General features: G+C 47.6%; 6 protein-coding genes across 10 annotated transcripts; 4 read left to right on the plus strand and 2 right to left on the minus strand.

The window, feature by feature from the left end:
* Positions 1–4,203: 4,203 nt before the first annotated feature.
* On the minus strand, positions 4,204–40,751 carry FKBP8 (FKBP prolyl isomerase 8). Of its 2 annotated transcripts, none has more exons than XM_043976330.1 (9): positions 40,623–40,751; positions 38,900–39,182; positions 10,533–10,705; positions 10,099–10,187; positions 8,846–9,063; positions 8,462–8,634; positions 7,930–8,007; positions 6,109–6,246; positions 4,204–4,536 (listed from the first exon to the last, which is right to left on the minus strand). In XM_043976330.1, exons 2-9 carry the CDS (start codon positions 39,165–39,167, stop codon positions 4,450–4,452), a joined length of 1,224 nt encoding a protein of 407 aa, XP_043832265.1. In that variant the 5' UTR covers positions 39,168–39,182; positions 40,623–40,751; the 3' UTR covers positions 4,204–4,449. The 2 variants fall into 2 exon arrangements, with proteins under 2 accessions (XP_043832265.1, XP_043832264.1); XM_043976329.1 differs by lacking the exon at positions 40,623–40,751 and adding an exon at positions 39,916–40,057.
* Positions 40,752–56,728: 15,977 nt separating this feature from the next.
* KXD1 (KxDL motif containing 1) lies at positions 56,729–64,701 on the plus strand. 3 transcript variants are annotated; one of them, XM_043976384.1, is made up of 5 exons: positions 56,729–56,994; positions 57,996–58,126; positions 62,105–62,257; positions 62,465–62,511; positions 63,427–64,701. In XM_043976384.1, the coding sequence occupies exons 2-5, from the start codon at positions 58,026–58,028 to the stop codon at positions 63,690–63,692; spliced, it is 567 nt and encodes a 188-aa protein (XP_043832319.1). In that variant the 5' UTR covers positions 56,729–56,994; positions 57,996–58,025; the 3' UTR covers positions 63,693–64,701. The 3 variants fall into 3 exon arrangements, with proteins under 3 accessions (XP_043832319.1, XP_043832404.1, XP_043832237.1); XM_043976469.1 differs by having other exon boundaries at positions 56,730–56,948; XM_043976302.1 differs by having other exon boundaries at positions 56,735–56,989.
* A 5,622-nt stretch (positions 64,702–70,323) lies between these two features.
* On the plus strand, positions 70,324–73,722 carry UBA52 (ubiquitin A-52 residue ribosomal protein fusion product 1). 2 transcript variants are annotated; one of them, XM_043977388.1, is made up of 5 exons: positions 70,324–70,427; positions 71,901–72,022; positions 72,243–72,329; positions 73,278–73,380; positions 73,491–73,722. In XM_043977388.1, exons 2-5 carry the CDS (start codon positions 71,920–71,922, stop codon positions 73,582–73,584), a joined length of 387 nt encoding a protein of 128 aa, XP_043833323.1. In that variant the 5' UTR covers positions 70,324–70,427; positions 71,901–71,919; the 3' UTR covers positions 73,585–73,722. The 2 variants fall into 2 exon arrangements, with proteins under 2 accessions (XP_043833323.1, XP_043833324.1); XM_043977389.1 differs by having other exon boundaries at positions 70,396–70,483.
* Positions 73,723–77,227: 3,505 nt separating this feature from the next.
* On the plus strand, positions 77,228–80,559 carry REX1BD (required for excision 1-B domain containing). The gene is made up of 5 exons (XM_043975435.1): positions 77,228–77,443; positions 78,556–78,638; positions 78,820–79,024; positions 79,233–79,321; positions 80,248–80,559. Exons 1-5 carry the CDS (start codon positions 77,342–77,344, stop codon positions 80,318–80,320), a joined length of 552 nt encoding a protein of 183 aa, XP_043831370.1. The 5' UTR covers positions 77,228–77,341; the 3' UTR covers positions 80,321–80,559.
* A 619-nt stretch (positions 80,560–81,178) lies between these two features.
* On the minus strand, positions 81,179–104,260 carry CRLF1 (cytokine receptor like factor 1). Its single transcript, XM_043977779.1, has 9 exons — positions 104,165–104,260; positions 92,726–93,010; positions 91,298–91,427; positions 90,743–90,912; positions 89,097–89,254; positions 84,804–84,972; positions 82,382–82,566; positions 81,852–81,894; positions 81,179–81,579 (listed from the first exon to the last, which is right to left on the minus strand). Exons 1-9 carry the CDS (start codon positions 104,244–104,246, stop codon positions 81,563–81,565), a joined length of 1,239 nt encoding a protein of 412 aa, XP_043833714.1. The 5' UTR covers positions 104,247–104,260; the 3' UTR covers positions 81,179–81,562.
* On the plus strand, positions 103,332–110,370 carry TMEM59L (transmembrane protein 59 like). The gene is made up of 9 exons (XM_043977780.1): positions 103,332–103,430; positions 105,431–105,715; positions 105,971–106,076; positions 106,414–106,553; positions 107,421–107,567; positions 107,881–107,962; positions 108,219–108,315; positions 108,979–109,096; positions 109,474–110,370. Exons 1-9 carry the CDS (start codon positions 103,347–103,349, stop codon positions 109,621–109,623), a joined length of 1,209 nt encoding a protein of 402 aa, XP_043833715.1. The 5' UTR covers positions 103,332–103,346; the 3' UTR covers positions 109,624–110,370.
* Positions 110,371–140,432: the final 30,062 nt, after the last annotated feature.

Consider the following 140,432-nt stretch of genomic DNA (forward strand, 5'->3'; position numbering starts at 1 on the left):
TCTCACAACAACCCTGTGAGGTAGGTGCTTTATTACCCCCACTTGACGGCTGAGAGATGGTCCCACAGTCAGCTTGCTAAGTAAGCATCTGAGGTAGGATAAAAATAAATCTGAGCCCCAAAAGTCTCTGGAATGGGGTGGGGGGATTAGAGTGTCTATCAGATTCGCCCCTCCTTCACTGTTTCCCCTTCCCTCCTTTTCTTTGGTTTCCTTGCTTTGGCTGCCCCTCAGACCACTGGGGGTCACTAGCTCAGCACCCCCTAACCTAGACTCCCTGGAGGAGAGTAAAGGCCCCCTCTTGTCATCCTCCAAGTAGGTCTGAGCTACTTATGCCATCCTTCTCTCCAGTAGTCCCATCATGCACCCCCTGGACATGAACATTCCAATGATGTTAACCAGGCACCTGCCCTGAGTGCTTAGTGCTCTCAGGGTGCATCCGTAGTGACACACTGCCATGCTCACGGGGACAGTCACAAACACAGGCAGCCCCTTGGACTTTCAAAGCCAGCATTTGACCAGCAGCGGCCAAGGACCATGAATGAAGGAACGGTCAGAGACTTTCCTCTTGGCCCAAGCCCCCAGGAATCCAGGTTCCCATCCAGCAATGGGTGGTCCAAGGAATACATAAGACCCAAACTGGCTTCCTGGGCCCCCCCCCCCGGCACATGGGCAAAGCAGATTAAGGCTTCCAGATGCCACCCCTTCCCTGGGCATGAGCAAGACGAGAACAAGGGGATATGGTAGAGGTTGAAGAGGTAATCAAGGATGGAGATCCATTTGGACTTGACAAGAGACAGACAGACCCTGGTGGAAGGCTGGGGGTGGAGGCATAGTGGTGGTGGTGCAGAGGCTTAAAGGCCCCTACCATTCCTGAGTGCCCGAATCTATGTTCTTGGCTGTCCACATGTGGCCTGGGGCCCCCGAGACCTTTCCTCTTTCAGGGTAGGAGCTGGCATGCCACCATCTTCTGGCTCACCATTCCTCTGGGCAACCATGAAACCACACCCTAGTTTCTTAACCCCATCGGAAGCTCAAGTGGTGCCCACAAGCCCCTCTAGGGATTCCCCTGGCAGATCAGCTGAATTGAGCGCTAGAATGGGTAGGGAGCCAAGGCCCTGGGGTCTCAAGAGCTGGAGCTCAAACTCCATCCCTGAGGCTGCACGAACATGCATTTTGCTCATCCCTAAACTAGTGATTGTAAGGAAAACTGCCTTCTAGACCTTAGAATGATATAGAAATGTAAGCTGTTTAGGATGGTGCCCCAGGGATCTTGAGCTTTCACGGGCCAGGCTCTGCCATCTCCCTGGGCTCCCACAGCCAGAGGGCCCTGGGCCCCCAGAGTCCCTTCCAGGAAACTCCTAGTGGCCAACCCAGCTGGGGTGGAGCAGAGATTAGTCACCAGGCCAAGTCAGCCCAGGGAGCTGTTTCAGGGAAGGAGGGAAGTGGTGGTGACAGGAAGCAAGGGGAGGGGGGGAAGAGGTGGAGGAGGTGACTGGGGGAGCCAGTCAGGGGACCCTATGTGGATAGGGGCAGCCCAGCTATAAACACCGGTCAAATTTCCTCTAAATCCTGGAATAGGGATGAGGGCACAAGCAAGCAGAGGGTAGCCCTTGCTTTGGAAATGGAAAGGGGGAAAGGGACAATCCCATAAGGGACTGAAAAGTCAGTCCCCAAACCAAACCAGAAATGGGGGGAGAAGACGGAAACCGATCTCATCTCATACTCAGATCCTGTTCCATTAAGTCGCCCCAGGCCAGATTACAGATGGGCTTGAGGTCCAAGCCAGAAAAGGGGTGTGGGACAGCCCCTGGAGCAACTATGAAGAGGAGGGAGAGTCCAGGGGATGGCCCAGAGAGGCCGAGGCCCTTGGGTAAGAATGGGGGCATTAGTCCCAGGGAAGTGACTCATCCTCCCAGATTTTGAGTGTTGCCAACTTTGAAGGCACCCACAAGCCCTTCCTTTCCTTCCCCTCCACCCCCCCAGTCCCAGTCTCTCATACCTGCCTGTCATGGAGCAAAAAAACACCCACTCTTCAAGAAATGAGGGAGTTAAGGCCCCTTCCTGCACAAAATCCCATGCTATAGGCCTTGGGGGGGGGGGGGTTCCAGAGGGCCTTCAGTAGAAGGCAGAGCCCAGTGGGAAGAACTGTGGGTGGGCTTGGCCTTCAGGAGATATGGGATCTGGGCTCTGTTCTGGGGAACCTTGGGCCAGATGAGCTCTGAGCCCTCTGCCAGCCTCAGCTGTCAGAGGGGAACAAGCACAACGCCCACAAAGGCATTCTAGATATCAAAAACATAGTACTTTACGGCTTACAAAGCACTTTACAAGTGATCTTGTTTGCTTCTTAAAACCACCCTGGAAGGCAGGTGCTTATTGTGTCCCTTAAAGAGAACTTAAGTAACTTGCTCACGGTCACAGTCAGAGCTGGGAAGGCCCTTAGAACAGTCAGGTTTAGGAGGGCTCTTAGAACAGAGGATGGCAGGGTGGGGAGGGCCCTTAGAACACAGAATGTCAGAGGCAGCTAGGTGGCACAGTGGATAAAGCTCCAGCCCTGGATTCAGGAGGACCTGAGTTCAAATCCGACCTCAGATACTTGACACTTACTAGCTGTGTGACCCTGGGCAAGTCACTTAATCCTCATTGCCCCACCAAAAAAAAAACCAACAAAAAACCCCACACAGAATGTCATGGTGGGGAGGGCCCTTAGAACAGAGGATGTTAGGACCAGAAGCTGGGAGGGCCCTTAGAACAGGGAATGTCAGAATTGGGAGGGCTCTTAGAACCCAGCTCAGAGCTGGGAGAGCCTTTTGAACATAGAATATCAGAGCTGGGAGGAACCTTAGAATACAGAAGGTCAGAGAGAAAGGGTCCTTAGAACACACTGTTGGAGCAGAGAAGGCCTTTAGAACACAGAAGGTCAGATCCTTCGAGATAGCCTGGTCCAATAATCCATTCAGCCAAGGGGGGGGGGGGGCAATTAAAGTCCAGAGAAATAAGTGAATGGCTCCCAGGCCATTGGTTAGTAGGAGAGCCCAGCCTCCCGTTTTGCCAGTTCAGGCTCTTTCTCCCCCACCCAGAGACCTCCCTTGGGGATAGATCTCTCCTATGGGTGATGGCTGAGCAGACAGCCAGAATCGGGTTAAGTCAGTGTGATCAAGTGGGCTTCTCTAGGAGAAAGGGAGGAGGGCAACAGTCTGCAGTGTGGAGCAGGAGGAGGGAGGCTAGAGCTGAGGAGGCCTTAGGTCACGCTGGCTGATTGGAATGCTGGAAGGAAGGCAGCCAGAATGGGCCCAATCTGAGGAATCCTGGAGCCAGGGGGTCCTGGGGGCTGAGAGCCTAACAACAGGTGAAGTCAGCTTAGCCTCCTTGGCCCCCTTCCACTACACACACAGGCAAAGAGACACACAAACATGCACACGCCAGCAGACACATGCAAACATGCACGTGTGCCAACATGTTCACACACATGTAAAGACACGTGTGTGCATGTATGTAGGCAAGCACACAGATTAGACACCTGCGCAGAGACTGACACACAGACACGCACACACGCATACCAACACACGTACATACACAAAGGCACGCTCACACCGTTCCCAGAGCCGGCAGAAGAAGCTGAAGGCCCCAGGCAAATCGACCAGGATGGGCACTTTATTTCCTAGGGTTTCCCATCAGACAAAAGGAGGCTCCATACCTAGGTCCAGTAAACTCAAATGTGGGGGGTGAGAAAGAGGACTGCACCCGCTGCAGGCAGAGGGCAGCACGCACTGGGCAAAGGGAGTGGGCACATGAGGATGCTTCTGCCAAGGCAAGGGGCACACTCTCCTCCCACTTAACAGAAGCCAATTCCCCATTCACGGATGTGCCCCAGCCCCATGCCAGGCAACCTGGAGGTTAGGTCTAGGGAAGGAGGATGGGGCAGAAAGTACTTTGGGGCTGCCCTGGGCCTCTGGACTCAGGCCAGCTCAAGGGCTCCAGGCCTGGCCAACGTGCCAGGGCCTGAGCACACTAACAGTTCCCCTTCCCTGTGGGCAGTGTGAAAATGCCCACTTCCAAGGCCCAGCCCACCATCTCCATCATGACATCCTCGGCAGAGTTGGGCTGGTGCCGGAGTGCCCGTGACGTATTTCCATCGGTCTACCATCCCCTCGCCTGTTGGGGCTGTGTGAGATCTTCCAGCCGGCCCTGGCCAGACAGATCAGGCCCCCAGCTCTGGTGGGGAGGACTGAAGAGGGAGGGAGACGTGCCCCCCCCCCCCCCCGCCTGGGTGCTCTGTGTTCTTCATTTGTTCATAGGGACTGACCCAATCCTAGGTCACCGCAAGGTGGTAGATGAGCTGGGGCAGGTCAGGCTTTGGGACAAGAAAGGGACAGGGAAGATGCGGGCCAGGGGCTGGAAGGTACAGGGGAGCCCAGGAGGGCAGGAGGCAGCATCCGTCTGTCCGGGCTTTCAATTTCTGGCAGCAATGACCACAGACAGAGCCACACCCCCAAGGGCTACAGCGGTTGCCCCAAAGAGCCATTTCCACGGAATGGACTGTAGGAAAAAGCACAAAAGGAAAGGAACATGTTACAATACCGCTCTCTGCCCTGAGCAACCCACCATCCCCCCAAGTCTGTTCCCAGCCCTGCTGCTGGGCCTGCCCTGGGACCGGGACGACAGATGGCCCGGGGTCTGGCCATGCCCCTCTGAGCTAGAGAGAAAAGGCCCAAATCCTTAGCCTGGCATTCAAGGCCTTGCATGAGCAGGCCCCAGAATGCCCTTATGTCATCTTCCTTGAAGTTGTTCACTCCATCTCTCCTTGGGATGCTTCTCTTTCACCCTTTTTTCTGTCTTTCCAAATCCTTCTCCTAGTCTTGGATGGCCAGCTCAAAGCTCACCTCTTCCAGGAAGCCTTTCATGACTACCCCAGACTACAGGGAGCATTGAGCTCCTCTCGGATCCGAGGGCACTTGGCAACTGCCATCTGGGGCCTTGGGACATCTCCTGAAGGGTCACTGGAATTTGCCTGGATGTGTCCCTGCCTCCTGGCCTAGAACGGAACCCTCTGAGGGTGCTGGGAGGACTAACTCTTGTTCTTGCCTTTCTCCAGAGTCGGCCTAGCAGAGGAATGGCAACAAAGGAAGCCCTCCTTGGGGCTGATGGGCAGGAACCCAGAGGGCCAGGGCTGAACCTCATTCTGCCCCGGGACTTCCCTAACGGCCACCAGGGAAGGTTCTCCCCTTCAGGCCTTGTATGTCTACCCCAGGGCAAGAACCAAGGCAAGGAAGGGAGCTCAGGGATCCTCCACCTAGGCTGATAATTCCAACTCTGCCACTGACCTGACAGATGAGCTTTGAGAAGCCCCTCCCCCTTCTCCATCCCTAGCTCTCACTTGAGATGATAATACTATCTGGTTTCAAAGTTCCCTCTCCATTAAAAAGTTCTACCTAGCTCTGACATCCTGGGTTCTAAGGGCCCTCCCAGCTCTCATATCCTGTGTTCTAAGGGCCCTCCCAACTCTGACATCCTGTGTTCTAAGGGCCCTCCCGGCTCTGACATCCTGTGTTCTAAGGGCCCTCCCAGCTCTGACATCCTGTGTTCTAAGGGCCCTCCCAACTCTGACATCCTGTGTTCTAAGGGCCCTCCCAGCTCTGACATTCTCTGTTCTAAGGGCCCTCCCAACCCTGACATCCTGTGTTCTAAGGGCCCTCCCAGATCTGACATTCTCTGTTCTAAGGGCCCTCCCAGCTCTGACATTCTCTGTTCTAAGGGCCCTCCCAGCTCTGACATCCTGTGTTCTAAGGGCTCTCCCAGCTCTGACATCCTGTGTTCTAAGGGCCCTCCCAGCTCTGGCATCCTGTGTTCTCCTACTGCTGACATACTAAAGTCCTTCAAAGTCCTAAAATTCTACAACTGTGACACTAACCAGTGACTTGGCTCAGAGCTGGCAGAGCTACTCAGGCTGTGTGGCCCCACTCCCTGGCACTGCCAGAGATGGCAATGCATGCCAACAGTACAAAGGGGCCCCTCACCTTCATATCAAGTCCTAGCCAGACCAGAAACTGAATACTTGGAGAAGCTTCTGGATTCCTTGCCCCCCTCACCCTCCTACCCCAGGTCCCTTACCCGGGGGCCCTTGGCAGGGCTCTTGGTGGGCAGTCCACTGGCACCAACAGTGCCAAGCATCTTCTTGTACATGGCAGTCTCTGTGTGCCTCTGGGCAGCATGCTTTTTCACCAGCTTTGAGAGCTCTGAATGAATAGTCTGCAAAGAGAAAAGATGAGAGCCAAAGAGGGCCACCCCAAAAAGTGTTGGGAAAGGATGCAGGTGGAGGGAAATAGAGATTCCAAAGCCCTGGAGAAGCTGCCAGGGAGTGCCCATTCAGGGTCTCAGTCTACCAGTAATGGGAAATGGGGATGCAAGAGCTAGCTACTGGAACAGACAAGACAAATGTCCTGACGGTTCAATCACACCCCAGATGCTTCCTGTTGCCTCATGGACCCCCCTCCCCGACCTTGGCATAATAAACAATGGGGGCACCAGTAAAATATGTAAGGATGGGAATAAAGGGAAAGTGCTTCTGGATTCCCAGGAGGAGATAAAGTAAATGGAGGTACAGAAGAGAGGACACTTCCCCTCTCCCCAGGGAAGCTAAGGCTGGGGAGTCAGGGGCTCAACTAGGATGGGACTAGGACACTCAGGATGAGACGAAGAAGAGTGAGTTGGTGGAGGGGCTGGGGCAGACAGGGAAGCAGATAACCTGAGGGAAGCTACTTCGCCTCCCCATGAACCCCCCAAATATCTCCCTAGTCCTGAGAGCCACTAAGAGGAGACTACCTGGACCAGTCTTGTTTCCTGTGAGGGATGAGACCTAGTGTGTTCAAAGATCTCTGGCAGCTGCAACATCCTGGATCTAAGGGCCCTCCCAGCTCTGACCTTCTGGGTTCTAAGGGCCCTCTCCCCCTGACATCCTGTATTCTAAGGCAGAGGGTCAAACTCAGCCCATTGGACTCTCAAGTTTGCTCTGAATCAGACCAAACTGTAATTGGTAAATGTTGAAGAAAATATATATGACACAACATGGGTTATTTGAGTCTGATAGCACTGTTCAAAGATCCCTAACAAACTCAGAGCCCAGATGGGCCTTAGAGGTCATCTAGTCCAACACCCTTCTTATCAGGCCCAAGAAATACTCGCTCAGAGTCTTCTGGAAGTAGGTGGCAGAGGCCAGACTCAGAGCCAGGCTCTGGCTCGAAATCCGTCTCACTGCACTGCCCTGTGCTAAGGCCTCAGGAGCTTATCTCCTGACAAGAACACAACTGGTACCTGCTGGGCCTTTGAGGGACTGACTTCAGACTCTTAAGTCCTGGGCCAAGGCTTGGCAGAGGCCTGGCCAAAGAGAAGGGGTCATATGGATACGGGGACCCAAGCTGGACCAAAGGGCACAGCCCCATGTTGGCCAGCACTAGGCAGAGAGGCAAGCCCGGGGCACAGCAGGAAGACCTCCTTTGGGCACGGTCTAATGGTGCCTGCCTCGTGAAGAAGGACCAGGGCTCCCCCTGACCTCCAGCCTGCCAGGCAGACTCATGGAGAGATGAGCTGAGAGGGACCAGGGAGGGGAAATGACCTGCCAGTCACACAGGAGGTAAGGAGCGAAGCCAGGATCCAAACTCAGGTCCTCTGACCCCAAAGACTGAGCTCTTTCTGCAACTCCCAAGGGCCTCCCAAAGGCAGGAAGACGGGGAGGGAACCTGGCCTGCTCCCCAAAGAGTGGCCATCCCTGGGAGGAGCAGTCCACCCTCAAGATTACAGACTGTCAGAGCAGAGGGAGCTCGGCTGGAGAGACATCCTGGTCCCTGGGCGGGGGAAGGGGAAGCTAGGCTTCCAGGGAAGACCCCCTCCCCACCTCTCTCCAAGAGGCCAGCACCAAAGTGCTTGAGAACTTACCTTGTTGGAAGGTTCCAGTTTGAGGGCCGCTCTCAGGATGGGGATGGCCTCGGCGTACTCACCTTGCTGTGCCAGCACCTACAGAAGGGCAGGCTAGGATGGATCAGTCCTCAAGGACATGCTGAAGTTCCCCATCTACTCAGCCCCAAGCCTTGCTCAGGCAAGAGAAAGGAAGGACTTTAACCCTCCCCCTTCCCAAAGAAATTTAGTCTCACTGGGGAGAAAAGATTCTGGGCCTCACTTTCCTCTGAAACTCTCTGAAACCCTCCCAGCTCTAATGTTCTATGATCCTAAGGCCCTCCCACCTCTGACATGCCATGTTCTAAGGGCCCTCTCTCCCCGAGCTGTGACATCTACTGTTCTAAGGGCCCTCCCAGCCCTGACCTCTGCTAGTCTGTCTGTGACCCTCAGTCCCATAATAACTGCATGGCCTTGGCCAGAACACTCCCAAGGATGCAGCATCTGTGTGCCTGGGGCTGCCCTGAGGAGGCTGGAGGTGGACTTGGGGCAGGGCTGGTCACCTCGGGCTCACCTTGCCCTTCCGGAACAGGGCCTTGATGTTATCTGGCTGGTGGCTGAGTGCCAGGCTGCAGGAGTTCAGGGCTGCGCTATAATGGTCCAGCTTGAGCTGTGAGGCAGCCAGGTTGTTTAGACATTTCACCTTGAGTTCCAACAGTTCTGACTCCTCCTCTGGGCTCACATCAACTGGCACAGGGGTGCAAAGGAGCGTTAACACACAACCTGACCGAACCCCTAGAGAGGTGCAGGGCCCAGCCTCGGCCAAGGCAAGACAGCTGTGCATTGGTGGCAGAGGAGAGGGCCCTACAGCAAGGGCTCCAGGACCAAGGCCAGGGACACCACCCCCCCCCGCCCCGTCCCCGCAGATGGACACTCCCTGAGCCCCATGGGGAAGCACCTTTGGAGCTGGCACCTATGGCCTTGAGAGCCAGGTCGTAGGAGTTGGCAGCCAGGACGAAGTCGGCCCGCTGGTAGTGGGCATTCCCACACTCCCGCTTGTGGTCAGCCAGGTTGATGCGCTCTCGCCCACTAAGCAGCTCCAGGTCAGGCCCATCTACTGCTGTCTGCAGAGCCACCTCCAGCCGAAGGGTTGAGTTGGGAGGGATGGCAGGACTCCTGTGGGGCCCCAGGGACCAAGAAATCAGGGAATCTTAGAGGCTCCTCTGCAGAGTCCCTGAATGGGAGCGGGGCAGGGACAGTCTTCCAGCTCCTGTCTAATTCCCAGCTCTGACTCTAGATGATTCACTTTCTCTCCCTAGGTCTTAGTTTCCTTATCTGAAAAATGAGAGGGTGCTAACAGGTCACTCTAAGGTCTCTTCCAGCTCAGACACTGAGTAATTCCCTACCAAGGCAGTATTTGTTCATTGGGAAGCTCTCCCTCTTAGGAAGTCCTGCCATAGCCTCTCATTCTCTGAGGAGGAGCAGGTAGCACTGGCTTTTGTCTATCACCCAGTTACTAAGGGGAGCAGGAAAAGCAGAGCCCCTGGCCTCGGGGACACTTTTGTCAGGAACCAGATGAACACTGACCCTGACTATTCAGCTGGGAGAATCTGCCCCCGGACCCCTTGCTGGGGAGCTGTCCAGAGAACTCCAGGAAACCTTTTATTTCCAAGGGGGAAGGAAAAAGAGCCCAAGATATTTAGTCTCACTGGGGAGAAAAGATTCTGGACATTTGAGAGGACCTCTGTCATGAATTCACCATATGAACTAGACACTGTTCTTCTCTGGATTTTAGTTATCCAACCTGTTAAGTGAAGGGGTTGGACCAGATATTTGTTAAGGGTTCTCCCAGCTCTAATATTCCATTTTTAAAGGGCCCTGCCATCTCTGACATCCAGTGTTCTAAGGGCCCTCCCAACTCTAACATTCTGTGTTCTAAGGTCCTTCCCAGCTCTGACATTGTGGGTTCCAAAGGCCCTCCCAGCTCTAATGTTCTGTGTTCTAAGGTCCTTCCCAGCTCTGACATCCTGTGTTCTAAGGGCCCTCCCAGTCCTGACATCCTGTGTCCTAAGGGCTCTCCCAGCCCTGACATCTTGTGTTCTAAGGGCCCTCCCAGCTCTGACATCCTGTGTTCTAAGGGCCCTCCCAGTTCTGATATCCAGTGTTCTAAGGGCCCTGCCAGCCCTGACCCTATCCTCTAGTCTCTCTCACCTGCCATGAGCTCCAAAGCAGTATTTGGCATCTGCGATGATCAGGGCTGTCTCACCCACATTCATGAGCTGCACACTCAGATCCAAAGCCTTCGGAAACAAAAAAGACATGCCCCAGATCCCAGAGGATGAGTAACAAGTAGGGGTAGGGAGGAAGAATAAGCATTTATATGGTGCCTACTTTGAGGCCACCACTGTGATAAGTACTTCTCAAATATTCACAACCACCAGGGGAAAGCTAAAGAAACTGAGGCACAGAGGTGTGGTGCCTTTCCCAGGGCCACACAGCTAGTGCCTGGGCCCTGCCTCCAGGCCCAGCGCTCTCTTGGCTGTGCCACCAGCTGCCTCTCAGGCCCCTATGCCCCAAAGCCCAGGCTTTGCTCTCTGTAAACAGGGCCCTAGGCACTCCACCCCCATTCCCTTGTTTTACAGCACCTGGAGAAAGTCACAGTCTCCCAGGGTGAAGGTGAGGCGAGGCTGTTCCTCCACCTGTGTTCCATCGTCCTCAAGAGAGACCTTCAACTGCACTGTCACATCCTGGCCCTTGCTGGGCCGCTCAGCCCCAGGCGGGGCAGCCACAAGAATCTTCTTTCTAAGCAGTCCGTTACCTATGAGGGAGAGAAAGGACAAGGAGACATCCCCTCCATTTCCAGCTCAAGCCTATATGCTCCTTTGGTCTCCTCCAGATGTCAAGAGCCCAAGGGAGGCCCCCAGCCTTGGGTGGATCCCTAGGGATGAATCCACAGGAAGGCACGGATCAGAATCCCATCGCCGGAAGGAAGGCATGTTCACGTTACTGAGAGCCCAAATCAATCATGTATTAAACATCTACTAGGAGTCAGGCACAGTGCTGAGCATCAGGGGGCTGCACTAAGGTCTGCAAGCACGTGAGATACCAGGAAGATACAGAGGTGAGGTGAGAGGGGAAGAGGAGGATCTAGAACCACACTGGGAGGAAGGAGACTTGGTCTCAAATCTAATCCCAGTTAGCTGGTGACTCTGGACAAATCACTTTCTTTCTCTGGGTCTCATTAGACATTAGATCAGACGGTCCACAAAGTACCTTCCAACAACAAGAAAAAGCCCATCTAGGAAATATTCACATGAGTACTAAGGGTAACAGCAGAAAACGGAAACAAACTCCCTGTTTTCTAACAGGAATGGCTGACCAAAGGGCAGCATGTGGATGCAATGTTGTATTATCACATTATAAGGAATGCCAAAGAAGATGGGCCTCCCCAATGCCCATCTGGTCAGACCCCTTGTCCAGAGAGTGACCAACTGGCCTGGGCTGGAGGGCCTCCAGGGAAGAGGGCCCCACCACCCTTTGGGGGCAGCTTTGGTGCCCTTCGTGCGAACCTTCCCCTTCTGCTTCCGGGCCTGCCCACAAGCTGACGCTTTCTCCAGGTTAGACATCCCAACTTCTTTTAGTCAAGCCTGGATGCCCTTCGCCAAATGCAGTGCCCAGTTTACCCAGGCTGGGTCCATAGGGACCCTGATCCCCTCGTCCTGGACACTAGGCTTCTCTTTCTGGACTCAGCCTGCATGACCTCTGGGGGCTCCTGGTAGAGCTGCTGACTCATGAAACGGAAGCCTGTAAGCAATGAAAAGCCCAAGTTCTTTCTGAGCTGAACTATCCAGCCAGGTTTCCCTCTCCACTTGAGGTGACTTTCTTTTTTAAACTCAATAATAACACTTGGCATGTATTCCTCTTACATCTCCCCTTCCTGGCTTCAGCCCAATGTGCTAGACTGGCCAGGCCTTTCTGGCACCTGATTTTGCCACTTGGGGTGTGAGCTACACTCCTGGGCTCTGCAGCACATCTATCAAATTCTCTAATGCCATCAATGCCTTTGTCTGAGCCACTGATCAAACTGTTCAAGCAGTCTGGGAGCAAGCACAAATCCCTGCAGCCAGGGCTGGGCTGGAACTAGACCGACAATGGCTTGAGAGTCGGTTGTGAAATGTTCAGAATAAACATTGACTTACACCTCAGAAGTCAGCAAGCTCTACAAATTAGGGCTTGATTTTTTTTTTTTAAATAAATTGTGTCTCATTAGATTCTGACAGCAACAACCCTTGAGGGCAGAGATGGTTTCTTTTTCTTATTTGTAGCCCCAGTGCCTAGCCCAGTGCCTGAGACAGAGTAGGCACTTAATAAATGTTGACTGATTTATCTGAATTCCTCATGTTTGTCACTTTTCAGCAAAAGCGTACTCTACCACACTGATTTCCACAATCTGTCCAGCCCTGTGTGGTCAATGGTCGCATACTTGGGTTCCACTGCTTCCACAGCAAGCACTTGAATACCTTGTTATATACAGTAACTTTCTTTTTGACAGTGACCTTCTTGTAGGATGTGCCCGTTAGTGGCAAGGATGGGCCAAAGGACATAAATAGTCAATGACTTGTCTTACATAATTCTAAGTTGTTTTATAGAATTAGAACAACAGCAGCTCCAAGAGCATATTCATCTGCTTATTCCCCCAAAGTCTCTACAACATTAATTGTTGCCATATTTTTTTTATTAGAAAAAATTCACCTTCTCTACTTCCCACCTCAACCCCCTCAACCTTGTCACAAACACGTCAAGTCAAGCAAAACAAAGTGGCCATGTCAGTTCCCAGGTTCCTTCTCTTCTGGATTTATGTCCCTGTCACCACGATAACTTTCTATGGTGGGATTCTTTTTTTGTTTGCTCATTCTTCCAGACTGCTTCCTGACTTCATACTTGATGGAGGGCCAGACTCTGCATGCTTCTGGAGGGAATGTCAGGGCTAGTTCTTGGAGTAGTGAGTGTTGTGAGAGTGCAGGACATCAGCTTAGGCTCTCAAAGCAATGTGCTCCAGGGTAGTCTGATCACTGTCCCCCTCGTCCAAGCTCCACAATCTCCTGACTTGGGTTTGGGTCTGAGCAACAGGCCTGTGGGTTGGCCTCTGGTTGGAGTCCAGCTGACTGCTGCTGGACTCAGTCACTGTCAGCCCAGTGGACTTTGGCCTGGGATTCCTGCCCTGGTTATTCTGTTGCTGTTTCAGACTGGGCTGGAGTCTGGAACGGAAACACTGAAGCCCTCCTGGGGTCAAAGTCACAGAGCCACTGCTGCTACTACTGTTGCTTACTCCTCACTGGTGTACAGTCTGGGACACATGACCAGTCCTCACCCTGAAGTGCCACCCTTAGGCAGAGGTCTCTTTCTCAGTCTGCTTTAGACCTTTGGCCCAGAGCTGAGCAGTGAGTCACAGACATGACAATATACATCTATTTCTGCATGCTTCACAAGCTTAGACCCCTCTGTGCTGGAATGCTCCACATGGGCCATTCCTAGCTACACTGCACCCCTCAGTGGCCTATGTCAACTTGGGCTAGAAAAATGACTCACTGTGACTTTTTCCCTTGGATTTCCTACTCAGGATTGCATCAAGGTCTGGTGCATTTTCTAGATCTGCTTAGGGAAAATGGGGATAGCAAAAGAGGTAGGTTTGACTGTACTTCTTCCTGCTATTCTGCCATCTTGACTCTATCTCCCTATTGCAATCTTTGTTCATCTTTGCAAATTTGATGAGAGACAAATGAAACCTCAGAGTTGTTTTATTTTGTTTGCATTTTAAAAATGACTGTTGATTTGTAGTAGTCTTTCAAATGGTCAGTGATAGTTTGAGTTTCTTCTTTTGAGAACTATTTATTCACATCCTTTGACCACTTATCTTTTGAGAAACTCAATAATAGTGAAAAATACCACTTGTGGCCCAAGAGCTTCAGTTTCTTCTCTATGACATACTTTTTAGCAATACTTCCTAAATTCCTTCTAGTATATCACCATTTGTGGCAACTGGAAAAACCAGAAGGGGATAATAATTATCTAGTTAAAATTCCCCCAAGTAGAACATGCACTCAAGCCTCCAAATGAGCATTGGCAGGAAGTGATGTGGAGTCAACAGAGCAGAACCAACAGAATAACACATGTAGTTATCATGGAAGTTCCAACCATTCAAGTGAATACAACTTAAATTGGCAAAAAATCCCATTCTCAGATTATCCCACAGACACCGCACTATTCAGAGCAAAAGTTTTTGCTGTGGTAAAGAACTAAAAATACTTGCTTCTCAACTGTTGAATGACTAGAGAGATGATGCTCATGGAGACAGCAGAACATTACTGAGTGGTAATGACATGACAAATTTGAAAACTTCAGAGAAACACGAGAAGACCTATACAAATTGATACAGGATAAAGTGAGCAGAAGGAGAACATGATGACAACAATGTAAACAGAAGCAACAATGAAATGAGATGGAATTTTCTGTAATTACAGTGGTCAAGATTGACCCTGGAGAAGAGGTAGGGAAATGCAATCCACTCCATTCCCTTACAAAGGTGGGGAACTATGGGTATGGAACAATCTAAATGTGGCCTACTCAGTCCAAGCACTGGTTTGGCTGAACTACTTTTCTTTTTCTTTAAAAATGTTTACGGGGTATTCCTAGCACTCTTTTGCTTTTCGATACTCAGAGTTATAGCTCTTCTGCCCTGATTAAAGACCTTATTTCTCCTTAAAAAAAAAAAAAGTTTATGATAAGGGAAGGCTCACTAGGCAGGGAAATAGGAAGGAGGGATGTATTTGGAGATTACTGTGATGTAAAAAACAAAAGGTTTCAATAAAAACAAAACACTGATCACAAACAATGGACATTGTTGTTGGTAATACATAAAGCACAGGCTCCTTCTTTCTTTTAACAAAAAGAACAGGCGCCACAAGTGTCCATCACTCTTCTCTTTCTTCTGCGATGATGAGTCATCCCTCACCTGGGATGCTGCAGCTCAGCAGGATGTAAGTGATCTGTTTTAGCATGTCATTTCTTCTTCAACCCCTCCATGGATCCTGTGGAGATGCTGATGTTTAACAAGGCAACTGTTAACAGTTCTCCGCTGGGTCTCTCATATGTCTGGAAGCTGGTGTGTGGCGGGGAAGGGGGGCATTCTTCTTTACAGTAATTTACTGTTGTTGCTAAGTTAAGGTATCTCAGGTTTAGATTAGTTGCTCCCTGGGGACCAGCTGCCCTCATGTATGGCAGCATGGAGCCAACAACATGCCCTACATAATGCATTATGTTCTCAAGACCACACTCTCTTTGGCCACTGCTAGAATTGCCCTTCTAGCCATGCACTGACCAAGACAGCCAGCTACGAGGGAGATTTCAGAAAAACCTGGAAAGACTTAAATGGACTGATGCTGAGTGAAGTGAACAGAACAAAGAGAACATTGTACATAGTAACAGCAACATTTTGTGATGATCAGCTGTGATAGACTTGGCTCTTCTTAGCAGTGCAATGATCCAAGACAATTCCAAAGAATTCATGATAGAAAGTGTTCTCCACATCCAGAAAAAAAGAATTATGGATTCTGAATGCAGATTGAACCATACTGTTTCTACTTTTTGGTTGTTTTTTTTTTCTTTTTTGAGGTTTCCCCCTTGTGTTCTGATTCTTTTTTCACAACATGACTAATGCAGAAATATGTTTAATGTGATTGTACATATATAACATATCAGACTGCTTGCTGTCTTGGGGAGGGGTGAGGGATGGGAGGAAGAAGAATTTGGAATTCAAAATCTTATAAAAACAAATGTTGGGGGCAGCTAGGTGGTACAGTAGATAAAGGACTGGCCTTGGATTCAGGAGGACCTGAGTTCAAATCCAGCCTCAGACACTTGACACTTACTAGCTGTGTGACCTTGGGCAAGTCACTTAACCCTCACTGCCCTACCAAAAAAAACAAAAACAAAAAAACCCCAAACAAACAAAAACAAATGTTGAAAACTATCTCTACATGTAACTAGAAAATAACAAAATACTTTTATGATTAAAAAAGCAAAAATAAAAACAAAATAAATAAATAAATGGTCACTGCCTGTACTCCACTGAGTGACAACGGCTTTCTGTTTTCTGTTGACTGATGGAAGAAATAGTTAGAAGCATATGATAGTCATGGACCCAGCAGTCTTATCTGGGACACATAAATTGAACTGTTTTCTGATACCAGCAGCTTCTAAGGAGTCATAATGCCCATCAATAACCAGGCACAGGGGCAGCTAGGTGGCTCAGTGGATAGAGCACCCGGCCCTGGAGTCAGGAGTAACTGAGTTCAAATCTGGCCTCAGACACTTAACACTTACTAGCTGTGTGATCCCCGGCAAGTCACTTAACTCCGATTGCCTCACTTAAAAAAACAAACAAACAAACAAAAACAAAATAACCAGGCACAGGAACACAAGGCCAACAGATACCAAGTAAAACTGGGAATGATGCTCTGAGTCAATTAACAAATGGGGGGGTGGAGGGGTGGAGCCAAGATGGTGGAGTACACATAGGGCCTCACCTGAGCTCTCCCAAATTCCTTTCCAAACAACTTTAAAATAACACCTCAAAATGAATTCTGGAGCAGCAGAACCAACAAAAGGTCAGAGTGAAAGGACCAGCCCAAGACAACTTAGAAGGTCAGCATGGGGGCATCTGAATTGATGGTGGTGACTTCCAGAATTCTCAGCCCAAAAACAATAAGGGGGTCAGACAACTGGTCAAAAGGAGATTAAAGGGGACCCTTGGCTGGCACTGAGGGCAGGATTCTGTTGTAATGCTAGTTCTGGGTCACAACCCTGGGGGAGGAGGAGCACTAACACCCCAGGGTTTGCAACCATAAAGGAATGGGTACCCTGGTCACAGTTCCAGGGTGAAAAAGAGTACTTGTGGTCATTCACAGACCAGACCACAGGCCAGGAGAATAATGACCACATCTCTCTTTAGATCATACCACCTTGGAAGAAACAGAAACTTACATACCCCCAAACTAGCTCTGAAAACAGATACACAAAAAACCTGAAGCTTGGGACAGTGCCCCCTCAACCCAGGAGCAAAGCTCAACTTTAACATAATGTTAAAAGTCAAGAAATAGGCTGCAAAAAATAGCAAACAACAACAAAAAATAACCTGACAACCGAAAGTTACTATTGTGACAGGGAAGATCAAAACGCACTCAGAAGAAGAAGGCAACAAAGTCAAAACCGCTACATCTAAAGCCTCAAAGGAAAATGTGAATTGGTCTCAGCTATTCCCCCTCCCCCCCACCCAAAAGAATCCTGGAAGAGCTCAAAAAGGACTTGAAAAGTCAAATAAGAAAGGCAGAGAAAAAACTGGGAAAAGAAATGAGATGTGTAATTTAAAATTCTAAATGTGAGTTCTAATCTGTCCCCACCCCCCAGTTTTGGGGGGAAACTGGCTAAAATCACTGATAAATGAGTTTAGGTTTTTTAAGGGTTTATTAAAAGATATAAGATAGTAAAGAAAGAGAAAGGTGGAGGACAGTTTTCTCATAGCATGGAAATCCTAGCAGTCCTAAACCTCCCGCTTCTGAAGTCTTCTGCCACCACACTGATGTCTCGCACCAAAGAGAGCGAACTCTTCTGCCAGCATCCACTTCCTCCTTAATGTTCCCTTCCCAGAAATGGGAGGTTCTTCAAGCTGATTGGCTAGCGTCATTCAAATTCATTGGTTCACTGTACCCGAAGGTGGTCTCAATGGAAAGTTCAAAGTTTTTAGCTTCTGAGAATAATACCCTCTTAAGTACCAGCCAGATATGCTTACAAGCCAGTCAGCAGTCACTCTCACCCAATTCAATCAGTTTAGATCAATCTCCGGGTGGGCCCCTGAGTATCTGCTAAATCCCCTCATCTATCACATTCCATTATCTTGACACAGAAAATATATAACAAAATCATAAAAAGAAACAGCAGCTTGGTAAATAAGGTAGAAAATAAGACCTTAATAACAAAAAAGACCAAATAGTAAAAAGACAATTCACAACAATTCACTGAAGAGAACTCCTTAAAAAGTAGAACTGACCAAATGGAAAAAGAGGTACAAAAGCTCATTGAAGGGGGCAGCTAGGTGGCACAGTGGATAAAGCACTGGCCCTGGATTCAGGAGGACTTGAGTTCAAATCTGGCCTCAGATACTTGACACTTACTAGCTGTGTAACCTTGGGCAAGTCACTTAACCCCAATTGCCTCACTTTAAAAAAAAAAAAAAAGCTCATTGAAGAAGATAATTCCTTACAAATTAGAATTGAGCAAATGGAAACTAATAACTCCATGAGACATCAAGAAACAATAAAACAAAATAAAAAGAATGAAAATGTAAAATACTTCATTGGAAAAACAAATCCTGGAGAAATAATTCAAGAATTATTGGACTACCTGAAAACCATGATCAAAAAAAGCCTAGACATCATCTTTCAAGAAATTATCGGGGCAGCTAGATGGCGCAGTGGTTAAAGCACCGGCCCTGGATTCAGGAGTACCTGAGTTCAAATCCGGCCTCAGACACTTGACACTTACTAGCTGTGTGACTCTGGGCAAGTCACTTAACCTCCATTGCCTAAATAAAAAAAAAAAATTATCAAAGAAAACTGCCCCAATATCCCAGAACCAGAGGGTAAAATAGAAATTTAAAGAATTTATCAATCACCTCTTGAAAAAGATCCCAACATTATTTAATATTATACTAGAAATGTTAGCTTTAGCAGTAAGAGAAGAAGGAATTAAAGGAATTAGAATAGGCAAGGAGGAAACAAAACTATCACTTTTTGCAGATGATATGATGGTATACTTAGAGAATCCTAGAGAATCAACTAAAAAACTACTTGAAACAATTAACAACTTTAGCAAAGTTGCAGGATATAAAATAAATCCACATAAATCATCAGCATTTCTATACATGACCAACAAAGTCCAGCAGCAAGAGATAGAAAGAAAAATTCCATTTAAAGTAATGGGGGGGGGGCAGCTAGGTGGTGCAGTGGATAAAGCACTGGTCCTGGATTCAGGAGGACCTGAGTTCAAATCCGGTCTCAGACACCTGACACTTACTAGCTGTGTGACTCTGGGCAAGTCACTTAACCCTCATTGTCTCGCCCCCCCCCCCCCAAATAAATAAATAAAAGTAAAGTAATGGGGGCAGCTAGGTGGCGCAGTGAACAGAGCACTGGCCCTGGATTCAGGAGGACCTGAGTTCAAATCCAGCCTCAGACATTTGACACTTACTAGCTGTGTGACCCTGGGCAAGTCACTTAACCCCAATTGCCTCACCCCCCCAAAAAAATAAATAAATAAAATAAAGTAATGGTAGACAATATAAAATACTTGAGAGTTTACCAAGATAAACCCAGGAACTATATGCACACAATTACAAAATACTTTTTACACAAATAAAATCAGATCTAAATAATTGGAAAAATATCAATTGCTCATAGATAGGCAGAGCTAATATAATAAAAATGACAATTCTACCTAAATTAATTTACTTATTCAGTGTCATACCAATCAGACTACCTAAAAATTATTTTATAGAGTTAGAAAAAATAACAAAATTCATCTAGAAGAACAAAAGGTCAAGAATATCAAGGAAACTAATAAAAAAAAATGCACGGGAAGGTGGGCTAGCTATCCCAAATCTGAAGCTTTACTATAAAGCAGCAGTCTTCAAAACTATTTGGTACTGGCTAAGAAATAGAGTGGTGGATAAATGGAGTAGGTTAGACACAGGAGACACAGTAGTAAATGACTTTAGTAATTGATAAACACAAAGATTCTAGCTTCTGGGATAGGAACTCAGTATCTGACAAAAACTGCTGGGAAAACTGGAAGACAGTATGGCAGAAACTAGGCATAGACCAACATCTTATACCTTATACTAAAATAAGGTCAAAATGGGTACATGATTTAGACATAAAAGGTGATACCATAGGTAAATTAGAAGAGGAAGGACTAGTTTACCTCTCAGATTTGTGGAAAGGAGAATAGTTTATGACCAAACAAGAGACAGAATATTATGAAATGCAAAATGGATGATTTTGATTACATTAAATTCAAAAGTTTTTGTACAAACAGAAGCAATGCATCCAAAATTAGAAGGGAGGCAGAAAGCTGGGAAATAATTTTTATAGCCAGTATTTCTGATAAAGGCCTCATTTCTAAAATATATTGGGAACTAAATCAAATTTCTAAGAATCTAAGTCATTCCCCAATTGAGAAATGGTCAAAGGATATGAACAGGCAGTTTTCTGATGAAGAAATCAAAGCTATCTATTGCCATATGAAAAAATGCCATAAATCACTATTGATTAGAGAAATGCAAATTAAAACAACTCTGAGGTACTCCCTCACACCTATCAGATTGGTTAATATGATGAAAAAGGAAAATAATAAATGTTGGAGAAGCTGTGGAAAAATTGGAACACTAATGCATTGTTGGTGGATCTGTGAACTGATCCAACCATTCTGGTGAACAATTTGGAACTATACCCAAAGGACTATGGGACTGTTCATACCCTTTGACCCAGTGGTACCGCTGCTAGGTCTGTATCCCAAGACACCACAGAAAAGGGGAAAGGACCCACATGCATAAAAATATTTATAGCTGCTCTTTTTATGGTGGCAAGGAATTGGAAATTGAAGGGCTGCCCATCAATTGGGAAATGGCTGAACAAGTTGTGGTATATGAATATAATGGAATACTATTGTGCTGTAAGAAACGATGAGAAGGCAGATTTCAGAGAAACCTAGAAGGACTTACATGAACTGATGCTGAGTGAGATGAGCAGAACGAAGAAAACGTTGTACACAGTATCAGCAACATTGTGTGTTACTCGGCTGTGATAGACTTGACTCTTCTCAGCAATACAAAGGTCCAAGATAGTTCCAAAGGACTCATGATGGAAAATGCTCTCCAAATCCAGAAAAAAAGAACTGTGGAATCTAGATGCAGATTGAACCATACTATTTCTACTTTTTATGTTTTTATTTTTTGAGGTTTTTCCCTTTTGCTCTGATTCTTCTTTCACAGAATGATTAATGTAGAAATATGTTTAACGTGATTGTACATATATAACCTATATCAGATTGCTTGCTGTCTTGGGGAGGGGGGAGGGAGGGAGAAAAATTTGAAACTAGAAATCTTATAAAAACAAATGTTGGGGCAGCTAGATGGCGCAGTGGATAGAGCACCGGCCCTGGATTCAGGAGTACCTGAGTTCAAATCTGGCCTCAGACACTTAACACTTACTAGCTGTGTGACCCTGGGCAAGTCACTTAACCCCAATTGCCTTACTAAGAAAAAAAAAAACAAAACCAAATGTTAAAAACTATCTCTACATGTAACTAGAAACTAATAAAATACTTTTATGATTAAAAAAAATCCCAAAACGAAAACTCCCATGAATACCATAGCCAAATTGCAGAGCTTCCAGATCAAGGAAAAAATACTTCATGCATCCGGAAGGAAACAATTCAAATATCATGGAGCAGGAGCAAGGATCACTAAGATTTAGCAGCTTCTATATTAAAAGATCAGAGAGCTTAGAAAATGATATTCTGGAGGGCAAAGAACCTAGGAGTACAAACAAAAATCACCTACCCAGCAAAACTGAATATAATCCTTCAGAAGAAAAAAAATGAATGAAATAAAGGACTTCCAAGCATTCCTAATGAAAAGACCTGAGCTAAATAGAAAATCTGGCTTTCACATACAAGAGAAGCATCAAAAAGGTAAATAGGAAAGACAAAATATAAGGGATTCAATAAGGTTAAACTACTAACATTCCTACATAAGATGATACTTGTAACTCCTAAGAACTTTAATTATTATTAGGGTAGTTATATACATAGACAGAGAGTTTGGGTGTGACTAGACTATAAGATATCTAAAAAAATAAGGAGTGAGAAAGAGGGATGCACTGAGAGAACAGGAAAGGGAGAGGTAGAATGGAGTAAATTATCTCACATAAAAGAGGTACAAAAGAACTTTTACAATGAAGGAAAAGATGAGGGGGTGGCAGACAACTCTTGAACCTTACTCTAAATGGAACTGGCTAATAAAAGGAATAACATCGACAATCAGTTGGGTATAGATACTTATCTTACCCTACAGTTAACTAGGAGCAGTGAAGAAGGTAGGGGACTGAAAGAAGGAAGCAAGGACTGAGGGAGGCAATATCCAGATGCAAAACACTTTTGAGGAGAGACAGGGTGATAGGAGAGAAAGAAAAGGATAAACAGATGAAAAATAGGATGAAGGGGAATACACAATAATCATAACAGAAAAAATTTTTACAAGTTTCTCTGATAAAGGCTTTATTTCTCAAATATATAGAAAACTAAGTCAAATTCTAAGAATAAAAATCATTTCCCAATTGATAAATGGTCAAAGGATATGAACAGGCAGTTTTCAGAAGAAGAAATCAAAGCTATATATAGCCACATAAAAAATACTGTAAATCACTATTGATTAGAAGAATGCAATTTAAAACAACTCTGAGGTACCACCACATTGGCAAATATGATAGAAAAGGAAAATGACAAATGTTGGAGTGCATATGGAAAAATTGGGATGCTAATCCATTGTTGGTGGATCCAAACATTTTGGAGAGTAATTTGGAATTATGTCCAAAGAGCTATAAAACTGCATATCCTTTAACCCAGCAATACCACTACTACATCTGTATCCCAAAGAAAATAGGACCTATATATACAGAAATATTTATAGCATCTCTTTTTGTGGTGGCAAAGAATTGGGAATTGAGGGTATGCACATCATTTGGGGAATGTTTGAACAAGTTGTGGTATATGATTGTGATGGAATACTATTGTGTTATAAGAAACGATAAGCAGAATGCTTTTAGAAAAACCTGGAAAGACTTAAATGAACTGTGCTAAGTGAAGTGAGCAGAGTCATGGAACACTGTACACAGTAACAGCAATATTACATGATGATCAGGGCAGCTAGATGGCACAGTGGATAAAGCACCAGCCCTGGATTCAGGAGTACCTGAGTTCAAATCCAGTCTCAGACACTTACTAGCTGTGTGACCCTGGGTAAGTCACTTAACCCCAATTGCCTCACCAAAAATATATATATATATATATATATATATTACATGATTATCAACTGTGAATGACTTAGCTATTTGCAGCAATGATCTAAGATAATTCCAAAACACTCATGATGAAAAATGCTATCTACCTCCAAAGAAAGAAGTAATGGAGTCTGAATGCTGATCCATGCCTGTTTTGGGGTTGTTGTTTTTTTCTTTCGTTACTTGTCTTTTGGTTTGTGTTTTCTTTCACAACATGGCTATTGTGGAGGTATATTTTGCATGGCTGCTGTAAGAGGCTAAAATTCTAGCTAGTCTGTCTAAAATATCTAATGAGTGGTCGCCAATAAATTATAAGCTTTAGCAAGAGTTAGACTTTTAAACATTTATTAAGGAGAATAAGAATTTGATGAAGAGCGAGAAAAAGGCCTAGATTCATCTATCTATCAAAGGGAGAGTGCATTTTAGCTCCACTCTCCACAAGAGTCCTCAAGAAAGAGCGCGAACCACCCCTTCCTCAATCCCACAAGCCTCCTGTGAAAACTGGAAATGTACTGTCCCCACACATACACAGCTCCAAGCTAATTGGCTGATAGCTTTGATCAAGAGTACCCAGGAGCAAACACCACTTCCAGACGCCAAGGACTTGACCTCATGGCTTGCTCTCAGGCGCCTTCTCCTCATGGTTGAGCTTTCCTACAGTAGCTCTCCAGCAGGTGGCATCATTCCAATCGTTACACTGCACATATATGATCTATATCAGGTTGCTTGCCATCTTGGGGAGAGAGGAGAGGAAGGAGGAAGGGAGAGAATTTGGAACTCAAAAGTTTTAAAAGATGAACAATAAAAATTGATTTTACATTTGACTGGGGGGAAAAGGTTTTTTTTTAAAAACTATGGTCACCCTTTAAGGATGTTGCTCTTTTTACCTATCCTTGGTCCCTATGTGACTTGCCTGATGAAGAACTAAAGGACAGAATTAGGGAGGACATTCCTATCAAATCCTTCTGAGTGTGGGGGCAGCTGAGTGGTGCAGTGGATAAAGCACCGGCCCTGGATTCAAGAGGACACTTACTAGCTGTGTGACCTTGGGCAAGTTATTTAACCCTCATTGCCCTGCAAAAAAAATAAATAAATCCTTCTGAGTGTAAATTAATGGTGTTCGCTGTTGTGTTCATGGTGACTGGTTTTCCTAGAGGGACAGAGAATCTAGGTCTATTAGGTCCTTCGTCACCCTCTTGATGTTGCTTCACTTACACTATTTTTCAGGAATATTATACTGTGGGGTGATTTATTTGGGATTACACTGGGGGAAGGGGAGGTATCTATATGATGCCCCTAAACATTTGATAATAAAATTTTTGACAAATAAAGTATATTCCAACTATAAAGCTTTGTCTTGGCCCTTCTCTTCTCCCTCTATACCAGGTGTTCTTAACCTAGGGTCTGTGGATAGATTTCAAGGAGTCCATAGATTTGGATAGGGAAAAAAAATTTACATTTTCACTAACTTCTAACTGAAGTCTAACATTTCCTTTAATTATGAAGGCTTAAAAAAAAAAATCTTATTTTAAGAGCGGTCCATATGCTTCACCGGACTGCCAAAGGCAAGGTCCAGGACACAAAGAAGGCAAAGAATCCCTGTTCTAGACTATTTCACTTGATGATCTCATCAGTTGCCATGTAATTCTCATTTCTATGCAGATGATTCACAAATCTATAGTTTCAGCCTCAGTCTTTGTCCTGAGCTCTGGTCCCATGTCACCAATTCCTTTTGGACATTTCCAACTGGATACCCCACAGGCATCTCAAACTCAACATATCCAAAAGAAAACTCATAATCTTTCCACCTAAACCTTCCTTCCCCTTCTCCCAACTTTCCTGTTACTGTCAAGGGCACTGTCTTTATCCCAATCACACAGGTTCATGATCTGGGTACCACCTCAACTCCTCACTCATGCTCAGCCCACATATCCCATCTGTTGTCAAATCTTGTCATTTACACCTGTACAACATCTCCCATAAACGTATGTATATACATATACCTATACATATACACATATCAGCTAGGTGGCACCATAGTGGATAGAGCCCCAGGCCTGGAGTCAGGAAGACTCATCTTTCTGAGCTCAAATCCAGCTGCAGACACTTACAGGCTGTGTGACCCTAGACAAGTCACTTAACCCTGTTTGTCTCAATTTCCTCATCTATAAAATGAGCTGGAGAAGGAAATGGCAAACCACTCCAGTATCTCTGCCAAGAAAACCCTACATGGAGTCACAAAGAGTTGGACACGACTGACCAACAATGAATGCATGCGCGCGTGCGCGCGCACGTGTGTGTGTGTGTGTCTCCTTCACTACACTCACAGAGCCTCCACCCTGGTGTATGTTGTATGTTCTTATCACCTCTCATCTGGACCACTGCAATAGCCTGTTGGCTGGCCTCCCTTCCTCAAGTCTCTTCCCATTCCAGTCTGTCCTCAATTCAACCACTAACGTGATTTTCTGAAAGCACAGGTTTGTCCATGCCACCTTCCCATTCAACAAACTGCAATGGCTCCCCGTTGCCTCCAAGATCAAATACAAAATCCTCAGCTTGGCATCTGAGGCTCTTCACCACCTGGCCCCTCCCTGCCTGTCCAATCGTGTGACACCTCACTGCCCTGTACACTTTCTACATCCAATCCAGGGAGTGCAGCCTGCTACCCTTCCTCACCCAAGTGAAAGGCCAATTCTGGATGCCATGGTGAAAGCTACAGCTAGAGTGTAGAGGCTGCTGGAAACAGGGCCTAGGATGGAGCTGGAGGGGAGGAGATGCCAAGAAGTTTTGGGGGAGACTGCCTGACTGGGGAATGAGGGGAAGGGCAGAGTCAGGCCTGATGCTGGGGTCTGAGCCTGAGCCACTGGGAGGAAGACTGCACTGGGCCCAAGGAAGCACCCTCAGAAAGAAGAGATGATTAATTCGATGGCAGACAGACTTCCGGTGCTGGTACAATGCAGCAGGGCATGTCTGGCACATGGGGTACCCAGAAGCCCCAAATAGGAGGCTCAGAGAGACCATCTTGGCAACCATCCAGGCTGTCCCATACCCAAGAGGAATCCTCGGGACAACGTACCCAACAGAGGGTCCCCCATCCATTGTGGGTCACCTCTTAGTGTTGGGAAGCTGTCTTTCAACATCCGGCCCAAATCTGCCTCTCCCAGCTTCCCCCACTGCTTTTGGATCTGCTCCCTCTGCCTCGTGACAGCCCTTCATGTCCCTCCAGAATCTTCTCTTTTCCAAACTAAACACCCCTATTCCCTTCACAAGATCTCTCCATGACTATGACCTAGTCTCCAGGCCCTTTGCCACAGTGCCTGCCCTCTTCTGGACACTCGGGGGTTTATCAGCGTCCTTCTTAAAATGTGGCTCCCACATCAGAAGACAATCCTCCAGATGAGGCTGGACAAGAGCAGGGGACAGGGGCACTGTTGGCTCCTTGGTGCTCAGAGCTGTGCCCCTAGAAGCACAGCCCAGACTTGGAGGTCCAAACCCCACCTAGGACCCTCTGGGGTGGGCTATGTAGTAGCCCTGGAAAAGTCACTTTGTAAACTGCAGCGTCTTCCTCTGTGAAATGAAGAATGGGACTGATTTCAGCAGAGCCTCATGAGAAAACCACTATAAATCTTAAAGCAACATACAAATGAGAGCTTTGTTATTTTGTTCACCCTTCAAAGGTTAACCAAGCTCATCTTCCTTCTGCATAGATTGACTGTGGTCACTCTTCTACTCAAAAATCTCCCACTTTCCCAACACTTAGCACCATGTCCAGCACATTTGTTGTTCAGTCATTTCCGTCGTGCCTGACTCTCCTTGACCCCATTTGGGGTTTTCTTGGCAGAGATACTGGAGTGGTTTGCCATTTCCTTTCGCAGCTCATTTTACAGATGAGAAAACTGAAGCAAACAAGATTAAGTGACTTGCCCAGCGTCACACAGCTATTAAACATCTGAGGCCAGATTTGAACTCAGGTCTTCCTGACTCCAGGCCCAGTGCTCTATCTATTGTGCCACCTAGCTTCCCTTCAGTAGGTTTTTAATAAACCTACTACTGACTTACTGACTCCTTAATTCTCTTTTTCCTGAAGTATGAATTACAACCTCCCAGGAAGAAGTGATGTTATAATCATTACCACCACCACCAGAATTTAGAAAGTGCATTAAAGTCTGCAAAGTACTTTACATTAATTATGTAAATGTAAGAATATCTATCCCTAGTATGTACAAGAACCTATACCGAGGTTCCCTCCATTCTGGTGGAACCGTGAACTACTTTAGGTGATTTGGAACTCCACCCAAAGTCCCTAAATTATGCATGTCCTTTGACCCCGCTATGCCACTCACAGGCCCATACTTCAAAGCAGAGGAAAAATTCTGGAAAATGACCCATCTGTACAAAATGTTTTATAGTAACCATTTTTATAGTGGCAAAGAACTGGAAACAAAGGGCAGTACCTGTGTACTGGAAAATGGCTAGACTCATTACTGCATATGAAAGTAAAAGAATGTTCTTGTGTCATAAGAAATGACAAAATGGACAGTTTCCAAAGGAAACTGGGAGGACCACTATGAACTAATGCAGAGTCACATGAGAATTAGGAGAACAATTTTTAGAATGACATCATAGAGAAAACCAACTTTGAAATAACAATGGGGCAACTAGGTGGAGCAGTGGATGAAGCACCAGCCCTGGATTCAGGAGGACCTGAGTTCAAATCTGATCTCAAACACTTGACACTTACTAGCTGTGTGACCCTAGGCAAGTCACTTAACCCTCATTGCCCTGAAAAAAAAAACAACAATAACTACCATTTATATAGTGCTTACTATTTGCTAGGCATTATACTAAGTACTTTACAATTATTATCTCATTTGATCCCAACAACCTTGGGAGGTAAGTGCTCTATTTATCTCCATCTAAAAAGACTTGAGGACTCTGGTCAAAGCAATGTTCAACCATGAATCCCAGGGACTGATGATGGACCACACTGCCTACCTCCTGTCTGAAAGGGGATGGACTTAAAATGAAGAATGAGGCCTATGTTTTTGGACATGGGCCATGTGGGGATGCATTTTAATGGCCTAAAAAATATGTTATGAAGATTTAATTTGTTTATTGTTCAACCGGGAAGAAGGGAAAGTGGGAGAGAAATAATAAATGCACATAAATAAAACCTTCCACCACCACCCCTCCCGCCCCAACCCAAACCAAGGTTCCCATCCACCACCTCATGAGTTCTCTAAAGCTCTATTGGTGGAGCATAACTTATGGTAGGCTCTATCAAACTGGAAAAAAAGTAAGGTCTCAGTAAGACTCCCTGCCTGAACCAGATTGAAATGAAATTGGGAAATGTTTAACAAAATAAGTAAAAACACAACAGAACATTAATTTGTGGTTTTCTCAGTAGGCAGCCTGTGGGGATTTGTTTCTATTTGAGTTTGACACCACTACACTAATCTTGAGGTCCTTGTCTATTAACCAAGGAACGAGGGACATTAAACCCTGTTAATCTGGACATTCTCAATATAAATAAAACCAAAAGACAAAAGGAAATTGCAGCTAAATGGGAGGGACAGCTAAAAGAGGCAGATAAATGGCTTGGCTGTCTCCGTGGATCATCTCCTACTGCAGTGTTCATAAGAAGCATTTACAAAAATACCACCACGAGGATAATTACAACTTACACATCAATATTTGTGCAGAGGATAAAGTGATAGAGAAACTGTATGTACAACTTGCTAAAACTATCTTTAAAAAAAACCAACAGGTGTTTTAATACTTATCAACACCAATGCAAAGGTATGTATAGGAAAGGCAAGGGAAAAACACATTGGAAAACATGGTTTCCGAGTAATAAACAATCCAGAGGCCTGAAAACTACACAGAAGCCTCATGATTATACAGATTTTTCAAAAAGGGAATTGGGGGGCATTAGACATGGCAAGCACCAAATGACATCTCCAAAAACAAAATTCATTCTATATTACCAACAGGCAAGAAAGAAACAATGAGTTCACAGTTTGGGAGCTATTTCGGAGTCAGCTGTCCAAATAGAGTCAGATCACTGATTTGTTAGAGGAAAGATAAAAATCATATCAAATTAGAGAAAAAAATAATAAAATGGGATGACATGGCACGCAACTGAGGCAATTCTAACCTGACATATTTAAATAAGTTACTGATGCCCCCAAAATGGGAAATGGATAGGAAAACCTACATGGACACAGATGATCACTATTGCTTAAGAAAATTTAACCAATGTAAATGGTAACCACCACAAAAAAGAAACTAAAGGACCCTGGAAACCACCTCACCCAGTAAGTGTTTGACCTCTTTGCCAGGTAGAAGGATATGCAGGCGAGAGCCATACTGTTTTAAAATGTAAACTTCTTTATAAAAACTTAAGGAGGAAAAAACCAAAACTTAAGGAGGAGTACGAGATTATAAGCAGTATGTTGTCTCATAAGACACGGAAAAGTAGTGGAGGAAAAAAAAAAGCAAAGGTTACAGAAAACTTGATGTGGGAACCATCTAAGACAGATCATCCCTGTATCATGCAAGGATGAAACATGGAATAAAAGATAGAAAAAAAAAACATTTCTAAAACTTTCTCTATCAAATTCTTTTGGTGGGGCCCCCACCACTGGACTCCTAACATCAGAGTACTCAATGAACTATAAGGGGATGAAGAAATGGTGCCAAAAGAAAATTAAGATGAAAAGAGGAGCTGGGCTAGACTAAGAATCCAGAGAAAAGGTTGATGTTGGTGGCAACATGACTTTGAGGACATTGAGGGATCAGTTCTTTAGATAATTAAGAGAGTGGAGGCTAATGAACATTTAGGGGTGGGGGAAATCACAGGGCTTGTTTGTACTTTAAAAAGGTTATTGAAAAGATATCTAGGGGGCAGCTAGGTGGCGCAGTGGATAAAGTACCAGCCCTGGAGTCAGGAGTACCTGGGTTCAAATTCGGCCTCAGACACTTGACACTTACTAGCTGTGTGACCCTGGGCAAGTCACTTAACCCCCATGGCCCCGGCCCCCCCCCCCCCGAAAAGAAAAAAGAAACGATATCTACTGCTTTATCTGTGTAAAACTCTTAGGGGACGCATCTTCACATAGAGAGGAATCATTGATGAAGGCATGAAAGGGAACAGACTGGCTTTCACGAATCTATGTTCTATAGCAGACCACATCTTTACCATCACAGAACTGACTAACAGGTGTAGAAAACACGAGATCCTACTGGGCTTTTTATTTATTGACAATCAAAAAGAAAAGGGAGCCATGTGTGGTATTTTATACTGAGGACTGACCTCAGAGTCATGAAGATGAGAGTTCAAATCTTACTGCTGAAAACATACTGGCTATGTGACCTTGAGCTGGTTACTTACTCCCTGAGTGGCCCAAGCAATTTTCTAAGACTCCAGGTTGTGAAGCAGGTACAAATCTGCCCTGGTTGAGAGTTCCATATGCCAATGAAATTGCAGATCTAGTCCTCCCTCCCCTTCCCTCTCCCCCAAACAAAACAAAACGTCCATTTGATTTGGTAAGGCAACACGGAAGGTAAAATCACATGCAGTTCCTCTAAAGATGTCACAACACCATTAGCTTTGTCCAATGACTTCTGATTACTACTATCTATCAAGGGAGGTATAAAGCAGGGAGACCTGTGCTTGCCATAAACATGAAGGACAGTCAAAATAGAGTTTTATTTAGAGAGGAATTACCCATAGATTAGAGATTCTCAACCTGGGGTCCCATGAATTTTTTTGTATTTTGATGACTACATTTCAAAAGAATTGGTTCATTTTGAAACCCTATTGTTTTATTTGTATGCATTTAACAGCACCATTGTGAGAGGACCCCACAGGCCTAAGCCAGACTGACTACCAAAGGGGTAGGACTCAAAAAATGTTCACCACCACCCCCCATATAAACGGTGAAGTGCTTCTGCTTATGGATGGCAGTTGAATAACAGTGTCCAGCCCCAAAACTTTGCAAAGTGTCCTAAATGAGATGCATCATCACTCAAAAGTGTTTGGCCTAACAATCCTCACGGGTAAAATCACACAGGTGAAGAATACTTACTATGCAGAGCATGAGAAACCAAGGTACAGACAAGGAGCAAATTAACTAGTATGTAGCAGTAGACTTCCAGGGAGGGTGCTTCAGGAGCTGGGCACAAAGGAGGAGGGGAAAAGAGGGGATTTGCCTTTGGGATGCGTCAGTAACCCCAAGCTTCTCCCAAAATGAAAGCCCATCTCTTTCACATCCAATGTCTTTTGGTGATGTCGTGTGGCTGCTGCTCATAGAACACCAGCCTACACAGAATTAAACCTGCAGGGTGCCACTAAGAGCAGCAGATGAGGACATGGCAGGCTGGAGTCTGCAGCAACATTCTGCCATTCTCCCCAGTTTCCCTCAGAAACAACATTAAGTCAAGCCTTTAAATGGATTCTGGAGCTACAAGAACCTACACAAAGACAGAGAGACACAATCTTCCAACTTGAGATAATTTAGAAGACTTCAGGAAAAGTCTGTCTCACTTGGGTGAAAGGGGAACGCAGCGCAGCTCAGTGCAGCACAGCAGGGAGAGGGTCTGGGCAAGTTAACAGGAGGCTCTTGGCCACAGCACAGATCAGCAACTTAGGCCTCTTGGTCCTAGCTCAGCAGGCTGGTGGTGCAGCAGGCCAGTTGTGAGACCACCCAGCTCTGGCTGAGAGGGCAAACTGCCAACTAGAGAACCACCCACAGGACAGGCACAAGTAGGCCAAGCCATCCCAGTTCAGGAAGCAAGCGCAGGGCAGTGAAGAATCTGAAAGCCAGAGGCCTCAGAGCAGAAAGCCAGTGACCAGGCCCCTGGTCCCCAACACAAGAAGCTTGCAACAGTGGCCCCTGTGCCATAGGAGCAGAATTCAACTTTAAAAGTAAAAAAATAGGCGACAATATGAGTAAGAAACAGAAAAGGACCCTTACCATTGAGAGCTTCTCTAGTGACAAGGAAGACCAAAAGACAAACTCAGATGAGGACAATATTGGCAAAATGCCTTACATCTGAAGCCTCAAGGGGGAAGATAAATTGGTCTCAAGACCAAAAAGTCTTCTTGGAAGAGCTCAAAAAGGAATTTTAAAATCAAATAAGAGAGGAGCAGCTAGGTGGCACAGTGGATAGAGCACCGGCCCTGGAGTCAGGAGTACCTGAGTTCAAATCCAGCCTCAGACATTTGACACTTACTAGCTGTGTGACCCTGGGCAAGTCAGTTAACCCCAATTGCCTCAACAACAACAACAACAAAATCAAATAAGAGAGATAGAAGGAAAAGAAATGAGAAAAATGAGAGTTATGCAAGAAAATTATGAAAAAAAGAGTCAACATAATGCAGAAATATGTTTAATGTGACTGCACATATATAACCTATATCAGACTGCTTTCCATCTTGGGGAGGAGGGAGGGAAGGGAGGGTAGGAGAAAAGTTTGAAACTAAAAATCCAATGAAAACAAATCTTGAAAATGAAAACTATTCTCACATGTGTAAGATATAATGTTAACAGCCAAAGGTCCCAACCAGAGATTAATCTAGACTGATTGAATTAAGTGAGACTGACTGATTCTGCTGATTAACTCACTTAAAGTTGACTTGATTAAAACCACACCTGCCTGACTCCCAAGAGGGAGTGTTCTCAGAGGCTGTGGACCATGACATCAATACAAGACCACCCTCAAGTCCAGTGAACCAATGGATTTGGATGACGCTAACCAATCAGCTTGAAGCAGTGTGTAAGGACCGCCTCTCCTCCAGACCTATAAAAAGCTTCCACATGCAGTTTGCTAGAGCAGTTCCTGGCTGAAGCAAGCTCCTGGTGGAGAACTTGAGGAAAAACCAGACCAGGCTGGAACTCTAGGCTGGATAGGCCTTTTCTTAACTTTCTGACCCAGTTGTTCTCTTTTTACTAATACCTGGTATGCTTTAATAAATGCTTAATGCCCAAAGACTAATGCTAAAGCTTCTAATTTAAGGCAACCACACATTTAGTTTTAAACGTCACACATGTAACTGGAAAATAATAAAATACTTTTATTTAAAAAAAAAAGAAAAAGAAAAAAGAGTCGACAGGTTGGAAAAGGAAGCACAAAAATTGACTGAAGAAAATAGTTCCTTAAAAAATACAATTAGGCAAATAGGGGGGAAAATTGGCTAAATGGAAAAGGAGGTGCAAAAGCTTATTGAAGAAAATAATGCCTTAAAAATTAGAATTGGGGGGCACCTAGGTGGCACAGTGGATAGAGCACTGGCCCTGGATTCAAGAGGACCTGAGTTCAAACCCGGCCTCAGACACTTGACACTTACTAGCTGTGTGACCCTGGGCAAGTCACTTAACCCCAATTGCCTCATGAAAAAAAAAATTAGAATTGGGCAGATGGAAGCTAATGATTCTGAGACACCAAGAATCACTCAAACAGAATCAAAAGAATGAAAAAAAAAAAAAAGAAAATGTGAAATACCTCATTGTAAAAACTCATATAAAAAGTAACAGCAGAAAGATACATGACCAGGCTAGAAGCTAGGCCCGTTGGGGATGAAGACTAAAAGATAAAGGATGAGGTAGTTAGAGGAAGGTCCCATGGATGGGTTTCCATCTGTAGCACTAGGAGTACCCGCATCTATGAGATCCCAGGTGAGCCATCAAAGTGTACAGAAGAGGGGAGAGATGGAGCCAAGATGGTGGAGGAGCAGGAAGACGTCTGAGGGGTTCCCTCCTGTTATCTCCTCCAAACAGGTCTGGGAAACAAGTCAGATTGAATGCTGGTTGAGAAATCCAAGGGGAAAAAAATCACGCTAAGCCATTTTTCCAGCCCAGGTTAGCACACAAAGAGAGAGGCAGGAAACAGGCAGAGAGGTCTAAGGACACTGGGGATTGGGGCCTAACCAGGGAGGCCTCATGGAGCACGGCAGCCCAGGGAGAATGTGTGCACCAGGGCAAGAAGAGGTCTAAGATCCAGAAGAAATGAGCCTAAACTACCTGCTGCTCACTTTCAAGCTCTGGGTCATAGATTCAGGACTGATGGAGGAGTCCTGTACCTAGGGAGGTCCCAGGCTGTGCACCAGTAACAAGCAAGGAGCAAGCAGCAGCAGCAGCAGTAGCTATGTGACTGACCCCAGGAGGACTTCAAGGTCTCAGTTCATGTCTCAACAGAATAACCAGGGCAGGAATCTCAGGCCAAAGTCCACTGGGCTGACAGTGACTGAGTCCAGCAGCAGTCGGCTAGAGTTCCAAACAGAGGCAAAGCCACTGGCCTGTTGCTCAGAATGAAACCCAAGTTAGGAGATTGTGGAGCTTGGGCCAGGAAGATGGCGATCATACTCAGTTTAGGACCCTTGAAAGTTTACAAGTCCTAGCCTGAGCTGTCCCTGAGATCACACAATATTCAATACTCCAAGAAAGCAGCAAAAACAATTAAAACAACTCTGAGGTACCACCTTACACCTATCAGATTGGCTAATATGACAAAAAAGGAAAATGATAAATGTTGGAGAAAATGTGGGAAAATTGGAACACTAATGCATTGTTGGTGGAATTGTAAACTGATCTAATCATTCTGGAGAGCAATTTGGAACTATGCCCAAAGGGCTATGGGGCTGTGCATGCCCTTTGACCCAGAAATACCACTACTAGGTCTGTATCCCAAAGAGATCATAAAAAAGGGAAAAGGCGGGGCAGCTAGGTGGCACAATGGATAAAGCACCTGAGTTCAAATCTGGCCTCAAACACTTGACACTTACTAGCTGTACGACCTTGGGCAAGTCACTTAACCCTCACTGCCCCCCCAAAAAACACAAAACACACCAAAAAAAAACCCCAACAACAACAAAAAGGGAAAAGGACCCACATATACAAAAATATTTATAGCAGCTCTCTTTGTTGTGGCAAAGAACTGGAAATCGAGGAGATGCTCATCAACTGGAGAATGGCTGAACAAGTTGTGGTATATGAATGTAATGGAATACTATTGTGCTATGAGAAATAATGAGCAGGCAGAATTCAGAAAAACCTGGACTTACATGCACTGATGTTGAGTGAAGTGAGCAGAGCCAATGGAACATTGTACATGGTAACAGCAACACCATGTGATAATCAACTGTTGATAGACTTAGCACTTCTCAGTGATACAATGATCCAAGACAATTCCAAAGGATTCATGATGGAAAATGCTCTCCACATCCATAAAAAGAACTGTGGAGTCTGAATGAAGATTGAGGCATACTATTTTCATTTTTTTGTTTTTTTATTTCTTGTGGTTTTTCCTTTTGTTCTGATTCTTCTTTCACAACATGACTAATGTGGAAATTTTTTAAAAAATCAGCAAAAGCAGGACCAGACTAGACATTCTTTCCAGAAGTGTGCATAATATGGCTCTGACATCAAGCCTGAAGTTAGGAAGTAGGCTGTAAGAATGAACAAACAAACAAAAAGAATCCCACCATGAAAGCTATCATGGTGATGAGGTCATGCAAGCCATAAACCAAGAAGAGGATGTCTCCAAAACATTTACAAGCAAAGCCTCAAAGGAAAATGCAGCTTAAGCAAAATTTCACCTAGAATTCCTGGAAGAGATGGAGCAAGAATTTTTAAAATGCTTTTATAAATCAAATGAGAGGGCTGGAGGAAAAAAAGTTGGAAAGAAATGAGAACTATGTTTAAAAGAATTGGACGGGTAATTAGGAGGCTTGGCACAATATGTACAAAATCTGGCCCAAGAAACAAACTCTCTGAAAATTACAAGGGACCAAATAAAAGCTCATAACTTCATGAAACAACAAGAAATATTAAAACAAAGTCAGAAGACTGAAAAAAAGAAGAAAATATAAGGTATGTCATAGCAAAAATAGCTGACCTCAAAAACTGATTAAGGAGGTATGATAATTTAAGAAGTAGTGGACCCCCCCACCCCCACCCCCCACTCCCCAAAAGCCTAATCTTTTAGAATCAGAGGGCCAAGTGGAAACAGAAAGAATCCATGAGTCACCCCCTGAAAGAAACCCCAAAATGAAAACTTCCAGGAACATCACAGCCAAAATCTAGAGCTTCCATTTCACAGAAAACATACTGCAAGCAACTAGAAAGAAAGAATTCAAGTCCTGAGGAAATTCAAGTATAGTCAGTATCACACAGGATTTAGCAGCCACCACAGAAAGAAACAGAGAGCTCAGAATACAATATTCATATAAAAGTTGAGTATAATCTTATAAGGGGGAAAAAATGGATCTGTAATGAAATAGAGTACTTTCAAGCATTCTTTTTTCTTTTTTTTTTTTGCAGGGCAATGAGGATTAAGTGACTTGCCCAGAGTCACACAGCTAGTAAGTGTCAAATGTGTGAGGCCGGATTTGAACTCAGATCCTCCTGAATTCAGGGCTGGTGCTTTATCCACTGCGCCATCAAGCATTCTTGATGAAAAGACCAGAACTGTGTAGAAATTCTGAAGAGCAAACACAGGAGTCAAGAGAAACACAAAAAGGTAAACATGAACAAACAAACATTAAGAACAAAACAAGGATAAACTGCTTATATTCTGATATGGGATGATGATACCCATGTCCCCTCAGAACCCTATCATAATCTGGGGACAGAGAGGAAGTCTAATTAGACAGAGGGCCTGAGAATAGTTCTTTTATGTCTTAATGATCTTAAAAGAAGAAAGAGGGGCAGCTAGGTGTCAAAGTGGATAGAGCACCGGCCCTGGAGTCAGGAGTACCTGAGTTCAAATCCGGCCTCAGACACTTAATACTTACTAGCTGTGTGACCCTGGGCAAGTCACTTAACCCCAATTGCCTCACTAACAAAAAAAAAAAAAGAAGAAGAAAGAAAAGGGAGGGAAGAGTACAACTGGAGAGAAAGGAGAGTTAGGGGAAATTATCTTACATATACTCAAGGTGTGCAAGTAGAAGTCTGTACAAACAAGAAAGAAAGGGGTAGGGGGAGCCAAAGACATCTAAACCTCACTTTTATCTAAACTGATTAAAGGAGAGAAGAATACATAATACAGGGGCAGCTAGGTGGCACAATGGATAGAGCACCGGCCCTGGATTCAGGAGGACCTGAGTTCAAATCCAGCCTCAGACACTTAACACTTAACTAGCTGTGTGACCCTGGGCAAGTCACTCAACCCCAATTGCCTCACCAAAAAAAAAAAAAAAAAGAATACATAATACACATGAAGGGAAAGAGGGAAATTAGAGGGAGGGTAAATTAAGGGAGGGATCAGTCCTAAGCAAAACAAACTCTACCTAGAAATATACAAAAATATTTACAGCAGCAATATTTCCAGTGACAAATAATTGGAAACTGAGGGAAGGTACACATTAATTTGGAGAATGCCTGAACAAATTATGGTATAAAGATGTGATAGAATAATATTGTTCTGTAAGAAAAGATGAAGGTGATGGTTTCAAAAAACCTGGAAGACTTGTATGAATTGATGATGAAGAGTGAAGTGAGCAGAACCAAAAAACAATGTATATCATAACAACAATATTGTGAAAAACAACCAACTCTGATCAATGGACCAATGACCAGACTTCAGAGAAGTCATGAAAAAACTTACTCTGGATCCACATCCAAATACAGAGGTGAAGGACTAAATGCAGATTGTGGCATATTTTTTTTGGACATGGCCAATGCAGAAATCTGTTTTGCTTGATCACACATGCTTGTAACAGGAGTTTTGTTTTTCTTTCTTTCTCAACTGGGAGGAACAAGAGGTGGGAGTGAAGGCAGATTTTTTTCTGATTGAAAAAGAAATATTTTTAAAGACATAGAAATATTTAGAAGAAACTGAGGGTCAGGAAGATTGAATGACTTGTCCATGATCACAAAAATAATACAGTGACTTAAACTTGAGTGTTCTCAATTCCAATTCAATCAATTCTCCATTCAATTAATAAACTTTTATTAAGTATCTATAATGTGTCAGGCACTGTGCTTAGTACCAGGGATACAAAAAGAGGCAAAAGACAGTCCCTGTTCTTGAGGAGACTGCAAGTGCAGCTCCCTACCTCCCTCTCTCCCTCATTGAACAATGATGATGTACTCTTATTTTGTACTTATCACATTCTGATTTGTATTTTTATGAACTGTAAGCTCTATGACAGTAGAGACCATCTCTCACTCAAGCTAAGGTGGGGGGCAGCTAGGTGGCACAGGAGGACCTGAGTTCAAGTCTGGCCTCAGACACTTGACACTTAGTAGCTGTGTGACCCTGGGCAAGTCATTTAACCCTCATTGCCCAGGGGGGGAAAAAAAACAAGCTAAGGTGGCACAGTGGATGGAGCACTGAACCTAGATTCAGGAAGACCTGAGCTCAAATTGTCTCAGACACTTATTAGCAGTGTGACTGTAGACAAGTCACTTAACATCTGCCTGCCTCCATTTCCATATCTGTAATATGGGGTAATAACAGTATCTACTTCCCAGGGTATAGTGAGAATCAAATGAGAGGTTTATAAAGCGTTATATAAATGCTAGCTATTATTATTATTATCATTCTAATTTCCACTCTCTTCTTTCAACTAAGGAACCATACACACCTTACCCCAACCAGTAATGCTTTAATTTGTCTTGCACATAATGTATACACTCATTTTTGTCTCTGTAATACTCAGCACCTAATACAATGCCAGGTACATAGGAAGCACTTAATAAGTGCCTGTTGAATGACCATGAACACTTAATAAATGTTTGTTGTACAGATGAATGAAATCACCCATGCCCATCCTCAGACCCAGCCCTAACCCACCCCCCCCCCCGCCCCAAGACTGGAAGTTCCAAGTCCCTTACCCAATATATCCATCCACTCCTGGAGGGGGGGTGCATTCCCTGTCTCTTCAGATGTTACAGGCTGAGGTTCAGTGGGTTCCTCATTTTGGGATGCTCCCAGATCCTCCAAGGGGGGCAGCTCACTCAGGTCATCATCATCTTCCTCCTCTTCATCTTCAGTTCCATCTAGGACCTCAAAATCTTCACCCGCATCCAGCTGGGCAGCCCCGGAAGGTAGGGGAGAAACAGGGCCTGGTTCTGCAGTGGGGGGCGCAGCTTTGGAGGCCATGGTTCTTGAGGGATGCTGCCGGTGAGGGGCAGGGGTACAGAGAAAGAAGGGTAGCCCAGGGCCAACAAAGGAATAAAAAGAGCTTAGGTTGAGAGGGAACCAAGTTCAAATCCCATCCCTTTCAGCAGAACACAGTTGTCTCTATCCTTGAACTTTCCCTGGTTCAGAGAGGGAGTGCTACAGTAGAACCAAGTTCCTAATAGTAAGAGGAGAAAGGGCCTTAGAACACAGTATCAGAGCTGGGAGGGACCTCAGAGGAGGTAGAGGGGACATTGGACTTGGTCTCAGAAGAGCTGGATATGAAACCCAGCCCTGTCATTTGACCCTGGGCAAGTCTTACTCTACCTTCCTAGGACTCCATTTCCTCACCTGTCAAAATGAAGGAACTGGATTAGTTGGCCCCTAAGGTCCAGCTCTACCTTTCAGTGATCACAGAATCCCTGCCATTTTGTAGATTAAAAAAAAAAAAGCCAGGTGGGAAGAGGGAGAGGAATCTGTCCAAAGCCACAGAGTTGGCCAATCAGGCTGAGCTGGGAAAATGACCACAATTCTCCTGATGATCCCTCTAGGGCTCTTTCCACTAGACCATCCTGCCCACTCAAGCCTCATCATCTTCTCCAGCCCTCACCCTCATTACTGGAGGGCAAGAAGAAGAAAGGCTGCTTGGGGTCTGGGATGGGAATGGGGGGGGGGTAGGATATGGCCTTCAGAACATGTACTGACAGCATCTGACAGGTCAAACATTTACCAGATGAGATGACCTCTGCCAACATCTGTGCTGTGAGGGTTGGGGAGGGATGTCAGCAGGTATGGAGGTGGAGGGTGGGATAGAGGACACCCAGAAGCCCCTTCAACAGAGAGGCCTGAGGCTGGACCCTTGCTCCATGGAGTCAGGGGGAGAGTTTCCCTCTAGAGGGGGAAGTGATCATTGATCAGAGAACCTCCATCCAGTGTAGGGAGGGTCAAGGGCCCTGGGGTCCAATCCCAGCTCTGCCATTGACAACCAACCCACAGATGACCTTGGGCAAGTCATGTTCTGGGTCTCAGTCTCCTCCTCTGTGAAATGGGGGGAGGGGGGCAGTTGGACGAGCTGACTCTTGTAGTCCCTCCCATCTCTAAAACTGCGATCCTGTCCAGGGAAAGGGCTCTGTCCACGCCCCCCCTCCTACCCACCTGAACGGGTCCCTGTTCCTCCACCCCCAGCCCCTGGGACCCCCTACGGCCCACCCCGAGTGGATGGGGCAGGGCCGGGATGTCTGGGCCCCGGGGACAGATCTCGGCCTCCCCCTCCCCCGCGCGGCCAAGGGTGGCCCCAACGGCGAGGCCTTGGGCTCCCTCGGGGGTCCCCCGCCCCCATCCCGGCCCCCAGGCCGCGTTTCCAACCCTCGACCCGCTTCGAGCTCGAGCAGCCTCCCCGCTCCGGCCTCCCCGACCAGCCCGAGCCCCGGGAGTTACCGAGGTCCCAGCCCGGCTCCCCCGGGGACACGTGGTACCAGCTCGGGACCCCCGGGGTCCTGCGGGCCCCCCCACCCACCCAGCAGCAGCTGCTGCCGCTGCTGCTGCCGGGCCTCGGGAATCAGCTGCTCTGGGCCCGCCCTCTAAAGCGCTCTTTGGCTGGGCCGGCCAGGAAGGCTTCCCGGATTGGTTGGCTAGGGTATCGCTCTAGGCACGAGGACCCGCCTCCTTCCTGCTTTGGTTTCCAAGGTTTTTCAAGCTCTTAAAGGGACCGAGGCTAAATGTGTGGGTGCGGAGGTCACGTCCAAGGCCAGGGCCCGGAGGGTGGAGCCAGGGTACGTCCAGGACCCGGCTGGGGTCAACTCTCACCAGCTCTGGGAGTCAGCTGTTAAATTTACAACGAGAGCATGCACTCCTCAGAAGTGGGCAAACGCTACAAGTCGTCCCTTAGTTTATTGTTATGTTAATTGCTGAGGTCTAGAAATTGATAGAGAGCATGTTAATAACTCAAATTAAACTTAAGGGTGTTCTGCCTCAATTCCTCCCTTTCCCTTCCCCCTCCCCCTACAGAGCGCGTTGTTAAAAATTTACCTGCCCATCCCTTAACCGGTGTGAACCTCCTGAACTGACGGAAAGGAGAGCAGTGTGGCCCCAGGTAGTTAGCACCAGTGATTTCTGGATCCTTGGAGGCAAAGCTGTGCCCAATTTTGACACCCATCCTCTCTATTGCCTTAGTTTCCCCGTCTGCAAAACTCAGCTGACAAGAACATACAATGTGAAATTATATATGTATATATAAAATTTCATATCATAGGTATTCTGTAATTTTATTTCATACATCTAATTATTTGCCTAAATGACACATGTATGAAATATACATGTATGATATATATGCATACAAATGCATTTAATATATACAAATATAAGATATATAAACTATTTGAAATCTATCCTGATCATTTTTTGTTTTAAATGAAATTGGAAGATTCTCTAGAAACACAACAATAAGTGGAAAGGAAATAGGTTAAACTTGCTGAGGTCACCACCCCTCTTAGTCCCTTCCCCCACTTCCACTTGCGATAGACTAAAGATTAGACATTTAGAAGCAGACTTTCAACTCCATATAGTCCAACCTCCTCCTTTCACAGCCCTAGAGAAATGAAGTGAATTGATAAGGGTTGCAATGTATTTATATAATGAAGTTATCTGTGTTTGTGCACCACCAGGGCAAGAACCACTTGTCTGTTTTTCTTTTTCCTTCAATTAAAAAAAAAAAAGGTTCATTTGTGCTTTTTCCAGGACCATTCCTAGCTAGCAGGCCTGAGGGTCGGGGAGATGGTATTATCCTCTACTGTCTTCCTTTCTTTCCTTTTTTTTTTTTTGGTTGAAACAATTGGGGTTAAGTGACTTGCCCAGGGTCACACAGCTAGTAAGTGTTAAGTGTCTGAGGCCAGATTTGAACTCAGGTCCTCCTGACTCCAGAGCTGGTGTTCTATCCACTGCACCACCTAGCTGCCCCCATTTGTGCTTTTTTTAAAATATCAGAATGCAGGGCAGCTAGATGGTACAGTGGATAAAGCACCAGCCATGGATTCAGGAGGACCTGAGTTCAAATTTGACCAAAGACTCTTGACACTTACTAGCTGTGTGACCCTGGGCAAGTCACTTAACCTCCATCGCCCCCCAAAAACAAAAAACAAAAGAAAATTTAATGGACTCATTACTTATCTCACCCAGGTAATAAATGTTTATTATATTGGATTTTTTGGATTGGCTCCTAGAGATTGTGATGAATAAAATTATGTGCGATCGCCTATTAATTGTCCCAAGTGTTAGGGAATTTAGCTGGGATTTATATTTGTTACTTAGAAATTAGAGGCTACTGCACCAGTTTGGGGGCATTAAGCATTTATTAAAGCATATTAAATATTAATAAAGAGAGCACATGGCTCAGAAAGTTAAGGAGAGATAATGAGGAACCATACCGGGCTGCATTGGCTCTCACCAAGTTCCCAGGCCAAGATAGCGAGTCACTGTGTAAGCTTGCTGCGGGCCAGAGGAGAGCCCAGCCTTACACATTGCTCAAAGCTGATTGGCTATCATCATTCAAATCTATTGGTTTACTGCATCTGAGGGTGGTCCAGCCCAGTATGTGCTGATGTCAGAGTACAGAGCCCTCTGAGGGGCAAAAGCCTTCAGGTAGGTGTGGGTTTGTTTTTGTTTTTTTAGTGAGGCAATTGGGGTTAAGTGACTTGCCCAGGGTCACACAGCTAGTAAGTGTTAAATGTCTGAGGCCAGATTTGAACTCAGGTACTCCTGACTCCAGGGCTGGTGCTCTATCCACTGTGCCACCTAGCTGCCCCTAGGTAGGTGTGGTTTTAATCCCTATTCAGTCTAAGATCCAACCACATTTCCTTTGAAATTCTCCTGACTCTGGGCTGGCCCCAAGAAAGGTCTGGCCAGGCCCTCTGGGTCTCATAGAACCCCAAAACACCCTATTATTAATAATTTTCTCACAAGATGATAGGGAGACAGTGGAGTTTATTGAGTAGGGAAGTGATAATCAGGCCCCTGATTTAGGAAGATCAATTTGACAGCTGAGTGGAGGCAGGACTGGAGAGGGAAGAGACTTGAGATGGGCTGACCAACCGGCAGACTATAGTAACAATCCAAGGGGCAGCTAGGTGGTGCAGTGGATAGAGCACCAGCCCTGGATTCAGGAGGACCTGAGTTCAAATCCGGCCTCAGACACTTAACACTTACTAGCTGTGTGACCCTGGGCAAGTCACTTAACCCCAGTTGCCTCACTAAAAAAAAAAAAAAAAAGAATAACAATCCAGATGTGAAAGATGAGGGCCTGCACTGAGGTGGTGGCAATGTCAGAGGAGAGTTAGGGGGGCATATTCAAGAGATGTTACATAGGTTAAAAGAGCACAAGAAAAGAAAGTAAAGAAAGCCAATATGCAAGCTGACACCAACCACCACCTACAAAAACAACCCATGAGATTGGCCAGGATTATATCCATCTGTACTTACCATTCTTTACCTGTTATTAATCCCATCCCCCAAAAGGTGTGCATTTGAACTGGAACATAGCAGTACCCTCATAATCCTTGTTTCCTCGATCTTTTTAGACCTTCTTTACTGCCTGTAAGGCATGAATTTGTCCAGGCCAGATGTGAAGTTAGAGAATATGGTTTCAATACTATCTTTTTTGTTTTTTGTTTTTTGGGTTTTGGTGAGGCATTTGGGGTTAAGTGACTTGCCCAGGGTCACACAGCTAGTAAGTGTTAAGTGTCGGAGGCCGGATTTGAACTCAGGTACTCCTGAATCGAGGGCCGGTGCCTTATCCACTGTGCCATCTAGCTGCCCCTCAATACTATCTTTTCAAACTTACTACCTATGTGACTTTCCACAAATCATTTTCTCTCCTCTGGGCCTCAGGTTCCTCATCTACAAAATGAGGAAGTTGGATTGTACATAGTGACTGCAATATTGTACAATGAAGAACTGTGAATGACTGACAACGATCCAAGACAACCCCAAAGGTCACATGATGAAAAATGCTAGTTCCTTCTCGGCTCATTTTACAGATGAGGAAACTGAGACAAACAGGGTTAAAGGACTTGCCTAGGGTCACACAGCTAGTGTCTGAGGCTGGATTTGAACTCAAGAATCTTCCTCACTCCAGGTCCACTGCGCCGCCTAGCTGCTGTTCATATGTATCATCTGGATATTTACTGTTGGTGCTTTTAGTCACCCTTTCTCTAGGGTGGTTTCTCTTAGGATTCCTGAGCTCCTCACTGACTCTAGCCTAGTCCTCTTTGCCTATTATTGATTGAGGGGATTAACTGTACCTCAGATGACCTCACACATCCCTTCTACCTCTCTTTAAATTCTATGCAATTGGAATCAATGCTTTTTGTTTGTTTGCTTCACCCGGCGTCATTTCATATAAGTCTTCCCATAATTTATTTATTTATTTATTCATTTATTCATTCATTCATTCATTCATTCATTTATTTATTTGCTTATTTATTTATTTATTTTTGCGGGGCTATGGAGGTTAAGTGACTTGCCCAGGGTCACACAGCTAGTAAGTGTCAAGTGTCTGAGGCTGGATTTGAACTCAAGTACTCCTGACTCCAGGGCTGGTGCTTTATCCACTGCACCACCTAGCTGCCCCTCCCCATAATTTTTTGAATTTGTATGTCTTTTGTCTCCCTGCTTTATCACTGTTCATCCTTTCCCAAAAATGAATAGGTTTTCTCCTAACACCAGCTTTCTTTACTCTTCCTCACCTGTGGTTGAATATAAATGGGGGAAGTTACTGGGTCCATTACCTCATTACATGTCATGTAACCCTTTTACTCTTTCCTGACTGATTCTTCCCTACTCCCTGTAGCACCTGCTCCAAAACTCTTCTTTCTTTCAAACTACCACCTTACTCCTCCCTCTCAGTGGAAGCCCCCCCCCCTTCATTGAAAATACTGACTATGCCTTACCTTCTCAATCCCATACTTCAAATTCCATCTTTGCTTCCATTTCTGAGGGAAAGGTGGCCACTTTTCCTTGGCGAAGCCAACCTTTCTACTTATGGATTCAATTATATCCCCTCCCATCTTCTTTGGGAGTTTGCCCAGTAAGGCGCGCGTATGTGTGTGTGTGTGTGTGTGTGTGTGTGTGTATTGCCCATGTGTGTTTGGTGTGTCTACATAGGTCTGTCGAAATGGAGTTAAGTGTTAGGAGATATGAATAGATATCTCTTCCACCCCTCTCCCAAGGAGACTTATTCATATCAGCAAGAGGAAAGGAAATGAGGTTGAATTCCTTTGTTCTCCTCTAGCTGAAATAATTTTTAAATTCAGGCAGATTTTCCTAGTTGCTATCCATCCCTTAAAAGGGAAGGAGTGGGGGCGGCTAGGTGGCGCAGTGGATTAAGCACCGGCCCTGGATTCAGGAGTACCTGAGTTCAAATCTGGCCTCAGACACTTGACACTTACTAGCTGTGTGACCCTGGGCAAGTCACTTAACCCCAATTGCCTCACTAAAAGAAAAAAAAAAAAGGGGGAAGGAGTGCCCTAAGTTATATTTGAAAGCTTGACTCACTTCTCACCAGATGCTAGTTACAGAAAAGATCATCACGAATACTAAATAATGAGTAAAGTCATTTATCCAAACCAGTAGTAAACAGATATCAGAGAATTTGTACAAATTAGAATTTGCCAGGAAATACACAGAGGGAATAATTCTCCCACCATGAATAAGATATCTCAACTAAACCAGGAGAGTCCACCATTGCACCCAGAGGGAAATTTCCTGAAGTCTCTAATTGTGCCAAGTTAGAATCGTGACAGCTAGGTGGCACAGTGGATTGAAATCTGGGCCTGGAGTCAGGAAGACTCCTCTTCCTGAGTTCAAATCTGGCCTCAGACACTTTCTAACTGGGTGATCCTGGGCAAGTCACTGAACCCTTGTTTGCCTCAGTTTCTTCATCTGTAAAATGAGATGGAGAAGGAAATGGTGAACCACTCCAGTATCTCTGCCAAGAAAACCCCAAATAGGGTCACCAAGAGTCAGGCCTGACTGAAAATGGCTAAACAACAAAAAGAAATGGTGATGTGCTCAAATCACTAGTTTCTCTTTATGTAATCTTCTTCCTGGAGTCTTTTGCAGATACTCTTTGTAAAAAGTAATTCACACAGTCTCTGGCACATGGTAGGCTCTTTATAAATGCTTACTCCCTCCCCTCTGCTCCAGGGATTTCTTCCCAAAGAGAGTCTAGAACCAGGTGAGTCATGTCTCAGAGCCAGAAGGGCAGCTCTCCTCTCCCAAGATCTTGACAACTCTGCCCTTCATGCAGACATAAAGCATCAAGTAACCATTCTCTTGACCAGAGAGGAGAGTCTAATGAAAACATGGAGTCAGCATGCAAGCAAGCAAGTACAAGCAAGGTATATATAATGGATAAACTGGGGGTGGTCTAGGAGGGAAGGCACTGAGAATAAGGACAGGAAAAGGTTTCTTGTAGAAGGTCCAACTTTAGCTGAGATGCACAGGAAGCCAGGGAAATCAGGAGGTAGACATGAAGCAGGAGAAAATTCTTGGTATGAGACGCAGCCAGTGAAAATACTTGGAATCATGAGATGGGAGTAGTGTGCTTGAGGAACAGCAAGGAAGCCAGTGTCACTGGGTCCCAGAGGACACCGAGGGGAGTAAGGTATAAGAAGATTGGAAAAATAAGGAGGGGAGAGGTTATGAAGGGATTTAAAAGCCGATCACAGAGTGTGTTTGTCCCTGGAGGTGATGGGAGCCACTGGAGTTTATTGAGTGGAATAATGGTGGGAAGGAGGGTGGTGGCACACCCTATTGAGTCAGGAGTGGTCAGATTTGTGCTCCAGGTGGGTCACTTTGGTAGCTTAGTAGAAGACAGACTAGAGTAGGGAGAGATTTGAAATAGGGAGACCAACCAGAAGGCAATGTTTGAAGGGGGAGGAAGTGAGAGCCTGCACCACAGTGACATCAGTGACAGAGGAAAGGCATTTTGAAGGTAGAAATGATTAGATTCCACAACTGATTGAATATGGGGATTGAGGAGTCATGGAAGATGCCTCCCATGGAAGTGGACAAGCACCCTAGTCCCTTGCTCAATAGACATAAAGAACTTCTTTGATTAATTCCTAGTGACCGAGGCTGCCTACAAGATGTTTGTCGACTGAGAGTTAGGAATGAGATATTTACTATTTGTACGGAGCTTCTGGCCCCTCTATGATCTTTATCAGAGCTTCTTAAACTTTTTCTACTTGCAACCCCTTTCTGTCCAAGAAATTTTTACACAACCCCAGGTATATAGGTATATAAAATAGATATATCAGGTATATAGGTATATAGGTATATAAAATAGATATATATAGGTATATAAATAGGTATATAAAATAGGTATATCACTTTTTACTGTTGCCAAAATTTTCATGATCCTCACATTCAGACATTCTACCCCATACGGGGTCGAGACCCACAGTTTAAGAAGTTTTGATCTATAAGAGTGAAAATAGTTCACCCATTTTATTCCTTTTCCCCCATACCTTCTTGGACATGTAGACCAGACCACAGCACAGCAAAGAATTGTGTGGGGGAAGAGTTGAATTCTTCTTCCCTTTATGTAAGAGGCAGAAAAGAAACATTTGTGTAAGAAAAATGATAAATATCAACTTTAGTCAGTTGACAATAAACATTTTTTTTGGTTGTGTTTTTTTGGGGGGAGCAATGGGGGTTAAGTGACTTGCCCAGGGTCACACAGCTAGTATCAAGTGTCTGATACCGGATTTGAACTCAGGTCCTCCTGAATCTGGGGTCAGTGCTTTATCCACTGCACCACCTAGCTGTCCCCAGACAATAAACATTTTTAAAGCACTTTTATGCCTTCTCAAGGAGTGAGGAAGTGGGAGAGGAATAGAATATGGAACTCAAAATTTTTTTTTAAAGAATGTTAAAATTTTTGTTTGCATGTAACTGAGCAAAAAAAAAATTAAATGTTTAAAACATTGTTTATTATGAGCTTATGCTGCTGTACTAAGTGCAGGAGATACAAAAAGAGGCAAAATAACCCCTGCTCTCAAGGAGCTTACAATCTAATGTGAAGAAATCCAATCTCTGAGATAAATTGTGGAGAAGAGACACATACTGTTGTGAGGAACAAATAGAAAACTTCACCACCAATGAATGCACTGTGAGACTTATTTGAAGGCTATATAAGGACTGAAATAATGATGGTTCTAGGCCATTGTGGGTCCACCAGGTCATTTGCATGAGAGTTTTTTAGAGTTTTGAAGTTGGCAACTGAAAAAAAATATGAATCAATTAACTGTTTGGGGAAATATTATGGAAGTATTGCGTTATGACTACTGACATGACAGAAAGCTGAATTCTTTGAGTTTTATCTCATAAGGGAAAGATGAGTCACTGATCACTAAAAGTTTCTGAGTTGAGGCATTAGCATCTATTAAGAAGAAGCTATATACTAGCTGTGTGACCTTGGGCAAGTCACTTAACCCTCATTGCCCCAAGAAGAAGAAGAAGAAGAAGAAGAAGAAGAAGAAGAAGAAGAAGAAGAAGAAGAAGAAGAAGAAGAAGAAGAAGAAGAAGAAGAAGCAGCAATAGGAAAAGAGAAGAAGCAGGAGTCTAAGTTGAGTGCAAGCAAGGACACCAGAAGCTAGGGAAATATGAGAGGTTTCTAACTGTGACAGCTGACTCTTTAGCTGATTTTCTGGGAATTTGCTGATTGGAAGAGAGGCATTGCACTGCTGATTGTCTAGAGAAAAGCTGGAGCAGCTGCTGTAAGCCCATTGGATGAGAGTTGAATCCTGATGCAGTTTAAAGAACAGTGCTCCTAAAATGCAAGTAAAGGGAATAAAACTCAGGGGGTGATGACAGTGTTACATATTATTGTCTCTCCTGCTCTCTTTGGTTTGGGAGAGAGAAACAGAGGACGAAAGATAGGCTTTACATCTGTTCACCTATGAGCTGTGTTTTGCCATGAGAAGAAGCTTGGAGTTGATTGGACAAAGCAGGATCCTTTACTATTTTCGGATTTTAGGAGCTTTTCTGTATTCTTAAGGGAATTGCATGTCTATGAAAGAGCATAACACCTTCTTATCAGCACCCTGTTAAGGGTGGCTATGAGTGAAAAAGTTTTTCATTACCTCACCAGATGGAGAGCAGAGAGTAGTTTTATCCAGCAGGAGAATGGTAAGGACTAGAAGAGGAGCACCTAGAAGAGAAAGGGATTTGTGTGGCACAGATTGTTCCTCAAAGGACCAAGAACATCAAGGCCTGATTTGTGAGTTTTCCCAGGCGTGTGGGTTTCTCCACTTAGGTACTTTCATTAGGTTTCTATGTATGCCCAATCTTCCTTAGAGACATTATAGAGTCTGTCCATTCTCCCCTAGACAGTATTCATTAGTGGGAGAATGTAACCCAGGTTTATGTATTCATGGACTGTGATTATTCCTGTTTGACCTTCTAATGAGTGTTACAATTATTCCTCCTCTTGCCTACAATTGAGTAAATGTTAAGATTATTATTGCTTTTATCTTATAATATCACAAATTTCCACATTTAAGGGTTAATGTTATTTTGGTAATTGATTTTATGTAAATGGAAACACATGGGTGGGTGTGGGTTTCAGGAGCTGCAGGCATAAGTCAAGTGGGCTTATATTCCTATCAAACCAGGTTACTCCTAGGACCCATTAGACATGGCATACTTCTTTTGGAACCTTGAACATACCAGAATAAATTCAAATTAGGGTGAGAGAGTAATCCCAGAAAATAAGAGGGTTCATATCATGCATGGGCTACAACCACATGAGTAGAAAATTGTTGCTTACAGGAGAAACAGATGGTAAACAGCTTCGATTTGCTCAGGCAAGCCTGAGAGGGGAGTTTCTATACCTTCAATTTCTGCTTGCTTTATTTTTGGTCTTTCTAGTTCCTTTTCTGAATACAGATCAGAGACTAATGATCACGATACCTGCTTCCAGGTCCAGAGAGGTTTGGAGCATGAGTTCCAAGCTGGGGGTGGGAGAGGGGAGCCCTTTAGCAGGTCAGTGACTACTAGGGTGATACAGTGGAACAGCATTGAGCTTGTAGTCTAGAGGACCAAAGTTCAAATATGGTCTCAGACACTCGCTGTATGACCCTGGGCAAGTTACTCTACTGTTGTCTGCCTCAGTTTCCTCCTTGGAAAAATGGAGATCACAACAGCACCTACCTCCCAGGGTATTATCTCATCAAATGAGATAAAATTTTAAAAAATTTTAAAATTGCTTAGCCTAGTGCCTGTAGTAAGCACTTAATCAATGCTTATTTCTTTCCCTCCCTGACTGAGGGAACCCAGCTACTAAAGAGAGAGGTGGGGCTTTTTTTTCCCCTTACACTCTCTGACTTGTTATGCACCTTCATCTTCCCTTCCCCCCACAGCCTGAGGAGCATCACCTAAACTTTAGTTTTGACTCATGTCTGGGTGTCTCCAAAAAGGGGAATAGAAAGATATTCAACGTATGACTCAGATCAAATGGAGGACTGCTATTTATTTCCTCCACACAAGAAGAATTTCTAAAAACACAAAAGACTCACAAGCATGCATTGAATATGACAAAAACTTAAACATGAAGTAATTATGTAACTGTTACTAAGCTCTCCAGAGACCTTGATACTTATGTAACCTGGAGTTCAAGTCTGGAAGTTTTATATATAACACTCTTCTAATTGGTGGAGAGGAGGATGTGTCAACACTGCGTACTTGCACGAAGGTCAGAGTTGGTGTGAGGGCTTAGGAGAGGGGAATCATTCTTCTACCTTCATTTTTTTGGAGAGAAGATAATCAAGGATCCAGCCTCTTCCCAGGGAGAAACAGAGAGACAGAGAGAGAGAGAATGTAAAAAAAGTGGTAGAAATGGAAAGAAGCTAACATCTCAATGTGTCCCTGGTTTCCTACTTGCTTCCCTAGTGATTTTTGGGAAATTTTTTCTTGGGCAAAATCAGGGATTCCTAGTGGGAGATTCATTCACTCTGTGTTTTCTGATATATTTTTTATCAGTATAACTTCTCTGGTCATTGTTTGGATAAATGCCATTATATGCTATTCACTATTTGTGTTTGTGTGCTCTGTGTGTGTGTGTGTGTAACTAGCATTTGAAAGGGAGGAACCAAGTTTTTGGATATAAGCTCTACTACCCCTCTTCCTCTTTAATAATATAATAATAGCTACTATTTATATAGCACTATATATGCCAGACACTGTGCTAAACACTTTACAATTATCATCTCATTTGATCCTCACAACAGCCCTGGGAAGTAGGTATGGTTATTATAACCATTTTACAGATGAGGAAACTGAGGCAAGCAGAGGTTAAGTGATTTAAAGAGTCAGAGAGGTAATAAATGTTTGAGGCTGGATTTGAATTGGAGGTCTTCCTGGCAGCAGATCCAGTGCTCCATTAACTGTGCCACCTAGTACTAGGGAAGCAGTTTAAAGCTAAGAATGTAATCATTTCCCACAGATTAGCAACGGGGGAATAGATATAATTCTAGTTTGATACCACCTCTCTCAGGCAAGTAGAGTAGCCAGCTTACTGCCACATTCTGCTTTCCTCCAGGAAAGAATCAAAATCTCCCTTGGAGAAAAGTAGGCATCCAGAGATAAATCTATTCATACCTCCCTGTGAGCCCCATCTAGACAATCCATGAGGAACACATAACTTATATTTAAGGCATTAAAATATGAGACATTTTGTGAAACTGATGAATTTGAATTTCACCTTCATCTCAGCTCTGCATCGTGCAAACAATTCCTTCCTTTTGAAGGATTCTGGGTGAGAAAAGAAGGAAAGATATAGGATGATATTGGGTTTGCTCATGTCCAGTGAAGGTTTTTAAGGATTGGAGAAGCTTGAGCCTGTTTGTAGGGAAGAAGAAAGGAATTGATAGATAAATGGAGATTGGGAATTAGAGAGAGAGTTAATAGTAAAGCTATCTTCTTTTTTGTTTTAATCATAAAAGTATTTTATTATTTTCTAGTTACATGTAGTTCCAAATTTTTCTCCCTCCCCCCCCTTACCTCTCCCCTCCGCAAGACAGAAAGTAATCTGATATAGGTAATATATGTTCAATCACATTAAACATATTTCTGCATTAGTCATGTTGTGAAAGAAGAATCAGAACAAAAGGGAAAAACCTCAAAGAAGAAAACACACACACACGTAGAAACAGTATGGTTCAATCTACATCCAGAATCCACAGTTCTTTTTCCTGGATGTGGAGAGCATTTTCCATGAGTCCGTTGGAATTGTCTTGGATCATTGTATTGCTGAGAAGAGTTAAGTCTATCATAGTTGATCAAGCAAAGTTATCTTCCAGAGAAGACAGCAAGGGATAGAAACTAGAGCACATGTTAGTAGAGTTGGCCTTGGGAAGGAGAGGGGCCTTCATCAAAGGCTGGAGTTAAGCAGGAAATAGTTAAGGAAGATGATGGCAGGGGAGTGCAAGATAAGAAGGGGGGAAAGGGGAGCTCAAGGTCAACGGTTTCCATTTTTTCACTTAAATATGAGGCCAGGTCCTTACTTAATTGAGAGGGGACAGAAGTGGGTAAAGAAAGAAGAAAAGTTATGAAACAATAGTTGTGGTAAATAGAATAGAAAAGTGATTAGTGAAAAGTATAAGGATTGTCTTGTTTCACCAAAGGCCCAGTTGAGATTAGATGACATAAATTTGTGGCAGACCCAGATGGCACGATCTTTGGACTTCCTCCAACTTCATTGGTATGTAAGTAGAAGGAAGAGAAACATTTGGCAGGACATAGGCAGATTGGGGAGGGGGAAAGTCCAAGATTGGGATTGGACAAAGTGTGAATGATGACAAGAGAAGGAAGAAAGAAATTTAAGCAGATGGCATAGCTTTGAACTTATTCACCAAGGAGTTGAGATTGGGAAGGGAAAAGAGTATAAGGAAAAGGAAAAGAGACAGCTGAGATGATGTCCTGGAAAAGTACTGTGGGTGGAGGGATTGGCGATCACAGTGAGAATGAATAGGGTTGGGGGCAGCTAGGTGATGTAGTGGATAAAGCACTGTCCCTGGATTCAGGAGGACTTGAGTTCAAATCCAGCCTCAGACACTTGACACGTACTAGCTGTATGACCTTGGGCAAGTCACTTAATCCTCATTGCCCTGCACCCCCCCCCCAAAAAAAAGGTAAGGAAAATGAATAGGAATGGAGGTACTAAGGCACAGGGAGAGATGGAGTGATTTTTAAAAGTATGATTAGATAAAGGAATCTCAGAGTCCTTGTGCATGGAGATGGAACACTTGTGGGTGATGGCAAGAGACTGGCTCAGAGTGTAGCTGAGCTGGAGTGAAGGAGTAAATCATGGGATTTGATTGAAATGAGGAAATGGAAAGTCAGGCGTAACAGAGACAGGTCCATACCCTAGTATCCATGCCGCCATGTCTCAGTATCTCCACGAATGGGATACTAAGGAGCTGCCTCTGGGAGAACTATGATGACCAGTAAGGGAAACACCTTAGAGGAACACACTGGTGCATATGTAGACATTCTGTAACTAGTTTGGGGCAGCCAAACATTTGGTGAATGGGAGGCTCTTTGGCCGCTTATGGAGTCATTCAATAAGGCTTGCCAGATTGAAACATGCTTTTTAAAAAACTTTATTATTATTATTGGGGGGGGGAGGTTTGATCCAAATTTTCTTTTGCAGCATGACTAACATGGAAATGTTTTACACGATTACAGGTTTAATCTATACCAAATTGCTTTACTTTCTCAAGTAGGGAAGGGAGGGAGAGAATCTTGAACTCAAAATTAAAAAAAAAAAAGAATTAAAAAAATGTTGTTTACATGTAATTGAGAAAAGTTAAATGAAAATTAAATGCAAACAAACAAACAAACAAAAGGCCTGCCAACTTTGGCCTCCTTTTCTGCCATGGTGAGCTTGGGAGAATTAAATAATCAGTGAAGGAAGTAGAGCCTGCAGTCTTGTGAGTTTGTAAGATCCAGGGGGCTACTTAGCATCTGGTTGTTCTAAACCAGGTCAGCATCTTAATGCCCTGAGGAACAGGAAAGACTTCTGCTCTATCAGTTAGTCAATAAACATTTATTAAGTGCCTAGTACTTGTCAGGCATCGTGCAAAGCACTGGGAATACAAAAAGAAACAAAGGATAGTTCCTGCCCTCAAAGAGCGAATAATCTAATTGAGGAGACAATATGCAAATAAATACATATGAAGCAAGCTCTATCCAGGCTAAATAGAAAATAATTAACAGAGGGCCGGCAGTGGAAGGAAGAAGAATTGGGGAAGGCTTTCTGTAGAAAGTGGGATTTTAGTTGGGACTTAAAGAAAGCCAGAGAGGTCAGTAGTTGGAGCAGAGGAAGGGGAGAAAGCATTCCAGGAATAGGGGGCAGCCAGAGAGAATGCCTGGAGCTCAGAAATCTTATCAGTGGAATAGCCAGGGGAACAGTCACACAAAAAAAAAAGTGTATTGGACATCTGGTTTGAGATGTCTGAAAGGGAGTTGGAGGTCAGCAGAGAGATTGGGGAAGGAGAGGTAGATAGGAAAATTATCAACATAGAGGTGGTAATTAAATCCATAGATGTTGATGAGATCACCAGGTGAAGTAGTATAGAGGGAGGAAAAGAGGGCCCAGGACAGAACCCTATGTATGGGACACCTATGGTTAGAGGCATAATCTGGGGAAGGACACAGCAAAAAAAAAAACAAAAACAAAAACAAACCTGAGGAGAAGCAGTCAGAGAGGTAGATGGAGAAGCAGGAGAGTGCAGTGTCCTGAAAATCTAAAGAGAAGACAGTATCATCGAGGAAAGAGTGATCCACAGTGTCAGAGGCTGCAGAGAGGCCAAGGGCATGAGGATTGAGAAAAGGCCATTGGGGCTGGCAACTAAGAGGCCATCAGTAACTTTGGAGAGAGGGTACTGAGGAGGTAGGAGTTTCAGAGTTGATTCCATCTTGCAGAATGATGAGTTTATAGCTGAGAAAGTGTTTAGAACACAGAACATGGAGCTAAGAAGGACCTTAGAACACAGAAGACACAATGTCTGAGCTGGTAGAGTAGCTAGGTAGCACAATCCATAGAGTACTGAGTTTAAATCTAGTCTCAGACATTTCCACGGTGTTTGACCCTGGGGCAAGTCATTTAACCTCAGTTTCCCCAACTGTAAAATAAAGATAATAATAGCACCTATCTCCCAGGTTTGTTATGAGGAGACAGTCATAAAATACAGCACAGTGCTGGGTACAGAGTAGGTGCTTAATGCTCATTCCTTCTTCCCACTTAGAACATGAAGACCGTCATCTATCTCAGGGATACTTCATCTGGGATCACTACCCTCTTTTTTCCCTTTTTATTATTTTTATAACTGTACTTAAATATAATTGGCTTCTTTGTAATCCTATATATTTCATAGGAGTCTCATCTGAATGCTACCTTTCCAGTCTTCTCATACCACCTTGCTCCATGAACTTCTGGTCTCCTGCATGTTCCATGAACATGACACTCCATGCTGTTTCCCATGCCTGGAATGGTCTCCCCCCTCAACCTCTGGCTTTTTCTGGCTTCCTTTAAGTTCCAACTAAAATCCCATCTTCTACAGGAAGCCTTTCCCAAACCCTCTTAGTCTTTTTTGGGGGGGGGGAGCAATGGGGGTTAAGTGACTTGCCCAGGGTCACACAGCTAGTAAGTGTCAAGTGTCTGAGGCTGAATTTGAACTCAGGTCCTCCTGACTCCAGGGGCTGGTGCTCTGTCCACTGTACCACCTAACTGCCCTCCCAAACCCTCTTAATTCTAATGCCTCCCCTCTGCTAATTATTTCCTATTTATCTTGCACATGCCTTGCTTTGTATATATTTATTTGCATGTTGTCTCCCCCAGTAGATTGTAAGCTCCTTGAAGGCAGGGACTTTTTGCCTTTTTGTATCCCCACCACTTAGCAAAGTGCCTGACACATAACAGGAGCTCAATAAATGTTTGTTGATTGATTGGCAAAGGGGACCATGACACACACACAAAATTAAGGACCGCTGAAACCTAGCCCATTGTTCTAATCTGACAGGTAGGGAAGTAGTACGATAATAATAAAAACAGCCAGCGCAGAGCTTTATAAACATTTTTTTTAATTTAACCCTCACAGCAATTTTCCTCCCCAACTGAGGCAAACAGATTAAGGTTACACAGCTATTACGTGTCTGAGGCTGCATTTGAACTCAAGTCTTGACTCCTGGCCCAGCACTCGCCCCACTGCGCCACCCAGGGACCACTAACTGATCTCTGGAGGAAGTGGCTAAAGTTTCCTTAGGGTGAAAGGATCCAATCACATCCACTTCTCCACCCTTTGGCCTCCCGGCCCCCTGGGAGGCGCCTTTCATTCCTTCTCTCCTGGGTCCGGTTCCTCCCCTGCCTCCGCCTCTCCCTCCTCCAGCCCTGGCTCCTCCCCCAGGACCCTTCCCAGGTGCCTCCCTAGCTCCGCCCCCACCAGCTCCTTCCTTGGCCCCCCGACCTGGTTTCGCCTCCCCATGCCTCCTGATTTAGCCTCCCCCTTCCCGGACTCGCCTCCCCTGGCTCCTCCCAGAGGCCAGGCCTCTCATTGTCCCCGCCCCTGGCTCCTCCTTTAGATCTCCCTTTCCTTGGCTCCGCCCCTCCGCCAGGCCCAACTCTCTGGTTGTGACGTCCGCCGGAGCCGCGCAGAGGCTGCTGCGCGTGAGCATCATCCCGGAAGTGCGAGGCTCCCAGATGTGCAGGTGCCGCTGCTGTCACCACCGCCGCCGCCGCCGCCTTTGCAGCTGAGTCCGGGGGTGGTGGGCGCGGAGTGGGAGACGGAGTGGGGGGAGACCAGGAGACAGTCCGGGAGGGATCACTGCTCCCTGCCTCCCTGGGCCCAGCGGGGAGTGGGGGTGGGGACGTCCAGCTGTGCACCTCTGCCCGGACACATCTGGCGACGGTTCCCAGCCCTAGCCCTTTCCCCCCATAACCTACACAGGGCGGGCTATGACCCCAGGCAATAGGAAGTGCTTAATCGAGTGAGAATCCCAGAGATCCTGGAAAGAGTCACATAGTTCTAGAATGTGGGCTTAGGCTGTCAGGGCCGGACTACCTCAGGACATAGAGCTCGGGATCTCTTCGGGGAAGGGACTTCAGAGTCTGCACATGTGGGAGGTCAGGCTGAAAGGCCCTTAGAACAGCCTGGCAGAAGAAGGGACTTCTGAACAAACAGTTATGGAATGTCAGGCCAGGAGAGACCTTAGAATATAGAATGTCCAAGCGTGGAGGGGTCTTAACACAAAGAATGGCAGAGGAAGGAGGGACATTAGAACAGGGAATGTCAGAGCTGGGAGGGTCCTTGGGATATGTAGCATGTCCTGAGCTAAGAGGGTCTTTAGAGGTGCTTTACTTCAAATGCAGACTTCCTTCCCATCCTCCTCCCTTTTTACAGACAAGAAAACTCATTCCTGAGGAAGTCTTTCTAGGAGACTAGTGGGGTTTCCAGGCACTCCGTTGGATCTCTCTGTCAGGACCTTGCCCAGAGAGAGTCCCCTCATGGCTCCCTGCCTACTGGCAGGGCTTGGAAATCCCAGTGGGGACCATCTGGTTCTATCAGGGCCACAGCCTGTTGAGAAGGCCCAGAATCTGAGGGCGGTGCAGTCTGCTAATAAAACAGAAGTCTAGTCTAGACTGTTCTAAGGTTGAGAACATTGTCAGGAGAAAGATGGAGGGTACTTGCTGGCCCCCTCCTGCCTGCCTGCCTGCCTGGCCAGTCTCAGTAACCTCTGCCTTTGGCTGGTCTATAGGCCACAGAGGAAGAGGAGGAGGAGGAGGAGATGGAATCCCCCAATTCTGCCTCAGAGGTGTTTTGCAACCGGATTCTCAGCATGGTGAATTCAGAAGATGTGAATGCTATCATTCAGGCCCAGAAGAACATGTGAGTCAAGTCATCCATCCCTATTCATCCTTCCATGCATCCATCCATCCACCAAGAAGCACATATTAAGCACCTAAAGACCTGAGTTCAAATCTAGCCTCAGATACTTACTATTTGACCCTGGACAAATCACTTAACCTCTGTTTGACTCAGTTTCCTTAACTGCAAAATGGGGATAATAGCTTCACCTACCTAGCAGGGTTGTTGTTAGGATCAAATGAGATACCATTTGTAAAAAGCCCTTAGCATAGTACTGACCGTGTAGTAGATGCTGTGTAAATACTTATTCCCTCCTTTTTTCCTTCTCCCCCTTCTCCTACCTGCTATATGCCAGTAAGTTTGCTAGACACTGGAGATACAAGGACCCCCCCCCCAAAAAAAAAGAAGAAAATAAATGGTTCCTGCCTTCAAGGAGCTTACATGCTAATGGTGAAGATAACAGACATATATATTGGTATAAATGAGGTCATGAAGAGTCAGTTAAACTGAACAGAGGGGCAGTGGATAAATCACCAGCCCTGGATTCAAGAGGACCTGAGTTCAAATCCAGCCTCAGATACTTGACACTTACTAGGCTGTGTGACCCTGGCCAAGTCACTTAACCTTCATTGCTTTGTAAAAAAAAAATCTAATATAGGTTATATATATATATATAATCATATTAAACATATTTCTGCATTAGTTATGTTATGAAAGAAGAATCAGAACGAAACAGAAAAACCTCAGAAAAGAAAAAATAAAACCAAAAAAAAGTAGAAACAGTATGGTTCATTCTGACAGCTAGGTGGCGCAGTGGATAGAGCACTGGCCCTGGATTCAGGAGGACCTGAGTTCAAATATGACCTCAGATACTTGACACTTGCTAGCTGTGTGACCCTGGGCAAGTCACTTAACCCTCATTGCCCTGCAAAAACAAAACAAAAACAAAAAAATAAAAAAAAAATCTGCATCCAGATTCCACAGTTCCTTTTTCTGGATGTGGAGAGCATTTTCCATCATTCATCCTTTGGAATTATCTTGGATTATTGTATTGCTGAGAGTGAAGTCTATCACAGTTGATCAAAACACAATGTTTTTGGGCAGCTAGGTGGCGTAGAGGATAGAGCAGCGGCCCTGGATACAGGAGGACCTGAGTTCAAATCCGGCCTCAGACACTTGACACTAGCTGTGTGACCCTGGGCAAGTCACTTAACCTCAATTGCCTAAAAAAAAAAACCACACACACAATGTTTTTGATACTGTGTACAATGTTCTCCTGGTTCTGATCATCTCAGCATCAGTTCGTGTAAGTCCTTCCAGGTTTCTCTGAAATCTGCCTGCTCATCGTTTCTTACAGCACAATAGTATTCCATTACATTCATATACCACAACTTGTTTAGCCATTCCCCAGTTGATGGGCATCCCCTCAATTTCCAATTCTTTGCCATCACAAAAGGAGTAGTTATAAATATTTTTGTACGTGTGGGTCCTTTTCCCTTTTTTATGATCTCTTTGGGATAAAGACCTAATAGTGGTATTACTGGGTCAAAGGTTTATAGCCCTTTGGGCATAGTTCCAAATTGCTCTCCAGAATGGTTGGATCAGTTCACAGCTCCACCAACAATGCATTAGTGTTCCAATTTTTCCACAGCTTCTCCAACAAAAAATGTTTATTACTTAAAAAAAAATAATGTATGTAGGCAACAAATGTTATTCTGAGGAGGGGTCCATAGACTTCACCAGATTGCCAGAGGGGTCTGTAATGCCAAAAAAAAAAAAAAAAGGTTAAGAACCCATGGACAAAAAACTGAGAGACCATGGTGTTGGGTAGTCCAGGAGAGTTGATGAGGGTGTAAACTGGCATGGTAGTGATGTAAGTGGAGAGAAGGGGCTTATTTGAGACACACTTGATGTAGTGGTAGAAATGACAAGATCTGGGAGCTGAGCAGATTATGAAAGGGGAGTATCAATGGAAGAGTCAGAGATGACCCTGAGGTTGGGTACGTAGGTGACTGGAAGAATGGTGGGTGTCCTTGTCAGTAATAGTAGGGTAGTTTGGAGGAAGGGTGGGGGGAAGGAAAGATGATCTGTTTTGGACAAAATGTGTTTGAGATGTTGACAGAATATCTAGTTGGGAATGATCAGTAGCCACTTGGAGCTTAGGAGTGGGACTAAGGCCAGATAGCTAGGTCTGGGAGTCATCTCCATAGAGATGTTCATTGGACACATCTTCCTTGGGAGCTGATGAGGTCAGGTATAGAGAGAAAAGAGAAGAGGGCCTGGGACTGTTTGTTGGTTGAGACAGGGAGATTGAGCAATGGCAGTTGGATTAATAGGAGGGGAAGTGAGAGTAGCATCACAAAGACCCAGAGGGGAGACAGTATACAGAAAGAGAGGAGGGTCAGCAGTGCAAGATGCGACAGGGAGGTCCAGAAGGATTAGGATGGAGAGAAGGACATTCTATTGGGTGACTTTTTTTTCCCACTGTTAGCTTTGTAGAGATCATTTTGAGTTGACTGGTGAGGTTTGAGGCTGGATTGAAGAGTGGGGAGGAGTGATTGAGGGGTTAGGGAGTGAAGGCAATGAGTATCTACAATTTTTTCAAGGAATTTGACAGAGAAAAGAGATTAGGAGCTAGTGAGTGGGGGCAGCTAGGTGGCGCAGTGGATAGAGCACCGGCCCTGGAGTCAGGAGTACCTGAGTTCAAACCCGGCCTCAGACACTTAACACACACTTACTAGCTGTGTGACCCTGAGCAAGTCACTTAACCCCAATTGCCTCACTAAAAAAAAAAAAAAAAAGGAGCTAGTGAGTGGGGATTTTTTTGGGGGGGAGGGAGGCAATGGGGGTTAAGTGACTTGCCCAGGGTGACACAGCTTATATGTGTTTCAGGCTGGATTTGTTTTTTTGTTTGTTTGTTTTTGTTTTTAGTGAGGCAATTGGGGTTAAGTGACTTGCCCAGGGTCACACAGCTAGTAAGTGTTGTGTCTGTGGCCGAATTTGAACTCAGATACTCCTGACTCCAGGGCCAGTGCTCTATCCACTGCGCCACCTAGCTGCCCTGGAAGACGTGTTTTGTAAGCCTCAAATCTGATAAAATTTGTCAGTTGTTAATTATTATTATTATTATTTTGACTGTGAGTAGATGGAGAAAGGGTCCAGGGGTAACATTAGACTTAAGCCAGGAGGGATGGCTAGGATTTCAGCTGGTAGATCTGGGGGTGGGGGGAGTATGAGACCAGACAGAGCTGGGTGGAGGGCATTACAAAAAGAGGAAGAAAGGAAGGTAGGCCCTTTTACAAATATTTTTCATTTGATTCTCACAACCCTGGGAAGTAAGTATTGTTATTATCCCCCATGTTACAGTTGAGGAAACTGAGGCAGACAGAGGCCAAGTGGCTTGCCCAGGGTCACATGGCTAAGAAGTTTTTGAGGCTGGGTTTGGAGTTTGGAGTCAGGCCGAGTGCCCTAACCTCTTTGCTTAACCAGCAGCCTCTGATGATTTGGCTCCAGCACAAAGTGTGCCCTATAGATTCTGGGGAACAGGCCCTCCTGTCTCATTTGACCTCTCTGATCTGCAGTTCCCTCATCTGTAAAATGGGGAATGATAATAAAATTTGCATTACCTGAAGTAACAGGCAGGCAGGTTATGTCCTGTGTGTGTAACAACAATACCTACGATCATAATTCATCATAATAACAGTAATGATATCCAGCATTACATAGTGCTTGGACATTTTTATTTCTCCCATTTGGTTCTCACAACGACCCTGGGGGTGGGTTGTGCAAGTCGTTCTCCATTTTACAGATGAGGGAACCGATCGGCTCAGAGGGATTAAAGGACTTTTTTTGGGTCGTGAAGCAAGCAAATGCCCCAGGCGGGATTGGAATGGGGTCTTGCTGATTTTGCCTTGCCTCCCATGTTGGGTATCCAGGCTGCTCAGATTGGTCCAGGGCCTGCTAATTTTGTTTCCTTTTTCCTGGTCTTCCCACCCTCAGGCTGGACCGATTTGAGAAAACCAACGAAATGCTCTTGAACTTTAACAACCTTTCCAACGTCCGCATGCAGCAGATGAGTGAGCGTTTCACACACCATACCAGGACGCTGATGGAGATGAAGAAGGACTTGGACAGTATCTTCCGCAGGCTTAGGTTGGTGTCTGGTTCTGCCTCCCCCTTCCTGCCCATCCAGTGGGGATGGGGGACTTTGGCCCTGGGAGCCTCAACTCCCAGGCAAGATCGTAGGAGCCTGTGAGAATATAGGCAGGGCAGGTGAGGGGCAGCCAAGTCTGTTCTCCTCACAGAGGATGCTAGAGTGACTTGGATGGAGAATTGAAATTGTCCCTTTTTTCTTTGTAGGACTCTGAAAACAAAGCTGTCGAAGCAATACCCAGATGCTTTTAGTCGTAAGTATCTCTAAGGCTTGACTAGCTCTGATCTTTTATGATCTGGGTTCTAGCCTCCCAACCCTGATATTTTGTGTTCTAAGTGCCCTCCCAGCTCTGCCATCCTGTGTTCTAAGGGCCCTCCCAGCTCTGCCATCCTATGTTCTTAGGGCGCACCAAACTCTGAAATCCTATGTTCTAAGGGCATTCCCAGCTCTGACATCCTGTGTTCTAAGGGCCCTCCCAGCTCTGCCATCCTATGTTCTTAGGGCATACCAAACTCTGAAATCCTATGTTCTAAGGGCACTCCCAGCTCTGCCATCCTATGTTCTTAGGGCGTACCAAACTCTGAAATCCTATGTTCTAAGGGCACTCCCAGCTCTGACATCCTGTGTTCTAAGGGCCCTCCTAATTCTGAGATCATGAGTTCTAAGGGCCCTCCCAGCTCTACCATTCTGAGTTCTAAATTTCCTCTCTGCTCTGAAATCCTGAGTTACAGACTGTGGACTCTAGCAGTTCTGCTGTTTTATATCCCTGCTCACTCTGTGACCTCAGGCAGGTCCTTTTGCCTCCATCGTCAGGCCCTCCAAGGTATACTTGCCCCTCCTCTTAGCCCAGTTTGCTTTGAGTCCTACACCTGAATAGATGATTTCTGAGGTCCCAGAGCAGGGCCCAGGTTGATGGGGAGCTGGGGCTTTGGACGCAGAAGCAGAAGCAGATGCAGACGGGCTGCCTCTTGGTTCCTTCTGAGGGATATGCCTCCTGGCTGCTGAGAGCTAGGAGGCTTCCTTGGGCAGAGCTTGTGTTTTCTTTCCTACCTTAGGAAAGGCTAGCTCAGCTTTGGCCGCATGCTGGGCCCACCCTTCTGTCGCCCCCAGCATGAATGTGGCCCTGGCCTTGCGTGAAGTAGCCGTCTCTGACCTCTCCCCTCAACAGATATCCAGGAGTCCCCCATCCTGGAGGAGGAGGATGACGACGTGGACCCCATCTTGGCCAGCTCAGCTACCACCATTGCTACCTCAGAGCAGAGCACGGGCTCCTGCGACACGAGCCCCGACATCATCTCCCCGGTCCTGAGCCCCGATTTTGAAGATTTATCCCAAGGTCGGCTGGACTCCCCGGCTGTGAATGGAGAGAGCCTGACAGGTGATGACGATGATGATGGTGGTGGTGGTGGTGGTGGTGACAGGGCCCTGGAGTAGGAGGGCCTCTCCTCCAGCCCAGCTCCTGAGGAAGCAGTGCACTGGAGGATGTTCAGGAGGGCCTTCTCACCTCCCAGCGTCCTGGAGCTTAGAACCACAAACCTGGGGGAGACAGCTCCAGAAAAGATCTGGCCTTTGGGCGCCGTGGAGCCATGGCCCTGGGATGAAGCCAGGACTGCCGGGTAGGCCAGCCTTGTTTGGGGATGGTCACACTGTGGGTTTTCCCAGCTTTTTTTGCTAATGCTTTTCTGCTGGTATCTTTCTCGCCAAATTCCTTTCCTCCCTGACCCCCAACCCAGTTCCCAGTGTTTCTGCACATCTGAAGCCAAGCCTGGGCTTTTTCAGACCTACATCTCCGGGTCCTAGCATCCTACAGGTTTGTTCCAAGCCCTGTGTGAGGAAGGAGGCTCATGGACTTGACTTGACTAGGCAATGTCCTGTGCCCTTCTCCAGCCCTGGCTCAGAGGCTGGTTCTCAGTAATTCTGTGTAGCAGTTCCTGTTAGGGATCCCAGGGCCAGGTGTGACTCTGAGAGGCCCAGTAATTGTGGCTTCAGCTCATGCTTACACTGAAGCTCCCAATAGACATACGGACACACCTGTACACATGCACACACCCATACATACACAGGCACATAGAAAAGGCCTCTCTGTGTGTATCCCTGCTCACACACTGACACAGACAACACTTACTCCAATTAAGCACCAAGTTGTTTCTTCTGTTGGTACCCTCAGGGCTTTTTTGAAACAAGTAATGTCTCTGAGATGGAAATTCAAAAGAAGTTGTTTACTCTCATGAACAGTGTTTGAGCAGAGGCCAACGACCATATATTTCCCTTTCGAGAGAGGAGAAGGTACCACCAAGCCGCTGCCACCTCCTCCACCCCCCTCCTTAGGGCCCTTGGCCCAGTGGGTAGGGACATCTTTGGAAATAAAAGTTTAATTGACTATTTTTGTACCCTGAATTTACACATACTATGGGGGAAATAAATAAAATTCTCTGTTGTTATGAGGGTCACTCAATCGTGTAAGCTGCCTCCTTCCTGGGAGGGTAGAGCATATGGGTTTTGGGGAATGGGGAAAGGGGCAATTCTGGGGCTGGGGGCAGAACAATGGGGCTCCTAATAAATGGCTGGGGACAGCAGCAGCAGCAGGAGCAGCAGCAGCTGGAAGGCAGACCAGAGGTTGAGTTTTCAAAGCCTGGAGAGCTGGTAAGTGGAAGGAGTCTTCTGTTTGGTCAGTTTGGGTTTGGTATGTGAATCCAGCAAAGGCATCGAGTGCCAGACTGGTTTAGGAGGGTAGTAATTCAGGCAATCTGATGTTTTGTCCCTGAGAGGCCTTTTTTACCAGATTGTTGTGGGAGATTAGGCTGGACAGGTAAACTGAGACCAGGTGATTAATCGACATAAAGTAGCTGCACTGGGCTCTCCAATTAGAGGGAGAAGGAATATGTGGAGCCGGAGATATTTCTCTGGTTCAGGGATCAATTGGGTGAGGAGACTTCCTCTACTGGTCACCTTTTCTGATTGTAGAGCCTCTGAGGGTGGCCTGGGAGCTTGGGACTTGCCCCGGGTCACACAGCCAACCTTGAACCCGGAGCTTTTCAGCTCTCTGGGCAGCAGATGCTGTTCTCCATCCACTGACATGAATCAATCCCTGACCTCAGAGGAAGGATGGGAGGGAATACAGCCCTGTGGGGCTGGGAGGCCTCTTGAAGCAGGCCCAGCTTGGGGTGAACCTTGAAGGGGGAGAGCTGAGAGTCCAGGAAGAATGGATAATAAGGGAAGGCATTTCAGGGTTTCCATGCTAGAACGGGCAGTTTGGATTGCCCCCATCCACTGGTAATTATATCCTGACTAGGGCAGCTGGGCTTTGGGAGGATGGTGTGGGGGAGGGAGGGAAGAATGATGCAAGAAAGAAGGACTGGAGGAGGAAAGACTGGAAAGGTAGGGAGATCATAATCTAGCATTTGAGAGCTGGAAGGGGTCTCAGGCCAAGGGAAGTCCCAGTGATTCAATGGCAGAGGGGTTCTGAGGATCAGCAATTCATGCCTGTGATGGGAAGTGATACTGACATTCACTGCAGGGATGGGGTCCCTGTGACTGCTTCTGCCTTCCTCCTCCCCTTAACCCTTAGGCAGAGAGAGCTGAGATGTGGACAGGCCGCGCTTCACCTCCCATGCAGCCACCTTCTAGGAAGCCCAGTTGTGCCTCTCCAACAAGGGCATCTTCCCATTTGCCTCACTGATGCCCTCTTCCCCTAGGAATATGAACTGGGACCTTCCGTGTGACAGCAGGTTTAGCAGGCTGGGGCTGAGCTCTCCTGATTAGTGGGTGGGTGAGTGAAAATTTCTAACTGGCCTCACTGTGTTTCACAACCCTTTCAGCCATCTACCTGGAAACCAGGGCTTACCCAGTACAGGCATCTTGCCACATGCCCTGTTGATTCCCACGTACCCATTCCCATATTAGGTAGGCCATCCATCCAGCCCCATGACACATTTACTCTCCTCCACAAGCCACACAGACCAGTCAAAGTAGCTGCCTTACTGGCCTCACCTAGGGACGGTAACCTGAAATCCCACCTTCTGCAGGATGTCCTGGCCCTCCTCATTTTTCTCTCAAGATTATTTTCCTTTACTAGCTGTGTGACCCTGGGCAAGTCACTTAACCCTCATTGCCCTGCAAAAAACAAACAAGAAGATTATTTTCCGTCAGAACAATTTATACTGTTATGGGTCTGGGTACCTCATTTGAATGGCCCTGGTTACCCCAGAAAACCTGGGGTAAATCAAAAGAACCTTCTCCTTGAGAAACTAAACCAAAGGACAGACACACCTAAAGAGATAAATGGCACTGGGTTGGGACTGAGCTAGGTCCAGGACCACCACCCTTCATTCCAGTCTTCCCCACCCCTCAGGGAGTTAAGATTAGGGGTGGCTGCTGCCTTTGTGGCATGAGGAGGGCAGAGATGGCTTGAGAGATCCAGAGCTGCCCCTTACCCAACTTCCCCCAGCCACCACCAGTGTGGGATGGATGGTACTCCTTTCCACAGTCAGATGAACACCCCCATCAGTCCTCTAGAAAAGGATTTCCCTGTCTCCTGCTTGAGGGGAAAGGTATCTCAGAGAGCTACGTCTCTGTGCCATGCCTTCTCCCCATGAGAAGTCCAAGGATTTGTCTCTTGGTTTCCTTTCCCTAGCCCCTAAATAAACTATTATTTTATTCTAATTGGACTTGTGTGCAAGAGGATGTAATTCTTTAAAGAGGAATTCCCAAGAACCCCTACCCCAAACCCCCATCTATTTCCCCATAACAATACCATAACAACATTGTAAAGGCAAGTGATTTTGAAAGGCTTAGGAACTCTGATTAACTCGATGACGACTCCAGAGGATGCATGAGGAAACAAGCTACTTTTCTTCTGACAGAGAAGTGAAGAAGGACTCGGTTCGGATAGAGACTTTTTTGGGGGAAATGTCCAATGTGGAAATTTTAGTATTTGATTTTTTCCAGTTACATGTAAAGATAGTTTTCAATATTTTGTTTTTATAAGATTTTGAGTTCCAAATTTATCTCCCTCCCTCCCTTTCCTTCCCTCTTCCCCAAGACAGAAAACAATCTGATCTAGGTTATATTGGGAATTTGTTTTGCTTGACTACAGTACATATTTATTGGTTTGGGCTTTTTTGTTTGTTTGGTTTTTTTGCAGGACAAGGGACCATGAGGGTTAAGTGACTTGGCCAGGGTCATACAGCCTAGTGTCAAGTGTCTGAGTTCGGATTTGAACTCAGGTCCTCCTGAATCCAGGGTCAGTGCTTTATCCACTGCACCACCAGCTGCCCTACAGTACATATTTATAACTGTCATGGGGAAATAGGGTAGGGGGTTTGGGGTCCTTAGGAATTCCTCTTTAAAGAATTACACCAGGGGCAGCTAGGTGGTGCAGTGGATAGAGCACTGGCCCTGGATTCAGGAGGACCTGAGTTCAAATCGAGCCTCAGACACTTGACACTTAACACTTACTAGCTGTGTGACCTTGGCAAGTCACTTAACCCCAACTGCCTCACCAAAAAAAAAAAAAGAATTACACCCTCTTGCACACAAAAGCAGTTAGAATAAGATAATAATTTATTTCGGGGCTGAGGAAGGGAAAGGGAAGGGAAGGGAAGGGAAACCATGAAAGAAATTCTTGGACTCCTCATGGGGAGAAAGGCATGGCACAGAGAGATTGGTTCTGAGATACCAATCTCCTCGAGCAGGAGACTGGCAGGTATTTTTATAGAGGACTGATGGGGGTGACCATCTGACTGTGGAAAGTTCCTTTAGTGAGGGAGGACCATCCCCCACTGGTGGTGGCTGGGGGAATTGAATGAGGAGTGGCTGCAGATCTCTGAAGCCATCTCCTCAGGACACAAAGGAAGCAGCCACACCTAATCTTATCTCCCCAGGGTTGAGGGAGACTAGGATGGAGGGTGGGGGTCCCAGAGCTAGCTCAGTCTGATCTGGTTCCATTTATCTCTCTAAGCATGTTTGTCCTCTGGTTTAGTTTCTAAAGGAGAAGGTTCTTTGATGTGCCCCAGAGAACTTCTGGGGTGCTATGGGCACAACATAACCAAAGCTTTGTTTTTCTTGCTTTCTCAACAAGGAGGAGTTGGGGAGGGGTAGAGGTGGGTGGGAGAAGAGAACCCCAAAACAAAATATTTTAAAATGTTTTTAAATTGGAAAAATTATTTTTCCTTCATACTATATATCTTGTATATAGAGTATAGCGCCTGGTACATAGTAAGAACTTGTTCATTTGAATTGTTTGTATATAATTATTTGTATGTTTTATCTAGTGAGCTCTGAGGGCAGGGACCCATTTTTTTTTTAATTGTAATTTTTTGTCTTTGTATCACAGGATTTAGCACAGTGCTGCTTAAGAGAGTAAGAACTCAATGTTGGGGCAGCTAGGTGGCGCAGTGGATAGAGCACTGGCCCTGGATTCAGGAGGACCTGAGTTCAAATCCAGCCTCAGACACTTAACACTTACTAGCTGTGTGACCCTGGGCAAGTCACTTAACCCCAATTGCCTCACCAAAAAAAAATAACTCAATGTTGACTGATTGACTGGAGAGGAAGTCCATTTCCCCCCTTCCTGCATTTGTACTACTCTCCCACTTTTGCTTGGAATACTCGCTACTACTACTGGGTCTCTCAAGGCTAAGCACAAATATAACCTTGTACACTGAACTTTTCCTAATTCTTCCCACTTTCTAGTGCCTCTTCGCCCTCCCCCACCCCCATTCTGTAATTGATTAACAACCAGCTTTACAAAGAGACTTCACACTTCTCCATTACTTTTTGAAATCTAGACAGTAGACAAAACAAAAAAATCAAGCCCTGATTGGTAGTGTCTGCAGATTTCTCAGATGTGAATGCTCACCCCAGCTGGCTCCTGCTACCCCTATGAAGTTATCATGCCAATTTTGCATCTCTTTTATATATTTATGCTCTCTCCCCTCAACTAAATTGTAAGCTACTGGAGGGCAGGGACTAAGGTTCAACTTTTTTTTTTTTTTTGGAGGGGCAATGAGGGTTAAGTGACTTGCCCAGGATCACACAGCTAGTTAAGTGTCTGAGGCTGGATTTAAACTCATGTCCTGGGGGCAGCTAGGTGGTGCAGTGGATAGAGCACTGGCCCTGGAGTCAGGAGGACCTGAGTTCAAATCGGGCCTCAGACACTTAACACTTACTAGCTGTGTGACCCTAGGCAAGTCACTTAACCCTGATTGCCTCACCAAAAAAAATAAAATAAAATAAACTCATGTCCTGAATCCAGGGCCAGTGCTTTATCCACCACCTAGCTGCCCCTAAGGTTCACTTTTGTCTTTGTATTCCTAAACATGGTTCTGGTACCCATCAGTAGCTTAATAAAAAACCCAAATGCTTCTTCACTGGACCAGCAAGGACCCCCATAAGAGTTTCTCTTTAAGAAATGGGGATCTCTGAGTTGGAAGCCTGCATTGGTAACTGTTAGCTTTTCGTTCAGAGGTGCTGGATCTGAATCCTTGTTTTACCATATATAACCCTGGCCAAGACACTTACTCCCTGGGCTATAGTTTCCTCATCTGTAAAATGAGGAAAAGAGTTGGACTTAATGACCTATTATTATGGAGCAGCTAGGTGGTGCAGTGGATAGAGCACCGGCCTTGGAGTCAGGAGGACCTGAGTTCAAATCCGGCCTCAGACACTTAACACTTACTAGCTGTGTGACCCTGGGCAAGTCACTTAACCTCAACTGCCTCACACACACAAAAAAGAAGTAACTGTACTGTACTAGATAAGAGCGCTGGACTTGGGTGTGAATCTAAGCCCAGAGTCTGGAGCAAGTCACTTATTCCCTGCGCCTCAGTTTCTTCCTCTGGACCCAGTGACCCGTAACGGTCCCTCCAGTTTAACAATCTAAGATCTTAAGCTCTCACACTGCTTCGGGAGGCTCACCACATGTACTCGTCTTGCATGCGGCTAGAAAAACCGGAAGTCCCCCGCCAGGACGCTCGTAGGCGTCACATGCCCGCCTCAAAGATGGCCGCGGCGGGAGCGGAAATGAGGCGGGGGGGTGGGGCTTGACGGGATTGTGACGCGCGGCTCCCTGCGGCGGGGTGGGGCTTGGGCGCGCAGGCGTGGAAAGGCAGCGAAGGAGCGGTTTCCGCTTCCGGTGGCCTCTTTCTCTTCAGCGAGGCGGCCGAGCGGGTGCGTGTTGCTCACCGGGGTCGGGGTCGGCAGCAGGTCGGGGGGCACGAAGCCAGGTCTAGGAACCGGGCCCGGGGGAGGGCGGCGACGCGGGGAAGTTGCTCCATGCCCGAGGAGGCGCAGGGGCAGGGCCCGGGCGGGGAGGCCGAGGCCGTGCCGGGCCTGGTGGGACTGAGGGCGGGCCGGCGGCGCGAAGGCCCGTCGGGGCCTGGGGGTAGGGGAGACGAGCGGGGACCGAGCCGACCAAGGCGCGGGTGCTTTAACTTGGACCTCATCTCTGCATTCGATCATCTCCCCACGAGAGGCCATCTAGTCTCTTCTTGGAGCCCTCCAGTGACAAGGAGATCACTACCGGTCGAGGCAGTCCATTCCACTTCGGGACGGCTCTTTGAGATGGTTAAGCAGTTATAGTCGGAAGGACAAATGTGGTCTCAGCCAGCACTGAGCCTCCCGGGCTGTGCCTTCGCTGTATGTTCGGGTGTGCTTGCTATCGCCGCCAGGACCTTGTTTCGCACCCGGATGAATCATTGGTGAAATCACCAATCCACACTTACCTCACTCCTAGAATGCAGGATGGAGAAGCTGGGTTCAGGCTGCGGAGGGAAAAGGGTCAGAGAAAAAAACTCTGGACTTTAGCAATGTGTACCCCGTTTGTAAAATGAGGGGTGGTCTCTTCCCAGCATTCCATTTGGTCGAGCCAGGCTGGACTCAGGAGTAAGGGCGCAGCGAATGACAAGGCCGTGAAACCAATGGGTAGCTGAGCAGGAATGCCTTCTGTCTCCTGGGGTGGGGGAAGAGGAGAGGAGCGAGTGCAGGCTGGTAGTAAATGTGGAAAAGCTGTGCTGTGGGGGTGGGGGGGTGACCTGGTGAAGAAGAGAATTTGTAATTGTAGAGTTGAGAACTAAACTATGGGAATGGTCTAGTCTGTCCCTCCCAACCACACGCCTAGGGGCTAAGGAAAACAAAAGGGAACATAAGTAGATTTGAATTCAAGTCATCTGACTACAAATTTCATTTCTCTCATTCTCAATGAGCATTCTCTCATTATGAAAATTTAAAATAGATAAAAACTTGGTGTTCAACTACCAGGACAACTCTAAACTTAAATGTGGAGAAGCTTGTCAGTAGGGTTGTGACATCTGAGAAGCTGGAACTTGGGTGGGGTTACTGCTATAGGACTGAGAACCATATAAGCTATGAGGGGCTGTCTGGTTCATGGGGTCAGAGAGGCACAGAAATTGTTGGAGCTGGACCTAGATGAGGAGAGAGAGGTCAGAGCTTTCCAGGAAACTAAACTGAGTTAGGGCCAAAGTAGGTCCCTGGTGTGAGGCTTCACCAAGTGAAACTTGGGAGGATCCTGAAAGACCAGGGCAGAGAACAAATGATTGGCTGGTTATATCTATCAGTGGCTGAGCAGAGAAGTAGCTGGCAGAATTGTTGGGTACTCACTGTCCTATCTGAATCTCCCTTCAGCGGGCGCAGCGTTGCAGAGATGCAGATCTTCGTGAAGACCCTGACGGGCAAGACCATCACTCTTGAGGTTGAACCCAGTGATACTATCGAGAATGTCAAAGCCAAAATCCAGGACAAGGAAGGTGAGTGTACTTTTTGCTCTGGGTATCCTCTCTGTCTAGTTTCCAGGTCAGCCCCGTAGACATTCTTCTTCCTCTTCCCCTTGCCCCTAGGCTAACTTCTGCCTTCTGCTGCCTGTCATACCCATTTGAGGCCACTCAAAGCTGAATTGCTGTAGTTGCTCTGGTCTGAGCTAGACCATCCAATGCATTTTACTTAGCATGCTCTTGGTATCAATCCTAGGTATCCCACCAGATCAACAACGTCTGATTTTTGCTGGAAAACAGCTAGAAGATGGCCGGACTCTCTCTGACTACAACATCCAGAAAGGTGTGCTGTGTATTTGCCTAGTGGTTGGGGTGGTGGCAGTGGTGCCCCGTGGTACAGTTTGGTTCACAAAACAGTGGCAGCCTGGTCTTAGTAGTAGAGAGAACTAAGCACCCACTAAAAACTCGGGTGATCCTAGACAAGTCATTTCTCTATAAAATGGGACCATTAATACTTGTATGACTTACCTCACAAAAGTATTGTGAGAAAAGCCTGTTTGGGACTGTAAAATAAGTTTTTATTATTTTTTGCGGGGCAGTGAGGGTTAAGTGACTTGCCCAGGGTGACACAGTTGGTAAGTCAAGTGCCTGAGGGTGGGATTTGAACTCAGGTCCCCCTGAATCCAGGGCCAGTGCTTTATCCTCTGTGCCACCTAGCCACCCCTGTAAAATAAGTTTTTAATAGTTCGGGAACAATCTTACTATATTGTGAAAGAATATAATAGGAAGATTTTCTAGAAATCTTTAGTCCTTTAATTCCCAACTAGATTATTAACTTGGATGGGGGGGGGTGTTTGTGCTTTTTTTGGATTTACTGTAGTATTAGGCATGTGGCCAATGATCACATGTTAATTTAATTGAAACTCAATTTGAAAAAAAGCATATCTTTATTATTATCCTGGCAGGGGAGATCCCTCTGTCAAATATACTGTGAATTCTCATTTCACATTGAGCAGGGGCCTGAGGCGACAGGTGAAGTGATTTACTTGGCTAGTGTCACAAAGCTAGTAAGGGTCTGAGGCCTGACTTGGGTCTTTCTGACTCCAGGCTCCATCCAATTAGGTCCTCCTGTGCTGTGGGTCCTCTTATGAGCTAGTCTGTGGATTTCGGTTATGGCTATTTGTTTATGTTTCTCATTCCCCTCCCTAACCCCCATTGGATTGAGAGTGCCATTTCACTCCGATTCTAGTGCATATCACTGGTACTTACGAGCATTTCATTTTGTTGTCAGAGTCCACTCTGCACTTGGTGCTGCGTCTGCGGGGGGGTATCATCGAGCCTTCCCTTCGCCAGCTGGCTCAGAAGTACAACTGTGACAAGATGATCTGCCGCAAGTATGCCTGGGACTTGGTGGGAGCTGGGAGGGTTTGTTCTGTGTCCCTGAGAAGCTTGTCTCCTGTACACATGTTGGGATCCCTTAACACAAACATCCTTCTTGTCCCAGGTGTTATGCCCGCCTGCACCCCCGCGCTGTAAACTGCCGTAAGAAGAAGTGCGGCCACACCAACAATCTGCGCCCCAAGAAGAAGGTCAAATAAAGACCAGCCTCAGGACCCGATTCTGGTTTGGCTCCCCTGACTGAAGTGCTCTTTAGTAGTATGCTGTAACAAGGCCTTGTTCCTGGGTTTAATGGGGCTGTGATATCAATAAAATCCCCTTTTAGTTGAGAAGCAGGAGCTCTTGTGTCTGTGCAACTCATTCTGTGCTCGCTTAGCTTTTAATTGGATGGAACCTTTGGGAGGAAGAGTGGGAAGGTGTTGGAGGGAAGGCTGGGAAAGAGACCACTATGGCACTTGTGCTGCCAACTCTGGCTTTTCTAAAGCTGCAGAATGGCTGGAAGAGCTCTGTGACCTTAGGATACCTCTCTTGTAGGCCTGCCTCTGACTGACTTACTGTTTGACCTGGAGCTGTTAGCCTTGTCTGTTCCTCATCTGTAAAGTGGGAATACAGTTTGCAGAGAAAGGGGGTTGATAATACAGGAGTTAGTGACAGTTTCAGTTGTGATGGTGACTTTGGCCCCATTTCCTCTGCTCTAAAATGGGATTTGGCTCTTTTAAAGTAGAATCTCTCCCCGCGTAGAGGCCTGGCCTGTATGTGACCTGGTAAATTATACCATTGGAGACAGCTCAATATGAGCAGTGGCTGGGAGCCAGGGCCAAGCACCTCCTCCCACCCCTTCAGCTAGACTGAGTTCCTATCTCCATATCTTCCAGCAGAGAGACCAGGTAACATGTTGGGGATAGCGTAAGAGGATTCCTCTCCTGGGTGGGGTGGGTTGGACGGCCCTTGTCCAGCTGCCACCACATGCCCAACATGCTTTGATTTCCCCAAACTTTGCATAATAGTGCCTAGTGTGTACACAGGTACTTGTTTGTAAAAACTCTCAGAGGATAACCAGGCCCTTTAATACCTGAGTGAGACTCCTCTGTGATGTTGATGTCAAAAGCACTAAGTGGCCTTTGTTCCATCCCTTTTTGAAGACTCTTGATAGAAGTCATCACCTGAAAAGATCCATTCCACTTTGGGGGCTCTGATAATTAGGAAATAGAAATGGCAAGTGGCACCCTTCCAAGTATGAGAGTGTGCTTCCCAGGGGTGCCCTCTTCCATGCTTGAGTGTGCTTCTGGGATGCTGGATAGGTCACTGGGAGTGACTCCCAGTGGATAAAAAAGTACAACAGGTACACTGAAGGGATGGGGCAAGCAGCTCCCACTGAAACTGGAAACCAAAGGACCCTGGTTCCTGGTCTTTTGTCCACCAGCCCAGTCAATTCTGATCTTCTGACATGAAGGGTTGGACTTGGCCCTGAAGGTCCTTTCTAGCTCTACTGGTCTGACTTAAACTTGGAAAATAATACTCAGACCTGTGGCCTCTTGTCCTGGGTGAAACATGGACAACACTTGGATGCTCAGATCTCTGGAGCCTTTTGTTTGGTAGTGCCATCATTGCCTCTTTTTTTTTTTTTTTTGGCGGGGCAATGAGGGTTAAGTGACTTGCCCAGGGTCACACAGCTAGTACGTGTTAAGTGTCTGAGCCCGCATTTGAACTCAGGTCCTCCTGACTCCAGGGCCGGTGCTTTATCCACTGCAGCGCCACCTAGCTGCCCCCAACACATTAACAATTTTTATTAAGATTTTTTTTCAAATAAAAATCAACCTCCTTCCCACCTAACTCCCACATTGAAAAAAACCCCCAATACTTGTAATAAATAGATATAATCAAACAAAACAGTATTGGCCACGTCCAAAAAATTACGGTCTCAGTCTGCATTCTCAGTCCTTGAGCTCTTGGTTGGGAGGTGGGCAGCATGTTTCCTTTAGTCCTCTGGACTTGTGGCTAGTCATTGCATCGATGGGCGCTCTCCATCCTTTATTGTAAGTATCTGCAATGCTGTCTACATTATTAGTGTACGTTTTCTGGTTCTGCTCACTTTGCATCTGTTCATTCAAGACTTCCTAAATTTCTCTGAAATTGTTCTCATGATTTCTTACTGCAAAATTCTGTCCCAGTCATATGCCATAATGTTTTCACAATTGATGGGCACTTGCTTGGATTCCAATTCTTGAATATCACAAAAAGAGCTGGTTGGAATCTTTTTGTATGTCTAGATCCCTTTCCTCTTTTGGGGGCACAGGCCTAGTAGTTGTATCACTGGGTCAAAAGGCATGCAGTTGGGCAGCTAGATGGCGCAGTGGTTAAAGCACTGGCTCTGGATTCAGGAGTACCTGAGTTCAAAGCCGGCCTCAGACACTTGACACTTACTAGCTGTGTGACCCTGGGCAAGTCACTTAACCCCCATTGCCCCGCAAAAAAAAAAAAAAAACAAAAAAAAAAACAAAAAAAAAGGCATGCAGTTTCATAACTTCCTGTGTACAATTTGAAAATGCTTTTCCAGGATGGCTGGACCAATTCATAACTCGACCAACAATGAAATTACCTTTTCGCCCCAACCCCTCTAGTATTTTTCATTTTCCTTTTTTTTTTGGTCATTTACCAATCACTGTGTTGGGTGCTGGCAAATCTATTCCTTAGTTTCCTCATTTGTAAAACAAGGGTACTGGGGTGGCCCTGGATTCAGGAGGACCTGAGTTCAAATACAGCCTCAGACACTTGACACTAGCTGTGTGACCCTGGGCAAGTCACTTAACCCTCATTACCCCATAAAAAAAAAATTTAAGAGAAAACCAGGGGGCTAAAACCCTTATTTTCTAAGAACCAAGAAAAGCAAGATGGGAGGGGAATAGCGGGGAAGGGAGGATGGAGGGAGAACATGAAATGTGCTGGACCTGAATTAAAATTCCAGATTTGCTATTTACTATTGCAGGTGGCTACATGGTTCAGTAGATAAACAACTCTTAGTATAGCACCTGGCACATAGTAATGTTAATAAATATTAATTGGCTAGAGTGCTGGCCCTGGACTCTGGGATAGCTGAATCTCCTGCCTCAAATCCAGTCTCAGACAAGCTGTGTGACCTTGGACAAGTCACTTAACGTCTGTCTACCTCAGTTTCCATAATTATAATGGGGATAATAATTCCACCTAGTCACAAGGTTGTTGTGAGGATCAATTGAGATGATTGCAAAATGCTTTAGCACAATTCAAATAGTAGGCACTTTGATAAATGTTTGTCCTCCCCCCCTTTAATTTACCTGTATCTATTAAGATATTATTAAATATTAATAATAACATTATTGATATCGTTAGGATATTATTAAATCTCCTGAATGATCAGTCGAATATTTTATTAAGCCTTATATGTGTTAGAATCTGGGTTTACAAAGAAAAGCACGTGTATGCATTGGAATGTGTTCTCAAGGGAGAACACATTCTCATAAATTACAACCAGTTGTGGATAGTGTTTAACTTTAAGCACGTGCAGACATGAGTTCAAATTCTCCATCAGATGTGTGGCCCTGAGCAATTAACTCCTCAGACTGCTCTTCTGTAAAATGGGATAATTCCACAGCCCTCCCAGGGTTGTGAGGATACAGCAAGGTGGAGTGCTTTGCACATCTTAAAAGTGTAATGTAAATCCTGGCTTATGATTATTCCTCCTTGGAGAGGTAAGCACGTGAATATCCAGGTGCACGTGGACGAGGTCATCTATGGTGGGTGGGGGCGGGGCCGGGGCCGGGTGGAGTTCTCGAGTCACGCGGCTCCAGCCCTCAGTGGGGTTGGACCAGATGACCTCGGGTCCCAACCGTGCCCAAGCTCTCGTAAGTCCTCCTGCCCTGCAGGGGGCGCAGGCCGAGTTTGCCAGGGCCGGCCGGGCCGGGTCGAGCCGCGGCCTCTATGGGGCCTGCCATGCCGGGAGCGAGTGCTGAGGCGGAGGCTCCGGCGTCCCCCGGCGGAGGGGCGGGCAGCTCGGGGCCCGAGGAGCCGGGCCGCGCCGGGGTGAGTCAGTGGGGCGAAGGGGAGGACGGGGCAGGGGAACGGGCGAAGCTCGGGCTGGGGGAGAGGAGAAATCCGCCGCCGGGGAAGGGCGTGGGGGGTGCGCGCGCGCACAGTAAGGGGATGGCCGGCCTGGACCTCTTCATTCTCAGCTCCCCTGCCTTGAGAGTCACCCCAACCACCCCCTGAGCTCCGGCTCCCCCCTGTGGCTGCTGCCTGAGATCCACCTCCCGCCCCTTCCCTCTGGTGCTCCCCTGCCTGAGAGCCCCGCCCATCCGCTCCCTCACTCTGGCGCCCCCGAGTGGCCGCTGCCCGAGAACCCTCCCGCGCCCCTTCCCTCTGGCGCTCCCTAGGCTTAGAGCTCCGCCCACCCAACCCTTCCCTCTGGCGCCCCCCAGTGGCTGCTGCCTGAGATCCATCGCTTTTCCCTGCCTGAGTCGCTGTGCGCCCCTTCCCTCTGGCACCCCCTAGTGGCCTCTCCCTGCAAAGCCGCGTGCTTTCCTTTTGCCCATCAGCACACCTGCCTTTTCTCCCCTTCCCCGCCCCCATTGCACCCCCTCTCCGCTGGTGCTGAGACTTGCAGTCCTAATTCGCACACGACCTTTGTGATATTGAGCTTTGTCTCTGGGCTTCAGTTTCCCCCCTCTGTTAAATGAGGATGCTGGACCAAGTGACCTCTGAGGTCCCCTTCTATTTGAAGGATTCTTCAGGGTTCCTGCCTCTGGATGCCCCTGCTCAGAGATGCCATTGTCATCCCACCCCCTCCCAAGGATCCTGCCAAGAATTGGTCTTCCTATGACCTCTACCCTGCCCTCACCCGCCAATGAATGCCCCGGCCCAGCCTTTCTTGCCCCCCATGCTCCAGGCCTTGGGAAGGGGGGGATGAGAAGGACTTCTAGTGGAGGTACCAGGCCCAGCCCTGGGGAAGGAGGGGACTGGAGGCTGGCATGTGATTCTCTAGGCCTTTGGTCACAGACCCCTGTGATGGGGAGTAGGAGGGAGGGAGACAGAGCCTTTCCAAGGTTTCTGTGCCCACGTGGGCTTGACCATCTGTGAAATGAGTCCACGGGTGCTGGTCAGAGCCTTCAAATTCCCCCTCGCTCTCCTCCCCACAGAGCCAGGCCCAGGTGCGGGACCTGCTGTTGCAGCTTCAAGACCTTCAGGCTGAGCGCTCTGAGGCCTTTGGACTCCTGGACCAGTTAGTGGGGGTCAGGGGTGCTCGGGACTGGGTAGAACAAGGGCCAGTGAACGGAAGGATGGTGCCCTCTGACAGCCATCACTGGGCCCCCTGCCTTCTCTGGAAGGGGAGGGGGCTTGGGTCAGCTCCTGGGCCCCGACCTGACCCAGTCACACACTTAGCTGAACCCACTTCCTCGCAGGGGTCATCAGGCCTACCTGAGCAGCGGTCCGCACTATGACTTCCCTCGCTACCGGCAGCTGGTGCACGAGGTGACTGAGGCCTTCGCCAGCATCTCCCAAGAAGTGCTGGCCATCCAGCAGTGGCTCAAGGACACCCATGGGCGGCCCGACCTTGCCCAGCACCTGGCCCGTCTACAGGAGCAGGAGCAGCAGCGCCTGGAGCTGGTCAGCCCTCCCCTCCCTGCCCCTCTCAGCTGCATGCCCCTCATATCCTTGGCCTCTGTCTGACCCTACTGCATGCAGCCCTTCACTGTCCCCGGGCCCCGACTCCTCCAGGGTGGGCAAGAGGCCAGGCAGGCGGCTATGGGTGTGCATGGGGGGAGCGTCCTTGGGCAGAAACTCAGGGAGCTCTCTGCTCTCCCCCCACCCCCAGACAGCGGCTCTACAGCTGGCCAGGCAGAAGGCCCAAGAGGAGCCAGGGGCCGCGGCCCCCAGAGAGGAGGTTCGGGAACTGCGCCAGAGGTGGGGGTTGACCTGCTAGTGCAGGCCTAGGGAGGGGAGCTGGAAAGGGGGGAGGGCAACTGGAATAGGGCAGGGAGATGGCCCTAAGTCCTTGGGCATTCCCTACACATAGAAACTTGGACACAGTCACACTCAGAATCACTGACATTCATGGACTTCATCTTGAACACATGCACACACGAACACATGCACACACATATATGCACACACACAGAGACTCATGCACACACACTCTCTTCCTAGCGGGCTGCTAGCGTGTTGGGGTCTGCTCTCACGCCCCTGAATGCCCACAGCATTTCCACACCCTTGTTCGCTGCCCTGTGGGATCCCTCTGTTTCTTTCTGTGGGTCTCCATCTGTCCCTCTGTGACGACGTCCTTCCTCAGGGCTCGTCCCATCTCTTTTCTCTCCTTCCCATCTCTCTCCTGGCTCTTTCTCCAATCTCAATCCTCCTCCTCTCTCTTTACCTCCCTCTTCTCAGTGTTGCTGCCCCTCCTCTGTGTCTCTCTGTCTCTTCTCTGTCTCCCTCCTCCTTGCATCTCACATGCCACTGACTTGGTGGGCTGGGGGCCGGGGCACCGTTTGGGCAACGCCCTCAGCCCAGGGAGGGCGGGTGCTGGGGCCATGGCTCTCTCACTCTCCGCAGAGTTAGAAAGCCAGCTGCTCATCCAGCCCGGCCCCGCACCACCCCTGTCCCCTGCATGCCCACGGCCCTTCTGTGCCCCCCTGAACCCAGCTCGGGGCAGAAGGAGGCCCACGTGGCTCTAGGGTGGTGTGGGCGGGCAGGCCCGCTCAGCGCTACCACCCTGCAGAGGGCTCAGTCATCTTCTCCAGGGCAGAGCTTTCATAAACAGGCCTTCTTGAGCTGCACGGTCGGATAATTCGATCCATCTGGATCTTATTTATAGTTTCCATCCGCTCTTGTAGGATAATTAAAACCATGGAGGTAATCAGTGAGATTGTCCAGGACCTGAAGTATGATTCGGAAGAGGCTGAGTGATGTTTGGCCCCGAGGGAGATGGGAAACGCTAGAAGGAGAGGCGCCCCTCAGCCTCCTCTGGGGTCACCGGGCTCCAGCTGGGGGATGGGAGGGCCTGCTCAGGGCCTTTACCCCCCAGGAATGCCCCTGGACCTCACCCTGCTGGGGGTGGAGGCCATCTCGTTCTGGCCGTGGGGCAGCATCTCCATCAGCCCCTACTGCTCCCATCTGTTTGCCACAATAAAGCCTTCTCCTTTCTCCCCCTCTTGTCCTTCCTTTTCCTTGGGATTGGGCTGCAAGTGTGGGTGGGGGTCTTCAGCTCACACATCAAGTGTAGCAGAGCGAAGAGGAAGCGTAGATTTAGAACAGACTCCCCTGTGGAGGCCCGTGAGGCCAAGCCCTACACCTCACAGTGGAGGGAAAGTGCGGGTCCCTGTGCAGGGCAGTGACTGGCCAGAGGTCACCCTCCAAGCTGAAGCAGGATTGGGGTTCAAATCCCAGTGTTTGAGGACAAGGCCCCAGGGTAGGACCCATGGGCAGTAAGACGGGAGGAGGGCTAACCCCTGAGCCCTTCCGCTTTTCCGTGCCCTGCTCCTGGTTCAGGCCTTCCTGTACCTTTTAAGAATCCAGGACTTGTGAGCCATTCCCGGGACAGCTCCCTCCCAGTGGCGGCAGGTCTTTGGGCAGAGGCCAGCCGAGTTCAGTCAGGGATCTTGTAGCAGAGATGCCAGCCCAGAGATTTTAGCATTCTGTGAGTTCTGTTTAGAGCAGCCCTGGCCCAGATGCCTCTTCTTCGATCCCCTGCCCCCCCCCCCACTTGCCACTCACAAACAGCTTCACCAAAAATAAGTCGTTTATTTATAAGAGTCTTTTGACAGGGAATTGGGCAGAATCAGGAGGGGCTGTGGGTACTGCAAGAGGCAGGGGCTTGGTCTCTCTACCCTCTCCTCCCCCCAAGCCCTGCCTTGTTCTTTTCCCACACTGGCCCTGTCCTTAAGAGGACAGCTCCTTGTCAGATAGTCAAGATGCCTGGTGACTCCACAGAAGCCTGGGCTGCCCATTTTGGGAGCAGGGGCTATGGCTTAGGTGGGCATCTTGTGTCCTGGATGAATCCACAGTTCCAGTGCTTGGGGAAACTTGGGGGCATCCTCAGGTTAGAATAGAGGAGCCCCAGATGTCCTCCCTCCATGTTTCTAGATTCTTTGGAGGTGGCATTGGGGTAGGCAGATGCCCTCCTGGCCCAGGACCTAGGATCGCTACAGTTTATCTCCGGGCAGGACCTATGGGCAAAGAGGGAAAGAAGCTCTGTGTGAGCACTGGAGGAAGAGTGCCCGCCCTGGTGTGGGCACAGGGGGAAGAGTGCCCGCCCTGGTGTGTGGGCACTGGCTTCAGGGTCCATGATGAGGCTTTTGTTAACACCAGGACTTAGATGCAATAGGCAAAGTTGGGCTGCATGGAGGAAGCTTATGTTTACTGGGCAGTCACGTTTGGGGGAAATGTGTGGATCCCACACTCCTTCCTGCCCCTCGCACCCACGGGGAGTGCTGCTCACCTCTCGCCGTGCCCCGTCTGCCCGAGGACAGGAGCCCCTCGTCCTGTGCTTAGAAAGAACATGAGTGATGTTTGAGGGTGTCTGTTCCCAGACCTCCTCCCTCCCATGCCAGGGGCCCCAGAAATGACTGTCCTATGGCAGGGGGGGTCCGTGCTGGCTCTCGGCACAGAAGCTGGTGGTCTGGGGCCCTCCCCACAGCTGGCTCCGGCTGGCCTCTGAGATGCCGATTCTCTTCTGGGCTGAACTGGGAGCTCAAGACACCTGAATGCTTGTCCTAGCCATACCAGGGACTTGCTGTGTGACCTTGGGCTGGTGACCTCCAGGCCCTGAGCCTCCATCTCCAAAATGTGCTCAGTGGGCTAGATGAGCCACTGAGTCCTTTCCAGCTCTACTGTCCTGTGTTTTAAGCCCTGAGATTGTTTCTGGGGGCTCCGTCTCTAGGGGAGAGGCGGATGGCAGGGCTGCCCAGTAATCAGGGTCCCCAGACACACAGACACAGGAGTAAGGGGGCAGGCCCTGGCCACACCTACCTGGTTGCGGGTCTTGTGGGATTTCTGCATCCAGGCTCGCCACTGGTCATAGAGGCGGAAGCTGAGGTTGGGGCAGTAGGAATGTTTCTTCAGCCAGCCCAGGAACTGCTTCAGCTCGCGCCTCACTGGCATGGAGCTGGGCTCCCCGCCCCGGGGCTCACAGGCCCCACTGGAGCCCTGCCGCTCTAGGGAATGGTGGGGAGGGAGAAGGACAGAGCTGGCAGGCTCCGGGTAGGAGGGGCCTAGGCCACCTTCTATCCTGGCCTGTGTAGTGTCCTGGGGTCTGGACTATGAACCCAGCCAGGGCTCTACTGGCTTCTGGCTGTTCTAGGTCCAGGAAGTTCTAGGCTGTGGGCTATCCTGGCGTGTGGTGGGGTCTGTGCTATGGGGCCACCCAGGGCCCCAGGGGAGAGGGGCTGTAGGCTGTCCCTGTCTCCATGCTTGGGCTTAAGCCCAGGAGGAAGCAGGGAGAGTGAGAGACAGAGCAAGATGAGACGGGGAAAGAGAGAGAAAAAGGCTGAGTTTTGGGGGTGGAGAAGGGAGGGGGAGAAGGTGAGAGATGACCCAGTGCTTTGGCCGTCTCCAGCCGAGAAGCCGGCATGCCTGGGTGCCCTCTCCTGTGCAGGTCCACGTGTGTTTGTGCCTGCCGTCCCCGTGCACACGTGACCACACATCCGGGCCTAGAGATGTTGATCACCTTGCTTCCGTATCCATGGACATGCATGTCCACATTTGTCTGTGCTCCTGTGTGTACATCAACTCCCCGGGGGTATGTGTGTGTGGGGGGGGGCAGCGAGCAAATGAATGAACATGATGGGATGACTTTCCCCCTCACTCCCTTGTTCATCGGGGCTTGAGAAAAGCTGAGGGGATTTCTTTCTTAAGGTTTCCACAAAGAAAGAACAGAAGTCCCTGTTGGGCTGAGCCCAGGTGTGTGTGTGTGGGGGGGGAGTGTATGGGGGGGGCTGAGGGAAAGGGAGAGGAAGGGAGGGAGAGAGAAAAGGAGAGAGAGGGAGGGAGGGGGGAGAGGGAGAGAAAAGAAGGGGGGAACAGGCCCCAAAGGTGGGGTATTAGAGTCAGGGAAGGAGGGGAAAAGCCTGAGGGTGTCAGGCACAAAAGGAGACTCAGGAATAGAACTGTGATATTTGAAAAGAAGAAATGGAGAGAGACACTGGGACAGAGAGATATACAGGGAGCGGAATGGAAAAACCAGGAGGCATAGGAAAAGAGGGAGGAGAGCAAGGGCTAAGGGAGGTAGAAAGGAGGCCCACTGGGAGGAACCCCCCAGACACCATGTTGGTCGGGCCTGGGGCTTCATGCCTGGCTTCAAGGGTCTCTCCAGGGATTGAGAGAAGTGAGGACCTATCTGGGCCCTTCTTGAGCCCATGGTCTGAAAATGACTCTCCAAACTCAGCTGGATCCCCTCAGAGCAGCTCCTCCCTCCCAGCCCCCAATGCTGTCCATTCTGCAGAGAGGGCCTGGTGTTTGGTTGGCAGGCAGTCCCTTCCCCTTGACTGGACTAGGATGAGCTGGGCTGGGCTACATGGGTTACTATGGTGGGAGCTAGGGCCAGGGACCGCTCGGACGGATAAGGACATCAGCCTCACGTCATAAATAACAGGGGGGACCTGCTGACAAGTGCTGGCATTGCCTGCAGCAGGGAGGCCGAGGGAGGCCGAGGCCTTCCCTCCCCGGCGGGAAATCAGCCTCCAGCTGGCTCCTTTGCAAGAAACGCAGGTGCTGGGCACGCGGCGGGCCAAGGCTGTAGCCCCAGCCCCCAGCCCCCCCCCCCAGCACTCCCCACCCAGCCAGGGCCTTCTTTTAGGAACAGAGAAGAATTGGAGTTGCAGCCATGTGCATCCACCTCACAGCCTACCCCCCAACTCCCTCCTGTCCCTCCTCCCAGGTGTTGAGGAAGGATCAAGCTGAGGTGCTTCTCTGACAGACTGTGTTCTGTGGGTCCCCCTCCCCACTCTGATATTCTGGGTTCTAAGGGTCCCCCCAGCTCTGACATTCTGGGTTCTAAGGGTCTCCCCAACACTGACATCCTCTGTTCTAACTCCCGCCCCCAGCTCTGACATTCTCTGTTCTAAGGGCCTTGATATTTTGTGTTCTAAGGGCCTCCCCAGCTCTAACATTCTGGGTTCTAAGGGCCCTCCCTAGAAGCTCTGACATTCAGTGTTCTAAAGGCCCTCCCTGGCTCTGTTTGAAAGGCCTCTGACATTTTCTATTCCAAGTTCCCCATCTCTTTCTATCTCTAAAGTTCTGTGTTCTAGGTTCTAAGGCTCCTTCTAGCCCTCACGCTTTATGTGCTAGGGTCCTTTTTCTAGCTCTGCCCCTCTGTTTTAAAACCTTTGAGCCCTGGTGTTCTGCTAGCTCTGCTCCCTGGGCATGAGATGTTTCTGGAGGGGGGTTCCCTCACCACTTCTGGGTGTGGAGGCCGCAGTTGGGTGGCTCCACTCGCTCCATATTCCTGCCTTCTTTGACCCGTAGATGCCGAAGGGGTTACAGCGCACCTGCACGAAGTAGACGGTGCCTGGCTTCAGGCCGGCCAGGCGACACGAGGTCTGATTACTCACATCATCCACCACCTGCTCCGGGGTGGGAGAGAGAAGAAAATGGTCAGGGAAACAGCAAACTCCCTGCCTGGGTGAAAATAGGTTGGGGGGGGGGAAGTCATCAAATGGATGGTGGTCCAAAGTCAGATGGGGCTTTGTCAGGGTCACAAGTCAAGGTGGCGGCCTTCTGGAGTAGAAGGAGTCCCAGACTTACTGGGCACTGTCTCTGGCTACCCATATATCCTTGGAAAAGGCTGCTCCTCTCTCTGGGCCTCAGTTTCTCCATTTGGAAGATGAGGTGGTTCAGGCATCTCCCCTGCCTCAGCCCCTACTGCCCTCTCTTATTCCTCTGCCATCCCCTTCCATACCTCATTTCTTCCTACCCCTTTCACTACGCCTTCTGGAATTCCTGTTTCTTAATTAATAACGTCCCCTCTGGTTCAGGCTTTCCCCTTTCCTGCCCCTTCCATTTTCTGGCATGTGGAGAAAACTGGCTTCTGAGCACGTTGCCTCCTCAGGCACCTTTCCTAGCACCTGCTACTCTCCCCTGTCCCCTCCCCCTCTATACACGAATACACTGATCCTGGAGAAAGAATTAGAATCTTTTTTTTTTCTTTCTTTTTTTTTTTTTTTTTTTTGCTTCCCCATTGTCACTTTCAGTCTCTTTGCATAATCCCTCAGCAAAATTTCCCTTCTTCGAGGTTCGCTCTAATTAAGATTTCTCACCCAATTGAGATTCCAGTGGCAGTTCTCTACCAGTCCCCAGGCCATTCTTCCCCTTTTCTCCGGGACTTCAGCACTTGGTTTAGTTTCCCCCTCTCCCCCAACTCCTTACTGTTAAACTAAGGGCCTTGGGGGTCATGTAGATGTCCAACCTCTCAGTGCCCATCACTTCTACCTCTGCCCAACTTTAGCTTATACCCAGAAATGCTTATACACTGTGGATCTTAACATCCCTCACAAATGTCCTACCTTCAGGATCCAAAATGCCTTTATGGGATCCCAAACTCCTACGTTGAGAATAACTAGAATTGAAAATGTTTTAAGGTTGGCAAAGCACTTTGCACATGTTATCTCGTTGGATACTTACAACCCTATGAGGTATGTGCTATTTCTAGCTCCAACTTACAGTTGAGGAAAGTGAGGTTGAGAGAGGCGCTGTTTATAATATCATCATAATAACTATTATTTATCTGTTGCTTACTATGCTCCAGGCACTGTACCGTGAGCTCCTCACAACAACCCTAGGAAGTAGGTGTTATTATAGTCTCCATTTTACATATGGGGAAACTGAGGCAAACAGAGGGTCATGCAGCTAGCAGGTGGCTAAGGCAGGATTGGAACTCAGGTTTTCCTGAGTCCATAGATTCCCTGCTCCCTTCACTACATTACCTCACTGTTTTATTTCATCTTTCTCTCTCTCGCGCTCTCTCTCTCTCTCTCTCTCTCTCTCTCTCTCTCCCCCATCTTTATCCTCACCAGTACCTCCAATCTCTCCATCCTTTACTCCCCTCCCAGGCCATCACCTCTGCCTTCACTTCATGTTCTCTTCTTCTTATCCCAACAGATCAATGCTGTTCTATACTCTCCTCTTAAACACCTTTCCCCCTTGTCCTCAGTGCTCATGCCTTGCCAGATTCCCTTAGATCACAGTCACTCTATGCCTTCTCTACTCCTACTCACATGCTGCTGAATGGAAATGGATGAACCTCAGCAACTGAGCTAAGAGGGTTGGGTTATCTCATCTCAACTGAGCCCTCATGGAAGCAAGCCTGTGCTTTTACTCCTACTGAAATGATTCTCCATCCCACTAAGTGTGAAGGATGTCCCAAGCCTTCTCTTCTCCCAAGCCTCCCACACCATCCACTTCCTCTACCTTCTCAGCCTACTGTTATAGGTTACTGAGAAAATAGACAATGCCCCCTGTCACCATCCTCTTGTCCTTGTCTGCATCACAAAATGCCTTGATTTAATCCCCTCTCCTTACTCCAGTCTTGGAGTAAGAGATGACCTAGAGATGACCCTTCTAACTGTAATGTGGATCCCACTGTAGAGCCCCTCCTCCAACACTCTGTCCTGGGTCTTGTCTACTCTATTGCCAGCTCCTGTGGATTCAATTATCACTTCTATGTAGGTAACTTCTAGGTAACTATATCTAGTCTTTGCTGACTTCCAGTCTTACGTTTCCAATCATCATCCATTGGCCATTTTGAATTGAACGTCCTTTCGACATCTCAAACACCACATGTCCCAAACAGATCTCATTATCTCCCTCCTTCAACTCACCCCTCCTTAGAACCTCCCCATTGGGGCAGCTAGGTGGCGCAGTGGATAAAGCACTGGCCTTGGATTCAGGAGGACCTGAGTTCAAATCCAGCCTCAGACACTTAACTAGCTGTGTGACCCTGGGCAAGTCACTTAACCCTCATTGCCCTGCAAAAACAAAACAAAAACAAAAACAAACAAACAAACAAAAAGAACCTCCCCATTGCTGTTCATCTTTCCATTTGCTCAGGTTCACATCATGCTACATTCCTGACTCTCCTTCATCCCATATGGTCAGTCAATTGCCAAGTCTCTTCATTTCAACCTCCAAAACATCCTTGCATCTGTTCCCTTCTCACTACTCCCACAGCTACTACCCTAGTTCAGACCTTGAACCACCTTTTACACAGGGCTCTTGCTATGGCCTTATAATTGGTCTCCCTGCTTCATGTCTCCCCACACTCCAACCTATCTTCCATACAGCTATCAAAGTGATCTTCCTCCAGTACAGGTTCAACCATGCCATCCCCCTATTCAATAAACTCTAGTGCTTATCTACCCATCTCTTCATCCATTGTTCATTCCCCTGGACCTGTCCATGGTCCATTAGCTCTTAGCTCACCCCTCTGTTTATCACTTGCTTCCCTACCTGGTCACCCTGATTTCCACTAGGGTCAGTTATGAGCTTCTCTGTTTGGCTTTGGAAGCCCTTCATAGCCTAGCCCCAACCTTACCTTTCTAACCTTGCCTATGAACCTTCTTACCCTACAAGGTTCGGCCATCCTGACCTCACATAGGACACTCCATTTTTCATCTCCATGCACTGGTACTGGCTGTCCCTCATTCCTGGACTCCCATCTCACCTCTGCCTCTTAGAATCCTGTGTTCCCGTCAAAACTGAGCTCAGTGCCCCCTTCTACCGGAAGCTTTTCCTGATCCCTCAGTTGCTATTGCTTCCTCCTACTTTCTTGTGTCTACTTGTATGGACTTACCATATATTTATTTTGTCTCTCCCTCCCTTTCCCTGACCATAAAATGTAAACTTTTTGAGGGCAAAATGGCTCCATTTAGGTCTTTTATCCCTTGCACCCCGCCAAGTACCAGACATCAAGTAAGTACTTAATAAATGTTTCTTTTTTGATCTATTGAACTAGACCCTTTATAATTCTAATATTCCTTGTCACGAGGTCCCTTCAGCTTCCCTATTCATAAATAAGGAGGCATTTTTTTAAGTGCTTACTACATGACAGGCACTGTTCTAGGTGCTGGAGAATCAGAGACAAAGATGAAATGGTTCCTACCCTCATTTTACTTTCTAAGTTTTCTTCAAGTGTTGCAATTTTCTATGTTCTAAATCTCTCAGGGACTCAGTTTCCTCATCTGTAAAACGAGCAAGTTGGATTAGATAGTCTCTAAGGTCCCAAACAGCTGTAATCCTATTCTTTCATGAGATTTCTTTCAGTTCTGATATTTTGTTTTCTTATGAAAGAAGAGAGAGAGAAACAGAGACAGAGACAGAGAGAGACACACAGAGAAAGAGAGGAAAGCGGAGACAGAGACAGAGAGACACACAGAGAGGGAGACAGAGACAAAAACAGAAGCAGAGACAAAGACAGGAAAAACAGACAGATGAAAGGCAGAGAGACAGAGGAGAAAGACAGAGGAGAGATAGAGGTGACAAAGATGAGAAGAAAGGGGCTTAAGAAGAGAGAGGGAAGGGGAAGGGGGGAAAGGGAGAAGGAGGGAGAGAAAAGAGGGAAAGGGAGAGGGAAAGTGAGAGAGGGTGAGGGAGAGAGAAGCAGGGAAATTAGAGTTCATGTAGGAAGTTGGGAAAAAGGTAATTAGACCTCAGAGGGATGGGGTTGAAGGTGAGAGGGGAAATGTCATCTTACCTTCCACTCCACGCTGTCCTCTACCCGGTAGCGGATCTGATACTTAGCTTGGAAAAGGAAGTCTTTGAGTGCTGGCGGGGAGTTCCAGTGGACACTCAGTTGATCCTCTAACCCCCCCACTCGGCTCACATGGACATCTGGTGGGGGGTCTGTTGTTACTGGTGAGGAATTGGTTGAATTAATCCCTTTCAGGCTGGGTCTCTTCCCCCTAGCCACGCCCTATCCAGTTGAACACTAATATCACTGGGACCAAAACATGGGGAGAAGGATTTAGTCTGGGACCCTTGGTATTGCTTGGGAAGTATCAGAATGGGCATCGGCAAAGATGGCAATGGGGGAGTTCCTGCCCCACAGTGGACTGTGGTGACTCCCAGGAGTTTGGGTAGAACTGGGACCTTGAATCCTGAAAGCTTCTTAGCCCCACAATGGGGACCGGGATAAAGTTTTCAAAGCGTGTTCTTCACCGTAGTTCTTGTAAGGACACTGCCTCTATTTCCAGATTAGGAAACTGTCTCATAGTGACTGGGTGATTCATCCAGGGTCACACAACAAGTAAGTGGCAAGGTGGTGGTGTGATGTCAGGGCTCTATGCACCCGGGTGAGTGATCCCTCCGTCCCCTTTTTCCCTTTCACATCTTTCAGGAGCTCTGGGCTGAGGCCAGCATTGCCCCCTCGTGTATGTTGGGGGAGCCCCAGCACTGAAAGGGTTAAGGACTGGGGGCTGCCTGGGGGAAAGGGAGGCTGAGAAACATCCTAATTAGATTAGGACCAATTCTGCTCACAGATCATCTATTTCCTGCCTTCCGGTTCTCCCCCCTGCCCTCAGACCAGGTCCGGCTGCTTCCCAGGGAGGGGGCCAGGGCTGGGCCTCCCCAGCCCCTCCCTGACCTGAAGGCTCCTGTTCCCATTCCCCTCCCCACTCCCAAAGGGCCCCCACACCTGGCCCTTGGACTGAGGGGGAGGGGCCCAGAGACCAAGCCCAATCCCAGCCCCAGCCATAGCCCCATCCCATCAGGGAGGGAGGGGAAGGGGGAGGGCAGGGACCTGGGGCTTCAGAGGAAGGAGTTGGGCCCCACCCCGAGGGCAAACCAGAGCCAGGTGTTTTCCGTGGGGTGTCCAGGGCCCCAGGACAGGGATCGAGACTAGGATGCCCCGCCCCACCCCCCACCCCCAACCCCCCTCCAGCCAAGCAAGAACTTAGCCTCCCAGGGAGGGAGGAAAGAAAGGCAGAGAGCGGTGGAGATGGAGAAAGGCTGAGGGACTAGGGGAGCATACAGACAGATGGATGGGGACCAGTGAGAGGAGTGGAGCAGGGCAGACGGGTTCTGGGACTCAGAGACGGATTGAGGTGGGGGACCAAGCCGATAGACAAACACAGGGCTGAGCTGGGAGCTGACAGATGGGTTGGACAGAGTATGGAGAGAGGACCGGACGGGCCCAAGGAGCAGATAAATGGGCTAATGGGCCTGTGGAACATTGGTCAGAAGGACTGACTGACTCTAGTTAGAGCCTGGCCGAGGCAACAGGTTCCACTTCATCTTGGTTCTGGACTGCCACCCTCAGAGGGCTAGAATTCTGTTGGGTGAGTCCTATAGGAGTGAAGAGATGGGGGCTGGGAGGGGGCTGGGGCCTAGTGAAAGCCTCACCCACATCGAGGATGTCCAGTGTGACCACCTCCGACCTGGCCGAGCCCAGGCGGTTGGTGGCCTCCACCCAGATCTCATAGGGCGTGAATAGTGCCAGGTCCTTGGGAATGTGGCAGGAATAGGGCCCCACGGTGTGGTATTCTTGGCATGTGTTATCCTGCCCGTACCACCTGGTTTAGGGAGACAAATGACACCCCCCTACACACACACCCTGACGCCCAGGCTGTCCTATCACCTTTGGTATCCCCTCACCTTCCTCTATTCCCTTTGCCAGGAAATCCCTTCCCTGGGCCCCTTCCTACGTTCCCCTCCTCCAGGGACTTGCCTCCCATCTCTGTTAGACTTATTCATTCCTCCTGGACGGCCCCTTTCTATGTGCTCCTCTTTAGGCTAGCCCAGCTATCTTCCACCCTTCCCCGTGGGATCCCACAGTTTCAGTGCAGTGGCCCCCATGGCCACAGCTCCATCCATCCATCTCACTCCCCAGCCTGGTCCCTCTGTTCCTGCCCCTTCCGGCTGGAGGAATGCTGGTCCTACTTCTGCATACATACTTACCGAAGCTTGTATTTAAGGGTGTAGTTGGTATGAAGAAAAGTCTCCCCCTGGGTGCCTGGGAACCAGCGGCAGGTCAGATCCTTCATGTTCTTAGACCAACAGCTGATGTTAACAGGCTTCTCGGGGGGCACTGGGGGGTGGGGTGGGGAGATGAAGGTAAGCAAGGTGCTGAGGAACACTTCCAGGGCTCGGGCCCCCAATCTCATCTCAGCCTGGCTACCATTCTAGGAAAAGAGGACTAGAGAAGGGGCCGGGGGCTTGGGCAAAACCGGAACCAGGCTCTCCAAGGAGCTGGGCCTGAGACTGGGGGAGCCGATGCCTCCTGATTTATTCCTCCTTTATTTCAAGGAAACGTGTTTGCAGCCGTGGACCCTGCCTGGGATCCGGTTACGGGAGTGTCGGGGTCTGTGCTGGGGTCTTGGAGCGCTTGCTCCCTGGGAGGAGAGAGGAAGAGGCCAGTGTCCGTTCCTGCACAAATTCCCATTTCCCTGAAGGACTCTGGGACATGTCAAATATAAACCAGCCCAAGTTCTTGATGACTGAGGATAGGGTGGGGGCATGGGGGGATGGCAGGAATGGTGGGGCTGCCCTAGGAGCACCACCAAGGAGCCTATTCCAGGGCTCTGGGCTGGGGGAGCAGAAGCCCGGTGTGAGGCTCTGGGCCTAAACAGAGGCAGAGGAGGAGGACTGAGGGTGGGGCTCCTGGCTGGAGCCTCACCCTATTTTCTGTCTGTGTATCTCCTGTTCCTCCTCGAGGTCTCATAGAGGCTCTTCACCAGGGGCCAACATTCTCCCTCTTCCCCGACCTGGTACCTACTCCCTAAGAGTTCAGAGGGTGTGTAGAAGCCCTTTCTTGCTCAGAGCAAGGCATTGGGGGGGGGGTGGATTTCCTTGGGACAGAGATGTTTGTGCTTACGGAAAAGGGGAGGAAGAGCAGTCTGTTGTTTAAGCAGCTCAGATTCCTTCTTGTGAGAGGAAATATGTCATCCTTGTTGCCTGACCCTTAGGTTAACGATGACCCCAGAGCAGGCCTCAGCTACCCCTTGCCCCATCACAGACACTCAGATGCCTCCAAAGCTGAGGCATTTGGAGTGAGTTGGCTCCGAGATTCCTCTCAAGTCACCTCTGGGACAGGGCATCTGAGGTCCCTTGAATGCCATAGGGTCAGAAGGGATGGAAGATAGGGACTGATGGGGGTGCTGAGGGGCATCCCTGCTGGTTGGGAGGGGGAGACTGGCAGGGGGGCTGAGGGGCATCTCTGCTGGTTGGGGGGGAGACTGGCAGGGGGGCTGAGGGGCATCTCTGCTGGTTGGGGGGGAGACTGGCAGGGGGTTGAGGGGCATCTCTTTTGGTTGGGGGGGAGACTGGCAGGGGGCTAAGGGGCATCTCTGCTGGTTGGGGGGGAGGCAGAGGTGGAGGAACACATACAGCCAACATAGAGGCAGGAGCCAGCGAGGATGCTCCCATCCTGTGCGTGGCACACTAGGTTGTCCCCCGACTGCTGCTTGGAGCCATTGAGGTTGGCCAGTGCTAGGCCCAGGGTGGTGGCGTTGAGGACCTGGGAGAGCTCGGGGGCCAGCCGCCGGCCGTTGAGGGTCCAGTAGAGCCCTTCAGCTGTGAGCACATCACTGCCGCTCACACTCACTGAACAGGTAGCATGGAGGGAGGAGCCGATGAGCAGCGTCGGGTCCTGGGGGGCGATCACAGCCAGGTCTGGGGTCAGAGAAACAACAGCCCATCAGCCCCAGGGGCTTGGGCGCCTGCTGTCAGGAGTGCAGGGGTTCAGGAGGTGACAGAGGGCTCAGCCCAAGGCCTCCTTGGGCCTCTTCAATCCAAAGATGGCTTGGGCTTTAAGGAAAAGGATCAAGGGAAGATGCTTGGTGTGGCACAAAGAACTTTGGGATGGAGGTCAGTACACTTGTGTAGGAGTTCCAGCTCAGCCAACTTCCTGTGTAATCTTGAGTGAGTCATGCCTCCTCTGTGGGCCTCAGTTTCCTTACTTGTAAAATTGGACTAGATGATCTTTAAGGCCCTCTCCAGATCAAGATTCCTTGATGCTGTAGGTTCATGTCCTGGAGGCTGAGCCATTAAATTCCTAGGTGACTTTCAATAAGTCATTTCTTTCTTGGGCTTAGTTTTTCCATCTACAAAATGTGGACATTGGACTAGTTGAGCTCTAACAGTTCCAACATTCTATGACTCCAGGTCATTTCATTATTCACTTGGGATACCTGTAACACACCAGCACAGAGGGGACCCCCATTGTCCACTAGTGGACCCTAAGAGCTCAGCCTTGGTCAAGAATGTTCCAGGTGGTTGGATGGTTTTTCCTTGTCTACATGCCCTCTGAGTGAGCAAGTCCTCTCACATGGCTGACAACCCCCCATCCCTATCCCTACAAAAGGGGAACAAAACTAGTTTTCAGACACAAGGCAGGTTCAATGAATTGAAACTGTTTCTAAAACCCAAGCCAAATGCCATCCTCTCCTTAGTAAGCCTTCCCTTATTGTCCCGCCCTGACCTCCCCCTTCTCAGTTCTGGAATAAGGCTCAATTTATTTTGTACCTTTCTGATGACCTGATTATGTAATATTGTGTATTACAGTCACCTGTGTGGTTCTCACCCAGACCATTAGATTGAGAGCTTCATGAGGACAACCAGGGACCCTGTCTTAGCTATTTATGTTATCTGCTTTTCCTTTGTCTCCCCTAGGCATCAGTCATTGGGCTCTACACCCAGGGAACACTTACTAAATATCTACTGTTTGTTCTCACTGTGGGGCAGAATCCTGTCTTCTTCATTATCCTCCCTCAGCTTGGGAAGGGAGTGGACTGGGGACAAGACAGCTGATGCGGCTGCCTCCTCCTTCCAATCCTCTGGCCGAAAACATCTGAGATGGCTGGGATTTCTATGGGCAGATTTGGCAGTGGGCTTTGTCTGCTTGGAGCGTGAGATATAAATTGAATTTGGGGCTTTGTCCAGGGAGTGCCTGGAGTCTGAGCCATCCCTGTGAGCGGTGCGACGGATGGATGTGCTGGCGGCTGGAGCAGAGGGGCAGCAGAAGGGAGGAGGGCCAGACTCTCACTTCAGTGAGGGCAGGACCCCAAGGGGCTTCACTTCCTGGGCCCTGGGCAGCCTCCCTCCCTTTGCCCAGGAGGCCCTGGTAGGTTTCCCGATTACAGGCTTTGCAGCCCTATGACCACGGGCAGCTTGCAAGGAGGCTTCTGAGAGAGCAACAGAAAAACATGTTGGGAAGCCGTGTGCAGCCAAGCCCGCCCCAGTAATCTGGTTTGGAGGTCACAGTGAGAGAAGCGTTACCAAGAGAGCCGGCCTCCTCGCTAATTCGGAATTCCTTCAGCATGAAACTCTGATGCGGAAGCCCCCGCGCCCTCCCGCCTGCCGGCGCCTCTGCCCAGCCCACCCACCGCTTCCTGCCTCCCGGGCAGGGGCGGGGGCACCCCAGGGGGGATGGCCTGGGGACCCCTCTTGCCCTGGCCCACTCAGGGTCAAGGGCACCCAGGGAGCATCCTTGTGCAGAAGGGAGGCCTTCTGGAGGCAGACTAGAGGGGGCTCTCTGGGGGGTCCAGACCCTCTTGGTGGGAGGTGTGTGTGTATGGGGGGGTGTCTCGGGCCCTATTTGTGCCAAAGCCCTCCCTAACTCTAGTCCTGCCCACTCCCCAGCACCACTTTGGCTCCTCTTCTCCTCTGTCTTATCCCAAGCCCAGCATGGCGCCTCTGCCAGATGCCACAGCTGCCGTCGGGGGTCTTGGCCTCCCCTTGTGGATCTGTGGGCACCAGCGGGCAGTGCCAGCCAGCAGCCTGCTGAGGAAGGGGGGGTGTCTCTTGTTTTCCTTCAGCTGGTGGGAGGAAGGAGGGCTTCAGGCCCAGTGCTTCCTGGGCCCTCCCTAGACTCACACCCCCTTCCGGCACTGGCTTGGGGGTCCCTCAGAAGGGGAGCGGCCAGGCTGGCCTGTGGCCTACTGCTGGAAGCGGGGGGAGAAAAGACTGGGGAGAGAGCAGCCCCTAGAAAGAACAAACGGAAGATCGAGCATAAACAATGCATAAAAACTATATTTCCCGACGTGGAAAGGAGGCGGCTGAGACATTCCACGAGGCTGGGTGGCCGAGAGCCCGGGGGTGGGGTGGGGAACCACAAATTTATAGAGCCCACGGCACTGTCTGCCCGACCTGGCTGAACCCAAGGCAGCCAGAAGTCGGACCAATGACTCCTTCGGCCTCCCTCTGCCCCGTTCTGGCCCAGGGGCTGAGGCAGCCCCCCCTCTCTTGGCAGGGAGCTCCCCTCCTCTTGGGCTTGAGCTCCTCTCTCTCCATCTCCCCCCTCCTCCACCCGGCCCAGCCTTCCACCCAGAGTGATGGGAGCTGAGCTGAGCAAGCGAGGGAGCAGGGGAGCTGTGCAGACCGCTGGCTCCCGGGGCCAGCGACTTTAACAATGTTTTTCCGATCCACAGCCTGGCCCGTTATTAAAAAGGAAGAACATGTGTTTTAAAAGGGAAAAGTGTGAAGTTTTCAGATTGGAGCGGAAGGGGCCAGGGAGGCGGGTGGAGGGGGGCTGGCGAGGCCCAGGACAGACAGGGCAAGCCTAGAATTTGGGTCCATACCTGCTGGACACTTTACGACTGGACTATAAAACCAGATTGCTGATCAGGTGCTAAGTCACATCATAAAGTCGAAACACATTGTAGAGGTGTGAGGATCTTTTATTTAACTTTTTTTTTTCTTAAAGAAAAAAACACACAACAACCCCCTCTGCACAGACACACGCTCCCCTCCTCCTCCCCCTGGTCCTCCACAGAGGAAGGGGAACAAAGGTAGGCTGAACTGTCCCTTGGATTATGGGGATTCTCTGGAGGCCCCAACCCTAGCCAAAGCTCCCCCACCCCCACCCTCCTGCCTGCACCATTTACTTCTTCTCTGACACTTACCGAAGCCAGGCCATTCCAACCTCCTCCTCCCAGCTTCCCTCTGAGACCTTGCCCAGGGTAAACCCGTGGCACAGAGGAAGGTGCTGAGAACAGGTCAAGTCAAAGAAGGGGCGTGAGTAGAGGGGTGAGGGAGGTTTTGAAGGGTATGAATGTCTGATGCCCCTCAGGGTGCTGCTGGGGAGATGCATTTGTGGTGATGGAGAGTATGTGTAAGAGTGTGTAATGGTTTTTTGTTTTGTTTTGTTTTGTGTTTTTTTTTTTGGGGGGGGTTCAGTGCCTAGATTTCTATGACTTTGTGTGTGTCTGGGTTTGTGTGTTTATCTGAACGTTTGAATCTGAATGGGATTTGGGTGGGGGGGGAGTGTGTGTATAAGATTATGCTGGCCCAAGAGTATGTATGAGCCAAATACAGTTTGTGTTTGCATGTGATTAGGTGACTGTGTGTGACTGAGGGTATGTGAGTCTGTGTGTGACAGTGTGTTTGTGTGAGTGTAGCTGAGTGTTTGTATATATGTCCATTTGTGAATCTGGAGCGAGATGCCTTTGCTGAGGTGTGACTGAGCAGGGTCTAAGTGTGGTATGTTCCCATTCCGCCCCAGACTCGGTCTCACAGGTTCAGGAAGGGGCATTTTTCCAAAGCCCCGATCTTAGTGAAGGAAAGCAGTAGGGTGGGTAATGCTGCTTCAGGACTATGCCAGTCTGGGCAGTAAAACTACCGGGGTTGGGAGCGGGGCACAGAGGAGGAATGGGGGAAGCAGCCTTATTCTTCAGAGACTCATCCCCAGGGACCCTGGGCCTGGAGCCAGCCAGAGCAGGAGTTGGAGCCCAGAGGGGGGGGGGCAGCACTGTCCCATCTCTCTACTTCCCCTAGCTCATCCCATCAGCCCGGGAGGGGGCAGACCAGGCTGAGCATCACCCTAACCGCCCCCCCCACCCCTTCCCAGGCTCTCGGTCCATGGCGCGGTTCATTTTTGGGTCCCCTTCCCCCACTTTTCCACTCCCTGCTTCTAGATAGGGAGACACGGCTCTCGCGTATGGGTGACGGAGAGCTGGGGAGACTAAGGTGCGGGTGTACTCGAAGCCCAGGACAGAGGGAGAGGCAACGAGGCGGGGCGATGGAGGGTCTGGCCCGGCTCCCGGGGACCAAGGCCGGAACGCGACCCTAGGCTACAAAGAGGGGTGATGCGATGAGTTCCCCTACCCCTTACTCCCGCAGCGAGCAGCAGAGGGAGCCCCAGAAGGCTCAAAGGCTGCCCCCGAGCTGAAAAGAGGGGGGAATTCACGGGGCGGGGGGGGACTGCCCATGGAAGAGGCCCGCTTCTCAGAGACTGAGGTGACTCGCCCGCTCAGCCAAGCCAGGCCAGGTGAAGTCCCAGGGGCCACAGACGCTGCCCTGCGCCCATTCAGGACCCCTAGCCCCGCCCGGCCCGTGCTCCCCCAGTCTAGCGCGCCTCGCAGGTGGTGCGGACCCGCTGAGGCAGAAGGAATGCCAGGGGACAGGGTCTTATCTCGTGCGCCCAGGCCTAGGGCTGTGCCCTGCCGGTACCCAGCTAAGCGCAACCTCCCACCCTAGCCAGAAGACGACCCCCTGAGCCCGCCCGAGGCGCGCTGCGCTACGGGCCTGCCCATCCCGCCTCGCTCCGGGCTGGCGCCTCCTTCTCCTCCCCCACCTCGCCCCGGGGCCCAGCGGGGCTCCCCGGGGCCCCTTCCTTTGTTCACGGGCCAGCCAGGTGCCGCAGGCCGGGAGGGGGGCTGAGGGGAGAAGGCTGGTCTCCAGCCTGGCCCGGAGCATCCCCCAGCGCCTCCTGGAGCTGGGGAGTATGAGTGTGAGTGCCTGGGGTAGGGGACGGTTTGGGGTAGGTACTCACAGCTTCCAGATCCGGCTCGCAGCGCTCCGAAGGCAAGCAGCGCCAAGGCTAGCATGGTCCGCGCCGTGGGGAGGGCAGCGCCCTGCCTCAAGCCTCCGCCCGGAGCCCGCAGCATCCGGCGGCCCCGGAGCTCGGGGGAAAAGCAGGTCCACGGGGAGCCGGGAACAGGGAGTGGGGGAGCAGGAGACGGCGAGTGGCCAGGGGAGAAGGAGACGGGCGCGCGGAGCCGCAACAAGTTTCGGAGAGTCCGGGGCAAGTCTGAGCAACCGAAATTGACAAGCTGCTAATGCGCCTCTGGCCCCGCCCTGCCCCGCCCCCGGGGGGGCCTGAAATTAACAAGCCCTCCACTGCTGGGACTCCAGACTCCTCTCACTGTCCCCCTCTCTCCACTGCCCCCTCCCGCTTTCCTCCTCCTTTCTCTCCTCCTCCCCTTCCTCAGCTTCCCCCCAACCCCCCAGCCCAGCCTCCCCCTGCGCCCTCCCTCCCCCCAGCGCCTTGCTCAGATGGGGGGGGGTGTTCACTGGAAAAGGGGGGGGGGAGAAAAAGATACAAAACTCAGAAAAAAAAAGGGAGGGAGGGAGAAAAGTGCAAACCCACTTAGTGACATTAGCTGAGCGGCTCCTTCTCCTGTTACCTCGGCCCAAGCGGCCCGACGTGACGCAGGCCCCGGACGAAGGACGGCTCTGCAAGAGGCTCTAAGATCGGGCTGCCCCTGGGGAGGGGTCCCGAAACACACACCCCACCATGCACCCACCCCACCCCCCGGACCTGCCCAAGGAGCGAGGCTGGAGGGGGGGTTTCCTGCAGGAAGGATGTCCTCTGGGCCGGGCTTCTCCCCTCTCTCAGCCCGCTCCCTCTCCGTGCTTGGGCTCTGGCTCTCCTCCCCACTCGGAAAAATCCACTCAACAAGATTCTTGAGAGCCGGGCCGGGGAAGGGCCAGGGCCGGGGGTGGCGCGCAGGTGAGTAATAGTCAGGAGGTGCACCCACACCCTAACTGCAGGTAGCATCGACAGCCCAGAGCAACGCTTTTTTTCCCACTTAAAAATTTTAAAAGTTTTCGTTTCTACTTTTCCCCCGCCCCCACCTCCGCCCAATTTTACTTTCCTCCTGAGGTCTCATCCTTTGAGCCCGGGACCCCCATTCCCTTCCACTCGGTCACGCACACACCACACCCCAGCTTGTCCTCAGGCCCTTGGGACGCCGGCTCCGAGGCAAAATCTTCTGCCATAAACAAACATAAGGGGGGGAGGGGGATTTCCCGGCCGCTCCTCGCCTTTCGTTGGGTCCTTGCAGTCCATTTAATAACACCCCCTCCAGCTCTGTCTATAGCTCCAGGGAGCCGTGACCCCGAGGAGCGAAGGGGGCACATCTCCATCTGGGTTCTCCCCCTCAAGTTGCCCAGTTACTCCCATTCCGGGGTGTGTGTGTGTGTTGGGGCGGGGGGGGGGAGGTTTGGCGCAAAGGCCGCCTGCCCACGCCTTCCCCTGGAATACACGCCTGTTGCATCCAGCCCGTTCCCCGGAAAGGTTCTCGACCCAGGCAGGCTTGCTTCCCTCCGCTTGACGTGGCTGCTCCCGGCCCCGGCCCCCCGGGCTGGGTCCTAGCTGGGCCCCGCCTGGAGCGCACCCCCAGCCAGCCGGGTGTGGAGGATGGGAAGGAGGGAGGAAGCGAGGAAGCGCAGGCACACTGGGGAGTGCGCTCTTGGGGCAGCACCTGCCCCCTGCCACGGCCCTGAATCATAGGTCTTAGAACCGACTGGCCGCCCAGGGTGGGGATGGAGGGGGGGAACAAGAAGAGAGGTTTTACTTTGAACCCCTCCCTCTCCTCGGCTCGGAGGGAGCTAAATGCAGCCAGGGAACCGGAGACTTGAGTGAGGTCAGTTACCCGCCAAGCGGGTGCACCGTACTGCTGTACGAGACACGTTTCCCCATTTGCCCAGCTCAGACCCTGCAGATTCCCCCTTTTCCTCCCAGCCTCGTGGATCGGAATTGGAGAGCTATGGGCGCGCTAGCCCCGGCCGGTCAGCGGTGCTGACATGAAGACTCGTGGGCACCTTGCCCTGCATCCGTGTCTTGTGAAAGAGCCGGAAGATGGAGGCGGCCAGGGGTCCCAGAGGAGGCGAGAGCTGGGGGGGGGTATCGAAGGAGACCAAATGGTCCTAGGGTTAGGAGCGCTTCGGGTTTAGGAACCGCGGCCAGAGCTTGGGGGAGAATACTCTGCCTATGGATTCATAAAGCTGGTAGCGACCTTGAGATATCCTAATCCAACTCCTTCATTTGACAGAGAGGGAAACTGAGGTCCGGGGAAAGAAAGCGTCTTTCCAGAAGTCACACAGTGAGTCAAAGGCAGAACTCAAATCGAGGTTTCCGTGAATGCCACTGCCAAGCACCATCCAGCTGTGACCACCAGCAAACTGAGGCGGACACAGCACCCTCTACTGGAATTAGGGAAACTCCCGGGGCCCGGATCATCCCTAGGAAAGGGAGAAGGGCAGGAAAAGAAAATCAGTTTACCCCCTCCCCCCCCCCCATTGAAATCAAATGAAATTGGAGCAAAGAGGAAAAAAATCATTCAATTCAACAAACATTTATTAAGTGACCCACTTTGTGGGGGGTCTGAAGATGCAAAGACGAAAGCTAAAGAGATCCCTGGCATTGAATTCAGAGCTTACATTCTGAGGAGAAACACAAGAAAGGTGAAGGGGGAGGGCACCAACAACTGGGGGGTGGGGGTGGCTAAGGCTTCACCCTATAAGGTGGTCACTGAAGTGATCCTCGAAGCCCCCAGAAGGGACTTCATAGATGCTTGAATTAATTGTCTGTACAATGAAGAGGTTGAATTGAATGACCTCCAAGGTCTTCCCCAGTTCTGATATTCTGCATTCTAAGGTTCCTCTCAACTGTGACATTCTGTGTTCCAAGGGCCCTCCCAGTTCTGACCTTGAGGGCTCTAAGGGCCCTCCCTGCTCTGATATTTTGTGTTCTAAGGCCCCTTCTAGCTCTGGCAATCTATGATCTAGAGTCCTGTTCAGGTTAGTGTTCTATGGCTATAGCATTCTGTTATTCTAAGGCCTCTTCCAACTTTGACATTTTGTGTTCAGAGGACTCTTCCAGGTCTGACATTCCATGTTCTAAGAAAACCAAGTTCTAAGAACCTGGGTTCAATCTTCTAGCTTTTTAAGGTCGTCCCCACTCTGTTGAAAAGTAAATGTTGTCTTAAGGAACATTCCATTGAACCACATTTATTATTCACCTACAATGTCTAAGTTTATTAACCACCCCTAACGGTGTAGATGTAAAGAGGCTGGAGTGACTGTTCCTAAGTCTCAGGCTTTACAGGATAATAGAACTGGCAGATACCTTAGGGGACTGATGACCTCATTTTTATATAGATGGTTATTTGAGGACAAGAATGGTTAGTTTCATTTCTTTCTTTGTATCTCCAGCTCCCATTACAATGCTTGGCAAATAGTAAGTGCTTAATAAATGTTCATCGATTGATGAGGAAACTGAGGCTCAAGGTAGAGTCCAAATTCGGAAGTGTTCTCTCTGCAAACCCAGTTTTTCTTCCACTATGTCAGCTATCTCCAGGCAGCTGCTAGTTTTCCCAAGTCGGTCAGGGCAACTAGAGCCTTTCCTGCCTCATCTTATACAGTCTTGCTGAGCCACACTCCTGCCCCTCAGGCACTAGGCAAAATTTAAGCACTTTGGGATTCCCCCTGTCTCTCAAGTTACTTATTCTAGGGTCTGCCTGCTAAACAACAGCAAGGTTTTGAAAGTGCTTACCGTGGCTAAGTAGATAGAGCACTGGGCTTGGAGCCCTTGAGTTCAAATCCAGCCTCAGACGCTTCCTAGCTGTGGAACCCTGAGCAAGTTACTTCACCCTGTATACCTCAGTTTCCTCATCTGTCGAATGGAGAAGGAAATAGTAAACGGTTGAGCTAAGAAAACCTCAGAAGGGGTCAGGAAGAGTAGGTTCTGAGCAGATAGGACATCCTTTCACCCCATGATTTTGACTCATCTGGGTATGACATTCGATCTTTACTTTTGGCCAAGACCCTCCCCCAGTTCGGAGTGTCTGGCTACTTTGCCATAACCAGCCTTGCCACGCCCTTCCCCCCCCCCCCCAACCTTTCGCAAATGTAACTTTGCGGTGCTCTAGTGTTTCCTCCTCTTGCCCGGGATTTCAAACTCCTCTGCCTGGTCTCCAGTGGCCCAGAAAAATAGTCCCGGACTGGGGGGAGTGTGTGTGAGTGGGTTGAGTTTTCGACCTCCCGAGCCTGTTGTTTAATCCCTCCCTTCTGACTGAACCCAGAGAGTGGGAGAAATTCCTCAAATATTGACCCAAGTCCTCGAAGCCTGGTCCCCAGTTAGGAGGAATTCGCTGCCCCCGCCTCCTACCCAGAGCCACTGCCGTTTCTCTCCAACCCTTCCCCCAAAAGGGGTCCGAAGAGCCAGGATGCGGCGGGATTTCTGGAAAGAGCCAGAACGCTTAGATCCCTCTTTCTCGGGTTCCTAGGTCTCTTTCCCAGTAGCGCAAACTCAAGGGTTCCACTGAGACAGTAGGAGAAAGAGCTTAGGCCTGGGTCTAGTCAGGCTTGTGACTTTAGGCAAGTACTCCGCCCTTCCCCCCCCCCCCCCCGCCTTTTTCTGTCTGTCTCTCCCCCACTCCCACCCCCAATCTTTTTATAAAATGAGGTGGTTAGGCCAAAAGGTCTCTTGCCCTAAGAAAGTCTTATGTTTCTGTGCCAGGGGAGGCCCGTAGCTACCGGGCTGCCTAGGGGAGGACCCATAGGGAACCAGCCTCAGCGTCTGTCTTTGGGAAAGTCCCGCCAAGGGCCCTGAAGCCTTTCATTCGCCTTCGGGACCCGGCGAATACCCGGAGCCCGTGAGCTCTCCCTGGTAGAGCCTCTTCCTATTATGGGATTAGGGCCGAGATTAGGTTCTCGAACGATTTAGGTTCCTCAGCGGTTCTTGCTGATTGAAAAAGCCAGCCAGGGGGCCCGGAGGTGGAGGCGGGTGCAAGCAGGAGGCCGGGGGTAGGGGTGGGGGTTGGGGACTACGTGCGTTTGGGGAGGCGCAAAGCTGCTGGAGGCCCAGCGCAGGGGGTAGAGGTTGAGTCCCTTCCCCCCCCTCCCGCCCCATCTGGGGTCCTGGAGAGAAGAGGAGCTCGAGGTGGGCAGGTGTGGTCGAAGGGACTACTTCGGGCAGCCTGTGCTTCGGCTCGCCCTCCCCCGCATGCTCTGGGCTCTAGGGTGGCTGCAGCTCCTCTCTGACCTCTCCACCCCCTTTCGCGTCTTAAGCCGTCTGCCGGAGGGCAGGGTGAGTGGCGCCGGGGTGGTGCTAGGGCCCGGGCCTCCAACCCCTGCCCCCAGGGTGTCAACTCTCTGGCCTGGAGGAGAGGGGGTGAGGGAGGACTGGACGCGGGCGCTGGACAAAGAGTGGCTTGTCCAGATCCCGGATCCTGCCCTCCCAGAGGGTGACATCAACTTTAGGCTGGGGCTGTGGGGGGAAGGGGCGGGAAGGAGACACCCGGGCTTTTCCCGGATGGCTTGACTGTGTCGTCCCGATGTGGCCCCAGGGAGACGCCTGGACACGTGCAACCTTGTCCACAGATCTTCCTTTGGAAGCACGACCCCAAGGTTGCAGCCCTGGAAACCAGAGCCCTATGGCCAGGGACCCAAAAGCAGCCTTGGTTTTGGAGTTCCAAAGCCGTCGGGGAACGGTCTTTGCCCAGAAGCTGATAGGGTCTTCCACTCCCGAAGGGCCTAGTGGCCCTCAATCTTGTTTCAGCTCAGAAGCGGGCGAGGCGCCCCTGGGGGTAGGAAGTGGGGGGGGGTGAGGGGCGGCGCAGAAGAAACTTTCCCTCTTAAGCCCCTGAGGAATGTCGGCGGATTTCCTGAAATCCGACCCCGGGGCCGCGCTGCGCTCCCCTGCCCCCCTCACCTGGACTAGCTCTCGGGGTGGGGGGGGAGCGGTGAACTGGGAAAGGGAGGCGGTTGCTGGCCAAAGGGGAGGCAGTTGCTGTGGCTGCCTGGGGGGAAGGGAGAGCTCACCTGAGCCCAGGATCACGGAATTTAGGGTCCCTTCCTTTCGCTGCTCCCCACCCACTTTTCGATCCATATTAAGCCAGTCCATGAACCAGGGAAACTGAGGCAGGAAACAAGGAAAGGTTCTTCAATGCCTTCTCCAGGCGCTCAACTGCAATCACAGGAACTGGGAGGGGGTGCTTGGAAGGAAGCAAGGTTTGGGGTCTGTCCTCCGGTTCTTAGTTGCACCACGGTCCCCGAACTGATGATAAGAGCAGGGGGAGGCCGCGAGCCCGGGGGAGGCCGAGGGCCATGCAGCTCCTGATTCCCGCTTCCCGCCGCTTTGGGGCGAGACAGGAGACCAAAGCCAGATGTGCGGGCTTGCAGGTTACATTCCAGCTGCGCCCGACACAGCCGCGGCTGATTAAGCCATCTGGGGACTGGGCGGGGGGAGATGAAAGGCGGGAGCTGGGCTGGGGGAGGGGGTAGTACACCCGGGCTCCCGCCCGGAGCCTGCCCCTTTCCTTTCCCCCGACTCTTCTCTTTCCCCTCCTGCTGGAGGCACCTTTGGCAGTCTCTGACCTGGGTCATCTCCCTCCCAGTCTAGAGTCAAAAGTCTTGGCCCGGAGATCAAGGGGCGGCACCTGCGCACGTGGCGGGCCGGAGAGCCTCTTTGGCGCCTGGGGCCAGTCCTGAAAGGGTGTGGGAGGCCCAGCTCTGCCCGGAACAGGGACCACTTTGTCTAGTTCTGGGGCTCTACAAGGTCCAGGGGCTTCCCTTTCCCTAGTGAGGGAGGGCCAGGGCTCCCGCCACCCTGGAAGCAAAGAGAACTCCTTTAGGGGAAGGGTTCTTCAGTGCTAGGGATAGGGAAGATCGTGCGCTTCCTAGCGTCTAGGGCCAGTTCGGGACAGATTGCAAGGCAGAAATACTGTCGGGGATGGTGATGGGAGTAGAGGAAGAATTCCTTCGGGGCCAGTGGCCCTGCCCCTCGCTCCTATCTCTCCTTGCTCTCAATTCATCCGACTTAAGGAACAGCCGAGAGACCCCCTCGGACCCTGGTTCCCTCCCTTTTCTCCTGGAGTCTCGCAGCACTTCTGGAGGCAGCGATGGAAAAGCCCGGCTTCACGTGGAGGAGCCTGGCAGGGACCAGTGGATCCAAGGGAGTATAAATGACATGCTCCGATCCAGGAGGGTCTCCTAGCTCCTTCCTAGTCTTTTCGTTTTCTCCAAATTCTTTGCCTCCTGGTTACTGGTCTCCATCTCTCCCCATTCCCCCCCCCCACTGTCTCCCAGGCTCCCTTGCTCAGGGACGATGACGTCACACCCCAGCCCCCCGCGCGCCCCTCACTGAGCGGCTGGTTGTGTCTCTGGCCAGACCCCACGCGCCCCCGGACCCCGATCCCCGCGCTCGCTATGGCCGGCGCCGAGGTCCTGATGCTTCTCCTGCTGCTACACCCCGGGCTGCTGACGCTTGCCACAGGCGCCGGTGGGGACCCGTTCGCCCAGCAGCTGGGCCCCACCAGCTCGTGCCAGCTGCAGTGCCAGCTCTGGAATCCTCACGCGGGGGCGGCGGTGCAGGTGAGAGGCGCGGGTCTGTATAAGGGTAGGGGGCCGGCTGGCCGCCCGGCGAATTTCAGGCCTTGGCCGGCCGGGGCTAGAGCGCGTCCCATTTCCCACCAGCTGCGTGTTTGTGGTGGGAGGTCAGGCCCCAGGGCGGGGCGGAACGCGGGGGTGTGGGGGTGGGGCGGAAACTAGCGCTTGCCGGGGGGCCCATTCGGGCCCCTGGGCTGTGGCAGGCCTGGGCGCCCCTTTCACCCTTCTTGTTGCCCAAAGGAGGAGCTGTGGAACGCCTGCGCCCGGGGCTGCCGCCTCTTCGCCATCTGCCGCTTTGTGGCGGCCAGCTCCGAGGCCAACGTCACTCTGGCCGAGTGTAGAGCAGGTGATGAGGATGGGGAGGGGGGATACGCGGAGCAGAGAGGGAAAGGAGTGGAACCCTTCTGGTCCGACTGTGATGGGGAGGAGGGATGGAAGGAGGTCACCACCTGGGGGATGGGGTGCTGGTCCCTACCTGGATGACCTCGGGCAATTAAATTCTTTTCTGGAGGCTTCAGTTCTGGAAACAAAATAGGGCGTTAGAATTGACGGTCTCCAAGTTTCCTTCCAGCCTTACATCGTGTAAGTGAGCCCCAGACTGGGGAGGGAGACTAGCCCTTCCTTAGGCTGGGAGCATGCAGACTGTCCAGACATTGAGAATCCTCCACCATTCACTCCCGAAGCCTGTCTGCAGGCCTATGACCAGGCTCTAGAACAGCTCGCATGCACCGAGGGATGCTTGAGGCAGATGCCTGATTCGCAGAGACCTTTATTTCCACCTCTACCTTCACCTTCACCTTCCCCTCCACCTGGGCACTATAAGGTGTGAAGACACTCCCTGGGAACTTGGTTTCATTTCTGCTGCAGGGTACAGGGGAAGGGGACCCAGAGAGGCAGTTGGAAGACCTGGTTTTAAATCCAGATTCTACTAATAAATGACTTGGTGACCTCGGCCAAGCCACTCCCTCCCCTAGTTGTCAGTTTCCCCAACTGTAAAATGGAGTTGAAGCTCTTAGGTCTCTCATTTCTGACATCGTAGAGGATGATGTCTTTTAGAACTTTGATTTATGCTTATGCCGTCTGACTCCCACCTGCCCTTCAATTTTCACACTCAGTCTGGCACCAGGTTCTCTCAGGCATCATTTGGCAGTATCTCTCCCATCTGTTTCCCCCATTTATCCCCATAATTCCTACTTTAGTCTAGACCTCAGCATCTCTGGCCTGCACTATCGTAACAGGCTTCTAATTGGCCTCTCTGCCTCTAACCCAACGGAAAACAGGCTGTTACAATCATTTTACCAAGCCCAGCTTTGATAACGTTCCTGTCCTGCTCAAGTACTCTCTGTGGCTCCCCCTGGACTTCAGGAAAAGGCTTTTAACCACCCAGTTTGGTTGTTTGGTCCAACCTTCCTTGCTCATTTCTATTCTCCCAGCTCCCTTGTATATGTCCAGTGTCCCAGCCCAGCTGGGCTCCTTACTGGCCCATACCTGCCCACTGAAAAATATTTTCTCCCTTTTTGCTGCCTTTTCTCTATATATCCTACCTATACTTCAAGGCCCAACTTGGGTCCTCTCTCCTCTGAAAAACCTGCCCTGTTTAGGTGGTTGCATGATTGCTACCATGATGACCTGGTGACTTGTGTCTCTTTCTCCCCCTCTCTCCCTCTCCCCCTCTTCCCCCACAACCTAGAGACCAGTGCCTCCGCCTGACACCATTTCAGTGATGGATGTCTTATCCAATCTGTGTAATAAGTTGATCAGCTCAGCCCAAAGCTTCATCTCCTCCACTTGGACCTATTACCTACAGGCAGACAATGGGAAGATGGTAGTTTTCCAGGTGAGAGTGGAGGGAAGTTAGGTGGTGAGCTCCCCGTCATCAGAGGTATCCAAACAAAGGCTAGACAAACCCCATGGACACCGTAGGAGGGGATTTCTGGGTTAGATGCTCTTTAATGTTCCTTCTTACTCTTAGATCCTCTGGTTTTAGAGTGGGGAGAGATGAGAAGGATAGGAAAGAGATGTCACTCTGAGGACCCTGAGCCTGGGTGTGTTGAGCTGGTTCATGGGAGGGTATGTTTAGAGCTTTAGGTTAGGGCCCTGCTGTGGCCCTCTGATAGGCATCTCCAGCCTGCCTTTTCCCTCCTGGCTAGTCACAGCCTGAGATGGAAGCACCTATGCCAGAAACAATTCAGAAGCATGCCGAGGTCACCTCCCCAGTGGATCTCCACTCAGGTAAGAAATAGGGGCCGCTCTTTCTGTGAATCCTCAGCATTCCTCTTCCTGCCCCTCCATGGGTCCAGAGGATTACTTGCTCACCTCTTAACCATCTATTATCCAGAGTCCTGGGCCCCACTTCCCAGAATCTCCAGCTTCATCATGAAGAGTAGTCTCAGGGCCCGGAGCTCCACAGTGGGACTGAACATTAGATGGGAAAATGTGTTCCAAAGGGCTTACTGAGCAGTGGGGCCTCTTCCTTTTGCTCTCCTAGGTCCTAAAGAGAAAAAAGTGAAAACTAAAGGCAAAGTGACCCAGGAGACCTCCACCGGGCCCCAGCCAGAACACGACTTCCTGGGCTGCATGTCCAAGTGGGTACAGGGCTTTGGTGGGGGACGAACGTCTTCCTGGGCCTCAGTTTCCCCACCTGTAAAAATGAGGAGGTTGAACTAGATGGTCCCAGAGGTCCCTGCCAATTCTGGATCTAGGAGGATCTGGTCCTGCCATTTCCAGGTTGAATCTTGTCCGGCCAGGTTAAATCTCTGCCTTTCCATATGAGGCAGCACAGTTATAATCGAAAGAAAGCCAAGAGCCCTGGGTTCAAATCCCATCTCTACCATTTACTACTTTTTTTACTTTAGACAAATAATCTGACCTTTCTGATCCTCACACTTCTCATCTGTAAAATGGGGCTCCTTTTGTCACTCAGAGTTGGGGAGGGAAAGTGAGCTATTATTCTGCCCCTCCCCTTTCCTTAGACCTATCTTCACCCCCCACTCCATGATTAATTGGCAACTGGCTTTTTCATCCCCCCTCCCATGATGAAAGCTCAGTTATATCTTCCCTGAGTTTATAGAATACCTTATTGGTCAAAGGATTCACCCATGGGCCCCCCAGCCCACCAAGGACACAGGGCTTTATCAGACCCTCACCTTGATTCCCTTCCTTTGACATGTTGTTGATCTGAGAGAAAAGGGCCCTGCTGCTCTCAGCCTTGTCTGAGTCAATGCTGTCTTGGGGGGGCTGGGGTGTAGGCGCTCTGGACTTCCCAAGTGGATCCTGGCCTCCTGCCTCCTCTTTTCGGTGCTTGTCATGCTGTGGCTCAGCTGTGCCAGTCTTGTGACGGCGCCAGACCAGCACATCAAGAACCAGGTATGTGGGCTTAGAGGGGTGGGGAGGGGAGATACTGAGTGCACTTCCTGTTATTCCTCTTCTCCCCTTCCCCGAGGATCTCAACCCTAACCTTTCTGGAGCCCAGGATTTTTCTCCTACCTCTCCCCTTCCCCACAATCTGGGTCTCTCCTCTTCTCCCCTTGCCTTTGAACCATAGGATGCCAGATTTGGAAATTCCCTCTGAGAAAATTGAGTCCAGTCCCCTCCCCAGTGCATGAATCCATGACAGGTGGGCATCTCTGCTCTGCTCAAACACCTCTGAGGGTGGGAAGCTCATCACCTCCTGAGGAAACTTGATTTTCTCCCCACACGGGATTCTGTGATTCTATTCCTTTTCCCACCCCTCCCCCCCACAGCCACTGAGCATCTCTGGGGACAAGAATTACCTGGATGGCCTGGAGTGGCCCTTGGCTCCAGCTCCTGCCCCCATGGTAGCTGTGGCTGTGGAGCCCCAGGAAGCTGGCTCCTTGCCCCTAAAGGTGGAGATGGACCGTACGGCTCTGTGAATCCCAGAGCACCCTGGAGATGGAGTTGCCCCTTTCTGCAAACCTCAACCCACAGAACCCTCAGTGATAAGGGGAGGAGAGATTTGGGATTCCCACCCCTCTGGGCCTCTAGGACAGCTCCCCACCCCCCCCCTCTGATGCCTAGTGCCTCTGGGCCTGGCAAAGCCCCCCCACTGGACTCCAGGGAATAATCCCCAAATAGTCCCCCTCTTCTCCAGTGCCTGTTACCCAGGGATGTGTGGGTATGAAGGGGGGGGGGGCGGTGCTTTGGTCTGAATTGGGGTAGGGCTGAAAGGTCTTGGCTTTCTTCTCCCTTCCCCTGCCCCTCCCCTTTCACTCATCCTACATTACTCCCAGCCCAGTGTAGCTCAGCATGTGAGTTTTGACCAGCCTTCCTCCCCTTCCCACCCCTAGCCACTCACCCAAAGGGCATCTGGACACAGTTGAAGCGGATTTCTCTTCCCATTCCCTTCTCTTTTCCTTCTGCCCTAGATTAATTTATTATTATTTATTAACTTGGGATCCTCAGCCCCTTCTGACTTGCTTTCTTCCCCGTTCTCTTGAGCTAGGCTTAGTTGGAGGAGGGGACGAGTTCTGGGGCACCTCTCCACCCCACCTTCCGGTCTCCACCATTCAGTGACACCAGGCAGCTAGTTTGAGGCTGGCGGTGGATGAGAGCAGTTGCTGGGGTGAGAGGAATAATAGGGAGTGAATAAAATCTTTATGACTGACTTTTCGAGTCCAGAATTTGTTGTCTCTGTGTTTGTGCATGTCTGCCTGGCCCATGACGCTGGCGAGGTAGGAAGCAGAAGAACCAATAGGGCTATTTCCAATGTTCAGGAACTACCCTTTCCCATGGACCCTCTTGGCAGGGAGCCCCGGATCCTCAGCCCCATGGCATGGTCTTGGTGAGGGGGAGGAGGTGTGCCTGGGGAGGTTCAGCCAGGTCATCCAGTCAAGTTGTCAGTAGGCATTTAAGTAGCTACTATGTTCCAGGCCTGGGTGAAACACTGGGGTTACATGAAAGCTCCCCTCAGGGAGCTCCCAATCTAATGGGGGAGGACAGCAGGCAAACAATTATACACATGCAAAAAATCCACAGGATACATTGGAGGCAGTCTTTGAGGGAAGGCACTGGCATTGTGGAAAAGTCTTCATGCATAAACTCCCACTACTCCACCATGAGCCCCAGAGCAGGAATGTGCCCTGGGTTTTAGAGAAGAAAGTTATTTCCTTGCTCTGTGTTGCTTCCCCATCTCCCATCCCCAGGAGCTGCTTTGGGAGTTGACCCCAGTAGAGATAGTAACTCATTTTTTTTGACAGTCAAGGTTAAGTGATCTGCCCAGGGAAATGTCTGAAGTTGGATTTGAACTCTGCTCCACTGCTCCACCTGTGACTTGTATCTTTTAAATTTGACAAAGCACTTTCCCTACCATCAGCCTGGGAGGCAGGTAGAGCAAGCTTACAGCCTCATGCCCATTCGGCAGATGAAGGAACAAGGTAGGGGAGTGATTTGCACAGGGTCACACGATGGATAAATGACAGAACCCGGATCTCTTGACTGCAAAGCCAGCCCTTTTTCCACTCCCAGAAAGGCAGTTACTCCTGTGGGGAAAATTTTGGACTCGGATTCAGAGACCCTGTTCTAGTTCCAGGTCTGCCTCCTGTGAGTCACCTTTCACCTCGCTGGGTCTCAGTTTCCCTATCTGGAAAATGATGGAATTGAAAGCAATAGGTTATCACTATGTTCTCTTCCAACTCTGATGTTTCATGTGCCTTAAGGATTAGTTGGAGGCACTGGGAAGGTTTTGCTTAGAGAACACTTGGTGAGGAGGTAGGGGGAACATGACAGCTATTTTCAGAATCTGAAGGGTTGTCATGTGTAAGAAAAGGTTTGGACTCATTCTTCTTGGACCCAGAGGGAGGAATGAGTAGCAGTGGGGGAAGGTAGGTTTTAGGAAACATTTCCTAATAGCCAGATTCATCCAAAGAGAAAGGGGCTACTTCAGGAGGAGCGAGCTGACTGTCCCTGGAGGGGTTCAAATAGAAGCTGACTTGCAGATTTTTCTCATGGGCCCCCCAGCTGTGACATCCTATGTTCTAAGGGCCCTCCTAACACTGACATTTTGGGTCCTAATGTTTCTTCCAGGTCTGACATTCAATGTTCTAAGGCCCTCTCAGCTCTAACATCCTGTGTTCTCTATTCTAAGGTCTTTTCTCCCTATGACATTCTATGATCTATGTTCTAGAAGTTTTGGATAAAATCCTTAACCATCTCTGTTGCATGAACTCCAGTCTTCCTGGATGACCACCTTTGGTGCCTTCTAATCATGGAGGGGAGACTGAAGCCGAATGACTCAGCTGTCCTTGGTCATTGTTGGGGGGCGGGATGAGAAATGACAGGCAGACACAGCTCCCCTTCTTCCTCTCTTTTCCCCTCCTCTTCCCACTCTAGGCAGCTGCCTGCAATATTTCCGGGAAAGTCTATCTGTCCCTCCCCCGGCTCCCACAAAGGCTGTGCTCTGGTGGGTGGTGGGTGTTGTGGCCATGGGCTGGGAATGCCCAGTGTGTCTGCCTGGTGTGGGAGTTGTCATGGTAACAGAAAGGCCTGATTCCAAGGCAGACCAGCAGAGATGAGGTCCCAAGAGCAGTGGCAGAAGGGGACTAAGGGAGAGCAGGTCATTCCCTTGCTTGGGTTTTTTGGCCACAGTCTACCATGTAAAGGGCAGAAACCCTTCCCCAGGATTCTCAGGGGGAACTGAGTAAAGCTATTTCAGAGACTAGAAAGGTGAGATTCCATTGCACCTGAGAACTCTAGCATGGGAATCAAGACCCCTGGGTTTGAAAAATCCTGGCATTTATATTTGCTACTAGAGTTTTCTTAGACCCATCACTATCCTTCTCTGAATCCTACTTGCTTCATCTGTAAAACAAGAACTTTGGACTAGATGATCTTAAAGGTTTTTTCCTAGCTCCAAATTCTCAGATTTTCTGTATGCACATCTCTGCACAGACATAGCTATAAAACGTGTGTGGGTGCACAAGCACCAAGTTACAGGCACGAGTTGCAGATACATGTGCACACGCATGAGTGTGCACAGGCCCTATGTCTATAGGTCTACAAACACACACATGCACAAAAGCACATATACACATGTATGAACATACATGGAGTCACCGTGAAAAATGCACACATACAACACATGCATAATGTGTCCGTAGAAATGTCCACGAACAAGGCGTAAAGAATAAGAACAATCAGAGCTAACATTTTTGTAATGCTTCAGGATTTGCAAAACACCTTACAAACATCATCTCATTTGATCCTTACAACAATAATGGGAGGTAGGTGCTGTTATTATCCCCATTTTACACAGGAGGTAACTGAGGCAGACAGAGGCTAAGTGATTTGCCCAGAGTCACAGAGATGTTAAGTGCCTGAGGTAAAATTTGAACTTGGGTCTTCCTGACTCCAGGTCCAACACTGTCCACTGAGCCATGCTATGTATGTATGTATAGATGGATAGATGGATGGATGGATGGATGGATGAAAGAATATATGCATACATGTCTATATATGTGTGTATGTGCATGCATGTATATATGAATGCATACATATATATTTGAGAAGAATGATGTAGAATATATGAAGAATATATTAAAACATGGGGGCAGCTGGGTGGCGCAGTGGATAAAGCACCAGCCCTGGATTCAGGAGGACCTGAGTTCAAATCTGGCCTCAGACACTTGATACTTACCAGCTGTGTGACCCTGGGCAAGTCACTTAACCCTCATTGCCCTACAACAAAAACAAAAACAAACCATGAACATATTAAAACAAGATATTAAAGATATATTAAATCACAACATAATTATAATATATTAAAACAATATATTACATTAGAATTATATACATACATATGTGCTTACATATGCACCTACCTATATGTATATATGTATTGTGTGTATTATATATACACACAGGGACATAGACCACTGTTTAGAGTGGGAACATGCTTTGGCATCTGCATGGTCTCCATGGGCTCCCATACTGACCTGTGGTCCTGCACTCTGGTGGACCAAATGCTCCCCAAATTCTCGTTTCTCTTCTACAAGGTACTCTAGGGCCAGTGATGAACCCAGGATGTCGAGTGCCCATGACTGGCCTGTTGTTGGCTCAGGGGAGTCTCACCTCATCCCCATGTGAACTGGTCCCTGTCAGGAGCTCAGCCCAAAAAGAGGTCCAAGGTCTCCCACCCCCGACCAGTCCTTACCATCTGGCCTATGCCAGCAGCCAGAGAAAGGGGGGAGAGAGGCACAGGCTAGGGGGTGAGTCACACACTCAGACATTAAGGCAGCAGCCGCCTCCAGAAAACTGGGCCCTGGAGTCTGGGAGCACAATACCTCCCTCCTCCTTCCTGCCACCTCCCTGCCCCCAGCAGTGCTGAGCTTCAGGCCCAAGATGGAAGGAGGGTTGATCTCACTAGCCTGCAGGGTGAACTTTATTCTTTCATACCTTCATTCCTTCATTTATCCTCTTCGGCAAATGCTGGTAGCTGAAGGTACTGACACTTCTGTCTCAACTCAGAACACAGGATGCGACAACAGAGGATGTCACAGATGGGAGGGCCGTGCAACTTATAGTATTAGATCTGGGAGAGCCCTGAAACCTAGAACCTAAAAGGTAGAGGGGAAATTCAACCATAGAATGTCATAGTTGTCAGATTCTTAGAACATAGAATGTCATAGTTGGTAGGGTTCTTGGAACATAGAATGTTCTAGCCGGGAGGATTTGTAGAACATGAAATATCTGAGCTGGGAAGGTAGCTTAGAACATAGAATGTCAGAGCCAGAAGGGAACTTGAACCAAAGAATGTCACAGTTGGTAGGGTTCTTGGAACATAGAATGTTTGTAGCCGGGAGGATTCATAGAACATGAACTTTCTGGGCTGGGAAGGGAGCTTAGAACATAGATTGTCAGAAGTAGAAGTAGCTTTAGAACGTAGTAACATAGGATAATGTCTCGTTTTGGTCTTTTCTACCAACTAGACTATGAGTGTATGGACAAAGACCTGTCTACACTTTGTCCAGTGTCTTCCCCAGCTCCAGTATAACTTCTATTTGGTGAACAAATGAGTGCTGATGATAACAAGTACAAGCTGAGTGAGGCCTTGGCATCTGTCCCCTTCATTTTATGAAAGAGGAAATAAATAGGGGCAGGATAGGAAAGATGTTCACTCAAGGTGTAATATAGCAAGTCGGTAGTTGAATCATACTAGAAACCAAATGTTCAGGCTCCTAGCCTAGGGTTCTTTCCTCATTTCTTGCTTTTTGGGGAGGGGCAATGAGGGTTAAGTGACTTGCCCAGGGTCACACAGCTTGAAGTGTCAAGTGTCTCAGGCCCGATTTGAACTCAGGTCCTCCTGAATCCAGGGCCAGTGCTTCATCCATTGCGCCACCTAGCTGCCCCCTTTCCTCATTTCTTTATCCATCAACTGAATCCTTACATATTCCAGTGGTTGGTTGGCCGGTCATTGTCCTTCATTCTCAAAGAGGACCACAATGACATCAGCACGTTGGGGTCGAGGTGCAGTGTGTCTGACCGTGGCCGATCAGACCAATACAAGCTCTACCATGGGTCGGGCACAGAGTGTCTATGTGGACATTTGGAATGGAGATGTCTCTAAATCTGAGCATGTCACGCTTCCTTTTCCAGGGGTAAGACCATCTATGAGGGACCCTGGTCAGCAGTTTAGGGAGTGACTTTATTCAAAGGAAGTGAACCAGGTCATACTGTCATTTCAAAGAGGGAGAGAAAGTCTTGTGTTTTCCCTGGGGTGCAGGGGGTGGGGGTGTCCCTTAGGTCCACTTGGGTAGCCTTCTTTGCTTTGAGCTTATCCATCTCTCCTTTCACATCTTAGGTTGTAGGAAAAGGAGTCTAATGTCCAGGAAGAGGGAGGTGATAATGCCATAGAAGGACCAGTTGAAAGACTTGTGGAGACATGGTGTAAATTTCAGCTATTTAGAAGAAGAGGGCTTAGATTTCTTCTACTTAAGTCCAGAAGGTAGAATAAGAAGCCTGGGCGGAAGTCACATTGAAACAAATTTTGGCTTTAGAAACTTTGAAGCCACTAGGTGATATACTGTATTTAGTGCTGGGTCTGGAATCAGGAAGACCTGAGGTCAAATCCTGCCTCAGACACTTACTATGTGACCCTGGGCAAGTCACTTAACCCTGTTTGCCTCAGTTTCCTCATTGGTAAAATATCGGTGATAATAACAGCACCTACTTCATGGAGTTGTTGTAAGCATCAAATGAGATCATATTTGCACAGTGCCTGACACATAGTAGGCACTTTATAAAAGCTTATTCCCCTCTCCCTCTTGAGAAACTTCCTAAGAATTACAACTGCCTCAGGCTGCTTCAGGGGGATCTTAGGGTAATATTTAGAACTGGTGTCTAACCATCTCATTTTTTTTTTTTTAAGTGAGGCAATTGGGGTTAAGTGACTTGCCCAGGGTCACACAGCTAGTAAGTGTTAAGTGTCTGAGGCTGGATTTGAATTCAGGTACTCCTGACTCCAAGACTGGTGCTCTATCCACTGTGCCACCTAGCTTCCCCCTAACCATCTCATTTTTAAAGTGGATTTTTATTGATATCTTTTGGCATTACATCACCTCCATTTCAGAATATAGCTTTTCCTCCTCTCCTACCCAGCAATGCATCCTTCAAAATGATAATTTTTTTTTTAAAGAGGGAGAAAAAAAGCAGTTCAGCAAAATCAAACAACCCACTAGAGGCTGACAACACAGAGAATAGTCCAAACCCGTAGTCCTTCGCTTTGGTAAAGAAGGGACTGGGGTGCATTTGCTCAACTTTGCTCCAAGACTAAGCTGGGACACTATAATAACACAGCATTTAGTTTTTTGTTCTGTTTTGTTTATGTTGTTGTAGTACTTTGTGTATATATATATATATATATGTATGTGTATGTGTGTGTGTATATATATATATATATGGCTCCCTATTGCCTCCAGGATCAAATTAAAATGCACTGTTGGTCATTCAAAACCCTGCATAAAGCCCAGCCCTCTCCTACCTTTGCTGTCTTCTTACATCTGCCTCACCCCCCATGTACTTTGCAATTACTGCCTTCTTCACTGCCCCTTCCACAAGACACTCCTCTGCCTCATGGCCACCTCCTGCCATCTCTGGCTTCATTCAAGTCCCAGTTAAAATCTTCCCTTCTACAAGAAGCCTTTCCCAAGCCCTTTAACGTAGTGCCTCCCCTCTAACATTATTTGTTTATCCTGTATTTTGTTGTTGTTTTTGTTTAGTTTTTCAGCTCTATTCGACTCTTTGTGACTCCATTTGGGGTTTTCTTGGCAAAGATACTGGAATGGTTTGTCATTTCCTTCTCCAGCTCATTTTACAGATGAGAAAACTGAGGCAAAGGGGGGTAAAGTGACTTGCTCAGGGTCACACAGTAAGTGTCTGAGGCTGGATTTGAACTCAGGTCTTCCCTGAGTCCAGGAACCATTGTTTCTAACCGTGGCAGCACCTTGCTGGCCCTGTATATCCTGTATACCCTATATCTTGTTTGTATCTAATTGTTTTATATCATCTCCCCCATTAGACTGGGAACTCCTTGAGAGCAGGGATTGTCTTATGCCACTTTGTATTCCCAAAGCCTGGCACATAATAATGGCACCTTAACCTGAATAAATGTTTACTCCTTAATTTTACAAATGAGGAAACTGAGACTCTAAGTAACTTGCTCAAGGTCACATAGGTCAGAAATGGCAGGGTTGGAATTTTAACTCAGACCCCTGGAGGTCTTTGATGAGAAACTGGATAGCTGGGCCTGGAGTAAGGAAGGCTCATCTTCCTGAGTTCAAACCCAGCCTCAAATACTAGCTGGGTGACCTTGGGCAAGTCACTTCACTCTGTTTGCCTCAGTTTCCTCATCTGTAAAATGAGCTGGAGAAGGAAATGGCAAACCATTCCAGTATCTCAGCCAAGAAAAAACAAAATGGCTCATGAAGAGTTGAAAATGACTGAAAATGACAACAAAAGCCTCTTGTCAGGGACACTGTGGAATAGGTTACTCTCTGTCCTCAAAGGATCATAGATTTAGAGTTGATAAAGATCCAAGAGTTCATCCAGTCCATCTCCCTCATTTGACAGAGGAAGACACTGAAGCATAGTGATGGGGTCAGGATTTGACCTGAGGGCTTCTGATTCCCCTGACTACAAAACCAAGTCTCCTTCCACTGAACCTCGCTGCCTCCTCTTAAGTTCTGGGGTTCTCTGGTTCTAGAATATTCACAACCTGCCTTCCACCCCCACCCCCAGACCTAGACACACTCCTCCAGAATAACATGGAAGTCATAGTCACCATGGTTTGTCTCTGCAGGCCACCCTGTGGAGAGGGGAAGGGAAGGGAAGGGAAGGGAAGGGAAGGGAAGGGAAGGTTAGGTTTATAGCCTCGGTCAGTCCCCCAAACCTGGGCTGCCCCCAGAGACCAAGTCGCAGGTACCTTGTGAGCAGAGGGCAGCCTGGAGTCAGCCATCTGGTTCCCAGACAGTTTTCCTTTTTCAAAGAAAGGGGCCCCTTCACCTGCTCTAGGAGACATCTGCAAGGCTGGACAACTGATGGGGCTGGTGTTCCTGGGGGGAGGGACTCTGTCTCTCTCTTTTTTTCTCTGTCTCTCTCCTATAGCCCTTACCAGAGTCAGCATGATAGTGGATAGAGTGCTGGACCTAGAAGCAGGAAGACTTGGGTTCAAATTATGCTTTGTGCATGCAAGCTTTGTGACTATGGGGTACTCATTTAATTTCTTTGAGCTTCTCTTCCTCCCTCCCTCCTTTCTTTATCTCTCTCTCTTCCTTCCTTCCTTCCTTCCTTTCTTCCCTTTTCTTTTTCTCTCTCCTTCCTTTCTCTTTCTTTCCTTCCTTCCTTTCTCTCTTTTCTCTTTCCTTCCTTCCCTTTTTCCTTCCTTCCTTTCTTCCTTCCTTTCTGTCTTTTTCTTTCTTCCTTTCTTTCTCCCTTTCTCTCTCTCCCTTCATTTCTCTTTTCTCTTTCCTTCCTTTCTTTTTTCCTTCCTTTCTTTCTTTCCTTCCTCCCTTCTTTCCTTCCTTCCTTTCTTTCTCTCTTTTCTTTCCTTCCTTCCTCCCTTCTTTCTTCAATCTGTTTTTTTTTTTTTTTGGGTGAGGCAATTGGGGTTAAGTGACTTGCCTAGGGTCACACATCTAGTAAGTGTAGAGCAGTGTCTGAGGCCGGATTTGAATTCAGGTCCTCCTGACTTCAGGGTTGGTGCTCTATCCACTGTGCCACCTAGCTGTCCCTCCTCCCTTCTTCCTTCCTTCCTTCCTTCCTTCCTTCCTTCCTTCCTTCCTTCCTTCCTTCCTTCCTTCCTTCCTTCCTTCCTTCCTTCCTTCCTTCTTTCCTTCCTTTCTTTCTTTTTCTCTTTACTTCTTTTCTTCTTTCTTTCCTTCCTTTCTCTCTTTTCTCTTTCCTTCCTTCCTTCCTTCCTTTCTTGTTTCTCTTTCTTTCACCTAGCATCTTCAGGATCTCTGAGCTTCCTTTTTTGAAAAAAGACTGGACTAGCTGTCCTTGAAGATGCCTTCCAGTTCTAAACCGGTGACCCTACTGTGTACTGCTTTGCACTGTCTTATACAGTTAGCTTTCCATATGTTTATCTCAGAATCACGCCCCTGGAAGGAAGCACATCCAGTCTATTAGCCTTCATCTAACCAGGAACCCTCCTCACTTTACCAAGAGGTCATCCTTCTTCCACCTGAAGACCTCCAATGAGGGGAAGCTCATTACCTCTCCGGGAAGCCTACTCCTCTTTTCAACAGCTCAAAACATGAAGAAAAATACTTGCCCCCATTAAGGGGTAAGGAAAGGGAAAGGAACAAACATTTATTACATACCTACTATGTGCCAGGCACAGCACTAAACACTTTACAAATATTATTTCATTTGATGCCTAGAACAACCCTGTGAGGTGCTATTATTATGCCCATTTACAACTGAGGAAACTGAGGCAGAGAGAGGTGAATTGACTTGCCTGGGGTCACACATCTAGTGTCTGAGGTCAGATTTGAACTCAGGTCTTCCTGACAGTGAGCCAAGCTCTCCATCCACTGAGCCACTTAGCCAAAATGCTCCCCTTTTTTTGCTGTCTGGGTTAGAGTTGAACAACCCAAGTCCCTCTTTCACAAGTTAGGTCTCCATTTGAAGACCGCCACCTTGCCTTCCCCTCCCCTCCTGCTTCCTCTCAGCCTTCTCTTCTCCAGGCTAGACATTGCTAGTTCCTCTAGATGATTCTTGTCACAACCATGATCATAGCCAACCTTTTTTTAATGTTCACAGGATGCTGTACATACTCATTCATCTGAACCTTGAAATACTTCCTATGAGGTTGTAAATGCATGTGCCACTTTATAGATCAGAAAACCGAGGCTCAAGTGACGTGAAGAGGCTTTGGCCCATAGAAACATAGATGCAGGGAGAAGTTAGGTGGTGCAGTGGATAAAGTACCAGCTCTGGATTCAGGAAGACCTGAGTTCGAATCTGACCTCAGACACTTGACACTGTGTGACTCTGGGCAAGTCACTTAACCCCCATTGCCCTGCCCCCCCCCCCAAATCTGGGAAGGACTCTAGAGGAGGTCTTGCCCAACCTCCTTATTTTACAGATGAGGAAACTGAGGCATGTGAAAATCTAGTGACTTAGCAAGGTCAAACCAGGAGTGTGCTCTGACCCTATCTAGTGCCTTAGGAAGTGCCTGGGACAGAATTCAGGTGTTTCCTGCCTTCTGATCAAGGGCCCATCCCACTCTGCCATGGCAGGTCTACCAGCCTCTCCTCTGTTCCCCCCCTCCCATCCTGCCTGGCCTCAGGCCTGGCAGCATCTCTCCTATGATGTTCCAGAACCAAACACTGCATTTTAGATAGGGTCTGGTCAGGGAGGCAGACAACTGGACAGTGACCTCCCTTAATCTGGACATCATCTCTCTCCATGAAACCTGAGCTTCACTTTTAGCTCTGAGGTGACACACTGTCGCCTCCTGTTCAGCTTATATAGGGCACATCTTCTCTCCTCAACCAGGATGGGATTGCCGTCTTTCTTCCCCTCTGCCCCCACAGTTTCTAGAATTCAACAACTCCTCAGTGTGGCATTCAAAGCCCCTCCACCAACCAGTTCAAATCTATTTCTCCTGTCTCAATTTACACTCCTCCTTTCACATACTCTATAATCCAGCAGCAGAGAAAGCTAGGTGATGCAGTGATGAGAGCACTGGAACTGGGAATCAAGGAAGACCTGAGTTCAAATCTGGCCTCAGATGCTTGCTAGCCATATGACCACCTGAGTCACCTAACTCTCACCTGTGGCTCCAAGAAGTGGTGGCACACACGGTGGCCACACTTCGGTAAGCCTTTTCAGCAGAAGGGCTAAACCAAGTTGAGAGTAACCAACAGGCCCTAAACCCACTGGTGAGTTGGCGGGCTGTCTACCCCAAGCACTTGAAGACGTCCCCCCAGTAGAATGGGTACATGAGAACAATCTGTTCCAATGGCCATGAAGGTGGCTGAAGCAGGTGCTACAGAGGCCTTAGAGCTTGGAAGACACCAAAGTCACCCACTGCATCCCAGGCCATTGCCAGACCTTTTGACTTTTTTTTTTTTTTTGGTGAGGCTATTGGGGTTAAGTGACTTGCCCAGGGTCACACAGCTAGTAAGTGTCAAGTGTCAAGTGTCTGAGTCCGGATTTGAACTCAGGTCCTCCTGACTATAGGCCGGTGCTCTATCCACTGCGCCACCTAGCTGCCCCCAGACGTATTGACTTTTGTTTTGCCACTGGACTTTGATGACTTTGAAAGAGAGAGTGAGGCTGATGACTTAATGCAGCTCTGCCTCACTTCAATCCACTTCACCCATGAGTTAAGACATCACCCTATGATGTCATTGATCCTCTTTGAAAACAAAGGACAAACAAAAACATTGGCCCTTACACGTTTACATCTTGTGTCTCTGAGTAGAGCAGAGGCTCCTTGAGGGCAGGGGCAGGTTCATTTTTGTGTTTGCATCTTCGGGGCCTGTTGCACAGCACAAAGTAAGCACTTAAATTAATGCCTGGTTGGGTAATTGGTTAATGATCTTCCCTAAAAGACTAGAAGTTCCTCAAGGCCAGGGGCCAGGCCTTATTTGTCTTTGTATCTTATTCATCCATTCTACCCAGACTTATTAAGACATATCACTTTTACATTATGCAGGGCCCTGCATGAAGAAAGGCTGGGCAACATACACAGATTATCCCACCCTCGTGGAGCTTGTGGTCTAATAGAGAAGATGATATGACTTAGGATGTGGTAAGTATAGACATGTAGAAAGTGTTATAAGACCAGAGGGAGAGAGAGGTCCCTTCTAGCTGGAGAGATCAGGAAGTTTCCTGGAAGAAAGACATTTGAGCAAAGGCATAGAGAAAGAGAAGAATTTCAATAGGTAGAGATGGAAAGGGCCTGAGTCTCAGATATAGGATAGAGACTAAATCAATGTGGAATGAAATTGGGAATCAGCTTGGGTAAAGAAATACCAAAGATGGTGATTTTGGGGTTATACTTTTTTTTGTGTGGGGGGGCAATGAGGGTTAAATGACTTGCCCAAGTTCACACAGCTAGTATGTGTCAAGTGTCTGAGGTCTGATTTGAACTCGGGTCCTTCTGAATCCAGAACTGGTGCATTATCTGCTGCGCCACCTAGCTGCCCCCAGAGATGGTGATTTTTACCCATCTATCCATCTGTCTATCCATCTATCTGTTCTTCCATCCATCCATCCATCCATCCATCCATCCATCCATCCATCCATCCATCCATCCATCCATCCATCCATCCATCCATCCATCCATCCATCCATTCATGCATTAGGTCAATGTTTATCATTGGCCAGAAAATTTTCTCTCTGATCACCCTAACCCCTAAAGGGATCACAATTATCTAGGTCACTATGCAACAGTGACCTAAGATGAAAAAAAGGAATTATATGTACAAAAATATTTATAGCAGATTTGTGTGGTATCAAAGAATTAGGAGTTGAGAGGATCAATTGAGGAATGGCTGAACAAGTTGTGGTATATGATTGTGATGAAACATTATTGTGTTATAAGAAATGGTTTCAGAAAAAACTGGAAAGACTTACATGAACTGATACAAAATGAAATGAGCAGAAACAGGAGAACATTGTACATAGTCACAGCAATATTGTATGATGATCAACTATGTATGACTTAGCTCTTCTTAGCAATACAATGATCCAAGAATCCAAGACAATTCCAAAGGACTTATGATCAAAAATGCTATTCACCAGGGGCGGCTAGGTGGCGCAGTGGATAAAGCACTGGCCCTGGATTCAGGAGTTCCTGAGTTCAAATCCGGCCTCAGACACTTGACACTTACTGGCTGTGTGACCCTGGGCAAGTCACTTAACCCCCATTGCCCCACAAAAAAAAAAAAAAAAACCAAAAACAAAAACAAAAAAAAATGCTATTCACCTCCAGAGACAGAATTGATGGAGTCTGAATGCAGACTGAAGCATATTATTTTACTTTCTTTAATTTTTATGTTTTTCTCTTGTCTGTGTTTTACTTCACAACATAACTAATATAGAAATATGGTTTGCATGACTACATATATGTAATCTATATCAAATTGTTTACCTTCTCAATGATGGGGGAGCAGTAGAGAGGGAGGGAGATAATTTGGAACCCCAAATTTAAAAAAATGAGTGTTAATTAGATGATCCAGGACTATTAATCAATCCATCATGTCATAATCTTTGAACACTTGACCTTGGAAATGAAATGAAACACTAGTATAAGAGCCAACAATCTAAAACCTCAGAGATATTGGCTTATGATCTGAGGCCACTGCTGGGGTCCTCTCTTTACAATTCCCTACCATATACATCAATTCAAATCAATAAAAACATTTAAACATGATATCTTTTGTATTTTATTACTTTCATTTCCATATACATCCCTCCTTTCTCTCCTCCTCAGAGAGCCATCCCAGGTAATAAGGGATAAAAATGAAAAAGAAAACAGTTGAGCCAAACTAAACTACTTAGCCTGACAACACAGGCAATATTCCATTTCCATAGTCCTCATCTCTGTAAAGAGCCATAAATACTTATTAAGCATCTACTATGTGGACAGCACAGAGCTAGGTGCTAGGGGAGAGACACTGGGTTTCCACAGTCTCTGCCTCCCAAGAGTTCAGTCCAGGAGGCAGATAAGCCACACCCAAATATAAATAATGGACAACCGAACAAAGTAATAAGCGCTAGAAGGTAGTGCACAAACAGTTATTATGTAGGGCTCTATTCCTTCCCCTAAAACATAGGACTCATGATAATTACAAGTGGCATTTCTACAGGATGTCCCAAGTCTTAGAAGAGTTTCAAGCTCTGTATTGAGTTAAGGAGAGAACTAGAAGTCCTGTTTAGCTAGAACATAGAATGTGTGAAGGGGAGTCATAGGAAATAAGTCTAGAAAGGTAGGTGGGATCCAGATAATGGCAGGCCTTGAATGCCAGACTGAGGTATTGGTATTTTGTCCTATGGGTAATAGGGAGCCACTGTTTTGAGCAAAGGAGTGATATGGTCATATCTATACCTCGGAAAGATTAATTTGGTAGTGATATCAAGAGAAATCAAGAAAGGGCCCTGAATACAATGGATAGACCCCTCTGGGGAAACTTGCAGGAAGGAAAGAAGGAAACAAGTGCCTGCTATATACCAGGCATTGTGTCGTTGAATCATTTTAGTGTTTCCAAATCTCCATGACCCCATTTGGTGTTTTCTTGGCACAGATACTGGAGAGGTTTGCCATTTCCTTCTCCAGCTCTCTCTCTCTCTTTTTTTTTTTTTTTGCAGAGCAATGAGGGTTAAGTGACTTGCCCAGGGTCACAAAGCTAGTTAAGTGTCAAGGGTCTGAAGCTGAATTTGAACTCAGGTCCTCCTGAATCCAAGGCCAGTGCTTTATCCACTGTGCCACCTAGCTGCTCCTCCAGGTCATTGAGTAAGAAATGAGAGAGAGAGAGAGAGAGAGAGAGAGAGAGAGAGAGATATCTCAATATCAGTTTAGAGCCCTAGTACAGGAGTTCATTAATGCTATGAGATCAAGAAATGCATAAAGAGATTGAGCATAAAGGAGATTGAGAAGGATAAGTCAGTTGGATGGGAGGGGATCAAGAGAGAGTTGTGTGGGGGGCAGCTAGGTGGCGCAGTGGATAAAGCACTGGCCCTGAATTCAGGAGTTCCTGAGTTCAAATCCGGCCTCAGATGCTTGACACTTACTAGCTGTGTGACCCTGGGCAAGTCACAACCCCCATTGCCCCGCAAAAAAAAAAAAAAAAATTAAAAAAAAAAAAAGAGAGAGTTGTGTGAAGGAAATCAAGGGAGAGTTATCCATGAGAGGAGTGGTCAGTCAGAAGCTAAAGAGGTCAAGGAGGAAGACTGAGAAAAGACCATTGAATTTAGCTTTTAACTTTGGAGAGAGCAGGTATTGTCCATGTCCACTGGTGAGGTGGGAAGCCAGATTATAAAGCTCTGAGAAGTGCTCAGAGGAAGAGGGAGCAGAGACAGTAAGCTTAGGTGATTATTTCTAGGAATGTAGCAATGAAAGGGAGGAAATGTAGTGGATGATAGTTTGAGGGAACAGTGGGGTCAAATGAAGGTGTTGCTTTTATTTTTAAAATAGAAAGGTTGGTTTTACCAACTTCTTTCTCAGGGAAAGGAGCAAAGGAAGAGCGGAGGGTAAATCTGTAGAAATGTTCTCAGGTATGGAGCAGGTAAAGGTGAGAGAATTCATGACAGATGGCCTTGCTTTTCTCAGTAAAGAAGGAAATGACATCTGAAGAAAGAGAGGGTGAGGAAGGTGTTGAAGGCTTGAGGAGAGAAGAGAGGGTTTGAGAACAGTCACTGAGAGGACTAGGATATTGTTGTTTGTCTTTCATTTTTGAAGAGGACCAGTGACATCACAGGTGATGTCTTGACTCATGGATGAATTGGATCTAAGTGAGGCAGATTTGCATAAAGTCATCAGCCTCACTCTCTTCCATGGTCATCGAAGCCCAGTGGCAAAACAAAAGTCAGGAGGACTGGCAATGGCCCTGGATGTAGTGGATGACCTTGGCCCCTTCGGTGTCTGACCAAGCTCTAAGGGCTTCATGACACCTGCTCCAGCCACCTTTATGGACATTGAAACAAATCATTCTCATTAGCCCATTCTGCAGGGGGGAATTCTGGGTCTGAGGCCCATTGATTACCCTCAACCTGATTTAACTCATTTACTGAGACAGTTTTACCAAGGCCACTATTTGTGCTATAGTATCTTGGAGCCACAGGTGAGAGTTAGACACTAAAGATAGATGAGTAGCCCTGAAAAGGGCTTGGTGAGTCCTCACCACAGAGATGCTAAGGATAGATAGATAATCAAGGAAGAATAGGAATTTTTCCATTTAGTAGTGAAGGCCTAGTTGAAATTACATAATATAATTTTATGGTAGACCCAACCAGCATGGTGATATAGCTTTCTATAGTAGCATTCAGCTGTTTGGGAGTGAGAGTAGAAAACGTGAATGGTGGGGGTGGTCTAGGGTTGAGAATTAGCAGGAGGAGAACAGAGCTGGGGCAGGAGTATGAGAGAATCAAGGGTAGAGGACATTTTTCAGCCATGTCTGATTCTTCATGACCCCAGAGGACAATATATCATTGAATTGATGACCTCTGCTAAGGTTAGGAAAGGGAGGTCAGGGTGGGGGTGATGGACTGGAAGAACAGGCTATAGGTTATGGTGAAGCCAAAGATTAGATTGAGGAGTGAGAAGAGGGACACATGAAAGGCCAGGAGATGATGATTAGAGGGGGATTTTCAGAGTTCATGATCATGGAAGTAGCAGTTTTATGGGTGATGGTGGAATGGAGATCTAGATCATAGGACATACTGAGTTTGATACAGAGGGAGGCCAGGGTGTTTGAGGGGATATCAGTGTACATGCTGAGGTAGCAAGAGTGGATTTAAAGCTGGACTCAGTGTCTAGAAGACTTGGATTCAAGTCACACTGACGATACTGGGTGACCCTGGGCAAGTTGTTCAACCTCTCAGTGACCTAGGCGCCTCTTTACAATCTGTGGAACGTTTGCCACCATTGGTGGAGGGCATTTCCTTACCTATATATTCTGAAATCAAAAGTCTGCACCACAAAACAAAACCAAAAAAATGACAGATGGCATTTATATAGTGTTTTAAAATGCATTTTAAAGACAAGATCTCACTCCATCTTTGAAACAACCCTAGGAGGCAGGTGCTACCATTAGCCTCCTTTAGGAAACTGAAGCTCAGAGAGATGTTACTTGCCTGGGGTCACACAATTAGAAAAATAATTGGAGGAAGGTGTGGGTAAACTTGATCTAGCTAGGGAGAGGAATCTGGGAGGAGGTCACAGAGAAAGAGGGTTCTTGTGCTTGGAAGTGGAAATTGTGTTATGACTCACTGGGCTGTGAGCTCAAAGAGAATAGGAGCTATGTTTCCTTTTTGTTTGTTTGTTTGTTTGTTTTGTTTTTATAGGATTTTTAGTTCCAAATTTTTCTCCCACCCCTTCTTCCCTCCCTCCTCCCCAAGACAGAAAGCAGTCTGATATAGGCTATATATGTACAACCACATTAAACATATTTCTACATTAGTCATCTTGTGAAAGAAGAATCAGAGTACAAGGGAAAAACCTCAAAAAAGAATGGAAAAAAACCCAGTCCAGAAGTTGAAACGGTATGGTTCAATCTGCATTCATAATCCACAGTTCTTTTTTCTGGATGTTGAGAACATTTTCTATCATGAGTTCTTTCAAACTGTTTTGGATCGTTGCACAGCTGAGAAGAGCCAAGTCTATCACCATTGTTCATCACACAATGTTGCTGTTACTTTGTATAATGTTCTCCTGGTTCTGCTCCTCTCAGTCAGCATGAGTTCATGTAAGTCCTTCCAGGTTTCTCTGAACTCCTCCTGCTCATTGTTTCTTACAGTACAATAGTATTCCATTACATTCATATACCACAACTTGTTTAGCCATTCCTCTATTTGATGGGCATTCCCTCAATTTCCAATTCTTTGCCAAGGAGCTGTTTTCTTTACTCTTTGTCCCCCACCCCGTTCCTGGCACGGTGCTCTCAATCAATTGATAAGCATTTATTAAGTACCTACTATGTGCTACACTGTGCTAAGTGCTGGGGATACAAAAAGAAGCAAAAGACAATTCCTATCCTTTAAGAGCTTTCCTTCTAATGGGGGATATAGCAAACAAACAGATATATACAAAACAAGCCATATACAGGATAAATAGGAAATAAATAACAGCAGGGAAGCACTAGAATTAAGAGAGGTTGGGGAAAACTTCCAGTAAAAAGAAAGGATTTTAGTTGGGACTTAATGGAAGCCAGGGAGGCCACTAGGCAGAAATGAAGAGAGAGAGCATTCCAAGGAAGGGGGGCAGCCAGAGAAAATGCCCAGAGTCAAGAGATGGGGGGACTTGTTCATACAACAGCCAGAGGCACTGGATTGAAGGGTATGCATTGGGAAGCAAGGCTGGAAAGATAGGAGAGGACTAGGTTATGAAGGGACAGCACATGTCAGGTACTTCATAAATGGTCATTGAAATGGAAGGTGTTGGTGAAACTTCTGCTTGAGCACCTCTGGTAGCAGGGAGCTCCCTCCCTCCCTCCCTCCCTCCCTCCCATGGTAGCCCATTCCATAGTTGGACAGCTGCAGGGATTAGAACTTCTCTCCACTGGTTCTCCCCTCTGGAGAAGCAGCTCAGAATTAGCCTTCTCTGTGTGACAGCTCTCCAGATATATGAGGGGAGTGATTATGTCTCCCCCTCCCCATGCCCCTGCCCCCAAGTCTTTCCTCCAGGCTAAACTTTTTTAGAATCTCTAACTGATCCGTTAATTTCACGGTCTCCAGTTCCCACCCTATGCTGATTACCCTGTTCTGGATGTGGTCCAGCTTGTCAGTGTCCTTTCTAAAATCCAGCATGTGGAAGTGAACCCTCCAGATTAGATGACCTCTGAGGTTTCCTCCCGCTCTGGATCTGGGATCCTTTGAGTCGATTGTGACTTGACCAAGGCAGAAGTTGACCCCTGAGCCTTGTGGACACTGGGAGTGGTACTCAGCAGCAACAGCCTCCTGGTGTTCCTGAAGAGGGAAAGGAATAAGCATTTATCTAGTGCCTACTGTGTGCCAGGTACTACTCTAAACATTTTTACAAATATTATCTATTTGATCCTCACAAAAATCCTGGGAGGTAGGTGCTACTCTTTTTTTGTTTATAAACATTTTTATTTAAAGTTTTGAATTCCAAATTACATCCCTCTTTCCCTCTCTCCCCTTCCTCCCTCCCTGAGGCGGTAAGCAATCAGATATAGGTTATACATTTGCAATTATGTAAAACATTACCATATTAGTCATTTTGTATAAGTAAACTTGAATAAAAGAAAAAAATGAAAGGAATAGAGGGAAAAATAGCATGCTTCAGGCTGTGTTCAATCAATATTAGTTCTTTCTTTGGAAGAGGATAGTATGTTTCATCATTAGTCCTTTGGGATTGTCTTGGATCATTGTGTTGCTAAGAATAGTTAAGTCTTTCACAGTTCTTCATCAAATAATATTTTGTCATTGTGTATAACATTCTCCTGCTCACTTCACTATACATGGTAGGTGTTAATCTTAGCCCCATTTTACAGTTGAGGAAACTGAGGCAAACAATGGTCAAGTGGTTTGTCCAGGATCACACAGCTAGTAAGTGTATGAGGCAGAATTTGAACTCAGGTCTTCTGGACTCCTGGCCCAGTCCTTTATCCACTGTTCTACCAGCTGGTCTAGGTAAGTCTAGGCAGAAGTGGCAGCAATAAACCCACTTTGGGGTCCAAAGAATCACACATCCTCAGAGGTGGAAGGGACCTGTCTAGAATGACACATCCCTGAGTAGGATTCCCTCTACAATGTTCTGACAGGTGATATTCCGGCATTTCCATGGAGACCTCCAGTTTTGGGGAACTCATTCCTGTGCAAGCAGCCCACTCTGTTCTGCTTTGTGACACCTATAACTGTTGGGAAGTTTTCCTGACCTAAACCTAAATCTTCTTTTTGACTTCCCATCTGTAAGAAAATAATGGGATTTGGCAGACGCCCAGGGAGTCCCACCTGAAGATTGATTTGGAATTGATTGACTTGAATGAGACTGAGAGACTGACTGAGAACCTACTCAAGGTTGATTAAATCGAGACCACACCTGGCTGGCCCTGAGTGGGGTGATATTCTCAGAAGCTGTGAACTACAACATCAACAGGAGACCACCCTCAACCAATCAGCTTGAAGGACAGCCCCTTCCAGGGAGGGAGACAGGAAGTAGGAAGGGAGGTTGGTTTCCTAGGGAAAGGAGATAGGCTTTTCTTGCTTTACTGTACTCCATGTGTTCTCTTTACTCTTTAATAAATGTTTAATGCCAAAAACTGGTGCTATCTTATGAGTAAACCTAAGCTAGTTCTCCCCCCACACTGGGGGTAGAAATAAGGCATCCACAAATTAGATTTTAAATGTCGCACATCAATCAATTAATTGATCAATCAGAACACATTTATTAAATTCCAGGCACCACATTAAGTGACAGGGACTAAAAAACCAGAAGCCAAAACAGCCTCTGCTTTCAAGGAGTTTACATTCCTATTTCTACCAATTGTGGCCAATTCTGTTCTCTGGGGCCCAGCAGAATGAGTCTAAATTCTTTACCCCATGAGAGTCCTTCACGTTTCCAAGGATACTAAACATATCCCTTCTTTAGACTTCTTTTTGCCAGGCTAAAAACCTCTAGCTTCTTTAACATCCTCATATGGATATCTCTGGTTTCCTAACCATGCTAGCCCCCCCTCCTCTGGACATACTACAGCTTATCAAAAGTACTTCCTAAAAGGTCACACCGCAAAGGGAACACAGGCTTCCAGATGTGGTCTAAATAAGGCCATGTTCAGCAGAGATAGCATCTTCCTTATTCTGGTCTGTTGCTGACTAAGGTTGAACTGTCTTGTGTACTATGTCATACAGTTGATTCACTTAACTGAGGTTGAAGTCCATTAAGACTCTCAGATCTTTTTCTTTTAAAAAAACCCTAATTTTTATTGATACTTTTTGATTTTGTATCATCTTCATTTCTAAATCTATGCTTCCCCAGACATCACTCTCATGATGTCATTGGTCCTCTTTGAAAATGAAGGATAGACACAACAAACTCTAAGCCACAAACCATCCTTTATAATAAAGATTTTTAAAAGAAATATAAAAATGAAAGATATCGGGGGCAGCTAGGTGGCACAGTGGATAAAAAGCACTGGCCCTGGATTCAGGATGACCTGAATTCAAATCCACCCTCAGACACTTGGCACTTACTAGCTGTGTGACCTTGGGCAAGTCACTTAACCCTTATTGCCCTGCAAAAACAAAACAAAAAAACAAACAAAAAATGAAAGATATCAATAACAATTCATTTTGAAAAATAAAAAATAAAAAAGATATTTATCCAAATCAACTGTTTTAATTATGACTACCATATAATTATATATATATATATATATATATTATAGTGTTCCCCCACCTCTGCAAAGAGAGGAGGAAGATTCATTTTCTTAACTCTTCACTCCTCTGAATCTTTTCCCATGAATTGTTGTCTACCCATGCCTTGCCTGTGGGAGAAGTTTAAGTGTTAACAGTTCATTTCTAGCTTTTTACCTCTGATGATCAAGAAAAAAACCCGAGTGGCATTAATATAGGCTTCAAAGATATCATGTAACTCATAGAGGGTGCTGGCCTCAGAGTGAGGAGGATGTGAATTCAAGTCTAGTTATATTCACTGACTGTGTAACCCTGGACAACTCCTTTAATCTTTCAGTGGCCCAAGGCAACCACAAAGTTGCAGGGCAGCTGCTATTCCCAGAATCCCAGAACCAGGGGAACCTCCACAGCCATCTGGTCCAGCCCGGAAACAAAAGGAACCCTCCACGAGAGCATATCAGAAAAAGTGGTAGTACAGCCTCTGCATGAAGACCTCCAAGAAGGGAGGGGTGTCTTCAATCCTCTTTTGGACTCTCATTTACTGACTCTACCCCCTCTTAAGGTGGCCATGCCAATTTTGGACGGCTTCAATTGTGAGGGAATCTTTCCTGACACCAAGCTTCCATTGGCCTCTTTGGAAACTCTTAACTGCACACCGGTCCTGATTCTGACCTCTGGGGTCAAATGTCACAAGTCTAATCCCTCCTTCGCATGTTTTGTTGTTTTAGTTCTGCCTGACTCTTCATGACCCCATTAAGGGTTTTCTTGGGGGAGATACTGGAGCAGTTTACCATTTCCTTCTCCAGTTTATTTTCCAGATGAGGAAACTGAAGCAAACAGTGTGAAGTGACTTACCCAGGGTCACACAGCCAGTAAGTGAGGCAGATTTGAACTCAGGAAGATGAGTTTTCCTGACTCCAGGCCTGGTGCTCTATGTACTATGGCGCCACCTAGCAGCTATCATGTCCCTGCTAGGGATACTCTTTTTCAGGCCAAACATTTCCAGTTCCTTCAACCGATCCTCATACGACATAGATTCAAGACTCTTCATAATTCCAGTCACCTTCTTTTGAATATTCTCAGCTTATCAATGTCCTTCTTGGGGCAGCTAGGTAGTACAGTGGCTAGAGCACTGGCCCTGGAGTCAGGGAGGACCTGAGTTCATATCCAGCCTCAGACCTTACTAGCTTACTTACTAGCTTACTAGCTAGTAACACTTACTAGCTGTATGACCCTGGGCAAGTCACTTAACCCTAATTGCCTCAAACATCCGGGACCATCTCCAGTTGTCCTGATCTATATCTTGCTACTGGACCCAGATGGCTCTGGAGGAGAGAGTGAGGTTGGTGACCTTGCACAGCCATCTATCACTTAAATCTAATTAAGTGAAAGTCATGACATCACCTCCCGATGTCATGGTCCTCTTCGAGAATGAAGGACAAATAAACAGTACCTTCTTTAAAGGTTAACATCCAGAACTAAACACAATATTCCATACGAGAACTGATGAAAGCAAATGATTGTCTCCTTAATCCTGGAAGTCGATCCCCTCTCCTTTTTTTGTCTTAATTTTTAAAAATTTAATTTAACATTTTTTATTTTTAGGGTTTTTTACATTTTTAAAAATTTTTTTATTTTTAGTGAGGCAACTGGGGTTAAGTGACTTGCCCACGGTCACACAGCTAATAAGTGTTAAGTGTCTGAGGCCGGATTTGAACTCAGGTACTCCTGACTCCAGGGCCGGTGCTCTATCCACTGTGCCACCTACCTGCCCCTATTTTTAGTTTTAAATGATCTCTTTCCCACTCCCCATTGAGAAGGTAAGAAATATGACACCCATTATACATGTAAATATGGTACCCATTACACATATAAATATGATAGCCATTATATATATAAATATGATACTCATTATACATATAAATAAATCAAAGCCAGGCCCTTGTTAATGCTGGTCAAGATTGCATTAGCTTTTTGGGCTGCCATATCTCACTGATGACTTATATTGAGTTTACAAAGCCTCCAGATCTTTTTTCAGAACAACTGCTCTCTATCCATGTCTCATTCATCTTATTGTTGTTTGTCCTTTGTTTTCAAAGAGGGCCAATGACATCATGGGGTGTTGTCTTGATTTGTGCATGAATTAGACTGAAGTGAGGCAGAGTTGCAGAGTCACCAGCTTCACGTTCTTCTCTAGAGTCATCAAAGTCCAGTGGTGAGACAAAAGTCAGGATGACTGGCGATGGCCGGGAATACAATGGATGACATTGGCATCTTCCATGTCTGACCAAGTTCTTTGTGCTCCACAGCTCCTGTTTCAGTCACCATCATGGCTGGTGGAACAAATTATTCTCATCTGCCTATTCTGCTGGGGGGAAGTCTTCCCATGCTTGTTAGTTAATAGAGTGCTCCTCCAACTTGCTGATGGATCTGAAGCCTGTCAGTTACCCTCAACCTGGTTTAGCCCATCTGCCAAGATGGTTTTTACCAGGGGTATGGCCACTGTGCGTGTTACACTTCTTGGTGCCACAGGTGAGAATGGAGTGGAGAGTGAAGGTGGAGATCAAAGCAGCCCTGAAAAAGCTCAACAAGCCCTCATATCAGAAGTGCTTGTCCTCCTTGACACTCCAAACACAAACTTTTCCACCTTATACTATTTTTTTTTTGGGCAATGGGGGTTAAGTGACTTGCCCAGGGTCACACAGCTAGTAAGTGTCTGAGGCCGTATTTGAACTCAGGTCCTCCTGAATCCAGGGCTGGTGTTTTATCCACTGTGCTACCTAGCTGCCCCCTCTTTGAAAATTTTTTGAGAGTAATCATCCATTTCTTCAAAATTCTTAGTTTTGCTAGCATATTAAAAATTTTTTGATAATAGGGGAAGAAAAGACCTGGAAACTAATGGGGTGCCCATCTATTGGGGAATGACTAGACAAATTATGCCATATGAATGTAATAGAATATTACTGTCCCTTAAGTCATTAAGTGACTTGCCCAGGGTCATACAGTTAGTAAGTGTCAAGTGTCTGAGGCCGGATTTGAATTCAGGTACTCCTGAATCTAGGACCAGGGCTTTATCCACTATGCCACCTAGCGACCCCTATTTAAAGTTTTGAATTCCAAATTCTATTCCTTCTTCCTTCCTTCCCCTACCCCTCCTCCCTGTAGCAGTAAGCAATCAGATATGGGTTATACATGTACGATTATGTAATTACCATATTACCTGACACTCTTTTTACCGGACCATGCCATACTCTTCCATCCATCTTCTGTTACCTGGCTTTCCTTCCGTCTTCTGTACATTTCTTTTCTTTTTTTTTTTTTTAAGTGAGGCAATGGGGGTTAAGTGACTTGCCCAGGGTCACACAGCTAATAAGTGTTAAGTGTCTGAGGCCGGATTTGAACTCAGGTACTCCTGACTCCAGGGCCGGTGCTCTATCCACTGCGCCACCTAGCTGCCCCCTCTTTAAGCCTTTTACCTCTTGACAGACAAGAGGTGATAGACTCAAGATGCAGAATAAGACATATATTTTTGGACAAAGTCAATGTGGGAATTTGTTTTACTTGATTAAGTATATTTGTTTCAAGAGCTTTGTTTTTCTTTTTCCATTGAGGGATGAGGAAATGGAGGACATAGGGATAGGTTAGCAAAAAAAAAAAGTAAAGAAGAGAGGGTTTATTGAGACATCTTTTTTTTTTTTTTTTTGGTTTGGCAATTGGGGTTAAGTGACTTGCCCAGGGTCACACAGCTAGTAAGTGTCTGAGGCTGGATTTGAACTCAGGTACTCCTGAATCCAGGGCCGGTGCTTATCCACTTTGCCATCTAGCTGCCCCCCGAGACATCTTTTTAACAAATGCAGAGAAGAGACTAGAAGGAAGGTCAGAAAGAAGCACAGACAAACAGGATACTTTTGAAAATTATCAAATTTATTACATATCAAAATTTTTTTTTGTGAGACAATTGGGGTTAAGTTACTTGCCAAAGGTCACACAGCTAATAAGTGTCAAATGTCTGAGGCTGGATTTGAACTCAGGTACTCCTGATTCCAGGGTCAGTGCTCTATCCACTGTACCACCTAGCTGCCCCTACATACCATTTTTTTTCTTTTTTTTTTTTTACATACCAATTTTTTAAAAGCAAGCTGTGCCTAATAGAGACCTGTGGATTCATGTACAATCCTCTTTTTCTATTCTACTTTGCATATGCAAATAACCACTCTGAAGCCAGATTTTGAGGGGCTGAGAAATGAGTGGGTGAGAAAGTGGAGGCAACAAATGTTTACTATTTGGTGGTTTAAAAATTTGGAACAAATAGGGTGCAGCTAGGTGGCACAGTGGGTAAAGCACTGGCCCTGGATTCAGGGGTACCTGAGTTCAAATCCGGCCTCAGACACTTAACACTTACTAGCTGTGTGACCCTGGGCAAGTCACTTAACCCTTATTGCCCCCCCCATTGGAACAAATAAAAGTAAATCTGTTGTCCCCAAATCTAGGGTGCATTTAACATTATGTCCAAATTTCTCTAGTGCAAATTGGAGAATAAAGTTATTGCTTCCCCCTCCTGCCTCCAAGGTTCCTGTTATTTCCACCCCAGCCATCAGTTCCTCCCTGCTAGTGAGAATCAGATCCAGAAAGAAAATTCCCCTTTGGGTTCTTCCACATATTGAAAGGTGAAATTATCACTAAGGCAAATCAAGAAGTTATTAGCTGCTCTATTTTTGGCACAGAGAGAGAGAGAGAGAGAGAGAGAGAGAGAGAGAGAGAGAGAGAGAGAGAGAGAGAGAGAGAGAGAGAGAGTACTCCAGCAGATGTTGGGATAATTGAAGTCCTCCATCACCACTATATCACACCTCTGTGCCAGACTTGTCATCTGTTTCCCAAACTCCTCATTGATTTCCTCTTTCTGTCTAGGTGGTCTGTTGTATACTCCATCAGCAAAATCACTTTTGTTTCTCTTCCTTTTGACCTTTACCCAAATACTTTCTGTCATTCTTCCCTCTTCTGGTTTCTGGATTTCCTCACATAAGTATACCTTTTTAATATGCTAAATTATATTTAAAAATTTAGCATATTAAAAAGGTATACTTACGTGAAGAAATCCAGAAACCAGAGGGTAAAGGTCAAAGGGAAGAGAAACAAAAGGGATAAAGGTTACCTATCCATAGCTCTAGAATCAAGGCACAGGTTTCTCAGTCTCAGTGGTGCCTGTGAGGTTATATTTACCCCTTTGCATTAGAACCTTCGTTTCTTCTTGTTTACTTTCCACCTGCCCATGGATCATTCTCTCTCATTTCTCAGAGAGGTCAATAATTGGTTCACAGTCCTCTCCAGCCTAATCTCTGCCTTTAGACATGGAAATTTTAATATATGTGACAATGTCCCCTCAAGCACCTCAGCTTTGCAGTTCATCAGGTTTTGATGACCTGCACCTTCACTCCACCTTGGCTACATACTGAGATGTAACCATATTCTTGATCTTACCACCACCTATCACTATTTTACCTCCATAATTCAGAGTTCTGGAATTCCTTCCTTTGATCACAATTTCCTGTCCTTCCCATCTCTTTCTCTTTTTTGTCCCTTCTAAAACTAATCTTCACTCTCACCATAACTGACAGGGAGGCAAGTAGGCAATCAGCAAACATTGCTAACATAGCACTTGCTAACATAGTGCTAGGAATGCAAAGAAGGATAAAAGACAGTCTCTGCTCTCAAGGAAGGGCAGCTATGTGGCTCAGTGGATAGAGTGTCGGGCCTGGAGTCAGGAAGACCTGAATTCAAATCTGGTCTCAGACACTTAGTAGGTGTGATCTTGGGAAAGTCACTTAACCTTGTTTACCTCAGTTTGTCAGTAAAATGAACTGGAGAAGGAATTGGTGAACTGCTCCAGTATCTTTGCCAAGAAAACTCCAAATGGGGTCACGAAGAGTTGGACAGGACAGAACAACAGATCTCTCAAGGAGCTTACAATCTAATGGAGGAGACAACTCGTAAACAATTATATTCAAAGAAGATATATACAAGATAAAGTAGAAATAACCAATAGAGTGAAAGCATTAGCATTAAGGTAAATTAGGAAAGGTTTCTTGTAGCTCATTCCATCTTTTCTTCTTCTTTTTTCTTTTTGCAGGGCAATGAGGGTTAAGTGCCCAGGGTCACACAGGTAGTAAGTGTCAAGTGTCTGAGGCTGGATTTGAACTCAGGTCCTCCTGAATCCAGGGCTGGTGCTTTATCCATTGTGCTAAGGACAGATTTAAACTCAGTCCTGGAACTCTATCCACTGGGCCACCTGTAGCTGCTCAAGTTAACTTTAATACCTACCATTTTGTCTCTTTCTCTCCATTTACACCATGGGTTAGGCCTTCACTACTTTCTCCCAGAACTGTTTCAACAGCTTCCTAATTATTCTCTTTATTCCTCCCTTCTCTAATCTTTCTCCGCACAGCTGCCGTATTCCGTTTCCTAAAACACGCTCTCCTGTTCAAGAGGCTTCAGAAGCTTCCTGCCCCTTTAGCACCCCTTTGACATTTTTCTCCTTTCACAGTTTGGCTCTGGGCCGTTTTTTCCACTTTATTTTTCTATCCCATCGCCCTTTCCCTTTTCCATTCCAGCTCCCTTGATCTGCTCGCCATTTCCTGTACATAACATTCCATCTCCTACCTGTATATGGTCACACCTACCTGAGAAGTTCCTTACCTCCTTCTTTCTTTCTTTTTTTTTCTTTTTTTTGGGTGAGTCAATTGGGGTTAAGTGACTTGCCAAGGGTCACACAGCCAGTAAGTGTCAAATGTCTGAGGCTGGATTTGAACTTGGGTCCTCCTGAATCCAGGGCCGGTGCTCTATCCACTGTGCCACCTAGTTGCCCCAGTTCCTTACCTACTTGCCCCTGCCTCTTGGATCCTCAATTTCTACTGAAGGGTCAGGTCAGGTGCTACTTCCTGTCCTTATTTCCCTCAGTCATTAGTGCCCTTCCTGCTAAATTATTTAGTATTATTTTGTATACAGCTTGCATTTACTTATCTGTGAGCATAACAGGCTGTATCACCCCTGGATGGACAATGTCAGCTCTTGGAGGGCAGACACAGTCTTACTTTGTATTTGTATCCCTCAAGTGTCTAGCATCTAGTAGGTACCTAATTAATGTTTATTTTATTTTATTTTATTTTTTTACGGACAATGGGGTTAAGTGACTTGCCCAGGGTCACACAGCTAGTAAGTGTTAAGTGTCTGAGGCCGGATTTGAACTCAGGTCCTCCTGAATCCAGGGCTGGTGCTTTATCCACTGCGCTACCTAGCCGCCCCCTAATTAATGTTTATTGACCACTGGACATTTCATCATGGTTATCTCATAGGTGTCTCAAACTCACCATATTCAAAATGGAATTTGTTATCTTCCATCAGAAACTTTCCTTCTCTCTATATCTGTGGAAGGTACCACCATCCTTCCAATAAATCAAGTCTGCAAACTTGGAGTCATTCTTGACTTCTTCTCCTTGACTCTTGGAACTCCTATTAGTTGCTGAATCTTGCCAGTGCTGGACTAAGAGTCAAGAAGACTTGAATTGAAATACTAGACACCAACTGTGTGACCCTGGGCAAGTCATTTATCTCTGCCATCCTCAGTTTCCCCATCTGTAAAATATGGATAATAATAATAATGTCTATCACATAAGATTACTGAGAGGATCAAATAAGATAGCAAAGTGCTTTAAAAACCTTAAAATGGGGGCAGCTAGGTGGTGCAGTGGATAGAGCATCGGCCCTGGAATCAGGAGTACCTGAGTTCAAATCCGGCTTTAGACACTTAACACTTACTAGCTGTGTGACCTTGGGCAAGTCACTTAACCCCAATTGCCTCACTAAAAAAACAACAACAACAACAACAAAAAAAACCACCTTAAAATGCCCTATAAATTCTGGCTGTTAATGGTTATTATTATTATCACCTCCATAATCTTTTTAAAGTGTTTTATTATTTTCAAATTACATGTCCAATTTTCTTTTGTTTGCCTTTTTTTTTTTTTGGTGAGGCAGTTGGGGTTATGTGACTTGCCCAGGGTCACACAGCTAGTGTCAAGTGTCTTAGGTCAGATTTGAACTCAGGTCCTCTTGACTCCAGGGCCAGTACTCTATCCAGTTACATGTAGAGATACTTTTCAACATTTGTTTTCATAGGATTTTGAGTTCCAAATTTTTCTCCTTCCCTCCCCCCTCCCTAAGACAAAAAGCAATCTGATATAGATTATACACGTACAATCACATTAAACATATTTCTGCATTAGTCATTTTGTGAAAGAAGAATCAGAACAAAGGGGGGAAAACCTCAAAAAAAGAAAAAAAAAAACAGCCAAAAAGTAGAAACCGTATTCACCTCCATAATCTTGCTCATATTGGTCTCCTCTCTATTCACTTCCTAAACAGCTATATTTCAAGCCCTTATTAACTTTCATTCAATTATCGTATTATTCATCCTCCACACAGTTGCCATGCAGGAAAATGGGGCAGAGAAGGAAGGGAAGAAGGACAATTGAACTTTGGAGCAAACAGATGAACTGTAAGAGGTTTTTCCTGCAGAGGAAGTATCTGGACCTTCCCAGGAAGAAATCCAAGGGTGACATCAGGGGTGGAGTATACAGTAAAGGTCAGAGGAAGGAGAGTCTCCTTAATAGTAGTGGTTGGTGATTCCCTATTGAGGGACACCAAGGTGTCATTAGAAAATAGAGAGGTCATAGGGGGCAGCTAGGTGGCGCAGTAGATAGAGCACTGGCCCTGGATTCAGGAAGAACTGAGTTCAGATCCAGCCTCAGACACTTGACACTCACTAGCTGTGTGACCCTGGGCAAGTCACTTAACCCTCATTGCCCCAGGGTGGGGTGGGGGGCTCTGTTTGGGATACAATGGGCATGATCATCTCCTACTCCTTATGATTCACGTAAAAACAGTGCTGCCAGGAGATACTGCTGGGAGTTATAAAGGTCTGTGTGAGACACCAGTGACTCCAAGGGCAAAGGTGGTGTTTTTATCTCTACTGATTATTGAAAATAGGGAGGATCAGAGGAAAAAAGAGAGCAAACAGCTGGTATGAATACAGAGCCTAATGTACAAATATTCATAGATTCTTCCTCACCTTCATCCAAGAACTGAGGAT

This window comes from Dromiciops gliroides, chromosome 1 (genome assembly GCF_019393635.1).
Source record: "Dromiciops gliroides isolate mDroGli1 chromosome 1, mDroGli1.pri, whole genome shotgun sequence".
In the NCBI taxonomy this organism is placed as follows: Eukaryota; Metazoa; Chordata; class Mammalia; order Microbiotheria; family Microbiotheriidae; genus Dromiciops; species Dromiciops gliroides.

Bases quoted from the DNA above. Each gene is read 5' to 3' on its own strand.
- REX1BD (XM_043975435.1), top strand. From the start codon at position 77,342: ATGGGGCCTGCCATGCCGGGAGCGAGTGCTGAGGCGGAGGCTCCGGCG. The intron at 77,444-78,555 runs GTGAGTCAGTGG...TCCTCCCCACAG, and splicing joins AGGAGCCGGGCCGCGCCGGG to AGCCAGGCCCAGGTGCGGGA. The intron at 78,639-78,819 runs GTTAGTGGGGGT...ACTTCCTCGCAG, and splicing joins GCCTTTGGACTCCTGGACCA to GGGTCATCAGGCCTACCTGA.
- KXD1 (XM_043976384.1), top strand. From the start codon at position 58,026: ATGGAATCCCCCAATTCTGCCTCAGAGGTGTTTTGCAACCGGATTCTC. The intron at 58,127-62,104 runs GTGAGTCAAGTC...TCCCACCCTCAG, and splicing joins ATTCAGGCCCAGAAGAACAT to GCTGGACCGATTTGAGAAAA. The intron at 62,512-63,426 runs GTAAGTATCTCT...TCCCCTCAACAG, and splicing joins ATACCCAGATGCTTTTAGTC to ATATCCAGGAGTCCCCCATC.
- FKBP8 (XM_043976330.1), bottom strand. From the start codon at position 39,167: ATGGCCTCCAAAGCTGCGCCCCCCACTGCAGAACCAGGCCCTGTTTCT. The intron at 10,188-10,532 runs GTGCTGTAAAAC...TTGTTTCCGAAG, and splicing joins GAGACTGTGACTTTCTCCAG to GCTTTGGATCTGAGTGTGCA. The intron at 4,537-6,108 runs GTAAGGGACCTG...TTTTTCCTACAG, and splicing joins GCCCTGCCAAGGGCCCCCGG to TCCATTCCGTGGAAATGGCT.
- TMEM59L (XM_043977780.1), top strand. From the start codon at position 103,347: ATGCTCTGGGCTCTAGGGTGGCTGCAGCTCCTCTCTGACCTCTCCACC. The intron at 107,568-107,880 runs GTGAGAGTGGAG...CCTCCTGGCTAG, and splicing joins GGAAGATGGTAGTTTTCCAG to TCACAGCCTGAGATGGAAGC. The intron at 108,316-108,978 runs GTGGGTACAGGG...GCTGGGGTGTAG, and splicing joins TTCCTGGGCTGCATGTCCAA to GCGCTCTGGACTTCCCAAGT.
- UBA52 (XM_043977388.1), top strand. From the start codon at position 71,920: ATGCAGATCTTCGTGAAGACCCTGACGGGCAAGACCATCACTCTTGAG. The intron at 72,023-72,242 runs GTGAGTGTACTT...TATCAATCCTAG, and splicing joins CAAAATCCAGGACAAGGAAG to GTATCCCACCAGATCAACAA. The intron at 72,330-73,277 runs GTGTGCTGTGTA...TTTTGTTGTCAG, and splicing joins TGACTACAACATCCAGAAAG to AGTCCACTCTGCACTTGGTG.
- CRLF1 (XM_043977779.1), bottom strand. From the start codon at position 104,246: ATGGACTGGCTTAATATGGATCGAAAAGTGGGTGGGGAGCAGCGAAAG. The intron at 93,011-104,164 runs GTGAGCTCTCCC...CTCTGACCCCAG, and splicing joins TTCCGTGATCCTGGGCTCAG to ACCTGGCTGTGATCGCCCCC. The intron at 84,973-89,096 runs GTAAGATGACAT...ACCCCGGAGCAG, and splicing joins AGGACAGCGTGGAGTGGAAG to GTGGTGGATGATGTGAGTAA.